At 38.2% G+C, this 123,873-nt stretch overlaps 6 protein-coding genes, 3 long non-coding RNA genes, 1 other non-coding gene and 2 pseudogenes across 20 annotated transcripts; 3 read left to right on the top strand and 9 right to left on the bottom strand.

The window, feature by feature from the left end:
• Positions 1-2,253: 2,253 nt before the first annotated feature.
• LOC103326899 (calmodulin-7) lies at positions 2,254-4,479 on the bottom strand. Its single transcript, XM_016793080.2, has 2 exons — positions 4,311-4,479; positions 2,254-2,964 (listed from the first exon to the last, which is right to left on the bottom strand). The coding sequence occupies exons 1-2, from the start codon at positions 4,384-4,386 to the stop codon at positions 2,591-2,593; spliced, it is 450 nt and encodes a 149-aa protein (XP_016648566.1). The 5' UTR covers positions 4,387-4,479; the 3' UTR covers positions 2,254-2,590.
• Positions 4,480-9,934: 5,455 nt separating this feature from the next.
• LOC148919325 (protein DGS1, mitochondrial-like) lies at positions 9,935-23,618 on the bottom strand. Of its 5 annotated transcripts, none has more exons than XM_089048877.1 (15): positions 23,318-23,617; positions 21,638-21,752; positions 21,039-21,242; positions 20,759-20,896; positions 20,452-20,613; positions 20,029-20,223; positions 19,443-19,543; positions 18,322-18,411; positions 16,100-16,172; positions 15,992-16,020; positions 15,770-15,893; positions 15,220-15,330; positions 11,990-12,090; positions 11,700-11,816; positions 9,935-10,175 (listed from the first exon to the last, which is right to left on the bottom strand). In XM_089048877.1, exons 1-15 carry the CDS (start codon positions 23,539-23,541, stop codon positions 10,172-10,174), a joined length of 1,788 nt encoding a protein of 595 aa, XP_088905003.1. In that variant the 5' UTR covers positions 23,542-23,617; the 3' UTR covers positions 9,935-10,171. The 5 variants fall into 5 exon arrangements, 2 of the variants coding, with proteins under 2 accessions (XP_088905003.1, XP_088905002.1); XR_016125363.1 differs by lacking the exon at positions 9,935-10,175 and adding an exon at positions 13,092-13,305 and having other exon boundaries at positions 11,762-11,816; positions 23,318-23,618; XR_016125364.1 differs by lacking the exon at positions 9,935-10,175 and adding an exon at positions 13,137-13,305 and having other exon boundaries at positions 11,762-11,816; positions 23,318-23,618.
• Positions 23,619-27,949: 4,331 nt separating this feature from the next.
• On the bottom strand, positions 27,950-28,659 carry LOC148919324 (uncharacterized; annotated as a pseudogene).
• Positions 28,660-36,446: 7,787 nt separating this feature from the next.
• LOC148919323 (uncharacterized) lies at positions 36,447-37,183 on the bottom strand. The gene is made up of 2 exons (XR_016125478.1): positions 36,922-37,183; positions 36,447-36,794 (listed from the first exon to the last, which is right to left on the bottom strand). It is a non-coding gene; the product is annotated as an uncharacterized LOC148919323 (long non-coding RNA).
• Positions 37,184-39,650: 2,467 nt separating this feature from the next.
• Positions 39,651-40,564, bottom strand: LOC103326921 (uncharacterized). Its single transcript, XM_089048848.1, has 3 exons — positions 40,209-40,564; positions 39,954-40,161; positions 39,651-39,800 (listed from the first exon to the last, which is right to left on the bottom strand). The coding sequence occupies exons 1-3, from the start codon at positions 40,562-40,564 to the stop codon at positions 39,651-39,653; spliced, it is 714 nt and encodes a 237-aa protein (XP_088904974.1).
• A 485-nt stretch (positions 40,565-41,049) lies between these two features.
• Positions 41,050-41,157, top strand: LOC148919322 (small nucleolar RNA R71). The gene has a single exon (XR_016125741.1). It is a non-coding gene; the product is annotated as a small nucleolar RNA R71 (small nucleolar RNA).
• Positions 41,158-42,755: 1,598 nt separating this feature from the next.
• LOC148919321 (uncharacterized) lies at positions 42,756-44,513 on the bottom strand. Its single transcript, XR_016125395.1, has 2 exons — positions 43,865-44,513; positions 42,756-43,605 (listed from the first exon to the last, which is right to left on the bottom strand). It is a non-coding gene; the product is annotated as an uncharacterized LOC148919321 (long non-coding RNA).
• A 61-nt stretch (positions 44,514-44,574) lies between these two features.
• Positions 44,575-45,653, top strand: LOC148919320 (uncharacterized; annotated as a pseudogene).
• Positions 45,654-46,087: 434 nt separating this feature from the next.
• Positions 46,088-55,752, bottom strand: LOC103326901 (uncharacterized). Its single transcript, XM_008229148.3, has 14 exons — positions 55,164-55,752; positions 55,041-55,081; positions 54,776-54,868; positions 54,527-54,601; positions 54,183-54,232; positions 52,420-52,509; positions 52,209-52,265; positions 50,883-50,952; positions 50,111-50,212; positions 49,986-50,038; positions 47,672-47,822; positions 47,477-47,561; positions 46,561-46,689; positions 46,088-46,438 (listed from the first exon to the last, which is right to left on the bottom strand). The coding sequence occupies exons 1-14, from the start codon at positions 55,483-55,485 to the stop codon at positions 46,251-46,253; spliced, it is 1,506 nt and encodes a 501-aa protein (XP_008227370.2). The 5' UTR covers positions 55,486-55,752; the 3' UTR covers positions 46,088-46,250.
• A 300-nt stretch (positions 55,753-56,052) lies between these two features.
• Positions 56,053-59,810, bottom strand: LOC103326902 (4-diphosphocytidyl-2-C-methyl-D-erythritol kinase, chloroplastic). Of its 2 annotated transcripts, none has more exons than XM_089048416.1 (11): positions 59,367-59,810; positions 59,116-59,214; positions 58,961-59,029; positions 58,687-58,791; positions 58,549-58,605; positions 58,229-58,424; positions 57,878-57,990; positions 57,677-57,776; positions 57,237-57,336; positions 56,860-56,945; positions 56,053-56,437 (listed from the first exon to the last, which is right to left on the bottom strand). In XM_089048416.1, the coding sequence occupies exons 1-11, from the start codon at positions 59,541-59,543 to the stop codon at positions 56,337-56,339; spliced, it is 1,203 nt and encodes a 400-aa protein (XP_088904542.1). In that variant the 5' UTR covers positions 59,544-59,810; the 3' UTR covers positions 56,053-56,336. The 2 variants fall into 2 exon arrangements, with proteins under 2 accessions (XP_088904542.1, XP_008227371.2); XM_008229149.3 differs by having other exon boundaries at positions 57,878-57,970; positions 58,224-58,424; positions 59,367-59,795.
• Positions 59,811-94,157: 34,347 nt separating this feature from the next.
• On the top strand, positions 94,158-96,093 carry LOC148919319 (uncharacterized). 4 transcript variants are annotated; one of them, XR_016125430.1, is made up of 5 exons: positions 94,158-94,495; positions 95,022-95,162; positions 95,255-95,308; positions 95,516-95,656; positions 95,882-96,087. It is a non-coding gene; the product is annotated as an uncharacterized LOC148919319 (long non-coding RNA). The 4 variants fall into 4 exon arrangements; XR_016125429.1 differs by having other exon boundaries at positions 94,161-94,495; positions 95,519-95,656; positions 95,882-96,079; XR_016125432.1 differs by having other exon boundaries at positions 94,163-94,495; positions 95,018-95,162; positions 95,519-95,656; positions 95,882-96,081.
• Positions 96,094-107,469: 11,376 nt separating this feature from the next.
• Positions 107,470-114,066, bottom strand: LOC148919318 (uncharacterized). 3 transcript variants are annotated; one of them, XM_089048911.1, is made up of 13 exons: positions 113,886-114,066; positions 113,594-113,689; positions 113,341-113,418; positions 111,938-112,018; positions 111,633-111,852; positions 111,487-111,545; positions 109,464-109,513; positions 109,279-109,366; positions 108,930-109,190; positions 108,725-108,817; positions 108,461-108,565; positions 108,006-108,122; positions 107,470-107,907 (listed from the first exon to the last, which is right to left on the bottom strand). In XM_089048911.1, the coding sequence occupies exons 1-13, from the start codon at positions 113,949-113,951 to the stop codon at positions 107,836-107,838; spliced, it is 1,386 nt and encodes a 461-aa protein (XP_088905037.1). In that variant the 5' UTR covers positions 113,952-114,066; the 3' UTR covers positions 107,470-107,835. The 3 variants fall into 3 exon arrangements, with proteins under 3 accessions (XP_088905037.1, XP_008227372.1, XP_088905036.1); XM_008229150.2 differs by having other exon boundaries at positions 109,270-109,366; positions 113,886-114,064; XM_089048910.1 differs by having other exon boundaries at positions 109,270-109,366; positions 111,487-111,539; positions 113,886-114,042.
• Between the last annotated feature and the right edge of the window lie 9,807 nt (positions 114,067-123,873).

Below are 123,873 nucleotides of genomic sequence, written 5' to 3'. Positions count from 1 at the left end.
CTGTAATAATAGTAGACACATAAAAAGACTATAAGCTTCACTTCACTAATGTCTCTGAATAGAATTAAATACCTTTACCTTCACGAACGCTTAATACATAATTAATTAAGGGTCCGTTTCGAATTATTTTAATTTTAGTTTTTAGTTTTAGTTTTAGTTTTTAGTTTTCATTTTTTTGTCTAGAGTCTGGGAAAAAAATGAAGTGAATAGGAGTGAGTAAGTGAGAAAATATGTGAGGGAAGGATGGGAGGAAGAAGTAACAAAAGTGAAACAATTTTAAATAGATTTCTGCTTTTAGTTTTAGCTAATTTTGTTACTCCTCCCTCATATTCTCGCTATCATCTTCTCACTTCCATTCTCCCTCTTGTTCCTCCATACTTTAGCACACAAATTGAAATCGTTATCAAACGGACCTAAAGATGTTATTCATTACCAACAAGAAGACCATCCTTTATGCATGAAGCATGCATGCATGCATCTTCTAATACCAAAAACATTTCTTTTACGCTCTTGGTTGGTAGCTTTAACATGTAATTGAAACGAAACAAGGTCGTGGTATAAAAATGGTAGGTCATGTCAAATATTTCAGAATTTCTTTTTAGGGCAACTAATTTTCTTGGTCTGTATTCTCTTAGGAATATTTAAAAGCTATTTTCCTAATCACAACTTGTCTGTCGCTTAACTGATACCGTCTACAAAATTAAAAAAATTAAAAATGTTTTTTCAATATACAACACTTATCTTTTTTTCTTTTTGGAAGCAAGCGATATTGTTTTCATTTCAATATACCTCTTTTGGTATGATGGCTTGCTTGGCTGGCTCACTTGTAGTTTAGTAGGTAGCTAAATAAACAAAATCCAGCAAGCACAAGAGAAAAATACTCCTCAAAAAGAATCAGCAGCAAAAACATCAAACGCATCAGCAAGTGATTCTTTGATTCTTCCCCAAGCGCAATCGGATATGCCTCACGCCCAAATTCATGCAAGTTATTTACAATCACAGTATACAAGCGCCACACAAAAGAAAACTTTATAGCGAGAAAAGAAACCTCCAAAAAAATAATTTTTTATAATTTTTTTTTAAAAACGAAAACAAAACCTTTTTCCCTTTAAAAAAACTATTCCTAGATTCCAAATTGCCTTTAAAGAAATTACCGGACTTTCGAATATTTTTCGTACGTAGGGTCTCCATCTTCAATGGGTGAAAGCATCCCCACCACTATAAAGATATTCCTATTTTTAGCTTTTAATTTTCAGTCAAAGATAACGAAGAAAAAAGAGAGGAACCGAAAGATGATAAGAGGTCAGCAACAGACGAGATAAAATATATGAAATTCACTTCCGTTTTGCCATCTTTACCCCTCACTTCTTCCACATCTCTCCCTTTTTTCCTTAATTAAAAGATAAAAGAATTATCAATAAATAAATAAAACAAGGTTGTAAAACAGACCTTAAACTATGTGTTTCCGCATTTTTTTTTTTCCAGAAAAATAAAACATTTACCTTAAGACTGCAGATAGACTTTAAAAATGTCCCTAAAAAATACAATCAACGAAACATAAAACACAATTTCATGCCATAAATGGAGTAACTGGTTAAGTTTCATCAGAAGTAGGTTCACATTTCATTTCCGTTTATACTTTCTTCCATCCAAGTCTAGCATTTAGTATACTGAATCACATACGGTGAACTCAAACTCATCCACCTGTGCATTTCAGACTCCAAGACTGGCGTGCGAAATAGTATTCCCATAAAACATGATAAACAGAAAAGCAAACAGCAAGGGCGCACAAACAACTAGTCTATCGCATCTTCACAACCCAAAAAACACATAAACCACACTGAAAATGTAGCCTTATAATATGGTTCAAATCATCAAGATTTGTCTATAAGCCGCGCGCAAAGGCAAGACTATGGCTTTAAAAGGCATCGTGTTACGAATACAAACGTCATCCTCCAGCAACTTCTGTATCAACAGGAGAGAGAGAGAGAGAGAGAGAGAGAGAGAGAGAGAGAGAGAGAGAGAGAGAGAGAGAGAGTAATACGGGGAACTTCGCATACAAACACATTAGGTCCCTTTAGCAGGTCATCTTGAGGGAAAAATATAACGGGCAATGAAACTGATGGCCAATTCAAATGTGTACCATGGTTTTTAAACAGGAATATTTGAAATGAAAGCTATCAATTCAAATTTTATATTTTCAAACAGAAACAAATGAGCACAAACGCATGACAAGATCATACTAACCAGAGATACTAAAACTCGCAATATTAACAATGATACTCACCCATAAGCAGAAACATCAGATTCACCCAATTGTTCTAGGTCATTGATACCAAAAAGAAGAATGAACAGACCAATGAAAAGTAAGGGACACTACCAAAGAGGAACTATTAAGAGACAGCAAACAAGTAGATACTAGAGGAACAGTACCACAAATAATGCATACAAGAAAAGAGACAATGAACCAACCAAAAGCTAGCAATACCAAATGAAGATGTCCTAAGGGGATACGGAAATCTCTTTAAACTTATCTGCCCAGTCCCTTTTACGTTTTTATATCAAATTTTTGATTTTGGTCAATTGATCCTCACTTGGCCATCATGACTTTGACGAACTCCTCGTAGTTGATCTGCCCATCACCATCCACATCAGCCTCACGAATCATCTCATCCACTTCCTCATCTGTCAGCTTCTCACCAAGATTTGTCATAACATGACGAAGCTCAGCAGCAGAAATGAAGCCATTCTGGTCCTTATCAAACACCCGGAAGGCTTCCTTGAGCTCCTCCTCAGAATCAGTGTCCTTCATCTTCCTGGCCATCAGGTTAAGAAACTCAGGGAAATCAATGGTTCCATTCCCATCAGCATCAACCTCATTGATCATATCCTGAAGCTCAGCTTCAGTTGGGTTCTGACCAAGTGAGCGCATGACAGTCCCAAGCTCCTTGGTAGTGATGCAACCTACATCAAAATTTAAAGAAACGTTTAAGCAGATTACAGCTAAGAAATTGGTGGGTGGGGAATAATAACCAGGCTACTAACAAATGAACAAACCACTTGTTTCCCTAAAATTCATTCTAATATATTATTAAAGTTATTATTGTTGAGAGAAACACCACTAAACTGGAAGGAAAAAAATACACACACATACACAAACTATCCCATTTCAACAACCCTTCCACACACCACAATTTCAATAATACTGAAAACAACATATAAGTAGAAGGCAAAAAATTAAAGGCAAAAAATTAAAGGCAAAACAATGATCCAGATCCTGGTATTTCTAAAACAAATATCACAATAACAGTCAGGAAAGAATAGAGCAAACGACAAAATAAATTCACAATTGCCCATTCCAAAAGAAGAGAAACGAATGGATTAGCCAAAAAAATCAATAATATGACCAAGATGCTTTCCAACAACTGACTCTTAACTAGAAAAAATACTCCAGGACTGTTAAAGATCTGTAAAATCTAGAAAAGGATGCCACATGACCCTTAAATATTGTAAAAACTAGAAAAGGATGTCATATGATGTTATGAGAATGCAACCACTAATATAGTACTTCCAGATTTCACAAAAACCCTAAGTATGAACCGATAGTCAAACAATGTAGACTTGTAGAGCAATCTACACTGATTTCTAAATCAGAAAAGTTACTGAAAACAAAGAAAAGGTTATTTTCTGTAAATTGTGAACTGATACCAAAATTTGTTCAAAAATATATTCACAGATTGCTTCCAACCACACATGAAGCAGTGCCATAACACCAAAAAACTATCAAACAATGCATCCTTTGGTGATATCTATTCTTAAACGACAGCAACATACAGCATATCTCTTATGAAATTATCTCTTTATTTTCTCACGTATAGCATATAACATTGTGGTGTCGATTCCAATACCATAAAATTATTTCTGCAACTCCAAAACCATAACAGATGTCTTAAATCAAAACCCCAGTTTTTCCCAAATAGAATAAATTATCCAAACAAGGGAGGAAACATGGTTCGAAGAAAGAATGAGACTGCATAAGCCATCTACCTATCAAATTCAACCCAGAATAGTCCCGACCATGCTGGAAGATTAAATCTAACAAAATGACCTTGTCCTAGCGATCAAAACATGCTCCTAGCATAAAACAATTCAATCGCTGACAAACCCTTGATCAACCGCAAATTTTTACAAGCGAAAAACATTAGATCCAAACATGACAGATTAATTAAGCATCATAAGTACAGAGAACAAAAACGAAAACAAAAATTCTTATGGAAGAGAGACAAAAAGAGGGATCTGAGAAAAGAGACCATCGCCGTCCTTGTCGAAGAGGCTGAAAGCCTCCTTGAACTCTGAGATCTGGTCGTCGGTGAGCTGATCGGCCATTGTTGAGCGTTTGGCTTGCGAGAAAATCACAAAGAAAGTGTCCAAAGGAAAAACAGAGGAAAATAAAATGTGTCCCCAATGTGGAAAAATGTGAGAGACGGGTACGCTTTATATATCAAAAGGAAGAGTGGTGGTCCAGCGGCATCTGATTCTCTCTCATCCGCACGTATTCCTTTTCTTTGAACCTATAATTTGCTTTGCTCTATTAATTAAATCTAAAAACTAAAAACTAAACAAAACAAAAATATCAGGCACGTGTGCAACGTAAGAGTGCATACAGAACACTGTGAAGTAAAAAAAAAGGTAATGAAGGTGAATATTGGCTAAACAGTTTTTTACTATATAGATACTGAGTTATCGGTACACAGTGAACATCATTTTTCTGGCTCAATTTAAAACATAAAATTGAACTTTAGACTTTCCACATGGGATCCAGATCCTCTGCTATGATTTTCTTTGTCATGATCTACTGACTTTCGTCCTATAAATGTCACCTCGTTAAAATTTAATATAAATGATTTAAACTGGACATATCATCCTTTAAAACAAAACCCCAATTTACTCCTAATTAAGAATTGAAAAAAAAAACCCTAACTTAGGGCCAGTTTGATATTGATGTGCTATGAAAATAATCGCTGTCAAATTTACTGTGAAAGAAAATAGTTTTGCGTTTGGTAAACTTTTTCTCAAAAGGTTGTTTGTGCAATAATCAATTTTAGAGTGTTTGATAATACATATCCTTCTGCATGACTATGTGTAGGGGTGTTTTTGTTCTAGCAACCTGACGAATGGGCTTAAATGTATAAGAAGACAACAAACAAAATTTCCCCAAAAGCCTGAGTTCGAAACCAAACTCCCAAAAGGGTTTCTATAAAATCTGATGAGACTTTAGAAAAACACTCTTAGGTTCATCTCACTAACACCAAATAAGCATGATAAATCGATTAATGACTTAGCATGAGGAGCTTGTGGCATGGGAGCAAAACCATCATGAGTTTAGCATGAACAGAGAGAGATAAGCGTGAGTTTCTTACAATGAACAAAGGGTTAAAGTGGAACAGAGGAAGATTAGATAGATTTCTTTCCTAAGGGAAGAGGAAAACAAACGAAGGAGAGAATTGGGTGGCTTGAGTAAAATTCCCAATTTGTTTGACAAAGCGTGGTCAAGCCTTTGATGGTTATTTTGCTAGGTAGAAGAAGCATGGAGGAATAGGGCTCGAAATTGCTGGGTTTTGGAAGCAAGAGAGGAAGCTTGCTCTCTGGATATGGATTGAGTGAATTTTCAGTTGCTTGACAAAGCTTGGTCAAGCTCTAGATGGGTTAGGCTGTGGATGGTTTTCTGGGTAGATGAGGCTCTCTTTTATAGGCTTGAAGAACCCTAATTTCATCTAACTTTTCCTTTCCCTTTTCATCGTTTCTTCCTACTTGATCTAATTTGGTGAAATTCTCCTATCCAAGGAGCATGGGTAAGGAACCCTTTGTGGTTCCAATAGTTTGACGCAGCTGGACCTTCCCATGAAGGGGGAGGCGCCACCTGCTTTCTCTCATGGTTTTCAAGATGGAGCTTGCAAAGGAAAAAGAGATGGGAGGAGTTCTTTGTCCAATGGGTATTCGTCTCTCACACATGGATTTCCACTGGTTCCTGCCATGGTTCCTTGTTTGACCGTCTTGGAATCCTAGCAAGGATGGAGCACAATGCCAGATTTTTTATAAGGTTTTGGGTTGGGCTTGTATGTACAGTGTTGGGTTATCAGCGTGTTATCTCCAAAGATCTAATGAGTTTTCGTCAAGCTGCTAGAAGTGTTTTTGACAAAGTGTTTGGGTGCTCTAATTAACATAAGGTTTTCTAAACAAGCTATTGTATTCTTTCAAAGGCATTGGGTTATGTTCTCTCTCTCTCTCTCTCTCTCTCATGCTAGCCCATGTGTTTGGGCTCAAGAAATGGGCTTGAGTTTTGGGGCTCCCAAGTAGCCCAAAACTTCCATTTCTTGGCTCATCAATGGGCCTCATGAAAGCTTGTTACTATCCATACCACAACCCACTCAAGTAAGTCCCGGGCATTTGAGTGGCTTGGGCCCACTTAAGCTTGTAGCGTGGTTGGGTGTGAAATAATAATTTCACGCTTGGCATGACATGTCAATCGCGTGTTTTAATTTTATCGTCCTTGAATAGAGGCATGATGCTTGATGGGGTAATTAGCATTGGCTCGTAGAGTCAGTGCTTATTTCAACTCTTAGCGTGAGAGATTGCATATTTATTTACATGGCATGTGGTCGTGGCTTGTGCAAGCATGAATGAGGAATTTTGCATGCTCCGAACCGAGTCTTTTTCTTAATAAGGCATTATGTTGGGCCGAGAATTTATTTGGGCCCAACCTTGGATTTTTGGGCCTCAACACTATGCTTATAATACGAGTACGTATTATTGAAAAAAAATACTTTTCCCATTCAATTGTGAAAACCATATTTTACGAGAATAATACATATAGCTGTATTATATCAATTAAAAAAAAGGGATTTGTAGCAAATGCTTTTGCATTGGAATATGGAACATTAAGAGCACTTTCACCCATTTTCCAATGCAAAGAGCAAGGGCTGTTACTATTTATGTGAATAGTAACATCCCTTGCAAAGGCTTGTAGTGTTTTCACCCATTGCCATGGCAACTATTATTCATATGAGATACGACGAGAGGAATTTGTATGAAGTTTTGGTGTGAATCTAAATATTTATTTAAAAAATTCTGAAATTTTTAGTTTTTTTTTTAATTTTTTTCATTGTCGACGCCAAGAACTCAGCAACAAATGGCTGTTTTGCCTTTAGGCTAGCCTTTGCTAGGACCCAACTGCTGCCCGGCAACTTAGGCCCGTTGGAATGCCAACCTGCAATTTGGGCTCACTCCTGCCTAGGCAAAGGCAACCGCTGGAGTTGCTCTAACCTATAGTCCCACCAAACTAAGACCTCAAAACAATATAAAATGTAAAAATAATGGCCTTTGATTTCCCAAGACTTTTTGAACCGTTTCTCCATTTATAATATATATATTTTTTTTTATGTATTTGAGAAAACAAAAATGCTAATCATACATTTATATACCGCTTTGTATACCACTTCTCTAATGGAGTTTGGCCATCATATTGGTGGGCTCCACCTGTATTAGAGATATTGTAAATAAGGTGGTATGCAAATGTGGTATATCTAACATTGGCTTTTTAAAACAAGCATGGTGAAATATGATGGTGAGTATAAAGAAACTCTAACATTGACTCTAGCTTATATAATAAAATGAAGAAATCAGGGAAAGAAAACATACCACGAGGAGCGTTGTGCTGAACAACGTGTTATAAAACTAAGGTAGAAAATGTAGAGAGAAGTGATGTGTTAAAGATAAAGTTTCACCATGTATATTTTTCTTTCATATTTGGTAGAGCCATCTATATATAGGCTTACAGGTTAGGAGATTGAATACCATTATTTACAATATACATATAGGTTATGGTTAATTTCAGTTTGGTACCCTGTAGTTGTACCCTTAAGACATGTTAGTACCTATCTTTTCAATTTTAACAATAACGTACCCTAAGTTTGAAAATTCGCTGCAATGTGGTTCCGCCGTTAGGTGATGACGTGGCACACGTGGGACCTATTATTTTTGCTTATGTGGACAAAATAAGAATTAAATACAAAAATAAAAATAAAAGAAGAGAAAAAACCTCTTCATCTTCGTTTCTCTCTTGTCGCCTCCTCCCCCAACTTTAACCTAAACCATAACCACCACTCCAACCTCAACCCCACCCAACCTAAACCACACATCCTCTCTCTCTCTCTCTCTCTCTCTCTCTCTCTCTCAATCCAAAGCAACCCTCGTTGTCGTTCGCACTAGGAGGTGGTCTTGTTGTGTTGGATTTCAAGGAAGATGATTTCTGTTAGCTTATCTGATTTGTGCCTGGAATCTGGATTGTGTGGTGGCCTTGAGCGATTTAGAAGAAACTGCTCAAATAAGTGATTTGTGTCAACTTGATTTGCAATGGAGTGGGTTGCATCCTATGATTTTCTCACAAACCTACGATTTGTGCATACCCATAATTGCTCAAAAGCATAAAAACTTTGCTGATAAAGATTTAAAACTTGTGGGGTGAGATTCTGCGGCAACAAATCATGGGGGGGAAATTGATTTTGTTGGGTAGGCTGAGGGAATTTGTGTGGAGGGTGGCCGTGGTGGAGAGGAATTGGCGGTGACGACATTCCAAGGTAGAGGGGGAGAGGTGATGACTGCAAATGGCATGAAGGAGAAAAGTGGAGGCATCAAGAGGAAGGGGATGGGGAAGGGGGAACATATTCTGGGTGGGCGGGGGTCTTTGGAGCCGTAAGGCCTAAGGTGCGGGCAACGAGAAACGGAGATGAAGAGGTTTTTTTTCTTCTTTTATTTTTATTTTTGTTTTTACTTTATTTTTGTCCACATAAGTAAAAACAATAGGTCCCACGTGTGCCACGTCATCACTTAACTGATTTTTTGATGCTCAACCTAACATCGGAATTGTGGGGACCAAATCTCACGTGTCATGGCTTAACCCATATGCCACAACTAAAAGACGTGGGATGATCGAACTTCCCTCCCACTAGAGAAGTGCAGAGCAAGGGAGACACAAATCGGTCATCTGATCCCATTACCATGAAGTGGATGACGGGATGCGCAAAGCTAGGGAAGTGGGGCTAAACCCAAGAACTCGAAGTGCTATAAAAACCCGGCTAGACCTCCAGCAAAGGTATGAGAAATTCAATCGAACACTAAGAGTACGCTGCACAAACACTGACTTGAGCGTTGGAGTGACTTTTGCATGTACTCACCCCATTTCCACCATTCGACCTCGGTAACGTAATCCGAAGTTCTCTTTCAACCAAGGAAGCGTGGAAACCTCACTCAATAATTGTGGTGGTGTTTCTTCTTGAAAGAAATCTTGCTCCAACATGAACCACATTGAAACGATTTTTTAAATTTGGGGTACATTACTGTTAACATTAAAAAGATAGGTACTAATATGCCTTAAGGGTACAACTACAGGGTACCAAACTGAAATTAACCCTATACGTTATAAGCACTAATTACAAATATTTAGTGCATAGGTTACGTAGAATCCAAAAACTAAGAGGTATGGTGGTCATCCACCAACTCATGTATTTACAACATTTCTCCTTGGATGTCCACCATACAATGACTTAGTTGTCTCATTAAAACCTTTGCTAGGAAAACCCAGTGGGACAAAACCTTAGTGAAGGAAAAAAGAGTACAACCTTGGTCTAGATCAGTGACATCACGTTGGACAAAACCTTTCACAAACCATGAGTGACGTTGAACAATATATCATGGTTGTGAAAAGCTAAGTAGAATGTGTTAGAGAACCCATTTAGTTGGAGTTACAATACAAATATGATACTTTTTTCTTTTTTCCAATACTCTTTAATCGAATGTGAATATAAATTATTTTTAATATCAACTTTGTACCAAAACTTTGGTTTCCTACCACATTCATATCCACTATTAGTCTTATCATCAAGAGGTCTGTTAAATTGTGACATGGAATGAATGAGCAATGTGGACTCACTCATATTATGCCGCATGTAACGATAAAAATTAATTTAAAATTAAAGTTTAAAAGTTTATTATTATTATTATTATTATTTAAAAACATCTCTCCCTCTTTCCTTCTCTTCGCTCTCTTCGTCTTTGAGTCCAGTTGAGCCCCACCACGGTTCTCCCCGCCGAACACCCAAGCTCAACTCGAGCCTCAGCTGGGAAAAAAAAAAGTATTCAAAGAGAGAGTAAGGACAACAGAGAGGAAGATGGAGAGATTTTTCCTACTTTTAAATTTTTGTTTAAAGGTTCATAGTTTTTTAATGACATGTTTTATTATTTTTTGTGGTCTCATGACTCTCATCTACAACAATATCATAAGTTTACAAACTTCTTGATGGGAAAACTCACGGATGCATAAAAGTGAAAGGAAACCGAAGTTCGAGTATGAAGTTGACACCAAAAAAAAATAAAAAATTCGGTAGTAAAGGTTGAAACTTTGTGAAGTTCAGAGTACTAAAATCAAATTTACCCATTCTTTTTTTTTTTTTTTTTTTTTTTTTTTGTACTCAACTCATTTTACCATTGAATAAAATATAATAAGAAAAAGATCAAAACACAAACACCCACCCGACCCCACACCAATGCCACATACACGCGCTCTAGTAGACCCAACCCAGGTGCGGATGACACCTTGACGAGAAACACTTCTGTGCAATGGGAACAACATTATTTTGTTATCCTCGACCAATCACGTCATGCCATGCGTAATAACTTTTTCACTTGACATAACATAACTAGCTGATGATAGCACGTGTTCACACAAGTTTTTCTGCACCCCAACATGGCTAACAACCATCCCTTCCCCTCCCTCTGCAAACTCGCCAATTGGGTAAAAAGTTGGGTGTCAACAGTAAATTGTTGGATCCTAAGAACACTTCCACCCATTTGCCATGGCAAAGAGAAAAGGCAAGTAAGGATGGTTACTGTTCACATTAATAATATATGCCCTAGCAATATTTTTGTTCCTTTTCCACCCATTGTCATAACAACCCAAGTGCAATTACTATTCACATGGGATTAACTTTACGAACAAACTACAAAAAACCTCCCAACCTATAGGGTCATTTATGAGTTCATACCCGATTTTGAGGACATTTACCAATACATACTCAACGTCACGAAACCTTACAATTTGCCCCTTCCGTTAGTGAGACTTGGGCCTTGCCCGAGCTGGGCTTCTGCAGTGGACTGCTCTAACAGAATGTGCGAGGTAAAATTGACACACCATCATAATAGTTCGGTGGGGCAAAATGGCAGTTATCACTAGTTATATTCTCTACGTTCTGGTGCCAAAATAAGTAAACCCTCTACTACAGTGTTGTTGTCAATCAACCACTAATGAATTGATTGTCAACTGTGCTTTGATGTGACGCAAAATAAAATTGATTTACCATTTCAATTGGCATTAACCACAAATGAAAAACAAGGTTACCATGCCAAATTCAAAGCTTTGTCCGGAAAAAATAAATAAAATAAAATAAAATAAAAAAATTCAAAGCCACAAAAAAGAGAGCAAAACAAATATTGTTACTCAAGTATCTTCTAGTCATTGAAAATTAATGTATGTTGCTACTTTAGTCATTGAAGAAAGAAAAAGGAAAAAAGAACTATAATCATTTTGTTCACAAAATTTTCTAATGTGCAATTTACAGAGGAAAAGGACAGGGAAAGATTCCTACTGGCGTTTCAATGAAGGAAGCAGACAGTCATACACTCGTTCCAAGCGTGAGGTCACTCTGAGTTTATATTCAGTTTGAAGGCTGGGCTTCCCCAAATCAATTATATCTTGACTCAACCTGTTTCATGATATAACAAGTAAGCTATTTTTCCAAATAAAATTACTTTAAAATAATCCCCCAACCCCTCAAGCAAGCTATTAATAAGCAACAAAGATTTTCATCAAAAAGCACAAGAAATTACAGCATTAAAATACAGTAATAGTATGTAAATATGGCGATCTGAAACTAACCACTGCCATTCACCGGTTGCTTTTGCATGTCTCTCGACAGCATGGTATAGGCGATCCAGACTATACAACAGCAATCCGTACACACACTGCGCATCTTTCTCCTGTAAAGTGAAAAACGTATCAAGACTAAGTTGGGGTCGATGACATATTCTTTATTTTCCTCTTTTTCTCCAACAAATAAAAAAATTTAACACAGTTTTGTTTCTTCAGAATCTCAAGAAAAGTAACAGAAGAGCATAAAATAATACAAAGTTAAGATCATTGGGGAACAATAATGATTCTGGAATAAGTTGATATCAGAAAGAATATATACGAAACATGCGAATGAATAAATAATCATGCGGCCAAATATAGCAACAGCTCATTTATCCTTCTCCAACACCCGACCAATCTTGGGGCCTACCCTCCCTGTTGGAACATTTCATACTCTAACCCCAAAATGTGTCTAAAATTTTAAAGCTCAATTCGCTCCACCTCACTGCGATTAATAATATTAGGAAAAAGATAAAGTTAACATTCAAGTTATTTGCAAAATTAAATAATTATTACCAATGAAAAATACAGATCAAACAACAACCCTGATTTAGAAACAAACCACAGGCAAAAAATGTCTAACAAGGAAAAATAAAAACAAAAGTCAATCTTAGGATCAGAATTAATCACAAAACAAGAATCATTGTGCTCACTAAGATTAAATAAAAATGATCAAAACAAAAATATTTTCACTTGAAAAAGAAAATATAGAAAATAATATGTAAAAGAAAATAAGCTGGTGGAGGTTGAATGGAAGAGGAAATTATTTAATTGGGTCTTCCAATCCTGCAATTTTGGAGCAATGGATGATTTTTGCGTTTTTAATTTGTTTTCTAAGTTTTCTATAGATTTCTTGTTTGACTAGGATTTGGTTTACTTATCTTATTAGACTTAGATTTGATTTCCTTTTCTATTTGGTTTTGGATTTCTTTCCTAGAATTAGTTTGATTCACCCATGTCCTACATCAATCACAGGCCATGGAGAGTGGGAGGCCATCCTAAACAACTTGGTAGGGATAAGATTTCCAAAAAGACAACAGGTAAGGAGCTATGGTGTCACACTCCATACAGAATACATGTTTCCCAAGAGTGAGGTTGCATTATGTAACCACACCCCCTAGTTCCACATCTGCATCACCACAAAGTTGCCTCCACATCCATAGAAACTCATAACATTGTCATGTCATGGTAGTAAGGTTGTGCCATCAGCATCAACACCATCTCCTGCTGAGGACATTCATCCACCTCACCACCATCCCCACCTCCTGCATTAGACATGGACACTGCCAAATATAGTCAAGATACACCTATTGACTTCTAGACACTCATGTCGTATGTTGATGTAGACATGAACTGAAGACACGTCAACTTCTAAAAATGCAGGCATGATGTGCCAGTATAATTATATCTGCTGATTTACATAGATATTAATCTATATATGAGTGTATGTTTGCTGGAAAAGTAACCATATATATAAATGAATTTAATGAAATCATAATCATGTGTGGCTTTCTTGATTAAAAATACACAACAACTTGATACGTTTTTTTAGGCAGACTTTCAAAGTAAATCAAGTCAATTCTTTTTAAGCATCCAAAAGAAGTATCATATCAGACAAATATATATATATATATATATATATATTTTAATTTTAGACATCATATGCAGTCAAAAGAGGTACAAGTAAACATGAAATCCAGCAGTAAGTATTGACCAAGGTTGAGGGAGGCAGCTATTAGGAATAATAGTCCTCCACAGTTAGCCGTGACAAGATGGTTTGCATTTCTGAGTGGTCCAAAACATGACACTAGTTTATTGCACCACCGAGTGTGTGTCACTTATACCACTAAAAATATGACAAAGGTGACTCAGGCTGTAGCTAAGTGTGTCACACGTCAATGTGAAACTTTTCCAGAAAATAAGTATGTGTATGAGGTACCAGATTGATTTTCATTTAAAATTATTACATTATTTTACCATCAATCCAAGAACAAACAAATATATATATATATATATATATATATATTACAAAAAGAAAGAGAAAAACAGAAGAAGAAAAGAGCTTATAAACACTGATAAGGTAAATACATCAGATTCCAAATAAATAAGGAGAGTCACCACCTTTTTTTAAGCAACGTTATCTTGCCAAATGGCTAACTGGGAAGTTTTTAACTCGCTAGTCATATAACGGCTTTCAATAAAATCAAGGTAGAAAATTTCAACTTTGGCTGACCGCATGTAATCTTTCCATTCACTAAAGATTTTCTGGCGGCAATCACTATCAGGATAGGTTTGGTGATAACTATCTCTTCTATGCTGGTTTAGGGTTTAGGGGACTTTATCTCATATATATATATATACAGAGAGCTTCCATTGAGGGATCCCTCAAATAAGCTTATTTGAGGGACACCCCTTGTAGGCCCCACTCCGGATTGTATTTCACTAATCCAAACCGTCTATTTTGTAGATACTCATTCAAAGATCATCTCTACAAAAAATCACTTGAATCCGATATCATTTGACCACTCAATTGAGTTATTGAAATTTTAGTACTTTCTTGAAGCATCGTGTTCATTGATTTTGTAAAACACAATTGGATGTCGAAACGGTTTCTGATTTGTCTAATTTTTTGTAAGGATGATCTATGAATGAATACCTAAAAAATGGATGGTTTGGATCATTGGGAAAAAAATTGTAGAGTACTCTAATGGGCGTCCCTCAAATAAAATTATTTGAGGGATCCCTCAATAGAAGGGGATATATATATATATATATATATATATATATTTGTAACTTTGTTATTCCTTATTTGATTTGTTCACAGTTAGATCTACACCTTATGACTCTCTATGAGTTCATGAATCTTTTGGAAACTACTTATTTATTTTCTTCAATATGCAATATCATGCATAAGTTCAAACAAAAAAAATTTAAGACAGCCAATACTGTATACCCTTGCAATTCTTCTTAATGCATATAATCCCAAATTGCATGAGTAAAAACAACAGTTGAAACTAATTCCTCTGTTACAAATGAATTCCATTTGAGAACTGTATGCTACAAAAATGTTGCCCCTTTCTATATTTTATTTGTGTAAAGTTCTATATTTGGTTAAAGTTCTATATTGGGTGCTCTTCTATTAAAATTTTCTTCATCAAGGAAAAATAGAAAAGAGATGCTTAGAATTGAACTCTCACCATCCCTTGATCAACAAACGTACGATACTGCATAATCTTTTTCTCAACCTCCACAACAAGCAACCTCCTCTGAAGCCGAGCAATTCTTCCCCTTCCTTCTGCTCTAGTATCCTGATTTACAAAAGTAGAAATGAGACTAAGCAACTAATACAAATGGGAGAAGAAGAATACGTTTGTTATAATTATAATTTGAAATGCATTACGCAGGATTACAAAATTAAATATTTTCAGATGATTTTAGCTTTCATATTATTTCATAAAGTCCATCTGGCACATGCTATGAAGAATGCACCTGTAATTAAATAGTTAAAACTTCTAAATTACAATTTAACATCCGAATTAGGAATGTCAGAGACAAAAATGAAGTTTTGTGAAGAAAAGTGAATTATAGGTGTTTTAGAAAGCTTTTCAGTTAGGCTATGTTCTGATGCTGCCTTCAATAGTTTTTATTTTTTATTTTTTATTTTTTTATTTTTTATAATTTTATAAAATTTAAAATTTATAAATAAATAAATAAATAAATAAATAAGGCTTTAGAGAGCTCTCCTACCTGTTTGAACCATGCACGCACTAACATTATCAGAACGAGGGAGAGGAAGAATGCCGGTAACGCAGCTAGAATAGCAAAATTGATCTCATTTGCCCTCAAAATCTGGTTGAGTTCAAGCATCGCCCTGTTCATAAGATCATCTTTAGTATCTGAAATATGAAATACGATAGAGTATCTTAAAAACTCGCTTATTGACCAGAGACAGCATGATCAGAAACTCACGTTTCAATATCCAGCTTTAGCTTCTGAACCTGTGTGGCACCAGGCATTTGTAACATGAGAAATAATATAAACAGTGGTAACTTTACTTATAGGTAATAGAGAAACTACCTGAATCAGCATAGCACGAGCCAGCTCTCCGTTAAGAAGGTTTGTAATAGGATGTGTAAGTTCCTTTTCGTACCTATACATTCAGAAACTGAACAAACTCAATTATTTTCTTCTGAAGATATGGAATTTGCTAAAGAAATATAAACATAGGAAATCAGAACAAGACTTCAGTACTTGTCATGTGTGTTTAACAGTTTTCTTTTCTTCAAAAAATAAGTCGAGTAAACAACAGTATTCCTTAACAGAAACTTTAATCAATTCTATTTTAAATAAAATCACATGTTGACATGAAAATTTAATGCTTTTTAGTGACAAATTAAACTGACAACAAATGACAGCAATCAGCCTTTTAGAGATGATGTCCATGGGCATCCACTTGAGCCTCTAGCCACAATCTTGGGATCACATCCAATTTCATGCATTCAATACTTATTCCTAATTATAGTTTACCAAAGGAAATTTGTCTCTGTCTGGCATCTCAAAACCACTTCTCAAGCAAAGCTTCATTCTCTTTACCAAAATTCCCACCACTAATTATTATTTTTCCTTAAATTGTGTCACCAGATCCAATCTTACCAAGTTTCTTATTTCCTTCCACCGCCCCTTCCCACTAAAAATTGCTCATTAAACCCTCCAATCTCTTTGCCAGACTACAAGGAATCTTAACAACGGATAGATAATAGATTGCAAAACTGATCAACACTGATTGGATTAATGTCAACCTCCCCCATTGAAACCCTCCAATCTCTAGTCTTCTCTCCACTTTTTCCACTACAGTGCTCCAAAAATTTACTTCTCTTGAATTCCCTCCAATGGGCAACCCCAAATGCTTTACAGGCCACCTTCCCACCTCACATCCCAATGCCAATGCCAGCTCTTCAACCTCTCCTTCTTCAATGTGTATCCCTGCAATTGAGCACTTGGCTCTATTAATCTTCAAACCAGATATAGCAATAAACACTTCCATCACCCTCGACACCAGAGAAAAGAGATTGTGTTATCTGCAAATTTGCAAAGGAGAAATTTATACTCTTAGCATTCCTATTGTCAGCCCTCCTTTGCTCTTTCAACCAACCAACACAAAACATCAACTACCGAAGTGCATAGAAATGTATCTCCCCTTGTCACGATCTCCTTGTGGCTCCAAATTCTTCATTATTACCTAGGTTAGCAGTTCCTATTGTCTCGTATGAAGTTCTTTGTTATTATATCAATTCCGTTGTTTTTGAAAATTTTACCATCATTTCCGTTGACATATTCTATAAAGGGAAAATCCTTAGCAATGCCCCTGTGGACCTTCGCCTGCATCCCACTTTGGTCCCTTAATATCAATTTGACCCACTTTGCCCTCTAAACTTCATTTCATGTGTTTAAATGGTTCCTGCTGTCAAATATGCTCAATTTACAGTAAAAATGGAGCACGTGGGGCACATGCTCACTTTTTTGATGTCATTAGACTATGGCCTTCTACTTCTGTCTCTTCTTTCTCTTTCTTATCTCCCCCTTCTTTCTCACTCCCCCTGCACATTTCCCTCCTCCAAGCCACTAAGCACATTCAGCTCCCACCTCTAGCACTTCCAAGTTCTCTTCAGGCAAGAAAAATCGAAAATCCATTGCAAGAAGCATACACCCACAAGAATCAAAGGTTCAATTTCATGAATGTATTTTTTATTTTTTTTATTTTTTTTCCTTTTTTCCTTTTTTATTTATTTATTTTATTTTTATTTTTATTTTTATTTTTTTAAGGAAACTTGAATGTTGTGCAATTAAATAAGGATAAGATGTCCAAAGAAAAAACTTACCAGTGACTGAAAAGCTCTACTATACATTATACAAATGGTGAAACATATGGATTGTAATCAAAATAATAAATGAGTTTCTACACTATTCTTTTCCACACCAGGCAGAGTAGTGGTTTAGGCTTAGCTGGAATTTCGCAAACTCAAATACAATTGAAAATAAGACAACCAAATTCGTAGATTAGATTATATTACTATGTATAATTAAAGTGGACTTTTTAGTTGAATACAGCATCCAATCCACATAATTGATCTATTCATATGAACTTCAACAAACAAACAATAAAGGTGGCCATAGCATCCTACGGTTCAATCATAAGTAATCAAATTATTCCAAATTTTATAGCAGAAAAAACAAATGAGAGGCTCAGACGCCAAATATTGCTAGAAGCAACTACATTCAAACAGAATAGAAATACCCACCTGGCCATAACTATTTCAAGCATTTCCTGATCCGGTGCATTCTCTGGGAACTTTTGACCTTTCGTCTGCTCACTGAAAGCTAACAACATTCTGCAAATCAAGCAGATAGAAATGTAAGATTTAAAATATAAGGAAATGACACCTTTGAGCAAAACATCAATGGAAAACCAAAATCCGTTTTTCTGTCAGAGGATAAACAAACCAACTTTAAATGTTCTACATGATAAATGATAAATCAATGAGACACAAAACTAGTGATTTCCAAAGGCAAAAGTTTTGTTTGTATATTGTAGGATATAGTATTATTCCCTTCTACCTTTTATGAAAACAATTGATATAAAAATAAAATAAAAAGGATAACAGCAAACCCAGTACATATCTTCAGAAAAGAAAACACTTCCTTGCTGGTGCATTCCAGTGGCTTCTTGTGTGAGAAGACAGGTTTAAGCTGGTCCATTCCGGGATCGTGTAATGCACTATTGTGCTTGAAGTTTTTTTGGTGGAAAGAAAAGGAGGTGTAGTTCTAGGGAGATGTGCTTATGGGATCCGAAGTGTTTTTTGGCGTCTTTTTGGGCATCTGTAGCTTCAGAGTTAGGGAGTTATCTTTTTCTGTCATTTTTTCAGATTGGAAGGCATAATTTAGCATATGTTTTGTAGTTCTTTGGAATTCTGTCTTTGTTTTGGGGTTTTCCCCTAGGATTGAAGTGTCAGTATGCTTAGTTTTCTTTTAGAAGTGGACTCCTTGTTCACTTTTGTTGTAGTGTTTTATTGTCAATAAAGATTAATGTTTCTTATCATAAAACACAAAAAGAAAAGTGATCCAACTCCAAGGGAAAAAAAAGAAATTTGGGATATTGAATATGCACATTATTCAATATACACAACCCCAACAGTGATTACATTTTTATCTGGGCTAAAGATTTCAGGTTATGAATTGAACGTCCACTTCTTCCACTAAAAAATGAGAAAACTGCCAACCACTGATATAAAACTTGATAAGTCACAAGCTTCATGCTGACAACTTTTGTGATTTTAGAAAGATGAATTGCATGAATAACATTTACCATCCAAGGTTCACGTAAACATAAGTTTGAATTGAAGTGGGAGATAAGAACATTAACCTGTGTAGAGAGTTAGAAGTTAGTTGCACTTCTTCAAGATCCATCATTCCTCTGTGCCTTTTCCTAAATGTCTCAAAAAGTTCATCTCTAATTGACAGAAGCTGGGGAAATTGAGTCAAAATATAACTCGGTCATTAACATATTCAGCTGTTCTATAAATATGCACAAAGTTTGCGGTGAAAATTGAGTGTCAGCTTTTAATCATGAGATGTCAGCTATTTTTTTAAAACAAAAAGACGAAATTTTATTTCAAAAGAGACACTGTACAGTAAAACGGACAAGCAATCCACCATGAATAGATTAGAGAACATTTAATTCAGGCAACATCTAGTTTATCAAACTAAAAATATTCATGACACTACAGCTTTCCACTCTAGAATAACATCAGAAACAGTAGTGTTCCTACAATAAGGAGAAACAGATGCCCAAAGCAAATTTAAACATCTAAGAGATTTTTAACAAGGTTAATTTCTAAAGCAAAGCAAGTTGCAAGGCACCATAGCTTCCTTCGTTTCCAATCAAAGAAAATAACACATTTTTTAGAGCAATAGCAACAAAAAGCAAGATACAAGTCGGATAAATATACCGGTTGCTCTACATGATCGCTAAAGAAGCTGATGGTTGAATCCCTCGCTTCACGAAGCCAATTATCAATGTCAGGGCTTCCCATCAGACGACTATGTCCTATAAGCCACATAGAACAAACTGAGAGGCCAACCACGCCACAAGTATAACGGATCCAATATTGAGTCACTTTCCTTGGTTTCCGATGTTTTGCAACCTAACTCAAAAATAAAAAATAAAGAAAAAGAGTATAAAGAACCAGAAGGAAAAGAAAAATTGAAACAAAATGGAAAGGTTTGTTTGCTGCAGTAAGCTGGATAGTCATGTCACCTATCTTCTCTTGTACACTTCTTCAGGATGTTAAAGGTACAAGTTTTAATTTATTATCCAATAAAATCTAATGTTACTTAATTGGATAAAACAAAATTATGGAAGAAGATCTTACAATATAAGACAAGTACGAATCCAGCTTCTCCAGATTTTGGTAAACCAGATTAATAGCATCCCTAATTTCACAGTCTGTCCACTGGGATCCTTCTTGATTTATCTCCGGTAGTTTCTCAAATAGTAGCGGGACTGAGTAGCTGCCCTCGACAGACGAATCACACTGCACGGTAATTGAATTCACATATTACAATAGTCTTTTCATCCTTCTTGTTTTTCTTTCTTTTGGAATTCCAGATGGTAAAATAATTTTAGAAGTCAGACTACCACTGCAACAAAATCTTTAGCTAGGATGTTCAAAAAGCTACCTGCCGCATTGCATGCAGATGCCCAACAGATGCCTCTAGTTTGAAGAATAAGCCATTAATCCTAATTAATAAGGAGGGCAATGAATTCTCTGGATCTCTCAGTAACTCCTCGCCGAACCTGTCAATTTCCATGTAAACCTATACAAACGGCCATTGACATAAATCATATTCCGACATATACATGTTTAAAAGAAAACAATAAGTAAGAATCTGCAGTTTTCCTGACAGGGTTTAGAGACCATATTCAAATTAAATGATACATTAACAAGGTAAAGCAAACCTCGGCCAAAAATGTGGCAAGGGAACATCTTAAGTTAGTTAATACAGCTATCCTTTCAGATATGTGAGCAGATGCAGAGAGGCATATATTCTTTATAGAAGAACCTTCAGCAACGCATCCATGTATCAGCTGAATTGTTCCTTCAATAAAAGCTTGTGGCCCTCTTTCAAGCACCATAAATTTAACTTTTTGAGCATTTGATCCCTGAAATCAGAAATGTCTGTTTGTATTATTTGTATATAACATCTATAGCTGTGTGTATGGATACTTCAAAAACACAGCCAGCATAAACACACACATAAATAAATATAATAGATAAATGAAAAAAATACCATACACCATGAAATATAAAAAATAATGACAGGTATCATAACCTACATCGAAACACATCCAAAAGATCAAACCATTTGGTTTGACTTTTTATCTTTTTCCTTTTGCTTTCCAGATAGTACTTATTCAACATTGTTTCTAGCTCTTTTTTTCAATGAAAAGATTAAATTTTATTTCATAAGAAGCGCTGTACAGTGAAGTGGACAAGTAATCTACCAAGAGTAGAATCTAAAGTTGTGTTGCTCATTAAAATATAACAAATTTCTCACCTCAGCCCTAGATTGCCAAAACTGCATGTTCTTCTGGATATTATGCAGATTGGAGAAGATGTGCTCCAAAATATCATGTAGAACATCACAAACTCTAGATGCCTCTGTTGTTACCCTGCATATTAAAGAACCAAACTTTTTACAGTTTTCATCTAACAAGATCTAATAGCACATAAAAAATGGAATTCTCGTGTGGCAACTAAGTATGATATGGATGATCAAAAGAATTTTGAATCATAAATAAGGCGATGATTATTGCCAGACATTGACTGAAGCTTCATGTTTCAGTACGAGGGCCAACTGCGAGGCGGCTGCAAACTTTTTTTTATAATTTTTATTAATGCTAAACAAGACTTTATTAACAAAAAGCCATTGTGCGGCACTAAGGAAAACATTTCCCTCAAAATGAAAAACAAAACAAAACCCATAACCATCATCTACCTACACCAAAGGAACTACAAACTGTAACCAAAGCAACACCAGCAGGCATGGACATACAACAGCAATCCAATTTGAAAAAAAAAATTATTAATAATAACAGTAAATGAGTTCTCCGTAAACTTGGATGACACCAATGTGAATTGATGGCTATTACATGTGGTTTAGGTGCAAATGCACAGGACCACGCATCTAAAGGCCCCACAATTTGTAATATGACATGTTGCAAAACTATATTTGTTAAAAACCTAACTTAGAATTGGCAAAAAAATAATAATAATAACAAAAAACTCTACCATAAACCTCAGACTCTCATCCTTCAGAAAAAACAAAAATGGCCAAAAAGGTTGTGAGGTTTGAAGTAAACCAAAACCATGTTATTGCCTTAGAGGATTAGCGAATTCAACCCAAAGGGTTTGGGGTTGACATAAGCAATGGACTGGACCACCTAAATGCTATGTTCTGCAGTGCATGTCTAAATTTGTGGTGTTGAAATGTTGTGCCGTTTACTGTTAGCTACGGTTGAGTGACCTAGTGTAATTCAATTTTTTATGCAATTTACAATCCATAGGCCTAAATAGCTGAACTCAGACTGACTTAGCAATTTAATTAGGCTGAGCACCGAGAAATTATTTAGGGTTTTAATTTTTCAACCATGTTAAATGAAGCAGTCATAAGAGGTAGTTCTAGCACATAAAATCAACCAAGCATAACCGGAAAGATTCTTCAAATAGTCCTAGTGTGTCCTATTCACCCGTCTAGCACAATTCACACACAGTTAACATGTAGCATAAGAGCTACCACAGAAATTGTTAAACATTGAAAAATGATTATGTCTTTATGTGTATAAATATAATAATACAAACACTCAAAAACCTACATTTTCCACGCGCATCAAAACACCAACCAATATAACAAGTAAACTTCATATGTAACATCAAAAAGTGCATTTCACAAAACTGAGCTAATTTTCATTGTTCTTAAATGAATCCACGTTTCGCAACCAATAAAACATCATAAAAAGCAAGGGACAGGCCATAAAGAAGGTATTAACCATGCCGTCGATTCTCAATTGTATATATGCATGCATACACTATCTCTGCAGCAAACAGAAGCAGAAAATTCATAACTTCAACAAAAGGAAAAAAATATAAACATTCCCCCTCCGTCAGTTTCGTTGGCAGCCAAAGACGGCTTAAAAATTGACAACAAAACAAAGAGTAATGACAGAGAGAAGCGTACGGAGAGTATTGCAGTGAATTAGAAGGCAGCGGTAGGGGAAGACATGCTCGGCGTTTCCGTGATCTGCCACGAAAATAAATTGGAATTTTCCCGAGAAAATTGGAATCAGAAGAGGGGACGAAGCCCACTACTCGGTTCCAGAGACAGCTGGAGTACAGCGAAATTAGGGTTTTTAGGCCCTTGTTTTCGTTCCCATTAGTTGCTGGAGCTGCAGGTACCTCCATTGCCTTGAAAGCTTTTTTTGTCCTTCTTCTCACTGTATATTGCAAGCGGTAGCAGAGAGAGTGAACAATGCATGAAACCGAATGCTGAACTTTGACCCATACATCATACACGGGCATTGAGGAACCGGGCCGGACCGCGATTTCAATGAAGCCGGGTTAACACCCAACCCGACATGACCTGGCAGTGGCAATATTGTACACAAATTCGTTTAAAAAGACACGAATTCGCACACAAAAAATAAGTATTCCAGTCATTCCAGTAGGGGCTTAAAAGTAGGGGGTCATTTATATCGAAAACCGGACCGGTTTTGGTGGGTTGGTCTAGTTTTTTAAATAAAATTATTAAAATCGGCAGATAGAATTGGCCGACCCGATAGTGAACCGATTTGAACCGGTTTGAATTTTTTTAAACCGTCGAAACCCAAACCAAACCGCTTCCTTGTAAATTGTCTAAAAATTCGAAGAAAGTGCACTGATGGGGAGCTGAACTCTGTTGAGAGTGCAGACACAAGGCCCAAATTCCACTAGATTGATGCGTCTTTCTTGTGAAATGTCTGTATGATTGTAATATTTATTACAATCTTAAAGAATTAAAAAAATATTTTAAAAAAAGTTAGGTTTCCCTGCCCCCATGAACTCTCCTTTTCCTATTCTTCTTTCAACCACCGTTTTCTTCTGTTCTCTCTCCATTTTTTCTTCTTTCTTCTTCCTCCCACCACTGGTTGCATCTTCTTCTTTTTCCCCACAAAGTGGTCTTTAAGCCCTCAATCTCAGTTCAATCCTCTACCATCGATGCTAGCCGAACCAAACCGCACCGCACCAACTTCTCGGCATGCCAATTGTAGTCGGTCTTACATCTCCTCGCGCGGTGGCAGTCTCCAAAATAGCTATGCCGATGTACTCCGGTTCGGTGATCGGCAACTCTTCCAAGCCACCGTTATCGAACCGTGAACACCCCTACTTAAAAGGGTGTGTCGTGTGAACCCGTTAAGAATATGGGCAATTTTGTAATTTTATATCCCTTTTTCTCCTTTCTTCTTTTCCTTTTCACCTCCCGGACTTTTTGAGCTTTTATTTTAATATTTTAATATTTATTTAATTTAATTTCTAATTTTAAATAAAATAAATGACTCGTCCTTAGCATAGGACATTTTAACAAAAAATTCTATGAAATCTGGAAAATTCGACCATAATCCATAATAGTTGTTCAATATTTCAACACAATGGTTCAATAAATTGAATTATTTTGGCATCTAATGAATTGTTTCCAGTTTTACTTGCAATGGTACTGTAACAACTAGGATGGGTTTAATAAATTGCCGAACCAACCCGTTCTGACCCGTTTAATAAACGGGTGGGTTTCGATCAACCCGCTAACCCGCTATAATACCTGTCTAACCCGTTTATTAAACGAGTCGTGTCATGGGTCGTGTCAACCCGTTTAATACATGCCAACCTTCGAAAAAATGAAGAGAAATGTAGAGTTCAACATGCACACAAAGGGGTTTCGAACCTCCCACCCTCATTCCTCTCCAACACTTTATCCACCATGCTACATATAACTTTCTGATTATATACTATGCCTTTTAATATTTATAATGTTTCTTTTTCTTCTTTTGTTTTCTATCTATCTTCTCTTGTCTTTTTTTCTTTCTTTTCCTTCTCTCTTCTCTCCTTTTTTTTCTTTCTTTTCCTTCTCTTTAGTTTTCTCTCCTCTCTTTTTTATTTCTTTCCTTCTCTCTTCTCTCCTCTCTCTCTATCTCTATTTTTTTCTTTTCCTTCTCTCTTCTCTCCTCTCTCTATCTTTTTTTTTCTTTCTTTTCCTTATATTTTCTCTCCTCTCTCCATTTTTTTATTTAAATTTTTTCAGTTGTGAGTTTTGTAACATGCATGTTATTATTTATGAACCCGTTACACAACTCGAAACCCACACGATAAAAGACGATCCAACCCGACACGACATGTTTATTAAATGGGTTGGGTTCGGGTTGAGCATTCTTGACACGCTTATTATCCCGACACGACATGACCCATTGCTAGCCCTAATAACAACCCAATCCTTTATTAATTATTAATTAATTTTTAAAAAGACAATTTTGCCCCTAGAATAAATTATTGGGGAAAATATTGACTTTTTGACCAGGAATGAATTTGGGAAATTCGCTTATGCCATTGCGTAGATCATGTCGAAACGAGTCTATAGATACGTAGTGGACTGGAATCGGAGGTATAATGAAGAAAATACGATTAAATTACACTGAGGGGCAAAATGGTAATTTGCCATATCAAAACCCCCCCTCCTCTGATTTTATCGATCGTCTCCCTCCTTCTAGCCACCGCCACACCTCACCCCGACCACCGGACCTGCCCAGGAAGGATTGCCGTCACCCCAACTACCCAACCAAACCATCCCCATCGTCACCGTTTAAAACCGCCAAAACACTGGTTTCGTGTCGTCGTTTTGACAGATTTTCACTCTTTCTCTCTTCTCCGGCTGCCAAATTGGACGAATAAGGTATGGATTTCCACCTATTTTTCATGATCTAGTTGATGGTTGGGTAGGATTTGAGAAATTTCTAGCTTATGTGGGTTAAATTTCAACCTAAAGTTTCGCCGATTTTGCAAGCTCGATTCCGGCCATTTTTCGGGGTATGCTAAATAACAAAAGTGTCTCCAAACGAGGTTTTACACCTTGGGTAGGAAGCTTGGTTGGTTGTTTGGAGTTTTTCCAGCCGCCAGAAATTTATCAAGCCACCCACGTGCTTCCAACGCATGTGGCGGCGCGTGGGCAGCATGGTAGAGCTACTTTCTATTCTAAAATTATTCTCTAGTTGCCACGAGCGTTTAGGTACTTTCGATTCCAATTTGGTTAACGTTTGAACCCTGAACGGATCTCGCCTATTGTGTGATTTCCAGGTTCGATACGTTTGAACCATTGGATCGTAGTTAATTTCATATATGTTGATCTAGACAATTCCAGGATCATATAGGATTCGATGGATCGTGGATCGGAGTCACAGATATTCTGAAATCGTGAACCCTAGGGAAAGATAAATTGTAGTCATTCGATCGTGCGATCGTGATCCATCTGACCGTTCAATTTGGACCGAACTTGCAGGGTAGGTTCAGAAGAGTGCGTTGAACCTATAGGGACTCCGGAACGTGATCGAAGGTCGTGGGCCTTGCGACCCGGTTGACCAAGTTTGGGCGTTTGACCCCTGGTTAACCGTGAGTCTTCCGAGGCAGTTATATCTTTGAGAAGTGTTTAAATGATGTTGTAAACGAGTCCTGATCGAGAATGAGTTATCTGGGTCCTGTTATGGATTGAGTATAGATAGTTATTTATAGATTGCTAATGTACCCAGTAGCTAAAAATGATGAATTATGGCCCTTGGTTTTTATCAGATTGTGGCATATATATTTTAAGTATAGTTGAGAATCAATTTATCAGAAAGTTGATAAAAAGGTCGGGAAATGAATTGTGAAATAAAGGGAAAGTATTGATATAAGTGTTTGGGCCTAATTTGACACACCCAGTCCAAGAGATCAAAAGCCCGTATCAATTTTGGACAGCCACCATCATTCCCTTATAATTGGGCAAAAAATGCACACTCAGCCCAAATACTGGAGGCTTAGAAGGATGAGGCAAAATCACAGACCCAAGCATCTGGGTTTTGTGATTAAAAGAAGTCAAGGGCCCAAAATCCAAAAAGCCCGGCCCAGGATCTGTCAAAACCATGACAATGCACTTGGGCTTCGGAAAAAAGAAAAGATAAAAAAAATCAGCCTATAGCTCTGAAAAACTGGACCTAGGCTTGGCATGATTAAAAAGAAAAGCCCAAAAAATTAGAGGCAAACCCACGTGACTGCTTGGAAAAAACTTTGAAAAGTCAATATTTTCAACTAGGTTGATAAGGAAAACAAGCTGTGTCAAGGGCCTACAACAAAAGAGTTAAAAACAAGAGTTCTGAAGAAGGAGAAATAGTTTAGAAAGCAGTTCTGCCCCTTGGAACACACATAGCTGGTTATGGTAAGTGATCACCTACATAGGAAGGTCCTTTCATAATTGAGCAAATCCTTGGACTAGGGGCATACAGATTACAAGATCGAGATGGAAATGTTCATGCTGCACCAATCAATGGCAAGTGGTTGAAGAAATTTTATCCAACTATGTGGGATTCATAGGCTGCGCAAACAGATCCTGGAATAGAGAGGCAGCAAAATGAAAGTGTTGATTAAAGTTCTGTTCAAAATTTATTTTTGTTGTAAATTTGTTAAGTACGTTTTAAAATTACTTCTGCTTCCTTTTTGTCAAGAGAAATAAAAAATTTCACAAAAATAAATAACTTTTTATTTAAATATAGCCACTTTCGTGGCTAAATTGTTTATTACAAGTCTAAATTTGAAATTAAAACCCTAATTTCTTAAGAGTCTCCTGTAAAATAGCTTTCTTAATAGAGAGTTCCTTCTGAAGCAAAGACTGATGGATTGAAGCCTTTGCAACTTTCAAAGTGTCCTGGTGAGACCATGCTTTGCACAAGGAAGGTAGCCTTGGTCTTAGAACTCACCCACCCCAAGCCTACTCTGCACCTCCCTGCATTCTGCCAACCGCTTTTGAAGTTCCTCAATCTGCTTCATTAGCTTGTCTGTAGTGGCCTTGGCCTCCTTGTATCCTGCAACCATCTGATCTAGTTTTGCCTTTTGTTTTGCGTAATCAGCCAAGTTGGCTTCATGAGTAGCCTTGCAGAACTCAGAGGTTTTGAAGGTGGGCTTGAGATTCTCACAGCGGTCGTGAAGGTTGAGCACATCTCTGGCCAAACCGAGGCTCATCTCAAGAATAGGCTTGGGAGCCATATTCTGTCTGTGTAGCAAGTCCAGATCTTGCATCAATTGATCAACATCCTCCCTATTCTCATCTAGTTCCAGCTCAGTGGATTGCTAGATCTTCACTCTCTCCATTGCCTCATCCACCGCCTTTGACTTGGCCTTGCTAGGAGTAGAACTCAGTTTCTCCAGTTTGTCCAAATGGGCATCTAGGTCCATGGCTTTAAATTCTGCCAATTCTGGATTAGCAACGGAGGCCATGGTAGATGAACCTAAAAAAGAATGGATGGGCATCTACAGAGAAAGATTATAAGTAAGTTCCAAGCAGAACCAAAAAGAGGGGGCCAAAATTGGTAACACTTAGAGCAAGTGCCGGGGGAAAGGTGTTCGGTGGACAGCCCAGGCCGTGGGAGGTGTAGGACCCACCAACTCGGGCTGGCCGAAGGTAGCTTCACTGAGGTCCAAAACGAGGGTCTGACGTCACCTGATCTTGCTCTGATGCCCCTCCCCGCTGATCGCCTTATTTATTTATTTATTTTTGTTGCCACGTGGCGTCGTCTGGGCTCTCCAATCGATTTTCCTCCAATCTAACGGCATCAAATTTTTTTGCAATAAAATACTGGAAAATATTCGAAATTATTTTTTTAAAATACCCAAAAATTAATGAATTTTTTTCTATAGATACCAGCCATTTTTTTTTAATTTATCTGAAATTTGAAATTGAAAATTTTATCCAATTATGAGATATAAATAGTATTGACACGTAGGAACCCAAAAATTTTATCCGAAAATATTATCCAAATTAATTATTAAGGTAAAAAAAGTTGTGAAAAAAATAAAAAAATGAATAGTAATTGCCCTTTGCCATGGCAACGGTGGAAACGAAAATACTATTTGCAAGGGCAACTACTATTCACGTGAATAGTGGCTGCCCTAGCTCCCCCCTTGTCATGGCTAAGAGCAAATGGGTGGAGTTGCTCTTACAGCAACAATGAGAGGTTTCAAAAGACTGGTCATCACTACCAAAACCCCAGTAGTTTTGGGCACTTCTACCTAGAAAGACTGATGATTAGAGAAACAAGGATAGAATTACAAAATAGATAGGCAGAAATGAAATAAAAACAAAAAATTACCACAAGTCCAGGAACATGAGTAACTACTTCCACTTCACTTCTAGACTGCAGTAGTTCTGCTTACTCCACGTGCTCGATGCGGATTGCTCTACCTGCTCCTCGGTTGCGAGCAGTGAGAGTGTAATAACCCAAACTTTAATTAATATTTAACTATTACTTTATTAAGGAAAAATGACACTTTTGCCCTTAGACTATTTTAGTATTTGAGAAGTTGACTTTTTGACCGGAGAGGAGTTTGGAAATTTTGTTTGCACCGTTGCGTAGAGCGCGACGAAACGAGTTCGTAGACATGCGGCACGCTCGATTCCGAGTTGTAACAAAGGAGGAAAGGTCTATAAACCAAAAGGACGTAAGGGAAATTTTAAAATTGTCGTGCTACAGTACCACTACAGAATCGAGTCTATTTCTCCTTCTTCCTCAGAGAGACCAGATTTTCTGGTTCTCTCTCTCCACACACACTCACCTTCAAGCGACGATTTCGTCGCCATCCGATATCCGTTTTGAGTGAAATTTGTTGCAAAAGTTTCGTATCGTTGTCCTCTACCTAACCCAGCCCAGCTCCGATGCCAACTGCAGCGAAACCACCGGAAAACTCGAAGGAAGTTGCCGGTTTTGACAGATTTTCTCACTGCTCGTTCTCCCTCGATTCTCCACCAAATCGGACGAGTGAGGTATGGTTTTTCAGCTATTTTTCGTAACTTAGCTGCTGGTTGGGTTAGATTTCAGAAATTTTAAGCGTCGAGCGTTCGATTTTCAACTAAAGTTTCAGCCGGTTTTGAGGGTAGGATTCCGGCCACTTTCGGCCACTTTTTGGGGTAGGTCCAAGAACAAAAGTGGTTCCAAATTGGGTGTTTTATCTAAGTTAGGAGTTTGGGCCGGCGGTTTGGAGTGTTTCCGGCCGCGAAAATTTCTCAAGCCACCCAAAGTGCCGGCGCGTGTGGCGGCGCGTGGGCAGTCTAGTGGGGACAATTCTCAGTTCCAGAATTATCCTAGTATTCTCACGAGTGTATAGAAATTCGCGGATCTCAATTCGGACGTCGTTTGAGTGTTAAGCGAACTTTTATATGGTATGCGTTATCCGGTTCAATAGTTTTGAACCGTTGGATCGTGATCACTTTAAGATATGTTAATTTTGACCTTACCAAGATTGTGTAGGATTCGACGGATCATGAATCGGAGTCCCGGATACTCCGAAATCGCGAACCCTAGGGTTAAGGATTTAGAATCGTCGATCGTGTGATCGTGACGAATCTAACCGTCCGATCGAAACCAAATTCACGGGACGAATGTCCTAGGATTAAAGGAACGTAATGTGGGCATAAAATAACTTTAATTTGATGCACGCACTTCTAGAAGCCGGGGGTCGGGTTTTATTTAAATATTTATACTGAGCAGTTTTATTAATATATTTTATTCGGTATTTGAATCACGCTTTCGGGCACCATTGACCCGCAGGAGGGACCTTCCAAAGGTCCAGCGAGCTCGGACCAACCTTTGAGTGGACTTTTTGTTTTCATAAATGAATTTATGCAATTTACTTATAGAATTTGATCTTGAATAAGTTTTATTCAAAGAATAGTGTTTTATCAGTGAGACATGCTTTTAAATATTTTGATTTGCATGCTGCCGAGTGGAATATCCTTTAGAGATATAGGAAAAGAGAATTTTAGTTAAACATCGATAAATGGCAGCAGAGTCCAGCCTTAACAGAAATTCAGTTATTTATTAGATCTTTCAACAAACTTTGCTTATTACTATTATTATTATTTTCTAAGCCACCTTAGGTACCCAGATATACAGATGTTGCCTTCGGATATGATGATGTCCACGGCATCCAAGTTGCCTTTGGATTTTATCGATTGCCTTCATTTAGTCGATGCTTGATATTGCCCCACGATGTGGACTCGTGCGAAGCCGGAATGCGGATCGGGTTGACTACGGTCCCTAAATCCCGCCATTTGCGGCTCGAATTGACTATGTGTCACGAGACTTGCCAGGGGAATTGACGGATATCGGAATTGATGGCAAACCAGGAATTGACGGAAATAGAGGGGTACACCTAAGTGGTAGTTTTAAACGGATTTTAATGCTTTACAAGATTAATGTTAACCATGAATGTGTTTGGTATATAATGCATGAATACATTGATTTCAGCATGTATACGATAAAGAAAATGAGTTAGTTTTGTATAATTGTGTTTTTACTGTGGGGTTAGTATGTTCTTACTTATTTTCTAAACTTTGTTTTTGGGGTCCACTCACCTTTTTATTGTTTTACGCCCCCAGGCTGTAGACGTGCATCCGAGAGCCACCACAGGACATTCCCCGCTTCCCGCTCTTCCCCATTTTGATGTAGGGTTCCTTGCTTCACAACGGTTACCTCCTTTGTAAATAAACCTGTATAGATGCTCTGATATTGCCTTGAAACGTATTTAATTGTTGGAACTTACTTATTTTTGTATACTGGCAGTTGGTGTATATATTTAAGTACTTGTTGACAGGTGTAAATATTGGGAACGTTCAATTTACAGGGGAGACTCTGCGAATTTTCGGTAGAAGTCGGATTTAAGGGAATTAAGTTTTTAATCAAAAAGGGCAACCAAGTCAATTGTGTTCGGTAACCACCAGTGTCGATCACAAACAGGGTTCGGCTCGGAGTTCCAAAGTGGAATTTTGGTCGGGTCTGTCAAGTAGAGTGTTCCGCCTCTGCATGCTTAAAAAGAGCCAACTCCGAGCTGGTCACTCCTAGATTAACAAGTAAAGTGTGGTCTTTTTTTGAAAAAGTTAACAAATTTGAAAATGGTACACCAGTAATTAAGGCTAAGTGTGTTATTTGTAATACTTTGTTGGTTGGTAATTCTAGTAGTGGCACTAGTCATTTATCTCGTCATTTAAAAAGGCATGAAGATGCACAAGCTAGGGTAACTCTAGGTCAAATGTTATTAAATGCTGATGCTGCTGGAAATTTGACTAATTTTGTTTATGATCATGATATTGCTCGAAAAGAACTTGTGGATTTTATTATTAGAGCTGAACTGCCATCTAAATTTGTTGATAGCCATGATTTTAAAGGCTTGATTTAGCGTGCATTTTGTCCTCAATATAAAGAAATTTCAGCCTCTACATATAAAAGGGATGTGCTAAAAAAATTTGATAAAGAAAGGATTAATTTGCTTGCTGTTTTTAAAAAACTTGATTCAAAAATCTGTTTAACTTCTAATGTTTGGTCATCACGACAGAAAATGGGTTATATGTCACTTGCTGCACATTTTATCGATAAAGAGTGGTGTTTGAATAAAAGGATAATTTGCTGTAAAATGATTGAGTACCCACACACCGGAGAGTCACTTGCAACTCATATATTTGATGAATTGTTATCTTGGAACATTCATAACAAAGTATTTACTTTATCATTAGATATTGCATCAAATAATGATTCAACTGCAGGTATACTTCCATAAACTATTTTGCTAGATTTTGTGTATAAAAAGTTGTTTCATGTACGATGTTGTTGTCATATATTGAATTTGATTGTGCAAGATGGACTTAAAGTTTTATCTTCGTCTATTGATAAAATTACTGATATTGTTTGTAGCATGAATTCATCTAACAAGAGACACGAAATTTGGGTTAAATGTTGTAGTGATTTCCATATGGGAAAGAAAAATATAGATATTGATGTGCCTCATAGGTGGAATTCAACATAGAGCTTTTACATGTTGCTATAAAATATAAAGCCCCTTTGCATAGGTATGTTCAAAAGGTAAATGAATCACGTTTTTGTAATTTACAAGTCCCTAGTGAAGAAGATTGGACAATAGCACAACTTGTTAGTGGGTTTTTACAAATTTTATATTCTTTAACTAAGATATTTTCTGGTGTGTATTATCTTACTTCAAGTCGTGTTATTAATTGTTTAATAGATATTCATGGATTATTTGCTGCATATTCTGAATTTTCTGTTTTTAAGGATGCTTTGACTGAAATGAAAACAAAATCTGATAAATATTGGAAAGAGTTTCCTATGGTTTTTTGCTTAGCTACTATTATGGACTCTAGGTTTAAATTATTTGCAATTGTTGAATGGTTGGACATGATAGGTATTGATCAATTAGCCATTGACTCAAAAAATTTAGTTTTAAAGACTTTATTATTTTAGTTATTTGATATCTACAAGAAGAATGCAATTCCTGATGTGGTTCAAAATGTGAAAAATGTTGTAACTTCTACTATCTTGAGCCAAACTTCTGGTTCTATATCTGTCCCTATAATGAGAAATTTCTCTATTGAAGGCTTGAAAAGGAAAAGGCTATCTTCTTCTTCTTCTTCTTCTTCTTCTTCTTCTTCTTCCACCAACTCTTCTGAATTACAATTTTATCTTGATTTACCAACAATAGAAGTAATTGATGATAATCAATTTAGTCTTTTGGGTTGGTGGAAAAACAATCAATCATTATACCCTATTGTTTCCCTCATGGCTAGAGATTTGCTAATTGTTCCAGCTTCTACTGTAACATTAGAATCATGTTTTAGTGCAGGTGGTAGAATTGTATCAGAGAAAATGGCCAGTTTGAGTCCGAGTACAATAGAAGCTTTAATTTGCTTGAAAGATTGGGCCCTGATATATTCAAGAAAGCAAGATGCAGCAGTAGATGAGCAACAAGCTGAAGAATTAATGAACATTAGAGCATCAAGACCAGATTGGATGGCAGACAGTGAAGTTGAGATTGTTAGTGAATCTGAAAATGAGACCATTGAAAGTTGAAATTTTATGTAATAGGATTGTATTTTATTTTGCAAGCATTGGATTTTTATTGTAGTAATGGACTTTGGAACACTATCATGCTTTTGAGTGTTTGCCTTGCAGTTTTTGGTTAGATTGTGAGTGAATCTAATTTGATTTTCATAGCTTGGTTGTATTAGATTGTGATTTTTTAAGACCTTTTTGTTTGGAAGGGTATAAGATTTGTAAGACATTTTGTAAGCTTCATACTTTAGCAAGAATGAAATGAATTTTATATATTTGATTTTTTAAATAGGAAGCCCATTTCGGTCCGCCCCGATAAGGCCCATTAAAGCCTGGCCTATGAATCGGGCCTGGGCTTTGAATTATTGAAAAAAACCCGGCCTGACCCGGCTCGTTAATATTCTTTTCCTTGTTAGAAAGAACTACGCGTGGCTTGATCCCTTTTTAAGGATACGTAGGCAACCTAGAGTTACTAGGTGCAGCCGCAAGATCAAGTGATTGAAAAGCTGTTCAGTTAAGTTGTTTTGAAATCTATTAACGTACTTATGTTATTTTAAAGGTTGGGATCAATTTTAGTTGGCAGAACGATTTATCTTATTTAAAGAGGCCTGATGTCATGAAGGTTATCAAGTTAGTATCTTTGGACTCTCTGGTATGTCACATATGTTTGGTTGCATGAATTCCATTTTTGTACATGCTGAACGAATGAGGATATTTAAATTGCTTGTTGAAGAGGGGAGACTCTGCTGAATTTTCGACATAAGTCAACTTTGAAGAAAAAGAATTTCGGAAACTTAGAAGGGTATTTTGGTCAAGAATGCCCGGCACCTACCAAGGTGTAGAACATGCACAGGTTTTGACTCAGATTCCAAAGTGGAATTTGGGTCGGGTCCTGTCATTATGTGTAAAACCTTTCCCTCTCAACATTTTGATGGAATTTGGGGCTTTTGTGTAAAACTTGTCCCTCTCAACATTTTGATGGAACTTGGGGCTTCATGCGAACTAGAGTATTGAAGATATTTGGGTCTGCATATTTTTTATTTTAGTCCCTTCCTTTCTTTGTCATTTTCTGATTGTTGTGATTGTTATTTTATATTATGTTGCATTTAAAGGGCCCTGGATCTAGACTTTATGAAACTTTATAGCCTTACACTTTTGACCAAAAATACTTTATAGCCCAACATTTTTGACAATAAAAGTGTGGTGATATTCTTATATTTAAACAAAATTATTGTGATATATATAGATATATATTTTTCTCTTGTTTTTTGGGTGAAATATATTTTTCTCTTTGCAGACACTTAACATTGAGGTTTCTCTATTGTCATGATGAGGGAGAGGTAGGCACAACACATGGCAGCAGGAATATCCGTTATAGCCTTACACTTTCCAATACATAATCATACAAACAAATATTACATATTAATTTAATATCAATTAGGACATTATTTCTTTAAGTATTGCAGTAGCTTTGATGATTGATATATCATAACTTGGATTTGTTGTTTGACATTTTTTTTAAAATCTTTTGTTTGATTTATCTAAGACTCATTTATTTGGATTTAATAAGGATCGGGAAGAATGTGGGAAGTTCATCATGAGTTATAGCTACTTGGAATAACCTTAATATAGTCATATTTTGTGATTTATGTATCAAGGAGGTTGAGGCAGGACATCGTCTTGGCACTCACTTTAACAAAGATGCACTACAAAAAAATACACAACAGTCACTTTTTTTTCGTGACTTTTGGCAGTATTAGTCACTAATATTGGTGACTATGGCCAATAGTAATGGTGCAGTTACAATTTTTGATGTGGCCATGACTGTTGGGTTTTGTCACGATTAAAGCATCATTTCGTGACAAATTGTGTTGACTATCCTATTACTCCAAAGTTGGCCCCACATCATGTCTAATCAAACTATATTTATGTTTTATTATTTTATTTTATTTGACTGCACTGACGTCCAACATCGTTCCATTATCTTTATAAAAAAAAATAGAAATCCTTTTCATTATTATTTGTGTTATATTTGTGTATTATATTTTTCACAATTATAATAATTTCCAATTACTTTTAATTTTTATTTTTAGCTGAAATCAGATCCCTTACCGAAAACCAGATCCCTCATTGAAAACCAAATTACAACACTCAAACCAAAATACCCATCACCTAATTCTTAGCTGAAATCACAATCAAAGATGAAAAAAATCTGAGTCAAGACCCATATTATATATATCATCCTTCCATAAGAGTTGAAACTTTAACCAAATAATTCAAACCAAGAAACTTAAGAACAATAAACCAAAAAAAAAAATTCCAGACACAATCCAGCTACATATGTAGGAAACAAATGTTCTTCAAACACTAAACCAAAGACAAAGACAACAGGATCTAGGCCAACATCATTTGAACACATGAAGGTTCAGACTGACGGTGTTGACGTCGTCATTGGTTGGGCTTCAATGTGGCTATCAAAGAGACAATTGGATATGTGTGAACATCGTTGGTGTCGGCGTTGGTTGGGCTTCACATATAGAAAACTCTTATCTGGAAAAGGATTTCAGTAGAAGGTTGAGAGATGGAAGCTTTCCAATTGAGTCTCATAAATCAAACCCACCCAAAACCATTCCTTAAATGAAACCCACATGAAAACTTCAAAAAATGAAACCTTTACCTTTCCAAGGGGAGATGCAGTTCAGATCTGAATATTTGAGTTAGGAATATAAGATTGCGGAGAAACAGAGAAGGGCAAGATGAACTAACAACATACTAGGGATTGATAATTATGAGATTGAAAGGAGAAGAAGGAGAAGATAGAACGGTGAAAGAAGTTGGATTAGAAAGTGAGGAAGGAGAAAGATAAGGGATTGAGGTTCATACAAAAATATAAAAGCCTTAGGATTGAGGATGAGGAAATGAGAACAAAAGAGGGAAGGGAAAAGAGCCTTGGTTAGTGAGAAAGATTCCATCCATATATTTTTATTAAATTACCATTGTAAATATTTTATTATGGGAATGATTGTCCTTTTATATTTTATTACATATTACTATTCATGTGTCACCTACAACAAAATTTATTATATTTAAATCATTAGACACATATAATAGTGACTAATTTGGTAAACTAGTTGACCACCCATAATTGTCACCAAAATAAATTAGTCACTTTAAAAAAATGTGACTATTCTTCCTTTTTTTTGTAGTGATGGATGAGAAAAATTGAAATTAAATTTTAAGAAAGAGACGGGACATGAGTATGGTAAAGTTCAATTGAAGAATAAGTGGGATGCACTTAAGATTGAATGGAAGTTGTGGAAAGAACTATCATGAAAACACCTGACGTCAAACTTGCGTGGCTTACTTATAATACCCCAAAACTAGATTTTGCTAGTCCTCGACCAAAACAAAGTAAAAATACCATTTAGAAAACAAGAAATAAGTGGCAAGCCTTCCAAACAATATCCTCAAAGAATCACCGAAGTATATGGTTCCAAAGAAACACAACAATCACAATCTAAGTTCCACACATGATTCAAGGGTAACCAAAGCTCACAATAGCATCCTTAAGTGTAGTGTGTGAATGCAGTATCAGTACAACACCTGCAACTCAAATAAGTACATGCGCACACACTTAGAGCAAAATCAAGAATTCCGAACCCCATAAGCTCATTATCAAAACAGCTCTCTACAGTAATACCATATAATACCAAGGATCAAAAGGACTTTACAAGGGTTGTAATGAGGCTTAGGGTAGTGGTTGAATGAAAGAGGGGATATGGATATATAACAACATCTTGAGCACAACTAAAGCATAAGTAAGAGCATGAGAGATTACTGATCTTTGTAACAAGCAAGGAACACATACATGAGCATATTTTCAACAGAATTTCAGCACCTTCATATTTGTTTATTTGGCCTAATTTTGTGGCTCTTTACCCTAGATCACCATGATCTTCTCTTTTATAACACCCTAGGGCCGTGACTACATTGGTCACACTTCATTACCTCTTTTGATTAGTTACCAATACCCCAAAACTTATTTCTTTTCAACACTTGGGTTATAGCACTAATGATTCACTTTTGCTCCAAAAACTTTGCATTCTTTATAACTCTCTTTTGAAGATAGCTTTAATTGCTCATAGAATAAGTAAGAATAAGAAAACAGAGGTTCATTAAGGTAGGAATGGTTTACACAAAGAAAGGCTTAACGTAAGCTCAAATGGGTTAACTAGGGATGAATACATGTAGAGGGATGGTTAGAAAAGCTCAAACGGTTCAAACATGGCCTAAATCACTTCCTAAGCATTGTCTGGAAATAAATTGTCTCAAGAGATATTCAAATAAGTTCTAGAGTATGAAACCAAGATAATGAGATAAGTAGAATTGCATAACGTCTCCAAGTAGCAAGAAATTGGACTAACTCGACAAAGTGCTCAATAAGTGCAAGGATGGCATGCAAGACGGAGTTAAATCAGAACCACACAAAGTCCTTAAACAATAACTATCAATTTTTGAGAAACCATATTAGTATTAGTCCAAGTCGTATCATAGGTGTTTGGAAGGATAACGAAACAACACACAAAATCCTGCTTTTTTGGCCATTAGACACACTCAAAATTTTAAAATTTGACAATTTGAAACAACATAACTAAATCCTTCCCCCCAAACTTAAATGAAACATTGGCCTCAATGTTTAGAGTGTAAGAAAAAGCAATGCCTCATAAATGAAAGGAAAGAAGACAAGGGAAAGACATAACCAAAGGTTAGAGTTTAGAAAAACTCCCTTTTGAAGCGATTAGGACACAAGCAAGCTTCCTCGCATATTCTATCTTCTCCTCGTCACCTTGGGTTGCCTCCCAAGAAGCGCTAAGTTTCACGTCTTCAGCCGAACGTCCAAACTTTCTATAGTGAATAGGGGGTTTTGGGCTCAATCGACACCTCATGCAATGCAAGAGAGTTCACCAAGCTTGTTTTCCTTTTTCATTGCTTCCTTACTGCTTTTCTTTTCCTTTTCTGTTTATGAATAGAATCACAATGAATTGTAGGAATGATTGGAATATTAACATCTCCAAATTTGGGCAGCCTCTTCTTGTGTGTGGGAATTGTAGCATTGAACATATGGGCTGCCCCCTGCTCCTCCTTGTCTCATCTTTTCAGCAAGCATGGTTCTACTGAATATGGAAGGTCATCAAATCTCTCTTTCCCTGGATTACCAAATACTTCAATTTGAAAACAATCTTGTACAACATTTGGCTTCAGGGCATCAAACACTTTGAAGGCAACAGTTTCTCCATTAACGGTCATGGTGAGAGTGCCTTGCTCTACATCAATCTTGGTCTTAGCAGTAGCCATGAAGGGTCAGCCAAAGATAAGGGGTAATTCATTGTCAGGAATTGGTGCTTTTTACATCTCCAGGACTAAGAAATCGACTGGCAAGATTAAACCTTCTTCGTTCACCAAAACGTCTTCTAGAATGCCCTTGGGGTACCAAATAGTCCTATCTGCTAATTGAATGCTCACAGTTGTGGCTTGCAACTCACCAAGGTTAAGTTTCTGATCATAAACATGATATGGCATAAGATTTATAAAAGCACCAAGATCAAGCAAAGCTTTTTGAAACTTAAAATCACCAACTATGCAAGGTATAGAAAATGAACATGGATCCTTTAGTTTTGGAGGTAGCTTTCTTTGTAACACTGCACTTACCTCTTTACTCAATGCAACTTGTTCATGCTCTTTGAATCTCCTTTTGTTAGTGCATAGATTCTTCAAAAAATTTGCATACTTTGGAATCTGAGCAATGGCATTGAGCAATGGGATGTTAATTTGCACCTTCTTGAATGTTTTCATTATCTCATCCAAGCCTTGATTTTTCTTTGACTTTGATAACCTGCTGGGAAAGGGTGTAATAGGCCTAAAAGCATTAGTTGAAATTGGAACTTGATTAGCATTAGATGATACCTTAGGGCCTGTGCTCTTTCAAGAGCATTGAGGGGCTGTTTGGTGGAACCTGTGGGCTGCCCATGTGGTGGTTGAATGATCTCCACATTTTCTCCATCTTCTTGCTCTTCATTGGCATCTCCAACCTTATTATCAACTTGTTTACCACTTCTCAAGATGTGTATTGCTTTAGCATGCTCTTGATGCCTTGGATTCACCTCCGTTTGGCTTGGAAATGTTCCGGATGCTCTATTTCTCAAGGAGGATGCAATCTGCCCAACTTGCACTTCTAGCTTGTTCACTGCATTTTGAAAATTCTGATTGGTTTGCATCTGTTGCCCCATGAAATTCTTGAACATGTCTTGCAATTTTCCCATTTGGTCAACCCTTTGTTCTTGCACTCATTGGGGAGCTTGCTGGAATTGCCTTTGTTGTATTTGAAATCCTGGGAGAGGTCCTTGAGATTGTTGCACATTTGAGTTATTGCTCCACTTGAAACTAGGATGATTTCTCCACCCCGGATTGTACGTGTTTGAGTAAGGATCATTATTAGGATTCCTTGCTTGAAGGGCATTTGCTTCCTAGAGGGCCAGTCATTGCCCGTTGAAGCAAAGAACACATAACATCAAGCTTTGCAGCAATCTCATTATTAGTACTTACCTCAGAGACCACACCTTTCATAGGAGCTCCTCTTCCTTTATTGTGGCTCCATTGTTGAGAGTTAGCACTCAAGGATTTAAAGTGAGTAAAAGCCTCATCTGCTGTTTTATTCATCAGTCATTCTCCACTTATTGCATCTATCATCATCCTTTCAGAATTAAGCAAACCTTCATAGAAAGATTGCATTTGCATCCAACTCTCTATGTTGTGGTGTGGAAAAGAAACTTATCATCTCCTTGTACCTCTCCCAACATTCATGAAAAGCTTCTCCTTCCTTTTGTATGAAACTAAAGATTTCCTTTCTAGTCTTGTTAGTCTTTTGAGCCAGAAATAATTTCTGCAAAAACTTATTAGAAAGCTCATCGCAAGTACGAATTGACGCATTAGGCAAAGAGTATAACCAAGATGTAGCTTTATCTTTTAAACTGAATGGGAATAGCCTCATCTTAATCTGCTCATCATCGAGGCCTTGAATTTTGATCGTAGCACATATTTCAAAGAATTGCTTAATATGCATGTAAGAATCCTTAGTGGTATTACCATAATAAGTTGGAAGAAGATGAATCATACCACTTTTAAGCTCAAACTTGTCAACTATGAGTTAAGGATAGACGATGCACGAAGGTTGATCGGTGACTTTGGGAATGGAAAACTCACACAGGGGTTTTCGAGGTTGGACAACAAGCGCACCACCTCCTTCAACATTATTGTTGTTGTTCGAAATCTCTGCCATCTTGCTTGAATCTTCAGATTCTTAACTCTTAGATTCAGTGCTTGAAGAACTATAATTCATCCTCAAACCAGCACGTACAGCAGCAGTTCTTAGTGAAAGTGGCTCAGGTGAACTTTGCTCCTGGTCAGATTCGGACGTGCACACACCAAGGAACTCAATTCCCTGCTTTCAATGGAGATAACAATTAAATACAAGAACTGAATACTAAAAGAAAAACCAACGAAAAGAAACAAATGAAACAAACAAAAAAAAAACAATCAAAGTAATCTAACTATAGCACCATCATTACCGGTTCCCCAGCAACGGCGCCAAAAACTTTTTGAGCCTATCCTTAACAACTAAAATGAGTTATTAAAAACAGCAACTTTAATTCTCGCAAGTGCACGAACCATTTATAGTATAGCTTATGTAAATACGAGGTCGATCCCACGGAGAATGGTAACTTGGTTCCAAGTTAAATTACTTAGAATGCTAGAAAAACATAGAATAAAGAAACTGACTAACTAGCTAAAGGCAACGTCGAATTCAACAATGCCTGTTGCTAATTACTTAAGATCTAGGACAGAATCCAAGCACCACACACACACTCGAAATGGGGGGTTTTGTTGTTGAAATGAAAAGAAGAAAGTGAAATGAAAGTGCTTGAAAGTAAACACTGGTAGCAATCAACAAGTTGTGAAACAATGATTGAGATGTGTTAGAGCCTTGGAATCCACCACTAGTTTTCCTATCCAAGTTATGAATGCATAGAAATTGACTCAAGCTTCATCAACAATAGATTATCGCATACAAGCCTATGGTATCTAGGTGCAGGATGCATGATTCTCCTAAGGCATGTAATCGCGTATGGTATCTACACAACACGTGATCTCTAATATGCAACCTAAGCATGGTATCTACTTAGAATAAAACATATAAGAGTCATTAAGCTCCTTGAGAATACGATAATCACACAAGTCCTAGAACATGGTATCTGTCCTATTCAACTTATAGTTATTAACCCCTTGACCCCTTGAATGATTCTTAGGCCATTCATGTGTTGCTTGTGAAAGGAGAGTAGAATTGGTGAATCTAAAACACTTCCCAACCTCTGCTAGATGCATAAAATCCTAGTTAGCTACTCTAAGAAAACATACATCAAGCACATAATAAACTGGAGATTAACAACTTGATAATGAAAGCGAGGAAATCAATTAACTATAAAATCATCCATAACATTGAATATTCATAACTAGGGCTTCATCCTAAGCCCTAACTAAATGGATTAGTTAAACATAACTATGAATACAGAAAATAAGAAATACATAGGTAGGATAGAAGAGAAGAGAAGAACTAGTTGGTAGCAATGTAGTTCCCAGGATAGCTCAAAGCTCTCTTCTCTCTTTGCGGTGAATTTGAATGTGTGTATGAGAGTAATGGATGAAGTGAAAATGTGTATCTGACTCCCTATTGAATGAGTGTGCAGCTCTCTATTTATAGAGTGCAATTTCGTCCTCCCCTTTGGTTGGTGAAGCACATCTCCCTTAGCTGCTCCCAACTACTCCAGCTGACATACTTGCCAACTGCTCCAGCTGCCAAATACATGCTTTGGTATGGTTTCTTTATGGAAAGCTTGACTTTTGTTCATCTTTCTGAGTTCCTGAGCTGATTTGACTCCCATGTGTGGCTGCCCATGTGTAGTATATGGCTCTAGGGATGTAGCCACATTAAATGTGATGGCAGCCAACATGACATTTCTGTGAACTTGGTTCAGTATTTGACGTGCTGAGCACTTCAGATTTATCCAATTGGGCTGCAATTTTGATATGTTATAATAGACACCCATTGGAACAACTTCTATCAAGGATGTCTCTTAATCCGACCTGTGTAAGTTGCTGAAATGAGGCCTGCAAGATGACCTACTAAACTGGACTGACAAGGAGTGTAGCTCAAATTGGTTTTGTCTTTAAGCTCATATTCCTCTTGTGCCACTCAGTCCTTAACATGCATGAATTGTATCAAATGTCATCCCCTTGCTGTCTTAACCTACAAAACACACAAACATAGGTAAGAGACTCAAAATAAAGAGAAACTAAGTAAAATTACTAAGCAAAGAAGGCATGCAAATGTGTGAAATTATGACCTTATCACTTATGAATTTAACAACCCATAGGGAGTTGTATGTGAAGTGCTGGTTTTTATGGTTTAAACTTGTTATTTCATATGAGTATAATGTATGACTATTATTTGGATAATGTATTTGTTATTTGGATTATGTTATATGTGTGTGAGCAAATTTCCTCACAAGAATATTCGGTTGCAAAGATTCCTCTTCCTTCTCCGCCTCGTCTTTCTCCCTGCAAAATAGAACAAATGAGAGGGCCACACCCGGGGGTGTTGGCCAAAGGCCCTCCGATGCCTAAATTAGTTCAATTGAATCGTATAAAAAACAATAGCTAACTAGGGTATGGAGATGTGTTTAGGGTGTAAACCGGGAGGCCAAAGCCTTATGTAAAAGAGAGAGAGAAAGGAGGTGGCTAGGGTTTGAGAGGAATTTTCTGCAGAGTTTCAGTAGGGATTTCAGACGTACCTTGACCCTTGTGTGTGGCCATCCTTTTATAGTGGTCTTGGAGGCTAGGGTTTCAGAGGAATAATTTCGTAGATAGAAGGGAATTATTCCTCCCCTATTTGGAATTGATTTGATTAATTAGGGTAAATCAAATCCCTAATTGTGGTAGGTATCAAATCAAATCCTAATTTAATTAGGTAACTCCTCATTTAATTGAGAATTGTGGTAGGAATCAAATCACTTCTCAACCTAATTAGGTAACGTTCCATTTAATTGGGTAATCCCCAATTAAATTGAGTAACTCCCAATTAGGTTGACTAATTCCCAATTAGGTCAAATAATCCCCAAATGGAAAGAATTATTTGACCTAGGGTCTGATTTAATTTGGTTCCCACAATATGGAAGTGATGATGAGCATAAATATAAATTATAGGTTATTTGAAACTATGAACATTCTAAATGATGGAGAGGAGGAGGACGAGATTAATCTAGCTATATGTGCTTGTGCTCGTGCTATTGAATTATATTATGTGAAATATGTTCATAAATCCCCTTGTATGAATTCCTCCCAAATAGGTAATATCTGGTTGATGGAAGTTTTACAAGGGAATGATAGTTAGTGTCATAGAATGTTTACGATGGATAAAGATGTATTTTCCATATTATGTTATGACTTGCAATCTAATTATGGCTTGAAGGGATCAAGGAGAATGAGTGATTTTGATATATTGGGAATGTTCTTGCACATGCTAGGACATGGTATAGGAAATAGGTTATCACAAGAAAGATTCCAACATTCTGGTGAGACAATGAGTAGATATTTTGGTCTTATGTTGGATATTGTATGTCGTATGACAACAGATGTCATCAAACCAATTGATCCCGAGTTTAGTGACACCCCACAAGAAATACTATCAGACTCTAAATATATGCCTCACTTTAAGGTAATGATCAAATCTGAAAGTTTTTTTTTTTGGTGTTAAGTATTATTATACATATTCAAACTTCTTGTTATTTAATTTTAGTGTCTTCATTCATGTTTTAATCACTCACTTTACGCAATTATATCATAATAAAATAAATCTTTGAATTGACAGGGAAGTATTATGTAGTAGATGCGGGGTACCCACAAATGTGAGAGTTTTTGGGACCATATAAAGGCGAAAGATATCATCTTCCTGATTTTCGTAGAGGTGGCCAACCAATGGGCCCTAAAGAGGTATTCAACCATGCACACTCTTCTCTTAGAACTATCATCGAACGAACTTAAGGGATATATATATTCGTAATTATCCATTCAACAAGCAAGTAAAGAGTCATTGCAACAATGGCGCTTCATAATTATACAAGAAGGCAAGCTCAACGTGATAACCATTTTGATAACCCAAGTAACATTTTAAGTGAAGAAATTGATAGGGATGTTGATGTACAACAACATAGCCATACAACTTATGATCAAGGAGGACAAAAGATGGAAGCTTTGAGAAATAGTATCACTGCAAGTTTAATGCACACATCTAGTTAGACATTTGTTTATATCTAGTGCATTTGGAATTTATATTTTGTTGATGGTGTTCTAGGTATCTATAAAAAAATGTTGTACTTAAGTACCTTATGACAGTTTGAACTAACTTCGTCATCTAGACAAAAAAAAAAACAAAAAAAAAAAAAGATATACAAATCTGTAAAAAGAGAGATCTTGGATGTATTGGAAAGAGAGGAAGCACGGTCTTGGTCTTGGTCTTGGAAGAGAGAGCCTTTATTTATTTATTTATTTTTATTATTATTATTTTTTTCTATTCCCTCTGTGGCCAGCTTATTCTAATTTTTTATTTTAGATTTGGGCCAATACAGTATACATATATATAATTTGGAGCCCCTTTAATTGGAGGCCCATGGCCATCGCACTCTGTGCGCATCCTCAGGGCCGGCCCTGCTCTTAAGAATTCAAGTGCTAAATGGGCCGAAAAAATAATCGGGGAAGTTCAATTAGCTTATTTCCCACCAGGAGACGGCTGAAAATCCTTGAAAAAAGTGTTTGATAAGTGTACAAAAAGCATAATAGTGCGATTGATGATGTGCTATCTAGTAGAAAGTCTAATAATTCTACCCAACAAATGTTTTATGGGTGGCCCAACTTCTCAAGAAGTTCTGAGAAAATGACATATGCAGCTCCTCCCGCTACAAGTGAAAGAGTGAGCCTTCCTCCTGGAACTAACTGTGGCAATGGCAATTTCATAGCTGGAGATGAACTTGAGTACCTATCCGACCAAGACATTGCAGGAGGAAGAATTCCAAACAACACCAACACTAACAAAAACACGAAATCAAACTTCATTCAAAATGAGTAGAAGTAATGGTTATATGCATCCAAAAGTACAAATACAAAAATTTAAAAAAACACTAAACGGGAAAGCTACACCACAGCATACCTCCATAAGTTCCAGCAAAGTCCAAGGCTTTGAAGAATATTTCTGGGTCTAGCAAAGACAGCACAATCGGTGGAACCAACGTCATTGCGTATGGCAGAGATCGGCTCTGACCAGCCGGAAGTTTCAGCACTGAGTATTTGGAAATTGACATTGGATGTTAGATAAGCATACCTCTCTGTACAATTAGATAAGCACAGTTGCTTAAGTATATAAGCATGCATAAACATATTTACAGTGGCTTAAGGAGAAAAAGCCCATTCTCAAAAGGATTTATGATAGAAGCAGGTAAAAATGCACAATAGGGAAAGGAAGAAAAAAAAAGGCTGAATTACGTTTTTGTTCCACTTTGGTCCCAGCCATTTCAATTTTGTCAATTTTAGTTGTTTAATTTTCTTTAACTTACAATCAAGTCCAAATAAAAAATGTGATTTAGCTAAAACGAAAAAAAAGAAAGAGAAAGAAGCTACATAAGGCCTGGACGGCCAGGGGTTTTGAACTCTTAATAAGAAGCTATGAAGAGAGGAAAAAGAAAAGCGCTCTTGTTTATTTTCATTTCAATCAATTTTTTTTTTCATAGAAATGAAATTTATTGAAAGAAAAAGAAGAGGAACACACAAGTGGATAAGAAATCCACAAGCCAAATGAGCAACAACAGAAAAACAGACTTAAAAAACAAAGACACCAGCCAAACTACACAAAGGACTGCTACACCAGAAAGACCCAAAGAAATCAAGTCGCAAAACAAACACTTCACATCACAGCAGCAGCCATATCCCTCAATATAGTGGAGTAAGAATAGTCTTTGAAATCTGAAGTGACAGAAGCCCAGTCTTTGATCGTACATGTTCTACTAATTAAATACACATTCGTATTGAAAAAAGATGATTCATTAGGTGGAAGAGAAAAATGCACTCACAGTCAGAAAGGAAGTCAGAGAGACCCAAAACAAATCCGATGTACGACGTTGCAATAGCAAAAAGTGAGAACACCTCAACAATAGGCTGAAAAAAAATCAAAACAAAGTAAAAGAAAGGGAAAATAGAACTTTATTGCTTCACATATTATCTGTTACTTCAAAGAAAGTCAAGAACGACTCTTGTGATAAACCTACTCCAACAACTTCGTTCGTAGATCGCAATTGTTGTAATGGATCCATGATCTTATCTGAGCTCATTTCAACAGTTGTGATGGTTCCTAGAATCACGGCGTTCCAGACTAGAAATAAAACAAGTGGTATACTGGTGCCTAAAACAATTGCAGTCCTGAAAATAACAAGTTGATTACATACACAACATACAATATCAATAATGCATGACAAAATACTAAAACAAACCTATCAGACAAAATGATTATACGAGTAACGAAACCAAATGTCTAAATCAAGGCACATATTTATACAATCTCTAATTATAAATTACTTTTAGGGTGCCATAGGCATGACAGTTCTTAAGGACCATTTATAAAATCAACCAGGTACAAAGTCAGCTTTGACCTTGGACTAATATAGACAAAGACTTATAAGCTACAACAATGATGTAGCAGGTCCTCTTTTTGAAAATATATCACGCAAGTTAATTGGAATCTAAAGTTTGAAGCACAAATGTGACATCCATATAGGCATAAAACATTTCTGTGTGGAATCTGTTGGACAACTACAAGGGATTGAAGAAGTCCATGCTCATGCGAGCAGCTGAACATTTCCAGAAAGCATTGGCTTGCAACTGAAATTCTTTTCCTTTTGACATATGGCACAATCCAAGGCACTCTGCTTGCGCTAAGGGGAGCAGTCTTATCTTAAGATTAGGTCTAATGAATGTGAACGAGATTTGAATATTCTATGAGCTCGGTCCACTTAATCATCATTTCGTGTTTTATCACATTCATTTATTTACAAAGTTATCGTGGATTCAATGTTTCATAATCCTTCACATCAAAACCATGTCACTATTTGAACACAACCTAATTAACCTTTCACTAAAGCTGAATTTCAAACTAAAAGGAAGAGATGGCTAGAAACCAAGTTCATTCTTCCGTATAAGTCACGAACAACTATATTAATGAGATAAATGAATGCAATATATGACTGTATGCATAATACATATTAGTATGTAGTATACGTATCAATTTATGTTTGAACAAAATTTATGAGCACTACCTATGTCACAAACTTCTATATAATAGAATACTACTTATTGAAAAATTCAATTCACAGAATGAAAACTTCAAGTTCACCAGGTATTATTTGATTGCTGTTGTACTTCAAAAATATCAAATACATTGACATGGCATAAATATTATATAGGTGGTTTGTTGGTCATTTTAAATGTTAACGTTTTGATAGCCTTGTAATCAGACTTGATCATGTCTATACAGTCTTCAACCTCAGCATCAAGAAAAAGTGTTATAGTTTACCATCTTACTCTTTGAGCAGGCTAGAGGCTTAAGCCCATTTCATTGGAAAGAAGTTTCTCAGGGCCTTCCGGTGTTCATCTCTAATCTTTGTTTTATTATGGATTAGGGGGATAAAATTTGTTTATGGAAGGATGTGTGTTGGGAATTCTCCACTAAGCATCTCTTTCCCCACCTATATAGGATATCAATGTCTCTTCACGTGTCTTGGTAGTTTGTGTGATTTCCAGTCATCGTATGCAGGTGGGATTTTAATTTCAGGAGAAATCTGAAAGACCAAGATGTGGGGGAGTTTTCCAATCTCTCTCATTGATTTACCCTCTCTTTTTCACCTATACTTGACAGAAGAATTTCTATTCTTGTAACCCTTTAACTGAGGATCACTGTCTCTATTTTCAGTCCATCTGTCCTACAGGACCAAGGTGCATCCCAAGGTCCAATTTTTGGCTTGGGTTGTTTCCCATGGAAGGGTTGACACCTTTGAGGTTCTTCAATGTTAAGGGTATACTTTATCTCTCCCCACATTGGTGTATATTGTGCAAAAGCGGCAGAAAGCAATCACCATATTTTCTTATTGCTCAATAGCTTTAAGTTTGCGGTACAATCTTCTTCAGGTTGCTAGGTTAAATTGAATGTTAAGTCTTTGTTTGCTGAGAGATTTTGTGCTTTTGGTGGTGGAGAGAAGGCTAAGGTTTTGTGGAGATGCAGTGTACTGTAAATGTTTTTGTGTTTTGGATGGAAAGGAACAGAGTTTAAGACAAGCTAGGGAAGACAATGAACAAGCTTAGGGATCATTCAGATTATGGGCCTGTCTTTGACTTCAGTTTCCTCTGTGTTCTGAGACTGACCTTATATATATATATATATATATGGATTAGGAAGCAGCTGTTTCACCTTACTTGTATGCATGCATTTTTGGTACCTGGATTTTTTTTTTAGGCTGAGGGTAGTGTTGTTTATGGACTTTGATTGTAACTCTACATTAGTATTAATTCATACAAAAATCAAATTATCACCTTACTTTTGACAGGTCTCCTTCAAGATTCGTACAAAGAACAGGCACAACATTCTGGAGAAGGTATATTCAAAATGTTAAAGAGTTGCTTTAATATTGAATGACTATATAAGTTGGTGATGTTACCTGGTAAACAAACGACAGAACAATTATGGGTATACTCATGGGAACAGCTTGAAAGTTGGCTTTCAAAAGAACATCCCATTGTAGGTATCCACTCGCAATGGCCTAAGAAAGAAAGCAATGTTTATTTATTGTTGCATGCCCAATATTGATGCATAGAACATCATTTAAGCAACTCCCACCACTTAAAACATCATTTTGTCAGTTCTATTTGATGCATAAAAAATACTGCACGCTTGTGTACGCAACACAGTATGCAGAAAAATAGAATTGTGCATGACAATGCATATGAGACAAAGAAAATTTTCCAATAACAAGATGTTAGGATCACAATGAAATGGTTTTGACTTTCCTGCTTCTTTTGATGCCAGACCGGTTCTAAATCATAATTCAAAATGTATATAAAGCCTATCAGAAAATAAATTGACAGAGTAATACATATTTACAATATGGCTCACCAAAATGAAACAAGTCTGGTTTATTACTCTCCATAATAAGTTACAAATAAAAGCAGTCTTGTTTCACCAAAAATAGAAAAATAAAAGCAGTTTTTTGTTTAACTTTTCGAAATTCTTTTGCATCTCTTCCATAATATCTATGTATCACAGTTCACAAAAATTAATAGGATCTTTCAAGGGAAATATTCTAATGACAACTGTGCAGACATAATTTTGGTCAAAATTGGACTGGAGCAGAGAATCTGTACTCTGGAGCAATAACACTTAAAATCATGCAAGTCCTGAAAAGAGAGAGAGAGAGAGAGAGAGAGACTTACTACTAGAGCAGCAAAAGATATGATAATTCCAAATACCAGAACCCCATTAACCGCACCAACAAAGCGTTGACTACATGTGAAGATAAGTTTACAGTCAAACTCAAATCTCAACTGGGGAGAGAGAAAGAGAGAGAGAGAGAGAGAGAGCCACAAAAATTCATCATATTTCAGTTCTCTTTGGAACCTTAGCATGCCACTGTTGTTAGCTTGTTATACATATGGCCTCTAATTTCCATTCCATACGTATCTGAAAGGTTACAAAATGCAAGGTGTGGCTGATATTTTTCCCTTGAATTGTCTGTCTGTCTCTCCATGTGTAGGATAAGGCTCCACATAAGGGAGGGGATTAGCTATCAATACAAAAGTATTGGCTCATTCCCTAACAGCTTAAGCTTTTGGAAACCAACGGTTGTCTAATAAATGTAGGTAATACATTCTCAAATTTCCTCTGGTAACAAATTTCCAGTTTGAAATTGGCTTTCATTCTGTTAGATGGTAAAGTCTTATACCATGTGAGAAAAAGTTCAAGGTACTGCAAGGATGGCACAGACACGCAATATATTTCATAGGCACACACTGTTGCTCATTCATGCACATGATCAGTCTCCCATACACACACAAACACACATTTAAAATTATCCAGTACAATGACATCATAACCTTGATCAGGCATGTAGCATAACTTCCTATTTAGCTAATGATCAGCATTCTCGACTAGCAGTCATCTTAATAGAAAGACCGAGTGATGCAGGACGCATAGGACCTAAATTTATTAGCTTCCTAATGTATTTGTTAGTTTCCTAGATTCTCCAGTTTTCCCAATTCTAGTAGGATTTCTACTTTTCCAGATTTCCAGATTTCTAGTTTTAAGTTTCCTATTTTATTTGGGTTAGGATTTCTGTTTAAGCAAGGGATTTTTATCCTATTATGTCTAGGTTTTAGATTTCTATAAATAACCCCATGTAATTCTTTAAAATTCAGATTTGAATGTTGAGTAAACCTTTTCCTAGAACTCTCTGATTTCGTCCCTTCGATCTATATTTCTTCTCCTCGATCTCCGATATTCTTCTTTGTTCTACTGTTTCTGTCCTTTATCTCATCTTTTCGATCTCTATTTCTTCTCCTCGGTCTCTTATATTCTTCTCTGTTCTATTGTTTAAGTGCTTAATCTAACACCTACGGGCTGTACTACATCACCGAGACCCACGGTTAACTCGGCATATAGTCTACTAACAGTACATGATTGCCGTATTATTACTAGAACAAGATTGGTTTACTTTAATATACTTAGTTTACAAAAACGATAAGCTAAGTGTAAAGATGAACCTTCCAAAGTAGCATATGCCTCCCAACAGCAATGAAAATATTGTTGCACTTTCCCATCTGCAACCATAATGCTGCCATCAATACCTAACAAATGTAGAAGTATAATTCGAATATAAAATGGACAATTGTTACCCATAAAATTGAGATGTGAAACAGCAAAAAGTTGGTGCAACAAATGGGCCCATTGGAAATGCTACAGATTGGTCCTTACAAGGGAATTCCGAGAAAATTTGTCATAATTTCTGAAGAACGAGCTACATAGGCAACAAGAAGTGCATAGTGTATAAAAATGTATGACCAACTGCAGGATAATGAAAGTTGCTATCAGAAACTGATTAAGAAAATCACACATAAAATTGTACTATAATAGGCCATAATGACAGACCATGTTTATATAATTAGTGGTACACAAAATAATAAAAGAGAATATTGAATAAACTATCTAAAACATTTAAAAGAAGCACAGTGGATAATTTATTTTCTAGTTAAAATAAGGCAGAATGATTTTCCCCTTTGATTGAATGGTATCTAAACTGACTACAAGGTTACAAATAAGGAAGGTACAAAAGTCAACTATACTAAATGCAATTAATATACAGCTAATTAATTAATTAGCCTATTCTAGTCTTCATGCCAACATTGGGTTTTGTGTAACTTTCGAATCTCATAATTCCACATTTCTTATCAAGTACCTAAATTTGGCTGACGAAAAGATGAACCTTAAATGGATCCAAAATACAATTCACAATCTGTCCAGCTTTAGTTGTAATGTTTGCATTAGAGTTTTCTTTGTGAAATTTAGCATTCATGTTAGCATCTGATAAAAATAAATGTAGGTAAAAAAAGAGACCCACCATGGTTTCTAAATAGAGTTAGATATCTCTTGTTGTTAAAGGACATTTCTGAGTGACTCTCACTCACCATTGCTATTTTATCCCATCTAGTTTCTTGAATTCCATATTTCAATTGTTTTTCTTTCTCCTAATCACAGCACATGCCATATTGATTCCCTTTCCACCAGAAATCTCCACAACCAATTACTCATCCTTCGTCCACTTTCGACCAAATTACCTTTCCTCCCCTATTACCAGCCCATAGAAAACCCCTCATAAGGTGCTCCACTTTCCTAGAAATTCCTTTCAGAACTTGAATGCTTTCCAGTATTGGTTCTAATAAATCAAGTTGGTCTCCTCCGGAAAGGGATACCTTCATTCCAACTTTAAAATCTTTCTTTATCCTTTTCCACCACCACATTCCTAACAATTTCAGCTCTAGGATTGCCACCCAAATAGAAAGCACCTCCCTTTCTCTCAACTTGTGCAATTAGTTTTGCAATGGGCGTGGGCTTATCAATCAACCCAAGTACACAAGATGAGGAACAAAAAAAACTGAAGATGAAATCCATTTCTATGTTGAAACGATCAAGTGACTCCAAAAATATCCTTGATCTTCTCCCTCACAATCGAATCCACGGCTTACTGTGGTCTTCTTCTGACAGCAATCCCATAAAGCCCACATTCATGCTGCTTCCCCTGGCTTCTTCTACAACACCAGTGTGCATAAAGCAGATTCCAGTTGTTGGTTCCAATATCTGGATTTCATATTTTAAATGACTCACCAAAAGAGGACAGAAACTTCAAAGGATATCGACCAAAACGACCTCTCTCAATAATATGTTGGTGAAACAAGTTGCCTCACCAACACCTAAATTATGTCAGCAACATAGAAGAAGGCTATACCGTCTGAACCAAATTTAGATAGATTGCATTTGAAAGCAAAGAAGGTAACACTGATTTAAAATAAAATTTTAAAAAGGCTAATGCACTATCTTCATTGTTTAAAAAATAATAATAATAAAAATAATAATTCCAAAGTATTCAGGCCAAAATGAAAAAATCCAAAGTAATGCATTTTGCAGTCAACAATAAGCTGTATAAATACTTTATAATCTACAAGATTAAAAAGTAACCTTACCACACAATTTGAACTCCCACACTCCCTACAGTCCTCATGGCCATTGATACCTGAAATGGGTCACCAGACAAACGGACAATGTTACAATTTATATGTTATGGATGCATTCGACAGCCTAAAACTTTTTCTTGGAAAAACACAATTGATATAAATATAAATATTTTATGTTGTTACATGTGGTTTGCTTCAGAAAAGGAGACCTAACTGTTTTTTCTTCCTCCTAGTTGGTGTCTGAAGTGTTTAGTGCATGTAGGAAAAGAAAGACAGAAAATATAATCCAACTTTTAAATCTGCAATGCAACTACGGACAATACTTGTGTAAAGAAGACTAAGAAATTAAGTACCAGTGATACACCACCAGAACCAAGTTGGCACATAGTGTTTATATTTACTTCGGCTATTAGCAGCCCCGTTACAACCTGCCATTGACGAATCACACGTACATAAGAAAAGGGAAATATAAAACTGGAAAAATTGTGTTGAATGTGAAACGAAACGAGTTAGCAACAGCCTAAGTGATAATGTAGAGAGGAAAAACACAGAGTTACAAAATGAATGCATCAGCTGAGGTGGGTTAGCAACACAACACTTACCATGTAAATCCAACAGAGTACGCAGGTGATTGCAGAAGCCAGAAATCCGGATTCTTGCGTCACTGCAGGGATTGCAAGGATCCCAGCACCGATCTACAATACAAATATCATATGGAATTCAATACCAACTGTCAACTGTCAACAATTCCTTCATCTAAAGTCAGCATTTTAGGATTGACAATCGGCATTCTAATAGCACTAACTAAGTATAGTAATACTAAAAGAAACGAAAGAAAAGAAAAACGAGGAAACAAGAGTTGCATACCGTAGTCCCTGCGACGAGGAAAATGGCGCTGGGTAGACTTCCTGTATGTATAAATCAATTAAAAATAATAATAATAATAAGCAAATGAATAGAAAAATAATGATAAAAAGTGAGTGACCAGACCAGCTTCTCTCTTCAAGGTGGCTTGGTTGAGATTGGAAAACAGCCTCTCAAACTCGAATTCCGTCTCGGTCTCAGACTCAGAGGGTTGAAGTTGAGATTGTTTCTGCGACTGCGGGAGGCATTTGGTAAGTAGTTTTCTTGGACTTGGAGGAGGAGGTGTTGGAGTATTTGAGAAATGGCTCTTGCTCTTGCTCCTCCTCGTCCCCCTCTTTCCATTTCTGCAATTAAGTGGGAATGGATGAGCAGAAGAATGCAGCAATCTTCTTGACGACCACGAACACGGAATTACAACGCAACAAGAAGAACAGAATGCTGCCGCCATTTTTTTTTCTTTTTCTTTTTCTATTTTTTTTCTTTCTGTTTTTGGGTTTTAGATAGATAGACGTAGTCATAGTCTCATAGAGAGGGAGGAGGGTCCAGGCAGCAACACAGCCAAGCAAAAATAAAGCAACGCTCGACTGAGTCTCCCTCACTACCCTCCGTCTCCATCCATTCATTCATCATCAGACGTGATTTTCTTTTTCTTTTTCTTTTTCGTTTATTTGACATCTGAGGTTATTAGTAAATCACTTTACTTTATCAAAAATTAAAAATTAAAAATCACCCCCTTTCTTTCTTTTTTTTGGTTGGCAAAAATGACCTTACTTGGTAAACCGCCGTTTTGCTTTGCCTCCTTATTTTGTTTTTTGTTTTTTTATAAATTAACAATATGATTTTTTTAAAGGCTTATTTTCATAAATGATCTTGAGGTTCGAGAACTTTAATTTGGAGAAAAGACCCTAATAAGAAGATAAATTATAAAGGACAAAGACGAGGACACCACTGGATAATTTTTAAAGATGTGGATCCTTCCCCGGAGGAGATATTTCTACTTGCAAATCACAACACATACGCAAATTCATAAACAAAAACAAAAAAAAAAAAAAAATTTATACGCACGTCAAATTATGATTGGCATGTTAGTAGTTCCTACTCACCAAGGAGACAAGTATTTTCCTTCTCAATACCAATGTGTAACGCTTGAAAATGCTCAAAGTCTAATATATTTAGTCATGACTTGTAAGTTGTAACCCCCAATGTGAAATTCTATACTCTCAACCTATAATAGTTGGAATGAACTGCATTAAATAATATGAACATTATTGCAACTTTCCCTGTGAGTGAGGGAGTAAATCACTCAATTGACTGGGAAAAATGGGAGGATGAGCCACAAGCACTTCTCGAAGCCGGTTCTGTATACCAGTTATTTTCTTCACGAGTGAGAAAGTTGGCCTCTGCAATAAAAATTCCAAGGAAAAATACCATGATTTAGACAAGCCTTGATTTATCTCAAAAAATCTTTATATAATTTTCCAATTCTTTCAATCAAGCCTAAAATTATTCCAACAAAATAGGTGATCTGAAACTTTAGGCAACGTTCCATCAAGTGACGATTGACTTTCCCATTTCATGGTTGTCCATGATTAGCTGGGAGGAGGTTTTATAGCTATTGGATAAATAAATTATTCAAACGACAGCATGGGAACTAGCAATTATAGCATTCGTCAACAATTACTTCTTTGTTACCTTTTATTTTCTGCCTCAGCAATTCGTAATAAACATGCTTCTGATGAATTTCTTTTACATCATGATAGCTAGTTAATACTCTTGACACAACCATGTTGTAAAAACATCAGATACAGTGCAAAAGACTGACCTGATAAAAACACATCTTTATATTCATCGTCATCATAAACGAATTGGGGAGGATCTGGAGAACCAATCCCAACAATAGTGCTTCCACTGCATCAACAATATTGAGAAAAATGGAAATGATGCAAATGTCAAACGAGTTTGTATCAGTAGCAATATTACATGGCAATATATGTTCTCCATGCAAAAGTTGACAATGTGACGTTTTTGCACAATGGTTTTCATTGTGGGCCATTTCACCATAAAACCCTGTTACGGATGAGGGGGGCCTAGGGATACTTTTTCATCACCCATCAGCCTGTCAGCTTCGGCGTTTCAATGAAATAACGATAAAAGCAAGAGTTTAACTGAATATTCCAATAAGTGCTACAATGGATGTACCTTCCAGACATAAAAACAGCACCATATTGTCCACGGCTTGCTACATGTACACGCTGTTTTAATCTTTTAAGAGATGGAAGAACTTCAAACGCTGGAGGTTCTGCAAATAAACACATATAAAAAGTTTGTAAATGGAGTGCTTTTTAGATAAAAGGATGGAACTGTAGCAGTCCAATACTTTATGACCCTGTTGAGACCCAAGACCTACTCTTGAAAACAAGCAAGGTTTCTCTAGTTCTGTAACAACGTCAATCCGGTACAAAGTTCTATGCAATATATTTTAACAACCATCACATATGGAAGACTGTTTAACACATAATGACTATAATTTGAATGTGTAAAACACTTCTAGATATAAAACAGTTGAAAGGCAATCAAACACGATGCCTTAGATGAACCTTTCTGGTCATAGAGAAACCTCTCTGGTCATGTATACATACCTAAATCATTGATGCAAACATCCTGTGATATTCCATTCCTTGAAATTTTCTCCAGCAAAGTAACAGGATCAGCCTTACTAGTTCTATCCAATTGAAGGCGCTGAAATTGTTTTTTCAAAAAAAAGATTCTTAAAAGAGATGGTTTCAATATATTGACGCAGATTATTATTAATCCATTCACTACATTTAAATATGCAGTACCTTGTAAACTTCAGCCGTTGAACATGCCTGTTGGGGCTTTATAAGAACCATTGGAAGGTCCAATGGTAGTGGTGGAGGGATATTTTGAACAACCTGGACATCCAAAACCAGAGCTGAAATTTAAACTCTCATAGAAGTATCAGACATTTTGAGGACAGGCATATATATGGTACAAAAATGCACCTACATGTGTCAAATTGTTCTGTACATGTTGGATTCCATACACTTTCTAGGGGTGGAAAACAATTATGAATATTTTTGCAGAGCCATCATCTGAAATGATGTAGACTGACCGACACAAAATAAGAAACAGATGAAGTTCTATCTTTGTAATAAATAGACATACCTCACCTCGACCAGTACAATAGGCTGCTCCTTGAGAGAAAAAGAAGGGAACATCTGAACCAATCTCACTCGACCATTCTTGGAGTTCCTTCTCAGTGGCAAGAAAATCATTAAACTGATTTGCTGCCCATAGTGCAGTCGCAGCATTGCTGCTTCCACCACCCAGCCCTGCTCCTGTGGGCACCTTCTTGTCAAGATGAATCTGCCAAAAACAATTTACATACAAAATATGTATATTTAGTTACAGCACCTAACATTGATTAAATTCGAAGAGATGTCATGTTAACATTCAAAATCTTCTCAATCACCTAGGCATCTATTCTTACCCAAAAGAAATTGTTGCTACCAGTCTTCTTCCTGTAAAGGTTAAGGGCCTTAATAATCTGCAGAAAGAAGGTTTCCAATCACAATGTCCCAAGGTTAAGAACAACAGGCAAAAAAGAAGGAAAAAAACAGTGCCATACCAAATTTCTATCATCAAGGGGGACCCCAGGCACATTGGTTGACAAACGATCTTGAGCTTTTGAGGGTGACAAAGAAAACTTAATTACATCTCCAAGGCTTATTACCTAGTCAAGATACCAGGAGACATTTGGGGAGTAAGAGATGTATGTATATATAGAATACAAATTATGTGAACTTAATAACAGAAGAAGCAGTGCATAAAATTTCGACTTCCAGATTTTCTTACAAAAGATCATGTAAGCAGCAAGTAGTTATAAATTTGGATGGACTCACGTGAAAGAGAGATGCCAAATCATGAAACCCATCTTCCCTTTTGTTAGTTATTCTCAAGAAAACATTTATCTGCACAAGAAAGGTTTGCCAAATTCAACACAAATTGGAAAACCCAGTTGCCAGAAAATGCGAGAAGAAGCCCCATAATGACTTACCTTGCAAGGTGAGAATAGAGTGAGCCTCGAAACCGGAGCGGCTTCCTTGTCCACCTCATCTGCCAGCTTGTTTATCCTTTCATCAGGATTGTACACTATCTAGTCACCAAGCAACCCAAAATTTAACAATCAAACAAGCATTTATATACAGCGAATTGAAAGCCCAATTAAAAAAACATAGAAACAACAAGAACTCAAGAGAGTCCAATTTGAATTTGAAGCATAACAAAGAATTGAGATTGCAGTACAACCTCTACTTGTTTTCTGGCAGAAACCATGAGTCTGACAAATGGGGTCCTTTGATTTCTAGACTTTGAGTCAAAAAAAGAGGACCCATGTGACCTGAACGAAGAGAGACTGCGATTTTCAATAATATTGGGAACAGGGTGGAAGATGGGGCTATGGCAGAGAAAATGAGAGGAAGCCATAGCTCCAGAGTGCACAGAAACGCTGTGCGAGACTTGAAGAGCTTGCCTGAAGCTTCGAGTGTTCAGTCTTTTGAATATATGTGGTATTTACTTATATCTTCAGGAACAAAAGGTACCAATTTCTACACACATTTTGCTACTCCTCCTTGTCCTGTTCAGAAATGGGTTTGGTGGGATTACGAAAAGAAAAACACTCGATTAGAACGACCGCAAAAAAAAATGGAGCCAAGTGTATTTGTGGGACAAATGCGGAAAGCGTCAAAAATCCCAATTGGCAATGCCTGCTCATGCCCAATTTTGCAATCGCCTGAGGCGAATAATTAACTTTTTTCAAAACTAGGAAAGGCAATGGTCATCTTTTCCTTTTCAACTTGGTCAATTATGGTTCTAGTTTCATCAGTTTCAACCATTAATAGTATAGCTACCTACCTCTTTTGCCTTTCCATTCTTATCTTTTCCATTCATTTTGTGTCACGTGTATTCTGTTTACAACTTATATTTGTGTATTTATGGTATATTGAACATCTCTAAGGAAAGAGGCAAAAGAGTAGGTAAACCTCATTTACCTTACCTTTCGACCACAAAAACAAAAAAAACAAAAAACCTCATTTACCTTGTCAGATCAGCATTTTCATGCTCTAAGGGAAGAGGCAAATGGGTAGGTAAAATATATACACTCTCCCTAACAAGGTAATCTTGTGTACTTCAAAATAAAAAGGTATATTGGGCCTCACTTGCTTTTTATAATAAAATATCATCTCCACTCTCTCACCTACTTTATATAAGATACTTAGCCTCTCTACACGTGCTTCCGCAGATCCGAGAGGCTTTTTTTTTAAAAAAAATTAAATTTATTTTAGAATTAAAAAAAGATCATGGGTAGTTGTGTTCCATAAAAATAGGATCCATTATCTGAATTTTCTTTTAATTTTAATTTTTTAAATGCAAAAAAATGTGAATTTACCATATTATCCTCATTTAATTAATAATTTCAATTCTTAATGTTTGCATTAACCAATTGCATTTTCTGGTATTTTGAATATTTCACAATTCTCTGCTTTTTACTTTATATATATAGATAATAGTATGTGTAAAAGATAAAAATAAATAATATTATAATGGTTTGTAGACTTGCATTGCCAAGTCATTTTGAGTGACCAACTTATTTCATGAGGCAAATGGGTAGGCAACATGCCACCTAGGTTGTTGTTTTTTTTTTAAATAGAAAAGATGGTATTTCATTCAACAGAAAGGAACATTACATGGTAAAAACTAGCATGTTAACGACGGCCTCATTAAAACCTTCCCAGAGAAAACAAAACCCCGGGGGGTAGGAAAGAGTACCATCTATGCTATTGACTAAACAGAATAGTTAAACATCTTATACGAAACAAACGAACCTAAAACCCAGCCACAAAATCCTTAAAACAACATCCCATCACTACGTAGATACTATCAAAGAAGTCCTCCTATGATCTAGAAAAAGCACTATAGTTCTTCGTACATAGTCAAAAACGTACTATGGGTATTAGAATAGATCCAGTCAATCACTGAACAGCAAAACCATTAAAACACATCCCATCACTATGCAGATAGTGTCAAAAAAAAGCCTCCTATGATCTAAAGAAAGCATCATAGTTCTTCGTACAGAGTCAAAAACGTATTGCGAGCATTACAACAGGTTCAGCCAAACACCAACCTCCACCTCCAATTTTCTTGATCCAAAACCCTAGCTCACAAGCAAGGGAGACCAAGATTGGTCTCTTAACCTGAAGAAATTTCCGAAGAAAGATCTTCATAGTAGGAACGTTCATCGGTTGCCAAGCTGTTTGGGCCTGATTGAAATTTGACCGGGTTAAGCCTGAGATCTGACAATTAAACTAATAGTGAGCCCAAGCTATATTTGTGGGCCTAATCAATAAAGTCAGATAGAAGCCCAAAATCATAAATATAGCAGAATATCTACATGTGGTGGAATATACCAATCTGGCCGAACACATTAATATGGCCGAGAGCATAAAAGTGGTCAAAAGCCTATATGCGGCTAAAAGTGTAGATAGGGTTGAAAGAGTAAAAGCGGCCGAAAATGTAGATACTGTAGAAAGAGTAAAAGCGGCCGAATACATAAAATTAGCCAATGCTTAGATAAGGAGAGAGATAATATGTATGAGGATTTTCTCATATATTACAATTCAAATATAGAAGGAATTACGCCAGCTTGATGGTCAATTGAAGTTATTGTGGGAGAACTCAAGATGGAAGGAAAATCAAATCAAATATTATTATTCACATTAAATCACATGCATGAGACAAGGGATTGAAGATATTTTATAGCAATTATGATTGATTTGAAGGCCAATTAACGACCGACCAAATTGAGACGCACCGAAGCCCTTATAAATACCAAGCTTATGGAAGAGAGAAAGGACCCCCGACACAACACACAACTTGTCATTTTACATTCTCTTCAATTTCTATCCTAGGAGTAGCATAATGTAGCCATAGCCTAGTTCATATTTTTTCTCCTATAGATTCCGTAGATTTCAATTATGCCTTTACATTCTTGTTCTTGTTTTTCAATTCTATTTTAATTACAATAACTTCAGTTCATGTTATCTTTATTGTTCTTCGTAATCTAGTTTACTTTTCGCCCTTTACTTTACGCACTCACATTTTTATTATTTAATTTACGCAATTTACATTATGCACTCATCTTTACATTCTTTATTTTACGCACTTTAAATTACACACTCGTCTTTAAATTATTTATTTTACGTACTTTACTTTCCGCACTTATCTTTCAATTATATTTAAATTCAAGCACCTTTTACTTTACGCACGTGTTCTTCGTTTCATTACATTTCACTTTCAATCTTCATCTCCACCCACTCCACATCATTTGGTTGCTCACATAAAGCCTTGACTCTAAGGTAGTGAAAGAACCTAGGTCGTGAGGAAGTTCCTTGCTTGGCTGAACAATTGTTTGATTAAAGTCAGATTTCGGATGCATCATCTACTCACATTCCATTCAAGCCTAATTCGCGGCTTGGTGGTGGCATGCCTCACACTCAATTAAAGAAGGACCAAAAACTCATTCAATAGGCCTACCCGGCCGAAAAGAGGGAAACATAATTTGGCACGCTCGGTGGACCCACTATATGAGTGATCAAAATCAATGGAATTATTCCTACTAGCCGATGAGCTATAACAGCTATAATTCTTAAGGCTCAAGTAGCCAATCCACAGGCTAGTATGGTAACCACAACCAAAATAGCCAATATAATTGTACACATTATGGTGGCTATAGTGGTCAATATGATTCTACATATCAATATGGCTATGGTAGCCAATTCAATGGCCAATATGGTAACCACAACCAAAGTGGCCAATATAATATGATGTATCAAAATTATTCGAATTATCGACATGGCTTTGGTGGCCAAACCAATCAAGTGGCATGGGAGCAATACTACCCATATTGCCAAGATGGTTCCACCTATATGTACAATGAGCCTAATTATTATTCCCACCAAGCAAATCATCCCATTGCCTATGATGGCCAATATAATCTCAAGGTGGGTGAGAGGCCATACCCATATGGGGGAAGAACATATAAATAAGATGAGATCTAAGATAGAAGTTATAGTAAAAGAGCTCGTAGATAGATTGCAAACTTCCCACGACCTTTTCATCCAAAGTTTACATGGGATTTCATCTCCACTTAGCCAACAAGTCGAGAGGCAAACTCTCAATCCTAACTTTGATTCTCAATCACAAGAGGAAAATCCTCATATGGTTGCAATTCGGCCACCCATTCCACCTACTCCTCTAGAGAAAAATGAGGTTGGTAAAGAATATGAGAGTGAGAAAGAGGTGGGCGAGACGACCTTAAAATCAAATACTCAACTCGACCTTCCTATTGAGAACCTAACATTGGTTGAGGAAAATGAGCCCACCCAAAAGGATAAAACTCAAAAAGTGATTAATGTTGAGGATAAAAATATCATCCAACCCAAGGCAACTATCCTAGGATGTAATAGCTTACCACCTAGAGAAGGAAGAGGTCGAAGCACGACCCAAGGTGCAATCATGATATACATGATTGTAGGAGAAAAACTCGACATTACGAGACCACAATTGCAAGTGGTCAAGTTTATTGAGCCCTAGCTAGAGGCCAAGATTGGCCTACCAAGTGGACTTGGGGGGCATGAAGGGTCGGCCAAAAGTAATACAAGTTGTACTAGTCATCCTAGTACTTCAACCCATCGCCAACAAAATGGCAAGATCCGAGTTGAGTATAAAAAGGGCTCTAAGCTTGGAATCAAGCATAGGCGGCCACCCCCTTGGTCTCCATAAAAATATTATTTTCAATGGCCACTACCCAAATTAGTAGGCCAACAACTTTCCCAATAAAGGTCATGTTAGTATTATGGCCATAAAAAAAAAAAAAAGGAAATACAGAACTTATTAGTGATTTGGGCACTACAAAAGTTCACAGACAAAAGCGGTCGAATAGTGTTGGCCGTCAAAGGTTTCTTTTCAATACAAGAATGGCCGAACCAAAGTCTATTATTTTAGCTGCAAATTATTTCTATAAAGAAAATACATGTGAAGGTGTTAAGCCGCAATTACAGCCTAAACTTAGAAGCAAAATATTGGATAAAGGCTGATACTATTTTCTTCAAGAAATTTAGTCGTATCCAAAGATAAAGGCTGAAATTTATTGATGGAAATCAAAAGTTCATCAACTAAATAAAAAATAAATAGTTTGAGGTTCAAATGCAGCCTAGTTATAAAAGTACAAAATGGTCATAAAAGGACCATGACATTTTGTAAAGATGCTTTTGTATGATGGTTTTGAAGTTAACCCATAATTCGGCCCTTGATCTCATCAAGGTCTTGTAGTCGTCTTCCTTCTCTTCGAAATCGGCATGTTGATGCATAAACTTTTCTAGTTCGACCTGATGTGGCCGAGAGTCTTAGACTGCATTGTCAATCTTAGCAAGGTTGGTTGATTTTCTGGCCTCAATCTTTTTTTGCTCTTCCTCAAGTTTCTCCAGTTCTTCTTTTATCTCATGGTAGATATGAAGGTGGGCTTGCAAAATATGGTTAGTTGATTGAATCTTTTCAGTCAAGGTTTGGCCAGCATGGTACTCCATCACAGCTTGGTTGTAGCCCTGGATGCCCTCACCAATTGCTTCATGAACCTTTTTGTCTGTACCATATCTGACCCCTCACTCACGTCATGACACGTAGAATGTAAACAAGGATGAGACCAGCTCAGTGAGTCATGCCGAAAGTCGGTAAGTGCCATAGACTGACACACCCACACCAACCTTCGGCACACCATGCCAATCGACCAGCCCGCACATCCGACCGACTATGACTGATAACCTCGGAACTCCCGCCAGAACCTACCAGGGCACGTGTTGACCGTCGAAAACACTCCCACGAGTCCCACATAGAAACTAAGTACAAAGATCATCACAAATGCTCTCTATAAATAGAGCCCCTTGGCACAGCTAAGAGGTAAGACTGTTTGCTTGACTTGTGCCTTCAAACTGTAAATAGAATTGCTCTTAGTCACTAACTTTGGCATTAGAGGGACTTCGGCTGGTGCCACACCGGTGTCTTAGACCTCACCTGCGGTTTCTTTCTCCAAGTCGAATCCAGCATCACGCCTCGAGGAAGGATGCCACAGATCGAAGGCACCTCGGGTCCAAGCCATCCACATCACCTGTAAGTTAGCCTTATCTCTATCTGTTTAGTTTTAGCACGAACAACTTTGATTATGGATTCATCCTCAGTTGGGAAAAAATGAGCATCAAGAAGACTTTGAATGGACTAGCAAAGACGAGCATGTTGAGCTTCATTAGCTAAATCCGCATAGTCTTTGTCGAGGATGGTTTGGATGGTGGCTTTGGCTGCAATATTTAAGAAGGAATTGTATGAAGAAGTGGTGGCAACCTTTGCTGCAACCAAGTAATCTCTCATGCCTTGAAGTGACTCCAATATAGCCTCTGAGGGGAGTGCTTCATGCCAAAGGCATAACATGAGCAACATAGTGACAGTTGAGCATTTGCTTAATATATATATATATATATATATATTTTAAAACAAGTACCTTTTTAGGCTGCAGAACACTCGTTTCATGTGTTGTAATTGTAGTAGTGTCTTAAATAGGTAGAGCAAATTCAACTTCAACTGGAGTCTTTGATGAAGCCACAGTTTTTGAAGTCCCAATATTAATATCTTACGGAAAAATCAAGGGGTGAGCAACCATAAGGGATAAGGAAAGAGGTTTGATTAAGAAAAATGTCTACCTGCGTTGTATCCTTAACTATTTCAACCACATTGAAAGGGGAGACATGTTTGCCTTGGTTGTCATCAACTAAGGCCGGAACAACGGCCTCATTAACCTCAGCTATGACAGTACTGTTGACCCTCGAATCAAATTGGTCTTCGGTCTCAAAGCTTATAAATTCTTGAGAATGGTCAGGTGAGGAAAGGTCAGGTAGATCCTACAAAAATAATGGTTAGCCCCTGCAAGAATATTATAAAAATGGTAACATAATTCTTTAGGTGAGAGTACCTTAATGGTTTTGCTTGGTGAGCAGTATTTTCTTTGGTATTGTTGGCGAAGCAAAACTAATCTATTTGGCCACGTTACCTGAAATAAAAATTGTTGTGAATCATTATAATGTGGGCAGTTGAAAATCAAACTTGTAGCCATGAATAGCGCATACCTATTTTGCTCATTGAGTTGTAGGAAGTAGCATCCTTAATTGCTCATGGGTGACATATTTCCACCAAGTATCAAAGTGGGTCGTAGAATTAAAGTTGGCATCCCGAATATGTAGATTAAAGGTTTTCCTCATTTGCTTGTTGTCTGCGGAAAACTTAGCTCTATGGGATGTGCCCATATTGCAAGTTTTTGTGATCGAAAAAGGGAGAGTTTGAGTGAAACCCAATTGATGATTGGTCGCATAAGGAAAATAAACCTCAACCCACTGATAGGCCGAGGTGTAAGTCTCTACTCAATAAAATGCTAGCCCAAAGGCTTTTACGAAAGGCATCTCGGCTGGGGAAGGAAAACTTAGTTTCAACCCAGGATAAGAAGGAAATTCTCTGTCTAGACAAACAGAAAATTCGTTTGGGGAGCGGCCATCACAGTTGTATAAAATTCCAAAGTAATCTTCAACTTTGAGGCCGGAAAAGGGAAGAGACAAAATATTTACTCCAACAAGAGAATTAGGAGCAAATAGATCATGAGCTGACCGTACTTTTGGAAAGTATACTTGAAGCCACAATTGAAACAACCAAATCAGCACTATAATATTGCAATTCATTGGGTTGAGTGACACCATATTGTAGAGACCTCAATATAAATACGCCAACACCATTGGCCTAAGGGCCAACCGATGGCCTTTTGCTAGTGCTTCGGCCAGAGGCTGAACTTCTAAGGTAACTTGTGCCAACGCCATGCAGAAGACATATTTGCATAGCCAAATCATGAGAAAAGCTATATGTTCTTTATGCGTGAGTGGCCCTATTTCTTGAGCATTAGCTTCCATGAAAACCTTGTAGCTTTTGTTCTTCTTGGTGAAACCGAAACCAGCCTCACATTTTGATGGAGATAAAGCACTTACTTCACCACCACATGGTTGAAAATCCGCCATGGTGGCTAAGTCAAGAAGAGTTAGGGTCATCATCCCAAATCTTAACTTCATAGTATTGGTAGAAGTTGACCAAAAACAGAGACCAACTGCAACAAGATTACGGTCGCACGTGAAATTAGACTTATAAAGCATGATTGCATCATAGATGCCCTCTTCCCTCCATTGCATATTGCACAAGCTTGACAATCGATCAAGTCACTTGTTCCATTTTTCTGGCCTTGAAGTAGGCCAACCTCTCATATGCTTGGGTCAATCCCAACCTTGCTAATTAAGGTATTTTTCAAGCAAACAAATGTCTTTCTGTTGCGGTCGCATAACTTTAACAACAAAGCTGGGCATACGGCCGTAAAAATAAGGACCAAGGACCATGTTGCGTGGAGTGGCAGGCATCGGCGCAAAATCATAAAAGTCGTTAGAGAAAGCATCTCATCCTCATTGAGGGCGTCAACCAAGATGTTGTTGTACTCTCTTACTTCTTCAGGAGACATTGTAGAACGACAATAAGGCGGGAGATTCATAATATGCAAAATATTATTTGTTAGTAATATTAAATTTTTTATTATATATATATAATTTGGCCTTACAACCATGCTGGGTTAATGAATGGCCTTTTGGGCCAAAATGGCCATCTGCATGTTAAAAAAATAATTTTTTTAAAAAAAAAGGAAAAAAAAAGAGAGACCAGTTGGGTGGCCATGCGGCCAAAACAATATTCTTGGCTTTGCAGTCACAAAATAATTCAAATGGCCATGTGCATGCGAAGAAGGAAAAAAAGGGCAGCTGGGTGGACTTGCGGCCAAAACAATCTTAATGGCCTTGCAGTGACAAAAAACTTTCAAAAGGCCAATATTCGTATGGCTAGGAAATATATATTTATATGCATATATAAAGCAATGGTAAATATCTTAAGAAAGTATTGTGCCAAAATTAAAAACTCACAAATTTGAGAGACAATTTTGAACGGCCCATGGTCTTCCAAATCCCGATTTTGCACCAGAAAAGGAAAGGAAAAATAGTGAGTAAGAAGAGGTGATAGAAGTGGCTTACGTTGGTGCTTACAATAGTGATGTACTTCATGGATTAGTACATTGGGGGAAACAAAATTTGGCACACCTAGTGGGACTTCATTAATTATGTTTCCCTCTTTTCGGTCGGTTAGGCTGATTGAAGGAGTTTTTGGTCCTTCTTTAATTGAGTGCGAGGCATGCCACCATCAAGCCATGAATTAGGCTTGAATGGAATGTGAGTAGATGATGTGTCCGAAATCTGACTTTAATCAAACAATTGTTTAGTCGAGCGAGGAACCTCCTCACAACCTAAGTTCTTTCACTACCTCAGAGTCAAGGCTTTATGTGAGCAACCAAATGATGTGGAGTGGGTGGAGATGAAGATTGAAAGTGAAATGTAATGAAATGAAGAACACGTGAGTAAAGTAAAAGGTGCTTGAATTTAAATTTAAATATAATTGAAAGATAAGTGCAGAAAGTAAAGTGAGTAAAATAAAAAATTTAAAGACGAGTGCGTAATTTAAAGTGCTTAAAATAAAGAATGTAAAGACGAGTGCGTAATGTAAATTGCGTAAATTAAATAATTAAAATGCGAGTGCATAAAGTAAAGAGTGTAAAGGCATAATTGAAGTTATTGTAATTAAAATAGAATTGAAAAACAAGAACAAGAATGTAAAGGCATAATTGAAATCCATGGAAACTATAGCGGAAAAAATATGAACTAGGCTATGGCTACATAATGCTACTCCTAAGATAGAAATTGAAGAGAATGTAAAATGACAAGTTGTGTGTTGTGTCGGGGGTCCTTTCTCTCTTCCATAAGCTTGGTATTTATAGGGGCTTTGGTGCGTCTCAATTTGGTCGGTCGTTAATTGGCCTCCAAATCAATCATAATTGCTCTAGAATATCTTCAATCCCTTGTCTCATGCATGTGATTTAATGTGAATAATAATATTTGATTTGATTTTCCCTCCATCTTGAGCTCTCCCACAATAACTTCAGTTGACCATCAAGCTGACATAATTCCTTCTATATTTGAATTGTAATCTATAAGAAAATCCTCCCATGATTATCTCTCTCCGTATTTAAGCATTGGCTGATTTTATGTATTCGGCCGCTTTAGTCTTCCGACCGTATCTACATTTTTGGCCGGCTTTAGTCTTTTGATCGTATCTACACTTTCGGCTGATTTTAGTCTTTTGACTGTATCTACACTTTTGGCCGCATATAGGCTTTCGACCACTTTTATGCTCTTGGCCATATTGATGTGTTTGACCAAATTAGTGTATTCCACCACATGTAGATATTCTGCTATATTTATGATTTTGGGCTTCTATTCGACCTTATTAATTAAGCCACCGAAATATAGATTGGGCTCACTATTAGTTTAATTGTCGGATCTCGGGTCTGACCTGTTCAAATTTCAATCGGGCCCAAACACAAGCCCATGAATGTTCCATAGGAGAATTATTAGGAAAACCTTGGAGACCCCTTAAGGCTGGTCTCCTCCGCCTTGTCAACGAAATCGTCGACCCAAAAACTACACTTACCAGAAAAAGCCATGCCACTAACAATCAGATGCCCAACACTTGTTTCCGTACACTTGAAAATTGACTATAACAGTGCTTCCGTCTCTCAACCCCAATATCCATAATCCTCATCATGACTATGACTCCATTAAGGGCTACTCATCCATATTCTAAGTTCCAACACTTACCAGATTTCCTCCTTTCGAGCTATCTAATTCCTATTTTTGTTCATCCTCCTCATGATTGCTTGTCATAAGTTTCCATTGCCACCGCCCAATATTTCCATCCTCCTCCATATCCCCAATTTCATTTAATTATAAAAACAAATTTATTTATTTATAATTTCACTCATATCTTCTTCTTTTTGTATGATGGTAGATCCCATCACCCTATTCCATAATAGATCTTCCAATTTGAGATCAACAAGATTATTATAAAATTGGGATTGTGGAACTAGCCTTCTGTTTGTGTAAATTACGAAGTCCATTGAGAAGCAAGCTTGGTAATTTGAAGAAGAAGGGAATGGGAGAGTGACGATGCAATGGAAGGACAAGGCCTGAAATCCGATACCAGCAACGCCAATACATCCAAGGGGTAAGATCTTATCACCACCCTACCTTTTATTTTGTAAAAAGAGATCCACACTTTCCTTTATTATTATTATTATTATTACTTTATTTGGATGCATGTGTGTCTTCTTGCTGTTTGGTGGTGGAGGCCATATATGAATTGACAATGTCTGAAACTTCATGCCTGCTCCAGGGACATTTTGTAGGAAATCGATGTGTTAAGCTTGATAGAAAATGTAGCTTGGACCTTTCGTCCATCAAAGCTTGATAAAAATATAGCTTAGACCTTTCGTCCATCCGAGCTTGGCCAAAATTGAGCTTAGACCTTTCGTCCATATGAGCTCGATAAAGAATATAGCTAGGCACTAGAACCTTTCGTCCATATGACCTTTCTCCACCAGACCTTCCATTCTAGGTAGGAAGTTGGAGCAGATCATGAGAGTTTGAGCTGAGAAGAGTAGCATCGAGAGGTCGGGCAAGAGGTTGACCACTCCTTCCATACTTGTAGAGTTCGAGCTCGCATCCCCCAAGAACCAAGGTAAGGTTTTTTGTATGCACTTTCCTTACTGTAATTTAATTTGATAGTCTAAACCTGGTGTGTGTTGTAGGAAGTATGTCACTAGAGAAGAGGGCACAGAATCCAGGCTCCAGGCTCCCTAAGTCCTTGAGGAGAGCTCTTGAGGAATAGAGAAAGGAAGAGCAAAGAAAAGGCGGTGGCAGAGGCAAGGTTAGCCAACCTACCATTCCCATGGATGGTGATCCCAGTCCCCTTCGAGTCATCCCTCCTAGCACACCTTCTTCGCAGCCAACTATTGTGCTCGATGAGGATAGTTCCACAGAGAAAGATAGAGAGGTGGACACGACATCCGTGGAACCTGATCCCAAGAAGCGAAGCGTGGATGGTGGTGGCATACAACCACACCAAGCTAACCCTTCAGGCCTGAGGATCCACTCAGCCTTCACCTCTTTCTTCAGGACATGTCAGCTTGGCATTTGCGATTCCAAGCTTGAAGGATTTGAGGACAAGTCCCCTAATGGAAAGATAGATATAGCTTTGAAAGCCACGCTAGAGGTAACACTTGTTCTCATATGGCCCTTCTTGAATTAATGCTCACCTCCCTCACTCTTTCTCATTTTTCTTATATATTTTTATTTTTAGGCTACTTGGCTCCAATATCATGCTCAGCTCGAGACCCCTGGCCTTCTCCAAAAACAAAGCGATGAGATCAAGGAACTAGGGAAGAAAAATGAAGATAGTGGCCTTCTAACCGCCAAGCTAAGGTCAGTGGTTGACCTTGAGAAGAAGAAAGTCAGTGATGCTAAGTCCGAGTTGAAGAGCATGGCTGAGAAGCATGCTAAAGATCTTGGTGTCATCCAAGAGCAAGTGGCCAAGCTTATTAGTGTGGTGGTAGAGTTGAGATCAACCAAGGATAAAGTGATCATAGAATTCAAGTCTTCTGATGAGTTTGAAGGGCTCAAATCAACTTGCTTAGATGAGGGATTTCAATCTTGCATGAAAGCCATGAGGAGGTGCTATCCTACCTTGGATTGGACCATCTTGGAGGGTGCCCTTGCTCGAGGTGAGCTCGACCTCAGTGACGATGTGGATGATGGTGCCCCTTTCCCGGACCTGGGGGGTCCAATAGTGGGTGAGGTGGAGACAGGCACCTCTGAGGTTGGTGTGCACGATGAGACCGTGATGGGTGGTGCTCATGGGGATGACACTTCTCTGACATGATCGGGCTAGATTGTTCTTCTTGTATACCCCAAGTGGAATGCTAGTATGACGATCAACCATGGAGTTATGGAGTTAGTACTCCTTTTATTAGACCGTAATTATACCCATTTTGAGACATTTGTGTTGTTCATCTTCCTGTCTCTCTGTGATCACGGTGGTTGTTTGATGTGTTCTGTTGGACCTTGATCTTCATTGTATTATCTATGTAGGCCAAAAACTCGAAGGTGATTTTTGTTGAAACTTAGTAGATTTTCAAATAATATATATATATATATATACATATTCACGGGTATACTAGAGCTCAACAAATTGAGGTTGAACCCTTACCAACCTGAGCACAAGCTCGGCACATCTAGGTTGGTTCTTTACCAACCCGACCATGAGTTTGGCATGGCGAGGTGGGTTCTTTGCCAACCGGTCCATGAGCTTAGCGAGTTGAGGTCGGTTCCTTGCCAGTCCGACCATGAGCTTGGCGAGTTAAGGTCGGTGCTTCCCCAACCTGACCATGAGCTTGGCATGTCGAGGTGGGTTCTTCGCCAACCTATCCATGAGCTTAGCATATTGAGGTAGAGGTCGGCCCTTTGCTGACCTGGCCATGAGTTGGCGTGGCGAGGTAGGATCTTCGTCAACCTGAACATGAGCTTAATATGGCAAGGTGGGCTTTTCTCCAACCTGACCATGAGCTTGGCATGTTGAGGTAGAGGTTGGCTCTTTGCTGAACTGGCCATGAGCTTGGCATGGCTAGGTGTGTTCTTCGCCAAGCCGACCATGAGTTTAGCTTGTTGAGGTAGAGAGAGGCTCTTTATCGACCTGGCCATGAGCTTGGCATGGCGAGGTGGGTTCTTCTCCAACTTGACCATGAGTTTGGAGTGCCTAGATTCTTGCCAACCTGACCATGAGCTTGGTGAGCTAAGGTTGGCTCTTTGCCAACCTGAGCATGAGCTCGAAAAAGGTTGAGCTCAGAGATTTCGTCCATCAAAGCTTGATAGAATTATAGCTCAGACCTTTCGTCCATCTAAGCTTGGCAAAAATTGAGCTTAGACCCTTCGTCAGTATGAGCTCAATAAAGAATATAGCTCAGACTTTTTGTCCATATGAGCTTGGCCGATATTGAGCTTAGATCTTTCGTCTACTTGAGCTCGATAAAATATATATATATATATAGCTCAGACTCTTCGTCTAGAGCTTGATAGAACATGTAGCTAGGACCTTTTGTTCATCAAAGCTTGATAAAAATATACCTCGGACCTTTTGTCCATCTGAGTTTGGCCAAAATTGAGCTTAGACCTTTCGTCCATATGAGATCGATAAAGAATATAGCTAGGACCTTTCATCTATATGAGCTCGATAACAAATATAGCTCGGACTCTTCGTCCAGAGCTTGATAGGAAATGTAGCTTGGACCTTTCATCCATCAGAGCTTGATAAAAACATAGCTCGGACCTTTCGTCTATCTGAGCTTGGCCAAAATTGAGCTTAGACCTTTCGTCTATATGAGCTCGATAGAAAATATAGCTTAGAGCTTTCGTTCGCATGAGCTTGATAAAAATTGCGGCTCAGACCTTTCATCCATCTAAGCTTGGCAAATCTATGGAGCTTCATTCCTTCCTGACTTGAATGTGGCCCTTTGAGTTACCTTGTTAAGGCTTGGAGAGACGATACGTTGGAAAACAAATCCAAATTTTATTAACTAACATAAAATTGAAAACAAAACAAGAGCGAGCTCAAACACTAGCTAACTAAGTTGAAACTACCTCATGAACTATCATAACAGGATAGTTCCACACTGAATGAAAAGAAACAAAACAAAAAATCTAAATCTCAAACTGATGATCTAACTCTGACAGCATGTAGACGATGAGGAAGTCACTAGTAATACTTCTTTAAATGCTCGGCGTTCCAAGGATGAGGCAGATTTGCTCCCTCGAGATCCCTTAGTCGATAGGCACCCGGGAGCACAATGTCAATGACACGATAAGGCCTTTCCCAAGTTGGTCCCAAGCTTCCATACTAGCTAACTAAGTTGAAACTACCTCATGAACTATCATAACAGGATAGTTCCACATTGAATGAAAAGAAACAAAACAAAAAATCTAAATCTCAAACTGATGATCTAACTCTGACAGCATGTAGACGATGAGGAAGTCACTAGTAATACTTCTTTAAATGCTCGGCGTTCCAAGGATGAGGCAGATTTGCTCCCTCGAGATCCCTTAGTCGATAGGCACCCGGGAGCACAATGTCAATGACACGATAAGGCCTTTCCCAACTTGGTCCCAAGCTTCCATACTAGCTAACTAAGTTGAAACTACCTCATGAACTATCATAACAGGATAGTTCCACACTGAATGAAAAGAAACAAAACAAAAAATCTAAATCTCAAACTGATGATCTAACTCTGACAGCATGTAGACGATGAGGAAGTCACTAGTAATACTTCTTTAAATGCTCGGCGTTCCAAGGATGAGGCAGATTTGCTCCCTCGAGATCCCTTAGTCGATAGGCACCCGGGAGCACAATGTCAATGACACGATAAGGCCTTTCCCAAGTTGGTCCCAAGCTTCCATCTAAAGGTTTGTGAGTAGCAAGCATGACCTTGTGGAGTACCAAGTCATCAACCTAGAAAGCTCAGTGTTTGACACGAAAGTTGTAGTAGCGAGCTACACATTGCTAGTATGAGGCGTTGCGCAGCTGAGGCTGGTCCCGTTGTTCATCTACCAAGTCCAAGTTAAGATTCATCTGGTCATCATTTGCTTCAACCTAAAACACTTCCAATCTCGATAAGCACTACAGCTTTGGCTCCAAAAACAGGGGAATACAGGGTGTCCCCCGTGATGTTTGGTGTGAAGTTCTGTACGCCCAAAGGACTTGGGGTAATAGTTCAGCCCATGCTCCTTTAGCCTTGTCTAGCCTTGTTTTCAAGTTCTTTTTATCAACTTATTAATTGCTTCGACTTAGCCATTAGCTTGAGGATGAGCTGGAGATGCAAAGAAATGCTTGATGTTGAGCTCGACACCTAACTCACAAAGCTTGGCATTATCAAATTGCTTACCATTATCTGTAACTATGGAATATGGGATACCAAATCGTCATATGATGTTCTTCCAAAGGAACGCGGTGCAATTCTTCTCGGTTATTGTAGCAAAGGGTTCAGCCTCAGCCCACTTGGTGAAATAGTCTACTACAACAATTGTGAACTTGGTCTGACCTTTTCCATTTGGTATAGGGCCAATTAGGTCAATTCCCCACTGAGCGAAAGGCCAAGGACTACTAATTGGAGTCAAATTATCTGGAGGTTGATGGGGAACCATCACGTATTCTTGGCACCTGGGATAAGTTTGAGCAATCTTCTTCGCATTAGCTTGGAATGTTGGCCAATAATATTCTTGTCTCAGACCTTTGTGGGCAAGAGATCGAGTGCCTAAATGATTTCCACAAACGCCTTCGTGGATTTCTCGAAGCACATAGTTAGCCTTATCAAGTGTCATGCATCATAGGTATGGCAAAGAGAAGCCTTTTTTATACAACCTGTTGTTGATGATCAGATATCAGAACGACCTATACCGTACACGTCAAGCTTCCGCTTTGTCCTTAGGTAGGACTCCATGTCTCTAAATCACGTATTGGATCCATCCAAGTTGACTTAGAACTAATAGGGAACACTTCCACGCAATCTTCCTTTGTGCTAGGTTTCTCTAAGAATTCCACCAGGATAGATCTTCCCAGGTCCATATCTAAGGAGGATGCTAATCAAGCAAGGGCATCAGCTTTCGTATTCTCGAGCCAAGGAATTTGAATGATTTCATAACCAATAAAATCATCCAACAACTTCTTGACCTTGGCTAGGTAGGTACTCATGCTTCTATCTCGAGCTTGGTATTCTTCAGTAACATGATTTACTACTAACTATGAGCCACTGAAAATGCGAAGCTGTTTAACCCCGACCTCGGAGGCTAGCAAAGTCTTGCAAGGAGTGCTTTATACCTAGCTTCATTATTCGAGGCCTTGAACCCAAACCATAAGGGATACTAGGTCTCATCATTTTTAGGTAAGGTTAATACTAACCCTGCCCCACTTCCTTGTTGATTTGAGGCACCATCAACATGTAGAATCCAAAGTGGAAGTTTAGGTCGTATCTTCTTCTCCATGCTCATCTCAGGCTGACCGGTCGGCAATAGTGGTGGTTGTACATTGGTGAACTCAGAAAGAAAATCCGCCACAGCTTGAGCTTTGATTGCTTCTCGTGAGCAGTACATGATATCAAATTCACCTAGTTCAATTAACCATTTGATGAGCCAACCTGAGGTCTCAGGCTTTTGCAAGACCTGCCTTAATGAGTGGTTGCTCAGCACAACGATGGTATGAGACTGGAAGTAAGGGCCAACTTCTCGATCTCATGGTACCTCGTTTCGTCATCTTGGAGAGCTCATCTTACATAGTACACGGGGTGTTGAACCTTGCCTACCTCTCTGATGAGCACCAAGCTTATCGTTGTGGAGGACACGAATAGGTACAATAAAAGATCTTCACCACGTTTTGGCTTGGACAGAAGAGGGGGTTTGCCCATGTACTCCTTTAACTCTTAAAAAGCATGATCACACTCAAGGGTCCAATCAATGATTTCGTCCTCCCCTTTATAGCTTTGGAAGAATGGTTGACAACTATCTGTAGCTATATGAATCGATTTAGTGCAGCCACATGGCCTGTTACGCTTTGTACTTCTTTTAAGGTCCTAGGCTACGTCATGGTAAGCAGAGCCTTGATATTTTCTGGATTCGCCTCGATGCCACGCTAGTTGACCACGAACCATAGGAATTTTCCCGAGCTAACCCCAAAAGCGCATTTAGCAGGATTAAGCCTCATCTTATACCTCTTTAATACCTCTATGATGAGCACCATGCTCATCTCCATATGTTCCAAAGCTATGGTAACGATGATATTAATCGAACTGTATGTGTCAATGAAGACCCGGTTCACACAACAATTTACGATCTCAGCTTGGATTATGAATGGGTCATCATGCGAGTGAACTACACCTCTTTCCTTTTCCCTGTTAAAAGTGATTGCTCGGTACCCGAGCTTGGGTGACTCTCGGAGTCCGGTAGCCTAGACCAATAGAGAGTGTCTGGACCAATAGAGCTTGGGTGACTTTGGAGTTCGTGCTTTGTTGGAGTCTGCAGCTAGAGTTTCTCCACTTGAGATAACTGTTCACTGCGTTTGGCGTTACTCCTGTGGTGGAAGGGCAAAGTTCCCCACTTGCCTTGTGAACCATTGACTGGTCAACAAGTCGCCTTTCTTTGGTGTGCGAGCGTGCCCGCTAGCAAGGCGATTCTAGCAGACTTAGTTTAGAATGGATAACTTGTGCCCTGTTACTGATTTCAAAACAAACGATTGTGAATTTGGGTGAGGAATATCTCCCAAGTAAGTTCTTTTCTTGCTTCAAACTGGTGAGGACTTTAATAATTTATCTCAAGTATAAAGAGGTTGTTCTGGCGAGAATGGTTGATGGAATTTAAAGCTTGGGCGAACGCCTTTTACAGAACTATAAAAATAAATATCCATGCTAAAAGATGAAAGGACAATTGGAAATTCATTTCATCGGATAGGAGGCTCGATCCAGTGGAAATGCAGGGCTAGACTGGATTTGACAACTTCAACTGCAAAGCTTCAGTTGTAAATCGATACCAAAGGTTAATTATGGCAGAGCTTTAGTGTACTTCAAGCTTTTGTGAGGCTTTTGAGTAAGGCAGAACTTCGATTTCTTGGTCTACAAAGGGCGTAAGTGGTCGTTCTCGAGGACTTCAGTGGGCTAGAGACTGCACACTGAAATTTGTTGAGGTTTTCATGTTTGGGAAAAGCTCAAGCTCTACTTGTCTTGATTCTTTGCTGAACCAAATTTGTAACGAGAGAAATTTCGTTTTGATTGACTTTTTTTCTAAGTCTGAACCTTGGGACTTCTGATATGAAGCTGATTTCACTTGGGATTCAAGTGGGCTTTTTGGTTGATTTTTGAGGTTGTTTGTTTGATTGATTTGAGTGTTGGATTGATTGTTGTTGTTGTTGTTGTTGAGTGTCTTTGAACCTGTTCACCCTCTCTTCTATTTATAGAAAAAATATTTTCTGGAGCAGGGTAATTAATTTTTAATAATGGGCGGCAATTATCCGAGAAAGATCTTTTTAATTTTTAAAAACACAAGAAAAAGGAATTTTATCTAATTTTTGGCAATCGAGCTCTCAATAGTCACTTCTCTGTTTTTGAAAGAGAACCTAACTCCTTTTTTTAATCCCAACTGCCCTTGTGAGATGTCAAACCGTGATGTTTAGCTTGATTTCCTGTTTGAACAACTCTCTGCCCTTCTGCTTATCTTCTTCTTTAAATAACAAGGGCTGCTTGTCTCTTGGGACAATCACCCTATTTGGAATAGAGAAAATATCTCTGAATATATATATATACATGTAAGAGAGGACTTTGATCTTCCGATTTATCCAGAGATTTCCCTTCCTAGTTTGCCAGCTTTCTGCCCTGTTTTAATTAACTCTCAATCAACTCAGTTGAGTTTGTTGACTTTTCTATTTCTGGTAGTCACATGGGCTCCTAAAAAATAAGCTTTAATTAATCCGGTGATATTTTTAATCTAATACGCGTTAGTGGTGAAAAAGCTTTTTTTTAAGCCCAATCTTGTCTTGCTAATTTGATCAGTCTTGGTTTGCCCTTTTGGATTTCCTAGGTTCCTTGATTTTGGGCTGGGTTTGCAAGATTTTGGCCCAATTTTCAAAGAATGTTGGTAGCTGCCCATGATTAACATGGGCTTTGGTTTTTTGGATTGGGTGTGCCAAATTTTCGCCCAAACAATAACATTGATGTCTTTTGTAACACGTGGTTGCTTATCTGGTGTGTTGTCATGCTGCTCTGCTTGCTTCTTCTCACCCATGAATTGACTTAGATGACCTCACCTAATTATTGCTTCAATCTCATCCTGGAGTTCGTAACATTGGTCCGTCATATGACCGTTCTCGCGGTAATATCTTGATAACTCATATATTTATACATTTATACCATCCATTTCTAGTCTATTTGTGATATTTTTGAGTTAAATTTGCTGCGTTTTACCCTATTTTGTGTTAGTATGCAGTTGCATCTACTTTAGGATCAAGTTGAAGGCAAAAGAAATGAAAACATGCCATTTTTGGAGCTGGCCCTTGTTCAAACGTGGAAACAAGTTTCGTGACCTGTTTTGAAGTCCAAATAAAGAATTCAAGGCGAACCTGGCTTGTTTGAAACTAAGAGCAGAATGGGAAAGCAATGGGGATTTCTATCCTGATTTGGAGGTGCCAAATAAGGCAAAAACGTGCCAAATAAAGGCTGATTTGTTAGGATCTCTTCGAATATCCTACAAATTTCCTCTTTTACCCCGTAAAAAATTGCCTTTTAGCCACTTTTACAGACCCTATTTATTTTGGACGAATTTCACAACCCTATACCTCACTTCTTGGTTATTCTCTCCTTTCATGCACACTAAAACCCTAACCGTTCCATATATTTCCACCATCAGGACTCATCGCAGAAGGCTGTTCTTGGAAAAGTTCAACATCAAAATTGGTTCAAGGGTTTCCTCTCATGAATTTATTTTCACTCATGTTGTTTATTTTCGTTTAAACCTCTATGAACATGATGTGTAACTAAATTCATAGCTAGGGATTTCGATGTAGCCTTGCAACATTAATCCATGTTTCTAAGTTAAAGTATTCAGTTCATCAATCTACTTCATGTTTCGTTCACTGAATCTATTGTTAAATTTGTTTGTCAAGTTTCATGTTTGATCACCAATAGAGTTGCCTACAGATTATCTAGACAAGGTTATAGTAAACATCATGCTTAATCTTGGTAGACATGTGAATGAATGAAGAGAATGCTATGCAAACATCCTGTCGTGTGTTTTCTTTGGTTCTTTAACGTTTTATTGCATGCTAATGACTCTTAACTTGGAACCAAAGTTGAACATCCCAATTAGGTTGCAGATTAGGAGAATCTGATCAAAACCACACATCATATGGCTGATTATATATATGTAAAACGAACTCTGGAAACAGGTTGGTAGTTGAATACGGTTTAACTTTATAAACATGAAATTGGTTTTGCAATGGATCCCTGGTCTCATCCCTATTCTTCCTACATCAATATCTCATTCACTGCTACATTCTTCTTGCATTTTAAGTTATTTTTCATTTACAACACAAAAACTGCTCTCAATTTGTCACTTTCATTTTTAGTTAGGGTTCTCTCAAAACTAGTAATTTATAGAGGTCCAATCGGTCCCTGTGGTTTGACACCCTTACTTGTACCACTATACTAACCATATATTGGCACTTGGAAGGAACACAACATATCTACAATATCGATTTGGATCCTTTCGCCCTTTGGAAAACCTCGAAGGTCAAGGTTTTGGCAACTCAGTTCGGATGTGGAAGAAGACCTCCTGTCGATTAGTATTCAACGGAGTGTAGTTGTCGAACCGCGGTCAAAATAGATTTTGTGGCCGATCTCGGTCTCTCTCACCTCGTCTAGAATTCTCAAATCTTCTTTTCTTATAGTCCGTTTATCTCCTACACTAGGCTACGATGGATCCTTCCCTTCTGGTGTATCATATGTCATCTCCTCAGCTATGGCATGACGATACGCCTCAGACACCAAGTCCTCATATCTCTTAGGTGGAAGCTTGTTGACATGGAACATAAAAGGTCCTCTTTGGAACCCAGCTAGAAGGGCAGTATAGGCCGTATCTTTGGAGCAACTAGGGATGCTAATTACTCTCAATCAAACAATTGATGTAGTCTCGCAACTTCTTCTTAGGGCCCCGCTGATGCGATGAGGTAGTTGGGTGGGTATCGCTTTTTTGAGGCAGATAGAAATTGGTTCACGAAGCTCTGTTTGAGCAGGTCAAATGAGCTTAATGAAGTTTGGCTTCAAGGACTTGAACCAATCCTTAGTTGATCTTTCTGAGAGCAGAGGAAAAGCTCCACATTTCATGGCATCTTCGGCATCCTTCACGTTCATCCAGTAACCAAAGTCGTTCAGGAAGTCTACTAGATCGATGGTCCCATCATAGAGTCGCATCCTGGGCTGTTTGAAATCCTTTGGGAGCTTGAATCGCTATGCCAAATTTCACTTTCAGCAACACTAGATAGGCATCGATAAAATGGAAAATCGATGCTATTAGTACATTAGGCCTCGCTTTTATAAATAACGATACTAAAAAGGTACAAAGACATCAGCACGATTTTTGGTTTTTTATAACGATGCCTTTGATTACCCTTTAGCATCATCACTCATAACAACAAATGCCAAAGTGTTTTTTTCCTCTCTTTTTTTGGGACATTTAAAAAAAAAAGCCACAGATGCCTAAAGTGTGGTCAACGCTCTAGTCCAAAATATTTCACACTCTTCCCTCTTAATTTTTCCAATCCCTCGCAAACTTCAACCATCTCCCTCTCAATTTTTCAATCAGTCCCTCTCAAACTCTTGCCCTAATTTCCATATCCCAAAAAATCTATCCTCTCTCTCTTTTTTTCAGTCTTTCTCAAACTATCTTTCTTCTCTCTCCTCCATCGCTACCGCATTCTTGCAAAAACCAGATTCTCAAGCCGACGCTCACACTATTTCTCAAGCCCAGATGCTTAGACAATTCTTAAGTCGACGATTGTGAGTGATTTCATCTATCAGTGAAGCATTTCCCTTTGCCCCAAAATTTAGGGTTTTCATCACACCCCACACCTCCTCTTCTGGTAAGCTTTTCTTCTCTCTTCACAACTAAAATTTTAATTAGGGTTTCAATTTATTGGATAATTTCTCTAATCTTACTCTGCTTTTTCTCTCTTCTCACTGGTCGTTGTCTCTTGTCGCTCATTGTCACTGTTGGCTTGTTGTCGCTCTGGCTTGCCCTTTGTCCCTCCTTCGTAAGCCCTTTTATCTTTTTTTTTTTTTTTAATTATCTTTTTTTTTTTTGTAATTATATATTTTCAATTTATATAGAAATAGGGAAGTTTCTAAAGTAAAGATTTTTGGGATTTTTTTCTGGGCAAATCTTATGTGAATTGAAAAATATGGTTTTTTTTGTTTTAGGGGATATTTTTCTAGATTTTAGGTTGGATTATGATAATGGTGATAATTGTTTTGATAGTTGTCGATAATAGCCAATATGCTTTTGTTTCTATTACCAATGCAATAATGATCCTTAACTAGTGGAATTAATGTGATAGACGCATTCCTTTGTAATTCTTATATGTTTTTTGTTTTTTCTCTTTAAAACAATGTTTGGATCCTAAATAAGTTGGGAAAATGTTTTTCATAATTGTGTATGTTTGTCTGGTTTATATTTAGGCTTATACTCTTTGCAAGTGAAGTTGAAGGGTGCTTGGTAGTTGTCATGTACGAGGTTTGGTCATGTTGTGTGTGTGTGTTTGTTTTCATTCTTTACTCTGAAAGCTCCTATTAAAAAAGTATTAACTATGAAAGCTAATTGTTTGTCCTCCTATACTCTTCTTGACTATGCTGAACATTATGAGTTGCTGAACATTTATGACTATGCTGAACACTTATTAATTATAGAAGCTTTTAGTATTTAATTTAAAGTTGTTGTTCTCAGTGGTTGAAGTGAAAAATTCAACATTTTAACAGTGCTTTTTTCTTTTTAAGGTTCATTGGTTTTGGTCGGTGGTGATCCTGGTGTTGGCAAGAGTACTCGTGGGAGCAGATATTTTTGTCTCCAATCACAGCGCGCCACGTGGAAAAGAAGATTATCTCTTTTAATTAATTAATTGAACCAGTTTATCTGGCCAATTAATTAATTGGGATAAATATCTTAATTAACATGATATTATCTTTATTTAATAAGATAATATCATTAATTAAGATATTATCATAATAAAGAGAAGATAATGTCATTATCTCATATATTATTCTGATAAAAGGAGATAATATCATTTAATTAGATATTATCTCAATCCGACTGATCCCTACGAATTTGGGTAGAGAATAAACTCAAAGATATTCTTTACAAACCCTAGCCCCGAGGCTCTTTATAAATAGATGACTTCATTCATCATTCAAGGTACATCTAAACCTACTCCTTATACTAGAAAATACCCAACCTCTTTCTCCCTCTCCACTCCATATTTTCTCCACACGGCCCGGCCACCACACACGGCCCGCCGCCTTTCCACACCCTACATAAACACTACCTGCACTTTGCTTAGCTATTGTTTTTCTACAAACACTGAACTAACTTAGGCATCAGAGGGTTTTGGCCAACACCCCCCGGGTGTGGTCTATTTACTCCAACTGCTTTTAAGGTGAATCGAGGAAGAGAGAGAAGGAAGATCAAGGTTGAAGGATCTAGAAGCGAATATTCTCTGTGAGATTATTTGCACAAACATTTGGTGCTTTCATTGAGAGCACGAGTTATACTCAACGCGTGCTCAAGGAATCCGTCCTCCTATTTTCCAATCCACCGAAGCCTTCCAAACAACCATGGTTGGAAGCAAACGACTAGGAGCAAAACCGCCGCGGCTCGATCCGAGATGGCCCAAACCCATTCCACCCACGATCCCGCTGATCGACATGGTGGCACCACCACCTCTCGCCACCGTGCCACCTACCGGACCCGCGGGCCGATCTAGCAACCTCCGCGGCATCGCCACCAACATGGTGGACCCTCCCATCAAGGTGGGCTCACACCACCGATTTAGGCCCGGTCTTAGAGCAACTTCGCTGCTCCTCCATTGCCTCCGTGCTCGACGCGACGCCCTCAGCACACGCCATGAAACCCTTGGCCGTGGTGCAATGGGCTCCACACGCTTCTCTCCTCCCGATCCACAAAGTCATGTATCTCAACCGAGAGTTGACCAGCTAGCTCAGAGAATGGACGACCAAAATGCTCTTATGAGGCAGCTCATTAATCAAATAAGCGTGGCTCAAAATCTTGGCCTTGGACAACCAGCGAAGAGAGAAGAATAGACGAACGCACCGGTGGGCAGCTCAACGGCACCAAGCGGGTCGAGCAGGAGCGAGCAGACAAGGGATGCACAACCACATGATCAGCTTGCCGACATGTCGCAAGCATTTGCAAGCCACACACAAAGCAACGTGCGAGAAAGGCTAGAGCTCGCCTGGCCCGAGGGAAATGTACAAAGGCTAGGCTCTTGGAGATCAAACCGATAATCGCCGCAATGAGGATCGTGAAGAGAGGCGCCCGCTGCCCACTCGCAGAGAAATATTCACGAAAGGCTAGGCCCCTGTGGAGGTCAACCCAGAATCTCCCAATGAGGATCGTGAAGAGAGGCACTCCAACGCCGCCAAGCTGCAGAAAATCCGCAGCGCATCCTGCCACCAACACGCTTTCCTAGGCAGTGACGAGGACCGACCGCGCGGACCAACGAGGAGGTCAATGGCACGCCAATCGATCTCAAAAGTCGCCAACGTGATCGACCAGCAATGCGCGGAAGACGTTGAGAAGCTTGTGAATGACCGACTTCGAGACTTGAAGACTAGCGGGAACCTCGAGGATGCACTACGTAAGGAGATGGATCAGCGATCTCTACTCCTTTCACCCACGAAATCGAAAGCAGTGCTGCTCCCGGCGATTCTCAACGCCTTCGTTTACGCATTTCAAGGGAGATTCCGATCCCGAGAGCCACCTAAAACACTTCAAAAGTGTCATGATCCTCCACAAGGCCGACGACGCACTGATGTGCAAGGCGTTCGCAATGACCTTGCGAGAACACCAGATCTGTTCCACACCGCCGCCCGGGTCGATCAATCAGCTTCAAGGAACTTGCCTATGTCTTCACTAAAGAATACACTTCTATTGGACGATCAAGAAGAACCTAGATCATCTGCTCAACCTACGCAAGAAGCCCGACGAATCCATTCGAGATTACATCAAGAGGTTCAAAGCGAAAAGGCCAACATCGAGGGTGCGGCCAAATCGCATCATCCGCTTTTAAGAAAGGTCTTCCAGCAGAACACGAAAGTTATACCGCGAGTCGACTATCACCCCACCGACTTTAGCAGAGGTTCGCGACCGCAGAACGCCACGCGCTCGGGATGATGATCGAATTGCCGCAAGAAGTCCACCGAGTGGAGATCGCGTACTGCAAGCGGCGGGTCAAAGAAGCGATGGATTTAACAACAAGAATAAGGACAAGCGCAGGTCACACCCACAAGAGGACGCTAAGGCAGGAGAGAACTACACCAAGTTCACTATCCCTATACATCAAATCCTAGCCCAAGTGAAAAACAAACCTTGGGTAAGAAGACCGCCACCTTTGAAAGGAGATCCAGACAGGAGGGATACTAGCAAATACTGTGCCTTCCATGGGATGCATGGACACACATTTAACAATCGCCGCTTGAAAGCACACTCTCAAAGAACTCGTGAGGGAAGGTCACCGACGAATTATCGCTAAGGTGCCATCCGATGAGATAGAGGATCATGACACCGCCAAGGAGCCGCCTCAAAAGGTCATAAGGATTAACACAATCCTAGCCGACTCCGAGGAATCTGCTTGACCAGCAAGAAAAAAAAAGGAAGATCAAACAAGCCACTATGATCTTCCAAGTCTCAACCGACCTTCCGCTAGCAGAAGACGATCTTGTAATCGGCTTCCAAAAGAAAGATCTAATTGGCCTTGATCTACCACACAATGACGCTCTTGTCATCAGCATTCAAATCGCCGTGCCATGGTCGATCAATCCATGTAGACGAGGGCAGTGCAGCCAACATCCTACAATTGACAGTTATCCAACAGATGGGCTTAGAGGCAAAGATCAATAAATCAGCCAAGTCGCTGACTGGCTTCAATGGAGCAACAACGGTTACCGTAGGCAACAATAGAGCTCGACGCCTACGCCCCACCCGTAGTCACCACAAACGCTCATGGTCATTGATGAAGTCTCACCCACAATGGCATTTTAGGCGTACCATGGATCGCCAAGATCAACGCCATCACCTTCGCCACGCATCGAAGATTCGCTACCCCATTCCTTAGGTGGATCGCCAAATCAACAGCCGATCGTGCAATGGCGAGGAAATGCTCACCAAGGGTGAAGAAAGGCAAGCAAACACGGTCCTCCTCGTGAATCAAGCGAGATCTAAAGGGAGTTGAAAAGGCATGAGAAAGCAGATCCCGCTTCGACGGCCGAGCAGCCAAAAAGGAAAGGGAATGACTACTCCCCAATAGCAATCAAAGAATCAGGACTAAGTCGAGGAACCGTCCGAGGTCTATCCCAAGAAGGATGGAAGCCCGAGGAGGACGCCGAGCTAGTACTTTGATCCCGGCAAGCCGTGAGAGAATAGCGGATCGGCTAGCGCTTGCCGTGAGAAAAGGCAGAGCTTGTAGCCTTCCTCCGTAACAACAAAGACGATTTGCGGTATGGTCATCATCCGACATGCCGCATCGATCCCCGTATCATCTACCATCGCCACACGCCAACCCAGCCATCAAGCTCAGAGCGCAGAAGAGACGCAACTTCGCCCCGAGCGGGTCGCCATCATTGAAGCCGAGATCGACAAGCTTCTAGCTGCCGGTTTCATTGAAGAAGTCTCATACGCAGAATGGCTGGCGAACGTTGTTCTAGTAGCAAAGAAAGATAAAGGCCTGTGGAGAGTGTGCGTCGACTATACTGACCTCAACAAGGCATGTCCTAAAGATAACTTTCCACTGCCGAGAATTGACCACCGCTGATTCAACTTCCGCAATCAATCCGCTAAGCTTCATGGACGCTTACTCCGGCATAACTTATCATGATGCATGAAGACGACAAGGCAAAGACTCTTTCATCATCGAAGAGGTACCATCGCCATAAGGTCATGCCTTTTGGGTCAAGAATGGGCAACCTACCACAGCCGGGTGAACAAAATTTTCAAGGAGCAAATCGGCAAGACTATGGAGGTCTACGTAGACGACATGCTAGTCAAAGCTCCTGAGCGAGCAGACCCCATCAAGAATCTTGCCGAGGCATTCAGCCTAATTTACCCGAAAATACAATATGAAGTTGAACCCGAGCAAATGCACATTTGGAGTCTCGTCCGCCGATTCCTTGGATACTTAGTCACCCAAAGAGGAATTGAGGCACATCCAAATCAAATCAAGGCTATACTCAACATGAAGTCACCTGCCACAACAAAGGAGATACAAAGTCTAACGGGTAGGGCGGCAGCTCTCAACCGATTCCTCTCTAGATCTACCGAGCAAATGCAGGCCATTTTTCAAAGCCTTGAAGAAGGGACACAAAGACAAGTGGGATGACGAGTGTGAAGTAGCTTTTCAAAACTTGAAAACTTACCTCACTTCACCTCCATGCTCTCAAAACCGATACCAAAGGCGAGGACTTGTACATCTACCTAGCGGTGTCCTACTCAATTGTCACCACTCTCATCCGAGAAGAGTCAGCACAACATCCGTTATTCTACACTTCAAAAGCTCTCCTCGATGCAGAGACTCGCTATCCGAAAATGGAGAAGCTCATTCTTTCGCTTGTGGTTTCTGCGAGAAAGTTAAGGCCCTACTATCAAGCACACCGGATAATTGTCATAACAGAATTTCCTTTGAGATCGATCCTTCATAGCCCCGACGCTTCTCAGCGACTCATGAAATGGGCTATCGAACTCAGTCAATACGACCTCCTCTACCGGCCGAAGATCGCTATAAAAGCCCAAGCTTTAGCAGATTTTGTTGTAGAGTTTATTCCGACAAAGCCAAGAAGAGAAGATGGTCACAAAAGCAAGGAAAAAGCGGACGACACCTTCCCCACCGATTTGAACCTACCTAAGAACATGGCAGCTGCATGTAGACGAGCATCAAATCACAAAGGAGCGGGAGCAGAGTCGCCATAATCACCTGCACGGAACCTTGTTGGAACAAGCTATCACACTAGGCTTTTTGCTTCAAACAACGAGGCGTAATATGAGGCATCGCTATGTGACTACGCTAGCGAAAGAACTGCCGATCAAGAGATCGCCATCTACTCGCACTCTAACCGATCACGAATCAAGCCTCAAAGTAGTACATGGCAAAGCATCCAAGAATGGTCCAGATTTCGATAAAGTCCAAGGACTTTGAAAGAATTCCCTACTTTCACCATCCAACAAGTTCCACGGCAGAGAACACTCATGCAGATGCATTGATGAGCCTAGGATCAAGATCGACACCTGGCCTGACGCCCATCCCAGCTTGAACACCTTGACCGCCAAGCATCAAGAAATAGAGCCGATCGACTCAATGCAAGTTGATGAGGACCTCACCGGCAAGACCCCATCATCGACTACTTAGTGAATGGAAACTCGCCAACGGATAAGTCTGAAGCTAGGAAGGTCCAATGAAGGCGCGAGATACTATATGCACGGCAGCAAGCTCATCCGTAGATCATACTCCGGCCCTCATCTTACCTGCATAAAGTACCCTCAAACACTTGAAGTCCTCTGCAAAATTCACGACGGCGAGTGTGGCAACCACTGTAAGGCAGGTCACTCGCCTAAAATCCTAAACGAGGCTATTTCGCCTACCATGCGCCCATGACTCTAATATGTCAAAAATGATCGCTGCAACGATACAAGCCGATCCCTAATCTGCCTGCCGAAGTTTATCATCCGCAAAACAGTCCATGGCCATTCATGCAATGGGCCATCGACTTAGTGGGTCCCTTGCCACCGGCGCCCGCCAAGAAAGAAATGATGATCGTCGCCACCGACTACTTTACTAAATAGGATCGAGGCCGAAGCTCTATCCTCTACTAAAGAAGCCGATGCGTGGAGTGATTCGCCCGAGAAATATCATCACGGCTCGCTGCCCACAATCGTTAGTCATCGACAATGGCTCACGCTCATTGGCAAGCGATCACCGCCTTCTTTGCGGCACAAGATCAAGCAACACCGCCCACTCCAAGGTATCCACAAGGAAATGGGCAGGCCGAGGCATCCAACAAAGTCATATTAGACTGCTTGAAGAAAAGGCTAGAAGGCGCCGAAAGAAAATGGGTGGACGAACTCCCCGGAGTACTATGGGCTTATCGCACCACCAAACGAAGGTCGACTGGCGAAACCCCATTTTCCCTTGCCTATGGAACTGAAGCGATCATTCCTCCTCACGCCACTCGCCTCTATAGGCATTGAAGTCGGCAGTATAGAGCAGAACTCCGAGCAGATGAGACTCAACCTTGACTTACTTGAAGGCGAGCGCGAGAAGGCCATTATCCGAGTCGCCTCCTATCAACAGCAGTTGAAGTCCTACTACGACAAAAGAGCTAAGATCAGACAGTTTCAACTCGCGACCTTTTGTGCTAAGAAAGGCCTTCATCACTGCACAAAGACAAGGGTCTAAGAAAATGAAACCCAATTGGGAAGGCCCTTATGTGATCAGCCGGTCCGGGGGCAGAGGAAGTTACACGCTGGACACCATGGATGGGAAGGAAATACCACGGCAATGGAATGCCTACCATCTCCGAAAGTATTATCCGTAATGCTACCTACTGACTGCTAGAAGCTCCAAGTTTTTGTACTCAGTGATTTTCATTTTCGAATAAAGGACCGTAATCTTATGAATATCAATATAAGCTCGGTTTCTTATTCCAAAATGTCTCATCTACCCACAAAACACAATCATGTCCATAAGCAGCTCTTCGAGACGCAGGCAACGCACTGTAAGCTGCCCTTCGAGACGCAACCATAAAAAGCGCCCTAAGGGAGACGCAGGTGCGCCAGAATTTCCTAAGGGAGGTATCTGTGTTCCTATCCGCTCCTAAAGGGTGATAGTCATATAATTGCCCATAAGGAGCGCCCTAAGGGAGACACAGTATGCACTTACTAAAGCGCCCGCTTGAGACGCCACCAAAAAGCTGCCCTAAGGGAGACGCAGGTGCGCCAGAATTTCTTAAAAGGAGGTCTCCATGCCTCCCATGGAAGTATCCGTGTTCCTATCCGCTTCCTAAGGGAGGCAGGATAGTCACACACTGCCTATAAGCAGCCGTCTTCGAGACGCAGGCGACGACTAAAAGCGCCCGCTTGGAGACGCAGCCCACTAAAAAGCTGCCCTAAGGGAGACGCAGGTGCTCCAGAATTTCTTAAAAGGAGGTCTCTATGCCTCCTGCGGGAAGTATCCAGGTTCCTATCCGTTTCCTAAGGGAGGCAGGATAATCACACGCTGCCCATAAGCAGATCCTTCGAGACGCAGGCGCATTTACTAAGCCATCCTAAGGGATATGAAGAACACGACCGGAGCCACTTAAGGGAGGCCCTGGCATTCGCCAACTTCCTAATGGGAGCCATCCTAAGAGATATGCAGAACACGTCCGAAGTCCTTGAAGAGGAACCCTGGCACTCATGAATCTCCAAAAGGAGATGTGCAATCAAGACACTAGCCGGTTACTCAAGCAGTTCACAAGACAATATGCAAATTGAAGTTGAAAAATAAAGGCTGAGATTTTCATAGCAAAGCGACCAACCGGCCAAGTTCAAACAAAAGAAGATGGTCAAACAAGACCAATTATTCTAAACGAAAACAAACTACAAAAGCTGAAAAGAAATAAAGGAGTCTTCGTCTACTCTGAAACACCAGCAGGAGATCCCGATCTACACTTCGCCTGTCACCACGCTCAAAGCTCACATGGCTGATCTATGACGCCTCGCCACCACCTCATCGCCACATCCTCCTCTCGCTCCATCTTCCCGCCATCGCTCTTTAGCCACCCGCCGCCACCTTCTGTATTCACAGATTAGCTTCCTCACTTTTCGCAGGGGGCAAGTCTGGATAGAGCATCTCGATGTCTTCATCTCCAATGGCGTAGAAGGGGTCATATCCTTTTGTGCAGTCCAAGTAGCCCAACTTGTACGCGTCCATGGCAACTTCGGACTTGGATTCCTCAGCAGACTCATGATAGGCGTGAAATCTAGCCAAAAGCTTGTCATAGCTATGAGAGATGTCGGCATTCTTGCGCTCGAGGTGGAAGTAAGCATCTTTTCGACTTTCCAAGTCAGCAGCAGAAGAGTTAAGCTCGAATCCTTCTCAAGAAGGGAACTCTTCAACTCGATATCATCCCGCAAATCGACGTCTTCTTCTCATAACGGGTCTGCTCGGCGGAAAGTTTGCTAACTAACTCGGCATTCTTCTTCTCAACTCACCGAAATGAGGTAAGAGGGGCAACAAAGCAGACGAGTTCGAATGGTCTCAAGAGCAAAAACTACTCCCTTTTGAAGCAGATGAAGTGTCGCTTCCCTTTGTTTTTCAAGGAAAGACTTGAGAAAGCACCAAGATCGCCAGACGGATTTGGTCAACCAACTCAAGACAAGAGGATGGACTCGATAAAAATTGCGCTTTAGCAGATTAGACACGCTGCATCCCTGCAGGCTAGATTTGTCCACCTTTGGATCAGCCGCTGGTTGTAGAAGGACCTTTTGTTCGGGCAGATGACTCTCTTGCTTTCCTAGCCTCCGCCAACCTCACTTCCAAAGGATCATGACGGTTGGATGAATGAGCAGACCTCCCACATCGACCTCCACTCTTCGACTGGTGCAAACGACCCGAACTTCGAGGAGGAACATCCGCATCTCTTTGTCTTTCAACAGGTGAGCTAGATCACGCACGGACCACTTCACGGAGTAGGTCATGATCTCCAAGCTCGTCAGCAAGAGGCTTAAGGGGAGCATCCCTTATGTTGCGCATACCGCCAATCTTCTTGCTGTCGCACTAACAAGATGCTTGACCGCAGATGAGGCGGAACAACTCCTACTTGGATCTTCTCAGAGAAGGGAGCCTTGGCTTCTTCCTCAATGGAGACACGCTCCTCGCCGTGAAGAGGTAGCTTGGGTTCTGGAGACTTGACTTCAGCCTTCCTTTTATGGGGTTCAGAGAGCATGCCTCTTGTTCAGCAGACAAATCATTAGGGTCCGCACCATTCTCGCTCCATCTTTCGACATCCCTGGTGGGGGCGACCACCGCCCTCCTCCCGATACTCGCCAATAACCAACGCCACTCGCGGAACTTTTGGGGATGTTCAGCGCGCGGACCTTAGCCATGTTAGGCTCAAGCTCCAATTTCTTGCGATATCGTCCGCCACAAGCAAAAGATGAAGATAGTCACTACGCCCAAGAAATTCAAACAAAAATGAGTATAAAAAGCTAGCAGAAAAAGAAAAAGTTGGCGAAAAAGAAAAAAAAAAGAAAAAGAAAAGGAAGTGGCCCAAATGAGTAGCCCAATACAAGATGGCCCAGCTCCGTCCCACTGTCAGAACTCCACCTAGCAGCACGAGCCCATCTCGCCACCAACCGCCCAAGTCCAAGCCCGACACGCCTCCGACCTGCGCGCAAGGCTCGTCGCTTAGCGCAGCCCACATCGAGCAGCCTAACGCCTCTCCGCTCCCGCCCAAAGCCCAAGACCTCTTTTTCTCTCTTTTAAGCCCAATGTGCGCAAGCCCGGCTCAGACGCTCCAGTTCTCGGCGCGATGCCGGGCCGCCCCCTCTGCCTTCAATCAAGCCTCCAGCCCTTGTCCATAGGCTTGCGAAAATTCATCAACCATGGGCTGTGACCATAGCTAGGAGTGCACGGCTGGACCACCTCCTTGCTGCCAATAATCAGAAAAAAAATATATATGTGCATATATATTTTCACTAGCTCGACTTACTTTGGATGCACGGCAATTCCTCTCTTCAACAAAGCAGTACAAATTCTCTAAGATCTTTCTCAAGCTAGAAGGTAGAGAAGTTAAGTTTGTGATGTGAGAAAGAGTGAAGAAAAGCCCTATATTTATACAGGTTGGACAACCCAGGTGAAGGAGGGATCGCAAGCTCATTCCTACTGGGAATCCAACTCCAACAACAGTCAAAAACCTACACCAATTGGAAATCTAATATGCAAAGGAGTCCAACTCACATAATAAAGCCCAGACACAGTTGGAGAGCCCGAAAAAAAAATATAAAAATAATTTCATCTCCTACATGCCACACAAGCGCCATGTGGGGGGCATTTGTGGGAGCAGATATTTTCGCCTCCAATCACAAAGGCCACGTGGAAAAGAAGATTATCTTTTTTAATTAATTAATTGAACCAGTTTATCTGGCCAATTAATTAATTGGGATAAATATCTTAATTAACATGATATTATCTTTATTTAATAAGATAATATCATTAATTAAGATATTATCATAATAAAGAGAAGATAATGTCATTATCTCATATATTATCTCCATAAAAGGAGATAATATCATTTAATTAGATATTATCTCAGTCCGACTCGATCCCTACGAATTTGGGTAGAGAATAAACTCAGCATATTCTCTACGAAACCCTAGCCCCGAGGCTCCTATAAATAGATGACTTCATTCATCATTCAAGGTACATCTAAACCTACTCCTTATACCCGAGAAAAATACCCGAACCTCTTTCTCCCTCTCCACTCTCCATATTTTCTCCACACGGCTGCCACCACACACGGCCCGGCCGCCCGGTTCACACCCTACATAAACACTACTCCGTACCCTTTGCTTAGCTATTGTTTTTCTACAAACACTCGAACTAACTTAGGCATCGGAGGGCCTTTGGCCAACACTCCCTGGGTGTGGTCTATTTACTCCAATCTGTTTTACAGGAATCAAGGAAGAGAGAGAAGGAAGATCGAAGGTTGAAGGATCTAGAAGCGAATATTCTCCCATGAGATTATTTGCACAAACAAGTACAATCGTGTTGCAGGTAGTAAGTTGTTGTGAAGAATGAGATTTACTTTTGCATTGTATATATAAATTCATTCATTGGTGTTGCTGAGGATATTTTTCATGTTCTCTATGTTTGTTCATCATGTTGACTATTGTTATCTTCTTCTTTATTTGTGGTTTTGTTTTCATGTCAAGCCATACTTTTAAACTGGAAGTTGGGTTCACTAATAGCTGAAGGGCATGAGCTTGGTAAAGCAGCCCATGTTGTGTTTGTCTCTAGTGAAGAGGCCAGCATTTTCTTAAACCTTGTATTGGCGAATCAGCACGCGTTCTTTAAAGCTTCATTTATGCAATGTATTGACTTTCCTACTATCTAATTCTTGTCAAGCATATCATTTTATTGGTTGGTTAGCAGGCCCATAAATGGTGCATAAAAATGAAACTTTTTGTGTTTTCTAGTTTTTAGGTATTTTCTTTAACTTGATTAATTTAACATTCTTCCGTTGATTCCTATGAATATGGAAAACTTGTAAAGTTTTGTTGAATTCTTAGATGAAATAAAGGTAACTGCATTAAGTGTTGAATAGTTCTTTTTCAATTAGAAAAAAGTCAGTATGAAGATTGAAACAGAGGATCTTTTCTTGTACTCAAGCACTAATATTGAGATGCAGAGTGTTCATGCAATGGGCACGGTGAAGAGGTTTTCGAAGAGTGTTGAAGATGCTGATGAAGGTAAGGTCAATACATATATGTTTTGTTTCTATTCTTTTATATGTTTTTTCTTTTGGTTGATTTATACCTTTTTTTTCCATCTTTTTTAATTCAATGTATAGTTGCTTGCTTTATGTTTTTATTTATTTATCAGTAAGCACAAATATAAGAATGGCCTTGAGTTATTTGTGTTAATTTGTTCGTTTAATCCAAAAGTTCTTTAGTTTGGTCATGAATTCCTTGTTTTCCTACAGCTTATTAGGTACCTGGTGAGTTCTCTTTTACTTTAGGCTAAAGATCATTTTTGGCATAGTGTTACTTAATAGTTGCTACTCACCACCAAATCTTCTACTGGTTCTTGTGGTTCCTTTTAAAAAATAAATAAAAAATAAATCTCAGCTTACTAAAGTAGTTATTTTTTATTCATTTGGCTGAAATGAAGTTGTTTGTTTGAATGATGCGGCTATCATTTGACTTGAGATAAAAGTCATGCTTGCATTTTGTTACTAAGAAAAGCTAAATGTGGTTTTTGGTTAATGCAAGACAGACCTTCAATTACAGTTTGCATACTATTTCAAATCTTACAAAGACCATAGGGATGCCAAAAAAAGACGTCCTGGATATGCAAATTATGATCCAAGAACTCCGTACTTACCTCCTGATTTCTTAAAGAGTATCGGGTGGCCAGGTAATTTCTTTTAGATAGATAAGTGGCCTATAGGGTTTGGAGGCACTTTACCATCATGAACTCTATTAATCTAGTCATGTGTTAATATTTAGAGACAATGGTGGGAGTTTAAGTCAAAGCACATGGACAAAGTTCTCTCCTTCAAGGTATGTTCATTCTTTACTATAGCCAAGTAAGCTAAATATATATAATTTGGATTTTTTTAAATTGTTATATAATGCCACACAAACTTTTAGGGTCATTACTGCAGTGAAGTGGTGAATATCTTATTTTTTGTTTGAGCAAATGGGTAAATTTTATGAACTTTTTGAAATGGATTGGTGAATATCTGATTTTTTTTTTTTTTTTTTCAGCAGATGGGTAAATTTTATGAACTTTTTGAAATGGATGCATACATAGGAGCAAAAGAACTTGACTAATATTAGGGTGAACAACCCCATTGTGGATTCCCGAATAAGAATTTCTCAATGCATGTGGAGAAAGTGGCTAGGAAGGTTGGCTTTATTCTTGTCATTTTCTGTGGAGATATCTTTTTTTTGCTCTATTTCATTGAAGTTAAACATCTAATATCTATTAGAAGTATATACTTGAATGTTTGTCATCTGATTTATATGATATCCTATATTTTATTTCTTAGCACTGCACTTTGTAATTTCATATCCATATTGAAGCTACTCATAAAAGGTACTATGAACTTCTGACTTCACCTTTGTCTATAGGTTGTGAAACGTGAAATATGTGCAGTGGTTACAAAAGGAACTCTAACTAAGGGAAAGATGCTGTCAGCAAACCCTGATGCTTCTTATCTAATGGCAGTGACTGAAAACTCTTATATGTATTTTTGTTGCTGGTATTTTGCTTATAAACAAGTATGGATCATATGTGGGGTTGGAAAGTCTGTGATTTATGGAAGTGTTGAATATATATATATATATATATATTTGATTTATGAATATATTTTAATTTATATAGGTTTTTCAGTATGTAATGGACAACACTATATGATATTGTTCCTAACAATCTCAATTTTGCACAAACAACAAAAGTTAAAAATTTAAAATAACAACAGCACTCATAAGATAATTGATGCCTATAACTAAAAGTAGCATCATCATTATTGTATTATGTGACATTGTAAGTCGGAAAAAGCATCAGTGTGGTATAAAATTTTGTTGTTGTAAACCATATTTAGCATCGGAACTATTAAACCTACCGATGTCATTGCATGTTTAGGCATCAGGGGTCAACGATTTTATGGCACATGGAAGGCACTTTAGCATTGGTGTTTACGATAGAACTGGTGCGGTAGATATATAAAGGCAACGGATAATATCCGATGCGTATGACTATATCATACGCATCAATTCCCAATACATTGGTTTTTAGGGGCCTTTAGTAACATATATTATCCAAAGCTAAAAGTCAATTTTCACATAGTGAATTCAAGGATGTCCTTAGTGAATGGTATGGTGTCAGTTGTCATGGCCAGGTCAAGAGGTCCTGGACATCACTCAAGCTCGAGGGCTGTTAAGAGGACCTCCAGCTTCCGATCCATCTCATCATGCATCCGCTTCATGGCTTCCAAATTTCTACTTTCTCCGGCATGCTCTTCTCCGTGAACTTGGGGGACTTTAGACTGATCAACTTCCCTATCACGATCATGATTGATTTCACGATCACGATATTCCTCCAGCAAATCTCTTAGGTCAAGATATTCCTTCTGGTTTCGGCTAGCATGCGAGAGAAACCAGAGAATGAGCCGTGAAGGCTAGGCTTGAAAGTTTGCAGCTTCCCATGGTTCGTTCCATTAGGAGATCGAGGATGGCTCTCACCCTCTTCGACGCCATGTCCCTCACATTGAAGTTTGCCTCGGCTTTGGGGTCCGCTGAGTTGACAATCTCCATGTTCTTGACGCCACTCTTCTAGCCTTCGTTGTCTTCCTGTATGGGTCTTCTTGGCCTCATCCATGACCCCCTTGTTTTGATCACGATGTTCGTTAATGTTTCCTTATCTCCTTCAGGTAGGTCACAATGTTAGTTAGGCGATTGGATTTCTTCCTTCCCTTCTTCGGCACAGCGGGGGTGACGAGTTCGTTGTGGCTGGGCTCTTGACTCATGGTTTAAGCAAGTGGTTGTTGTCTAAAAACTTAAATGGAAATCAACAAGATGTCGATTCTCACAGACGGCGCCAAACTATTGATGCCTAAAATTGGTTCAATAGAAGATGACCTCTTCGAGATCGAGGTTGGGCAATTCTTCTGGACTAGGTCAGCGTGACCAAACAAGTTGTCCTCCAGAACCTGTAAAACAAGATAGCTTTAGTGGGTGACACTGTGGGATGCTAGCCAAGGACCCTCCGATGCTTAAGTCAGTCGAGTGTTTGAGAGTAAAATCACAATATGTTCTAGTGCTTGGAATTGCACAATAGGTTCTAGTGCTTAGAATTGCATACCTTTCACGAAAGGTGGCCTTAGCCTTTTATATCGTCCCAGATGACCTAATCCTTTTTGGAGTGGAACTCCAAAGCAAACCAGCTCTCCTCAAACTAAGACTCCAGAACAACCTAACCCTCCTCAAACTACGATTCCATTTAGATAGGAGTCTTGATGATCCTGAAAATCCTAATTTCATTAGGACTAGAAGTCCTTTGAGTGAACACCACGTAAATCAACCTCATGTGCACTAAGGTTGAGCTCATGGACCAATGGGCCCACAAGCCCACACGAGTCAAGGTGGAAAAATATATGGCGACCAGGCTCAAGCCCAGCCCGACCACTAACACCGTGGTCTGGCCCAGCTTGACCACTAATACCGTGGTCTGGCATAGCTCGACCACTAATACCATGGTCTAGCATAGCTCAACCACTAACACTGTGGTCTGGCACAGCTCAACCACTAACACCATGGTGTAGCCTAGTTCGCCTAGAAGTATTTTACCTCACAAACACAACTCATTCGTGTAGAGAAACTGAGACAGATGGGTAGGTGCTCTATAGAAGATGGAATCCACTGAACGCGATCAACTCTAGAATCTTGTATGGAAGTCTTACTCACAAGTGTCAAACAAAGAATTCTAAGTTGTGATAATGCAAATTAAACCTTAGACTTGAGACATCACAGTTGTCTTGTGTATATGTTGTTTCTCATTTAGAGCATTATGCGGTCGTATCAAAATGATGTGACTTAAAGGTGTTCCTCGGGATTCTCAGTGTGTACACAGAGACATGTGAATGTACAACAATGAATCTCTACTCTTAGTAAGAAGAGAGAATACTCTAAAGATATGATTCGTGAATCTTTGGCCAAAGTATTGGATGGAAATTGAAACAAGAACGTTTGCAATTTCATCAAATTGAATCATATAATCAAGAGATGTCGTATTAGGGATTTTGACACAAGTTTACCATATCCCGAGAATATGACATAGAATATTGAATTAGAGAAGGGTCAAATTGCATTGTAATCACAAACTGACTATGCTCTCTAAATAAATTCTTTTTAGCTTGGGTAGCCATGACATACTGCTAGGTGTCACTTATGGTTTGTGGAAGCCCAGTAAGGATTAATTATAATTAGCCTTCGCCAATAGGGAGAATTGTATGGAGGGATACAATTCACACTTGATTCAAAATGAATCATTCATACTCATTGCCTCACTAATTAGAACCTATAAGATCGCACAACGAAAAGGAATCAATTGGGAAATTATAAAGATAATGAATGATTTTGTGACTTGGTCAAAGTCAATGTGAAAGTCAAAGATCAAAGTCAAAAATCAATGGTCAATGGTCAAACAGTTGACCCAACACTTGACATGGTCAACTAAGGATGACCGAGACCAGCACTTGTTAGACAAGTGAGTGATTGAATTAGTCAAGTCACTAGAGTAATTAAATTGATTAGATTACTTTAATTATTCAATTAAAGTTATGAAACTTTAATTAAAGGTCACATATGACTTGGAAATTCAAAAGGGATTTGACCATATGGACTTAGGCACATATGTGACACATTATAGGATTAATGTGTTGGACCAAGATAGCAATAGATGACACACAAAAAGGGGGGGTGTGGCTACACTAGGGCTTGGGGGTATTTTTGTCACTCTTGTGACTTTTTTGATCTTGTAAGTGTGCAACTATGGAATCCTATCATCCTGGGGTTTTTCAAGTTGGTGAAATTGGAAGAGAGAAAACATCAAGCTCTCTCTCCCTAACCCCTAGAATCTGTCACATCAAGTGAAGGTGCTAGCACCACTCTTCACTTGTTGTCTACTTATTCTTTCATCCCATTCAATCATTGGTGAAGACTTTTGGGGAGGTGCATATCTTTGTACCTATTTGGAGAGTTACAAGGTGGAGAATCAACATCAAAGGGAGAGACAACAACAAGAGTCTTTGGTGCACACTTTCATAGACTTCCATGAATCCCTGGTTTATTTAATGCTTCCGCTCTTATTTTGATTTCATATTAGATATTGCATGCTAGGTGATTTATACTCTCAAATTTTGGTTGTAGAGTTTTTAGAAATCTCTACACAACACCATTCCCACAATATTCCCTTCACCCCTAGCTGGTGGATTCGGTTGAGGCAGATTCACACCCAAGATGTTTGGTTGAACCTCCACTTGAGGCCTTGCCGCTGGCACTCCATTCGAAGCCACCTGATTCCCATTTTGGCCAATTTGTTGGCCTAGCAATCAATCAAACCTCTCATTTATGTGAGCATTTTGGGTAGCTATGGTTTGAGCCATGTCTTGCATTCGTTCATGGTTGAGTTGGTTTGGTGTCTACATTGCTCGAATGAGTTTTTGGATCTCCAACTAAGTGGTGGGATTCGGCTTTAAGACTGGTCCTCCAACGACTTCCGTAACATCTTCGACCACCACATGGTTGGGGTCGACAACTAGGCTCGGCCAAGCATATTTTGGCTTTCTTGTCCGTTTAGAACATTTTGTGGTTGTGTGTTCATTGGAAATGAACCAGCCATGCTTGTCTCTAATTCTGAACAAAGTCTAGACTCTTCAAACTCTTGATCACCTCTAGGATTCCTCCTAGTGTTTACCACCATACAAAACCTAGTTGTCCCACCAGGGGTGCCAAATTATGTTTCCCTCTTTTCGACCGAGGTGACCGATGGAAGAAACTTTTGGTCCTTTTTCTATTGGATTGCGTAAGCATGCCACTACCAAGCCACTGATTGGCTTGAATGGAAAAGGTGGGAGTGTTGTGTTTGGACTTCTGACTTCTAATCAGCAGATTGATCGGCCAAGCAAAGAAGGCTCTTGGCCTAGGTTCTTTCACTTCCTCAGGGTTGAGGATGGTTAGGTTATTGGTATTTTAGTATTTTTTTAGATTTAATGATAATGATGCAAATTAAATTAAAAGATGTGATTAAACTTAAAGAGAAGAATTAAAGTGCAATAAAGTAAATCAAAGAGATAGATAAACGTAAATTAAACGAAGAACAAAATAAGAACGATATAAAAGATAAAGGCAATAAAATAAAGCAATATGAAATTAAATTAAACTTAAAGCAAATTCGATAACAATTTAAAAGTAAAGCAATAAATTTGAATCTTAAAACAACGTAATGGAAAATGCAAGAGATTAAACTTACACTAACGAAAGTGAAGAACTGATCTAATCTACTTGTTTGGAAAATAAAAACCTAGTCTAGGAATAGAAAAGTGAAAGACAAAAAGTAGGTTTTTTGCTCTTTGTCTGATAGGGTTTATATAGGGGCATTCGTCAGCCTATCGAATGGTCATTAAACAGCCAAAGGTCAACTTCGTTCAAAATCTTTCCTTGTATGGCTTCCTAAATCCATGCAATTGATTCGAATGAGATCATCGGATTACAAATCTGATCACTTGATTCTCTCCTCTTTAGGAATGTTCTAGATTAACATCACTCTCTTTGATTGCTTTCCTTGGATGGATCTTGTCACGTGCATGAAAATATCCAGAGGTTTTGGGTCTACTTCCATAGGTCGAGCTTGGACCTCCGAGGACTTGGGCTTAGCATCTGGTGAGACGTTGTGGCTTCTGGAATCTCTAATTGTGACTAAAAGAAATTCGCCTATATTGGGGTGACTGGAAATTTCTCGGTTCAAACTTAAGATCATATATATATATATATATATATAATAAAATATGAATGCAAACCAACTCATGGCTATTGAAAACTACCCGGCCGTAAGGCCTCCGTTTTTTTATACAACATGTAACATATTTGCATATGAATCATGGATCAATAAACTTTCTAGCCTAGACTATGGGTACTTAAGTTTGGTTGGCCAAATAGCCATCTAATTGCCAATTTGGCCTTTAACACTTTAGTATCATAAATTCTTTCTTTTAGAATATTACTTAATATGTTTTATCTTAGGTCATGGAATCCAAACCAACTTTCTGACCAATCTAGCTCACTTTGGATTGTCAAGCATGCATACATTATATATATATATATATAAATTCATATCCAAAACTGATGGTTCTTTATTCAAATAGCGTGGGTCCATTCAGAGTACTTGGTGTAGACATTTAGAAGCCAAAGTACCTTTCGATAATTACATATGTATTCAAAAGAATCAAAAGCTACGATAGCCCTCCTTCTTTGCTCCAAACCATGGTCAATCTCAAGGGACTTTAACCCATATCAACCAAGACTTTATGTTGATAATTTCAACAACCTTCTCCATTTGGATTTCGATCCATCAGCTATATTTGCGACCAATTGCAAGGCCTTTCAACGGAAAACCACATCAGCCATTGTCAGCCATCTCCGACTTCGCTGGTGAGATTTTTGACCAAAACCAACTGAGGTCAAAAGAGAAGAGGTCCCAATCTGACTATTAGACTTGAAAAATATAGTTAGAGGAGTTGCTTTGAAATCTAAATATTGTTGCAGCAAGATTTCAACCCACGTGGAGGCTCCAATCCATCTAAACCTATCTCCCGACCCGGATATTTTTGGGTCTCATAAGTGGCTAGTAAGACAACCCAAAACCTTGGATTTACGTAGCTGGTTATCGATTCCAAACCAAAACTACTTAGTTTTTCATTTATTTATTGTCATTATAAATAAAAATTTCTTTGTTTGGCTAGGCCTTGTGGAGTTGAGTCTTCACTTGACTTGGTTTGGAATTGAAACCACTTGACTTGGCTGGAATTTGGTTCCTTGACTTAGCTTGGCTTGGCCTGGCTGGAATTTGGTTTCCTTGACTTGGCTTAGAATTGGAGACCACATCCAAACATTGCCCTTTGATTCCTTGGCATTTGATTGGTGAAAGGGTAAGTGAATCAAAATTCTTACGACTTTTTAGTTTTCTCTAGATGTTTCAACTTCATTCTTTACTATAGCAATTTATGGTGTTTGAATTAAATTGATGTTTAGAGAGATACCCTAGTCAGTATTTTAGAGACCTTTGAACTTCATAACCGTTAGAAAACCTAGGCATTATAAATACCATTTTGCTTCCAAATGTTTCTTCATAATCAAAAAACTTCATTGCCATTTCTCTTAGAAAACTTTCTCCCACCAAACCTAAACTTTGCTTCCTAGATTCGTCATTTGATCGGCCAAAAACCATTCAAATCACCACCAAATCCGTTATTGTGCTAGTTTTCAAGATGTTGTACTTTTTTCCTTTTGATATTGTTGTGATTTTGATGAATGGTGGCCATTGGAAGCTTATTTTTTAAACTTTTGAAAGTTTGGATGTTCTTCATGTTCTTAGCAAATTTTATTATTTTACCACCATATTTTCCTTGATTCAAATAATACTTGTGTTTGTAGGATGGATCCAAAGCTAAAGTCCATCATCTCTCAAGTTGAGGAAGGCCATGGTTGAAAGGGAACAAAAACTCGAGGAAGCCTACACCATCAATTCCAAGGTGATGTCCCAAGATACATTCTTGGTCCCTTGTACCCATTTCAACCTCAGATGAAATGGTGAAGATTTGGGCCAAGCAGAGTGATAATCCTCCACCTTTCACCATGGTGTTTGATTGGAAATCTACTTGGGAAGCTCTCTGACCTATCAAAGGTTGGTCATGTAAACCTTCTGAGGTTGACCTTGTGGCTAGGAAAAAGTTCAAAGCCAAGAACCCCAACCCAATGGCTGACATTGAGCCTAAGAGAAGTCGGTATGATTGGTACAAAGCTTTGGAACCAAGATTGAAGACTTCTTGGCAAAAAAGTGGGATCTACGATGTCATGACTCTTTGCACTTCCAGGAGTTTTCCTTGTGATCGTTACTCATCATCGCAGGCCTATGCTTTTGGTCATACTCCACCAACTGCATAAGGTTATGGTTTGGGATGATGACCCCCACTGTACTTGATCTGGCCGCTATCACTGGCTTTCGTCCACATGGTGTGACCTACTCAGTAGCCAACCTTTTGGAACCCATTTTGGAGCCAGACTTCTTCCAAATGTTGTGAAAACAGTAAAAGCTGAAGTGGTGTCATTACTTGCTAATATTAGGTGATTGGAGTTGGCTTTTGATCACATTAAAACATACTTATAAAAAACACCTAAATCAATGAACTTTACACACTCAAACAACAAATAAGAAAATAGAAAGCACAAGCACTATAGTAGCAATCCTATCCCAAAATTTCATTCCTTGGTCTAACCTTTTTAAAACACTTTAAATGTCACAATAGTTCAGAAAACCCCTTTCTCCAAAACCCTTTTTCCTCCCAAGACATAACTTCACTCAATTACATATAAGTTATAGCTCAAAAACCCTTCAAAGAAATAAGTCTTTGAAGTACTTTCTTTAATCAAAACCATATTGCACTTGTGCTCATAAAACACAAACCAACACCACAATTTTCAGAAACTTCATACAAAGTACAATCATCATAAAAACTAGGTACAATACATATATATAAGGTAAAAAATGTATCACTAAATTAGAATAAAAAATTATAAAAATTTATTACATGCCCACCTTATCATAAGTTTAAAAACTGCTCAGCAAGTAACACCAAATAGCAAATCAAACCCAACCAGCTCTCTTCTTGTTTCCTTTCAACCCAATCACATATGCTCAAATTATGAAGGGATGACTTAATGAGTGCTTAAGTGTTTGAGTGACATAAACTATTGAAGTTCTTACCTACTCTTAAGATGAGAGAAGGATAGGATTTTCTGAAATTGTCAAATAAAAGAGAGAGAGAGAGAGAGTAGAGCAATTTATGTGCAAAGAGGAAGAGAATGGTGAAAATGAAGAGAGAGAAAGAATTCAAGCAAAATAATAAGCAAATAGCTTAAGAGTTCCAAAAATTCTTCTCACCTCCTCAAATGCAAATTGTTCTACCACGAGATGGTTGAGATATTAGCTTGACACACAACCAAGTAGGTGACAAGGATGAGGTTTTAATGTGATGGTCGGTTGCTGGTGGTGGTAACTGGTGGACGACGATGGCCGGCCAACCGACCAGAGATGGTTGTCGACCGATGGTGGGTTGCCAGACATGTGGCATAATGTGATTGCCTTTAAATGAATTTGTTAAAATATAGGAGTAACAATGTGTGTAATTTTAAGGGTTTTTAATTACATTATTGTAAAACTAGGTGCTATATTTAAGTCACTAACCTTATCTAAATTAGGTAAAATTGAATTATTATCTACCACAATAATAAACTTTCTAGTGAATTTAAACCAAAAGCTCCCATTTTTTTATTTGGGTTAATTACAATTTTGGTCATTGGGGTTTGGGGTTCGGCTCAAAATTAATTTTAGTCACCATAATTTTAATTTTTCTGATTTCGTCACAGTACTTGCAATCGTTAACGAATCAAGTCCAATCCTTCAATTCTGTCACTTCGACAGGGGTTTTATTGTCCTGAAAATTAAACAAAATTTTAAAATTAAATATATAAAATTAAAAAAGAAAAAAAGAAAAAGGCAAAATCACCCCATCCTAACCTCTCTACCATAACCACCATACCCGTCAAACCACGCCTCCACCCATGAAATTTGTCCCCGATCCTTCCCTTCCCACCTCCCCCAAATATACCCAGCACACCCAATCTCTCCACCGTTTTGTTGTCTATCAAATGAAGAATTTACCATCAATTTTTTATACTGATATTTAATGCACGGATAGTGTCAATCCATAGCAAATTAGCAACTAATATCTCAAATCTTGTTCTTCTTTTTCTAGCTATTGGCCCTTCGTTGCATTGACCGAAATTTTTTAAAAGCTACTTGGCTCGTCTGTTTGTTGTTGTCTTTCTTTTTTTCTTTTTCCAGTTTTTTTAGTGGGGATTCCATTTGCTAGAGGGGATGGGGTTGGAGGGTAGGGGGTGGCGACTGGGGCTGAAGGTGGGGATTCTATTGCCTCGGCAGGGACGAATCCAGAAATCTTCTCTCCGGAGGTCAACACATATGAGCTCACAATTTTTTACATACACAAGACCCGTAGAAATGAATGAAAATGCAATAAAAGCACATACATGTAGTTTTAGTGTGTATATTACATATATGCATGTTTATTAGAATTTTTTTTTAGAGAACATGTTAATTTATTTTTTTTATGAGGAACATGTTTATTAGACTGTTATATGCATATTTCGGAAATTAGAAAACTTAAAAAGAAAATTATTTTTATTTGTGTGCAGTTAAATACTACTCTGGTTTGGTTTCAATGATAGGGAGATATACTCGAACATTAAAAAAAAAAAGGAAGATAAACTCCAACCAAAAAATAATACGGAGATATACCCCAAATAACCAAAATTAAGAAGTTAATGTGATTACTGAAAATTTAGATGTAATTTAAATTAAATAAAGAAAAGTTTAATTAGGTGGGGTTGTTAATATCGGGTTGGGGAAGAGCTCTCCTTTGGGTTTTTGTTTTCTCAAACCTGTCCAAAAGGCCATGATAATAAATTAAAATTAAAATTTAAAAAAATAAATAAAAAAAGTTAAGTGACCTAGTCCTAGACGGTGTCGTTTTGGCCAGGTCCAAAAACAAATAAGAAGACGCAAGGCAGCATGCGAGAGCAAGGCAGGTGCTGCCATACCTTCTTCATTTAGACATTTCATCAAGCAGTTGCTAGGCACTCTTACCCAGCCATCAAACACGACGAGGGGTCAATCCTTTTGCTTTTCATGGCGTTTTACGGGTTTCAGGGTCAATTGACCACTTTTGCCCTAACGTGGGTCCATCCTGTGCCTCTCGGCATCCACTTGGGTTCTCTTAGAGCATTGGCGAAGGGCCAAAGGGGAGCAAGTGGGGCCCACAACCTGGCGAACGCCACCGCGGTATCTTGGCGTCGATCTTCTTGTTTAAATTTTTAAAGTCGGCGCGTGCAATACACGCTTCTAGTTTAAAAAATTTGACGCGTGCTATAATGGCATGATTCTACGTGTTCGCTCTTAGGCCATCCGATCTACTTTTTAAACATATCCAACGGCAACCATTTTTTCGCGAATAAAAAATATAAAAAGCAATTTTAGATGGTGAAAATCTTATCTGAAATTTGAAATTCACATGCAATTTGAAATTTGAAATTTATCTGGAATTTGAATTTTGAAATGTATCTGAAATTTGACATTTTGAATTTATCTGAAATTTGAATTTTGAAATGTATTTGAAATTTGAAATTTATATGAAATTTATATGAAATTTGAAACCGAAAATCTAATCCGATATGAATAGTATTGACACGTAGGAACCCAAAAATCTTATCCGAAAATATTATCTAAATTAATTTTTAAGTAAACAAAGTTGTGAAAAAAACAAAAAAATGAATAGTATTTGCCATGGCAAGCCTTGCTGAAAACACAATTTTTATTTTTATGTTAAGCGTACTATTCACGTGAATAATCTGCCATGACAACTAACTGGAAGTGCTCTTACCAACCACCAGTCACCTTTTTTCTCCGTACCCAACCCAAGCTCTATTTTTTTCGCCCTACGGCACAAGATAACCCCATTGTGGGGTTACGGTGGGGATGGGGTGGTTTTGTCTTCTTTTTGGCCCTTTCTTAATTTTATATATTTGATTTTAAAATTTTGTTTAATTTTTAGGACAATAAAACCCCTACCAAACTGACAAAATTGAAAGCTTGAACTTAATTTGATCAACTGCAAATACAAAATTGAAAGCTTATTAATTTGTTATCAACTGCAAATACAGTGACGAAATCGGAAAAATTGAAATTACGATGACTCAAATTAATTTCAAGCCAAACCCCAATGACCAAAATTGTGATTAGCCCTTTTTATTTTTACACCAGGCAGCAAAACGAAATAAACATATCAACCAGCGAAACCCCCACTGTGTAGACCAGAAGAGTCCATAGTATATTTTCGTATTACAAATACAAAAAACAATCATTGCGAATACAAGAGGGCTTTCTACCCGACAACTCATTGAGATAATAACTTAGATACGAGAAACTATTTGACAAAACTGATGCTAATCGTCTACCTATTCTCTCAATTGAAAATATAAATTGGAAATGCTTTGATTAGATACGAGAGAACCAATAAAATCAAAAGGCAGATGGGGACTAAAAGCTACACTCGGAGATTATCTTTCCCATTGCACTCTGTGCTCATTGCCACCAGTCAACAAAATCTATTGGAGCACAAGACAGAAACTAAAACTTTCCCACTATCATTTCATGGCCACGGACTCCCTTTTCCTCATTTCTCTTTCTTAGCCAATGCCTCCCCTTTGCACTCACTTCCAGCAGTAACCACAAAACCTGCACCAACCTGGAAGGCAAACAAACATAATAATGAGATACCAGCCGCTGCATGAGACATGAGGGGAAGAGAGGCAAGGAGAGAGATCCCAAAAAAGGTATGCTTACTTGGCAATCTTTTAGTACAACGCGATCTTGGAGCTGTACATTGCTGCAAATAATTGAATTTTGGATCGAACAGCCATCGCCAATGGTAACATGATTCATAACAACTGAATTCACAACCTGCAGATGTTAAACATTAAAATTTGATAAATTTATCTGAGCTCCAGATACCTCTGTCATTGTAGTTAATCAGAAAGACAACAGAGAAAATATAAAAAAGCTAGATACAATTTTTTATGGGTGGTGATTTTCCCACTCCCTTTTTATCCACCTACACTCCCTTTTATTTTTTAATACTTTTTACTATAAGATAAAAGGGAGTGTAAGTGAACAAAAGAGGTGTGAGAACAAACAATTTTAAAAAAATGGTGTAAGTAGATAAAAAGGGAGTGGGAAAATCAGTACCCTTTTTTATTATTTTTTAATTCCAACCTTAAAAGATAAACAAATCATCTTACTTTCACATTAGAACCTATCCGGCAGTGACGGCCAATAACAGATCGCTTAACACTACATTTGTCACCCATTTGTGAACCTTCCCCAAGCATGCAATGTGGTCCAACCTAAAACAAAGTCCCACCAGCTGATGAGTACCATAATAACCTTAAAATGAAGTCACCCAGGGCAGTGACCTAAACTTTCCCAAAATTGTCAGAAAGGTCAACAATATCTAATGCTAATTTGGCAATCCACTTTTTGGAAATGTAAATACTTTGACTTACAGTTGTTTTTGATCCAAGTTCTGCTGATGGATGAATGATGTTATTTTGTGGAGAGAAGGAATACCCTGACAAATGGCTAGCGTCTCCTATGACCTGGCAGGAATTCAGAATTCAGCATGTGGACATGCCAAAAGGTTGCACAGAATGAAAATGTAGAACAGATGATTATCATAGGAAATGCCCAACTTAAAGCTCTTAAACTCACATCTCGATTAATGTCACTGAATGCTTGAATGGAATTTAAACGCACACAGTATTTGCTCTTTCCAGCGATATAAACACAGCATTTATGGGTTCTTCGAACAGGAGTAGAGCCATTAGGACCTAGGGCATAGAGCTCATGGAAACTTGGAGTGGATGAATTAGCCAGGATTTGAGATAGCATTAATTGGTTGTTCTGAGAACTGGCCTTCTCATTTCCGTTTTCTTCTGTTTGTGGTGCACCATTTAACAACACTTCTGAACTCTTTAATACAAAGAAATATGAACTAGTCAGATGATTTAGAAGGGCCAGTATCCTAAAGGACTCTAATAAGGAAACTCACTGGACTAACCAGCTGGCAGCGAACAAGATAAGGCAATACATCCTGCTTTAAACTCTGAAATGTATCCTTTTGATCCAAAACTTCATGCAGAACAGACCTAGGAGGGAATGTCAGTATATATTGTAAGCATGTAAAAAGAACAATTTGTGCATGAAACAATCATTATTTATAAGCAAAAAGAAAGGAGTTATAACCTCTTGAATGCATATAAATGAGCATCCATGAGATCAGATCGAATTTCCATCTACACAGAAAAGAAAAAGTGTAAGACTATGCAGAAACCTATTTAACCTTATATCAAGGTTAAATGACATTTGAATTGACAATTCTTAACTTCATAAAAATTTCCATTGCTTCAAAGAAATATACATAGCAACAAAAAATAAAGTACGGAAATTACAGCAATGCCCCCTGAACTGAGGTGTTATCATTTACCCCCTTAAAAAATGTTGGCCCTATAAATTATGCACTGTAGGGTCTCTGTCCAGTTCCATTCACTTTTCTGTTAAATGCGCCATGTGACCCCTTTTCCAAGGGTATTTTTCTCACTTCCCCTGCCTCTTCTCTCTTCTGTCCCCCTTCTTTCCATGTCCACTCTTCTTTCCCCACCCCATTCCCAAATAAGCAACCCTTTAGTGTAACTTGATCAACCAAAAAGCTCCAAGAGTCATAGAAAAAACTGAATTCAATTCAGTTGGACCCAGCTGAAACTAACACATAAAAGAAACACAACTGACATATCAACCACTCACTTTGAATACCCAACCATCGGAGTACCCAACTCAAGCTGGTCATTGAATTCGAATACCCAACTCAGAGTACATTTCACAAGCTTCATAACCAACTCCACAATACCTAAATATTTCATGATTTCCATGGCTATTGCTCTTGTTGGGACATTTTATTGAGCATGTGCTAGATAAGAGGCAGAATCTGGGCTTAAACAAAAAATTCATATTTTCCACACAACTTGCTAACCAAACCCAATACCACAGAGAATCCACTAAGCTAGCCAAACCATTACAAAATTTGTACAAATTTGTGCAAATTAAAAGAACCAAAGAAACCAAGCCATAACCAAACAAAATCAGGAAAATAAATTTTAAGTCCAGTAAACAAGCTCATCAAAATTGCTCAACATTGTAATCTCCTTGAAGAACCATCAAAATCAAACAAAACCCAGCCCCAAATCAACAGCCAAACCAAATCATTGGACACTTACCCAGCACCCACAGCCAAATAAAACACCCCAACCCCCCAACCACCCATAAAAGTCATCCCAGCAGTCCAATACCCAAAGTGTCCCAAACCCAGCGAAATGCTAATCCCTAAATCCCATTAACCCAAGCAAGAACAAGCAGAAAAAGGGAAGAGAGAGAGAGAGAGAGAGAGAGAGAGAGAGAGAGAACAAATGTAGGAGAGTAAATGGCACAGAAAGTGCGCAGTGAAGGAAAAAGAGAGAGAAGAGATATGAAAAGGGAAATAAATAAAATTGGAAAAGAATGACCAAACTTCCCTTAATAAAGGGTTCATATCCACGGAACATGATCTTATTTAACAGAATCTTGGATGGAACTGGACGGCAACCCATCATTTTTTTTTTTAAACAGAGATTTTCATTGGGTGGAGACCCCAGATTAATAGACAAGCATAATCAAAAGGGTAAACTGAAAGAAGAAAAGATTTGGGGGACAAATTGTAACACCCCTATAGTTAGAAAGCAGGAATGCCATCCTGAAAAGAAATTAATCAAATCTGTAACAGAAGTTTCAATGTAGTAATAATGATCAGCATGAAGTAAATCAGTAACTCATAATTTTTTAGGGAGTTTCACTAAAACACCCAAAATGGGGGCTGAAATTATAAAAAAACCCAACACCCAAAACACTTTATAAACACACCCAAAACCCATCATTACACACACTCAAAACCCATTTATAAACACACCCAAAAATATACAATAGTTGATTTTGGGGTTGGTTTTGGGTGTGTTTCTATATTTAAATAGTGTTTGGGTTTTTTTATAAATACATGTCTAGGATTGGGTTTATTTATAAATTTGTAAATTTTTTATATGATGATGTCTAAGATGAGAGAATAGTTTTACAAAGTTATGTGGGAGCATTAAGCATATGCCCATTGAAAGTTCACCAGCCAAGTAATTGTTTTCTAGTCTACCGAAATAAACAAGACAATCCACAAAGGGAAACCCATTACCTGGCCAACTGCACGGAGTATGCTCTTCTGAATTCGAATATCTTTTTCAAGTTCTGCTCCTAGTAAGAACCAAAAGAAGCTAGATGAGGAACATGTAAGGCTGCATGCTAAAGAAAAGGATAAGTAGGATAAGTAAATGATCTAACCCGTTGCTATGTACACTAAAAACTGCTTTGTGGGATCCAGCCCAATGATATTGTAGCGTCCAGGTTTTTTGGCTTTATCTTTTCCAACAGAAGATCCTGATTCTGAAGGTCCACTTACAGGAGCAGAGCAAAGCATTGCAGTTACTACTGCATCATGACGTCTATGAGCAGCAGCTACTGCACCAAGAGGAACATCAGAGACAATATCACCACTCACAACCTGCAGGCACACAAACAGTCGAATACTATGTAAGAAAAAACCTTTTAAGAAGTCAAAATACTAAAAAGGATATCTAGATGCTAACCAAAATGTCTTTTGCAGTCAGGTGGTGTGCAATGGCCCGCAGTGCACCAGCTGTTCCAACATCCTCAGGGACTGCTGCAACCTGCAGTATACAGAATTATGCAATGCTTCTCTAGGTGAGAACTTAGGTAAAGGACCTCTAAGTGGAGTTATTGAAAAGGACTGCTTAGTATCATCGTGACTAAAGACTTTATATACTGACGAACTCAGTTTACATGCACGGGCAAACAAAATGCAATAATGCAAGGGATGTGCATCCAACTTCACAGAAAATGAAGCCATAGAAATAATTTTGAAAACACAGGGAATTGCCAATTTACATGCAAAGGCTACCATGCCAAATAACAAATTCAATTACTTATACAATTGCCCTTTTTTCCAAACAGAAACACTCCAAACAGTAACAAAACTAACCAAAAATCAAATTTCAAATTCAATAACCAGAATAATCAGCACAGATACAGCCTCGCAAACTTAGACCTTCAATCAGAATTTTAGTCATTTGGAGCCCTAGATTACTCAGCGCAGAAAAGGACAGCATGATGGCATACAGATCAAGCATTGACAGGGATTAAAATTAAAGCCGAACAATCAAGAGACAGAGAGATTGAGATTGTGCAGAACCATTCTTCCACAAGTAAATCCCTGTTCCAGTAAGTAGAGATACGCAAAATCACATGGATAAATAATTACTCTGAGTCATAATCAATAGTATTTGATTAATCCTTTCCTTTTCATCAATCGGATCACTGTATGAGACCCAAGATTCCTTTTTTTGGTTTTTTGATGTGTTATTGATAAGAAGCATTTTTTCACTTTATAGAAAGAAAAAAAAAATGAAAGAGTAGATAGCAGAGGACAAGGTGTCCACTGACATAAAAAGTCTACTAATCAACAGCTAAGAATAATTACATCCGCCAAAGAACAGCCACATAAAAAAAATTGCATCCAATCAGAAGAAATATAAAAATAAAAAAAAGTCCTTGAGCTCTGTAGATATTGATGCTCATAAGGATGCCCAACACAGACCCTCTCCCACAAGTGATCCACTTCCTTAACCCAAGCATCATTAAATAAATACCACTCCATTTCTCTCCCCAAAAACTACCCAAAAAGAGCCATCACAACATAGGTGCCAAAAGATCATTCAGTTTTTGACACATTTCCAAAAACTTACACAAGGACTACCAAGACTATCTTTTCTAATTGTTAGACATCAAGTGTTCTCTTATGTACAAATTGTATTTGATCCATTAATCCTAAACAAAAAAAAAAAAAAAAAAAACTACAACAACTACTACTACTACAACATAGCATTTAAAAAGAAACAAACTAAAGTAACATAAATTTCAAAAATAATATTAGTTAAAATAAAAACAAAAGAAAGCAACGTTTGGTAAGTACCTCAACATGTAAACGATCAACATAAGCCCCTGAAATCCAACTGCCAACGCGTACAGCCGCATCCTGCCCTTCAACCACCTAGAATGAATATACACAACGCAAAATCAATAAGAAGCGCTGTTTGGTTGCTGCTGGAAAGACGAAAACTTGACATCACACAATCTTAACCCATGAAAACCGCCATGAGCAATTAAACAGAGAGCATAAGCAGAGCAATGAAACGGTTAGAGAGAGAAAGAAGAAGAAATCGTACAACAATGAGATCCTTAAGGTTGCTGAGTTCTAAGAGCTCCAGAACGTACGAGATAACCGGACGATTCCCCACAGGAAGCAGAGCTTTTGGAACCTCCTGTCATTATAAAAGAGTAGAAATCATCAAAAATAAACAGTAAAATAAAAAGAAAAAGAAGAAGAGGAAACAGTAATGATTGTAGAAATAGGAACCGAGTGTTTGGCTGGTGGGAAAATTGGCGAGAAAGGGACATAAATAAATCGAACTGAGATAGTATCTTTCCGGGAAATCAAGTGGAAAAAAATTTGAGGACCTTGGAGACGAGAGGGACAAGGTTCTTTGAGGTGCCACCAGCTAAGACGACCACTTGGAAATCCATCGGAGCAGAGAGAGAGAGAGAGAGAAGGGGGGGGTTTAAGGTTCTCTTGCGTATCTGTCTCTGAAGCTGATAAATTGGGGAGGAGAGCGTAGCTTTACTGCTCGTAATTATTCTGTTTTACGGTGTCACTTACAAGACTACTGCTGTTTTTAACCACTTACCACATCACAATTAAAAGTTTAACCCTCCGTTAAATAAGGAAAAATAATTCAGAATTTAGTTAAGAGTAGAAATTGACAATTGGCAATTTAAGAATGGAATTTATTAAATAACGCGTGGAAAAATTCATGAAAATTGGGACATCAAATTCCCGAGTTTAATTTCCACCAAAATATGTGTCATTTCAAAATTTCCATGGTGTTATTTACAAAACTCCGTCATTTACAAAATTCTACCTACTTATCCAAACACTATAAAATCTTCAATTGCTAGAAATTGAAATGATGGAATTCTAAATTCTGTCATTTTAGAATTCTATGTAATTTTCAATTGTTTCATCCAAACGAAAAATAATGGGTTTTAATGGATTCTATAAAATTAAATAAAACTTTGGGTGTTTTTAGTCCTAACTTTCAACAACTTTCCAAAAATCGATGTGTATTCAAGCAGTCATTATTTATGAGAGAAATACAAAAGTTGTGGATTTTGATAGTTATATAGTATATTTTAGGTTATAATAAATACATGTTTCTCCTTAGAGATTTTAGGTCATGACAAACCTTGGTCTTAACTTTCACGAAAAAAAAATTTGTTAGAAAAAAAAAATTTAATGGTCTAACAAAATTCCGTTACTATTTCAATCAAAAACAATTTTTTTTTTATTGTTATAAAAATAAGAAAAGAAAGGTAGCTGAGAAAATAATTGTACTTTATAGGTAATATAACTCTAAGTAGATACTCGGATAATGCATACCAATCTCTAAATGGATAGCCATATTAATAAATGTTGAGGCCCAAAAAGTCACAAGAAACTCAAAGACATTTAAAGCCCAATATACCATATAATGTTGGTCATGCATTAATCCAAGTTGTATTTTATAAATTAATTCATTAAATAAATATAAAAATAGTGTGCATGTCATGCCAAGCCAATAATGCATTTTTTTATATGTCAATCACCTACCAAGCTCACATGAACCCAATCATGTGGTTCACGGGGCTTCTACAAAGGATTATGGTGTGGAAAGTTACGGAGGTCCACAAGGCCCATGGAAGCTCTTTGATAATGGAGACTTTGGGCTATCTACTTGGGAGCACCAAAGTCCAAGTCCATTACTTAGAGTTATCCAATGTGTGTGAGCAAATAATATATTTTTCGAACACTTTCTTTTACCAATAGGAAATAGTCATTTTCCAATGCTTAGCTTTACCTGCTTGAAAAAAGAATGTCTTAATGCTATCTTTTACTTGTTGAAAATAGATTAGCTCCAACACTTCATTTTACCCATTGTAAACTAAAAAGAGCCTTTCACCTTCTATAAGTTGGGAGGCATTGCCCAAGCAAAACCAACTCCTTTTGGTTGCTGAAAGCCTTTCAGCAACCATGAGAACTCATATTCCTTCAGCTGCTGCAAGCATCCCAGCAACCATCACAGTCATTCCTTAGCCATCAACCTCCATCATTTGGCTGCTGCAAGCATCCCAACAACCATCGACCAACTCCTCTTGGTTGCTCAAGCACCCTAGAAACCATCAGACCACCTTCCTTCCTCCCTTCGGCTACTGTAAGCATTCCAATAGACATCTCAGCCATTCTTCAGCTATCACAACCATTTCTTCTACTTTCTTAGCCTTGAAATCCTCCATCTTCCCTATAAAGCTTCACCAAGCAAAACTCTAAACTTTTCCTTCCTCCTCATACCCTTCTAAGTTATAAACATCATAGCCTTCAAGCCTCAAGCTTTTCCTTCCATCATCCTTCTCTTGAAACTCTTAAATCTATATAGCCATGGCCACAAACAACAAGTTCTCAACACCCAAACTCAATCCTATCCACACCAAACCAAGCACATGCATTCTCATTTGCTAAACTTGCAGGCCTTTAGCTCCCACACTCCAAGCTCTCATGCCAAGCTCGTACAATCTCATTTCAACATCATCAAGTCATCTTCAACCATGTAAAAGCACAACCAAGCATTTGTCAAGTTGTTGGAAATCTACTTAAGACACTCATCCTTTATATATATATATATATATATCTCTCTCTCTCTCTCTCCTCCAAAAAGCTCCATAACAATTCTAAAACACCCATCCTCTCAAGCTAAGTTGAAACCATAGTCATTACCTTTTTGCTAAGAAAACGCATACATCACAAGCTCTTTGTCTAGCTGCTAAAAACACCAAAAATCTTAAGCCTTAATCCTTTCTTTATGCTCATTTTCTCTTAGCTCCCACGCCACAAGCCTCTCATGCCAAGCCTAGTGGAATCTTGATTCACCAAAAAGCAAACTCTCATGCCAAGCTTGTGCAACATCAATGCACCATCTCCAACTTTTCATCTAGCTTCCAGCAACATCAGCACAAAACACGTAGCCACTGGAAAAGAACAAAGTACTCCCCTGGGGCTTGCTTCTTCCTCAGGATGCTTTGGGCCTAATTCTCGCTAACTCAAAAAAAGGGGCAACGAAGGCTTGATTCACTACTCTACGGCGGTCCAAGAATCAACAAGCCTCGACGAGCCTTCCAACGGAAAGAGCCCCCAACTATACATAGAATTTTCCTCATTAAAACATAACTAGCAAAATTCATGTGGAGAAAAAAAATATATAATGAACGAGATAGGAAGACGAGTATATTATTGAGTTGTGACATATGTGCAACACTGCTCGTTAAAACCTAGCCAAGTAAAACTCAGTGGGACAAACCCTTGGACAAAGAGCAAATAGTACAATCTGAGATTTTTATTTTGGATAACATGCTCCCCTAATGCTGATGTTAGATATATGCCCTAGAAGCCAAAATAAAAATGGAATATTCAAAGGATATAATACAATATAATCAAATGGGCATGAATGTTGCTATAAGATACATAATGTACATAAAGTAACAAGTCCATAGATAAAGATATGAATGAAAAGCAATCTAAAGAAGTTAGATTCATGAGACCTTTCGATTGTAGTAATATCAAATCCTAAACTATTCCTGGTCATAGGATCTCTAATTGGACAAGGTAATCCGCAAAGACTGGTACGTCTACTTAATTGAGAGGATGACTAGTCTCAAGTCATTAGTGTAGAGACACTAAGACAGGTGTGTAGGTGCTCTATAGAGATGGAGTTCATTGAACACGATCAACTCAAGAATTCTTGTATAGAAATCTTACTCACAAGTGTCAAACAAAGAATTCCAAGTTATGATAATGCAAATTAGTCCTTAGACTTGAGACATCATAGTTGTCTTGTGTATGAGCTGTTTATTTTTAAGAATACTATACAGTCTCAAAAGGATGTGACTTAAAAGTGTTTAGTATGTGCACAGAGGCATGTGAATGTACAACAAGGAATCTCTACTCTTAATAAGAAGAGAAAATACTCTAAAGATATGATTCTTTGAATCTTGGCCAAAGTATAGGATGAGGATTGAAACAAGAACGTTTGCAATTACATCCAAGTGAATCATATAACCTAAAGATGTCATGTTAGGATTTGACACAAGTTAACCATATCCCAACAACATGACATAGAGTATTGTAATAGAGAATGACCCAAATGCATTGTAATCACAAAACTGACTAGGTTCTGAAAATGAATTCTATTTAGCTGGGTAGGCATGATATACTATTAGGTGTCGCTCATGGTTTGTGAAAGCCCTGTAAGGAATAATCACAATTAGCTTTCGCCAATAGGGAGAATTGTACAAAGGTATACAATTCACATTCGCTTTAGAAGTAATCATTCTTACCCACAGCCTCGCTAATTAGAACCTTGTAGTTTGTTTGTTATTTGCAAATGCTGATTTCTAATCATTCTGTTCCAACATAGTGCAATTTCAAGTATCCTTCACTTACGAATGTTTACAAAATCGTGGACCAATATTTCTTCATAGTCAAGCTCAGATCTTAATAACTAGTCAAGCTCAGATCTTAATAGCGAGTCAATAACTAAAACATAACATTCGGAAAAATCGGGTGCTGCTGGAAACAACAGCTGGCTGCTGGAAATGCTGCATTAGGCTGTGATATAATCAATGAATCTCTATTAAAACATAATTCAACATAAACTATCCATTTTACATGGTAAAAAGTCATTGCTTCTTCACATAACTCAAAATTTGATACTTTATCAAATGCCTATGAAAATTTCCAAATAGGAGAAGACAAGTAAAATTAATATGTGTCCAAATTTCATGCAAGAAGTAAACCAACCAAATTTCCATTTCAATTACCAGTGGACATAGTAAGAGCTTATCAATGGACATAAACAAGAAAAATAAAACAGGATCTAGAAAACGTCACCTGATCATTAGCCTTCATAACAGCCGGACTTTGTACAATAGAAACATAAATCATTCAATAGGTCCATGCATCCTATCAAATTCATCAAATAATGGGTCACTAAGATCTATTTGAGTTTATTCGTCATTGTTCGACGGTGATGTCCTGCATAAACACCAAACACAAGCACATAAAAAATTTAACTATTCAAATTTTAGGTGTTATTATAATTAGTTTTACCATCTTACGGTGTGTTCAAATTTCTTGGACATCATCTTATATCATGAACAGTGCGTCCACACTTCTTAACAGTGTCGAATCCCTCGCTTCATTGCCTTTTCCTTTGCTCCCGTTAGTTTCGAGCTTTCTTTGCACCTTACTCTTTTAGGGTCTTTCATATATTGTGTTTGAGAGCTAGACCCTCCAACTTCGTTATAACCTACTCCATCTTTTAATAACTTCAACTTCACCTGCAAACTATTTAGATTATATGACAGTAACTCACAACCTTCTTTAGACATTAAACAAGTCGGGGCATTGTACTCAGCTTTATTAAAAGACCAAGGTCCGCACAATCTTTAATTTCATTGTCATTTGCATCTGACACCAATCCAAATTTCCCAGTTTTCTTCCACCTGTTCAAAATATATTTATTGGGCATATATTCAATCTAGTCCATTCTGAACAATGTTAGGATGCGCTTGCAAATAATTCCAACAAATTCAAATCTTTTCCAACTACACGACGCTTGGTCAGAATATTTATCATATACGACTTTTGCCACTCTTGTTTCCCAATTTTTCCTTTCGCTCATATTAAAGACAACTTTAGAAGCATCCTTTGTTTTGAGCTGTAGGAAACATGTTGTATTTTGTATTAGTTCTTGCTCAAACTTTTGGAACATTGCCCTTGTGTACAAGGTAGCTATTTGTTTGTTCATTGGCATTGGTAGAGTACATTGAGGCATTTCAAATGCATTGATGTGGTCAGCAAGTAACTCTTTTTGACATTGATGGGAAAGTGCCCTCTCAAATCGTGTTATGAAACCCATAAATGAATTTCTTCTTGATATGTATTGCTTGAAGAAAGCATGAGAACCTTCCGCTCTTTGGCTACTTGACATTCCAACGGCAAAAACATGTTGTACGTAGGCTAGAACCCAAGATTCCCTTAAATCAAACACTGAACTTAGCCATGGATGGTCAATCAAACCAAATTTTGTAACCACAACATTCCACTTTACATCAAACTCATCCTTATTGTCAGTATCCCATATGTTTTTATGAAAATCACGCAAATACTCCTTATAAGTAGACTGTGGTAACTTAGCAGAGAACTTGTGATAGGACCCGACCCAAATTCCACTTTGGAATCTGAGCCGAACCATGTGCGTGTCCGACACCTGTTGAGTACCGGGCACAAATGACCAAATTGCCCATCTAACTAAACCAAAATTAACCTTAGGTTTGAATTCTGCCGAAAATTCAGTAGAGTCTCCTCTGTAAATTACTCATTTCTCAAAATATTTTCACCTGTACAAGAAACAATATATATACATATATCCCAACTGTTCAGCATGCATCAACATAAAATTTCTAGCAATCCAACATCATAACTAAATGGCCTCATGCCTTATTGATTCAAATAAATGTTCTGCCAACAGAAACTATTCCAAACTTCTGAAACAACATGAATACACTAATAAATTTCAAAATAATATAACTAAACAGCTTTTCCAATCCTTTGGTCTCGCGGCTGCACCTAGTAACTCTAGATTGCCTACGTACCCTTAACAAAGGATCAAGTCACACATAGTTCTTTCTTTTTTTATGCTGCACTTATGTATCTCGTCAATTGTTATTGTCCATTGTGATTTCAAGTCAATCCAAGTTCTCATGTTAGCGATATGCTCAATAACATTCACATGCTATACTCGTACAGAAATCGAACAGGCATATTTATATTTATATAATATTTCACACATTTACATAAATCATTAAATCAGTTAAAGCTTTGAAAAGTCAATATTCCACTTCCACCTAGGTGTATCCATTATATAACCGTGAATTCCTTAATTTCCGTCAATTCCCATAGTATACTATCAATTCCTTAATTTTCGTCAATTCCCACAGTATACCATCAATTCCTCGTGTTACAATTTGTGACACGTCCTCGTAGGTCTCGATAACACAAAGTCGACCCAAGCCGCAATCTTCACAGGATTCAAAGGACATTTAATCAACCTATCCGCATGGTCCGGATAACCCTATAACCGAAGGCAACCATTTATTCCGAAGGCAACATAGGTACCTATGGTGGTTTAAAAACGTTTCTTCGAAAATCATAAAAACTATTTCTCATCCCTCCTTAAATTCTGTTGCCACTATCCTTCCTACTTTCCAAGCCATGCTCAACTTAAATATAAACAAAATATAATAAAAATTTATTTGAAATCAAACAATCATGCTTGGAAAGTAAAATTCATAATAACTCATTCAAGATCAAATAATAAAACTTTAATTGCATAAAATCTTGTATAAAACGAAAGTCCACTCACTGGACTTCCTCTAATTCATAAATCAATTTATGTATTACTGTTTTAGATTTATATATAAATATATAAATATATAAATATATAAATATAATAATAAAAATGAAAATGAAAATAAAAATAAAACAAACAACCGCTGAAAATACTTTTAACCTTTCCTTCGAAACTGATGTCGATAACAACTGCTTAACTGAAACATATATTTTCCTCTTTTACTTATAAAACAAACTCATTGCTTAAGAAATTAATGGTGAACTGTATAAAATCTTTAAAATTTAGAAAACTCTCCATCTGGACGTACCCCCCTATCCATATTCCGTCAATTCCAATTACATTCCGTCAATTCCAATAATATTCCGGCAATTCCAATAACATTCCGTCAATTCCAATATTATTCCGGCAATTCCAATAACATTCCGTCAATTCCAAAATTATTTCACAATTCCATCCTCACATGCCTCGGAAACACAAAGTTAACCGAACCGTATTCCTCGCAAGCCTTAGGGGACCATTAGTCAGCTGAGCCGCATTCCTCATGAACTCGGGAACATGTAATTAGCCCCAGAACGCATATCCTCACACCACATGATTCAGGCATCCCCGAAACTTGTGAGGCATGTCATAAATGACAAATCTGTTTCAAGGACAACATGGGGGGTACTCTTGAGGAGGGTTTGAAAACTGTAGTATGAAAACTCATCATAAATTTTCTAAAGATCCGAAATAATTCAAATAGAATTCAATACTTGTTTTCACATGAATTCCATAACATATCGGATCCCACAATTAAAATATTATACTTCCATACATAACCCAATACTATCCAATCCATATACTATATTTATACTTATAATAATATCATTTAATGAAAAGTAATAACCTTTAAAGAAAATCTCATAACTTCAATTATCAATATGATATCCAAGAATTTCAATATAACACTATAAAAAGATTCCGTAATCTCAACATAATCAGAATAACTCGACTACCGAACAAGACTCATTCACAGGGTAGTTTTATATACTTCTCAAAAGGTAAAAACATCATTATTTTGGAAGACTCACAACAATTCAACGAGGGTCTAGGCTAAACTTGCAATTCATGTCAACTAGGCCGCATTAGGTCCAATGATACTCTGACAATTCCTCCTGATTCAGAAGTTCTTATAGGTTCAACAAGATTTAGGATTGTTGAGGCCCAAAAAATCCATGGATTGGGCCCGAGCAATTATCAGCCCAATACAATATTCCATAAGGGAAAAGAAAAAAAGGGTCTATCCATGCGAGTTATAATCTACATGCCACGCTAAATAAACAAATTATCTTGCATGCTATGATTCGCGACAAAATATGAACCATTGTGTGTAATATACTCATGCTAAAATTAAAACAATCCTTCCCCTAAGGGCGACCCCCATAAGGTAAAATATGCCGAGCAACATGCCATGCCGTTATCTCGCACAACCACGCAACGAGCCTAGGTGGGCCCAAGCCACTCAAAAAAACCCGGGGCTTGCTTGAGTGGGTTGTGGCATGGATGGTGATAAATCAACATGAGACCCATTGATGGACCGAGAAATGGAAGGTCTCGGGTTGCTTGGGAGCCTCGAGACTCAAGCCCATTTTCACAACTTAGGCCCAATACATGTGGTGTAAGCACAAGAGCTTAGAAATAGTAGCCCATAATTACAATATTTATATATACCAAAATAAAGCCCAAGCTAAGAAGCCCAATGTTTAGTAAAAACCCTTTTCAACCCCTGCTCAACTACTTAGCTAGTTGGTTAAATCACCTTAGCCCATATAAAATCCTAAAATTTAGCCCACAACACAAACCTCAGCTTTTGGAGAGAACAGAGGACACGTGAGGAAAGGATGGCGACTAGGCAAAGTACTGAAACCTCCCAAGCTCGAGACATCCAAAGATACCGATGATATACCATTTCTCAAATGTCAAAGCATCCTTACCAATGCATCTTTCACTAATCCTTTCTTTTGTCAAATTTGGTAAATAAAACGGAGGAAATAAAAGAAGAAATAACAAAATAAAACAAACCAATAAAGCTCCCCGGATGCACATGTAAAGGAGGATGTTGAGCCCCAAATCCCAATTCATGAAAATAGATGAAGCAATCTTTGCCAAGAAGGGGAAGTCAGAGAAGGGGAGGAGAAGGGAAGAAAAACTTAGCCAAAGTAAGTAAAAGCCATTAGGGTTTCTTGAAAATGGTGATTTCAGCTATAAATTGAGCCTTCCCCTACCCAACAAAACAACCCACAACTGCAGAGAGCAAGCTTTTCTCTCTATCTTGCAAAACTCACTCGTGCTCATCTTCTTCTCCAATTTGTTCTTCCAGCTGGAAGAACGCCTTTCTTTTTTTCTTTCTCTAGTCAAAATTCCTCACAAAACACCTCATTCCTTACTTAAACACTTTCATTTCTCATAAACCAAGCCTAATCTCTCTCTTAGTGCTAAACCCATGTTGATTTTGCTCCCCATGCCTCATGCCAGAAGCTCATGCTAGCTAGAAAGACCATCCTCACTCGTCTAAGCATGCCAAAACTACCTGCAAGTCACCATTATTCTCGTTGGTGAAGATTATCTGGGACAAAATATCTCCTAAGGTTTTGCTGCCCTTTTGAGGTATTTTGGGGCTTAATTTTCGAACCTAAACAAAAATATTTACGGTTATGCAATCTCCTCGTAACTCCTTTTGCAACAAGCCCACCCATTTGTTCTTTGGAAGGAAAAAGCCCTACAAGGATATCGATCAAGTCAACTTTGGTAAACGAATCGAAAATATTCTAGGATCGTCTTTTTCGCGATCAAACGATCATACGGGTTATCGTTAAATGCAAACTTTAAGTTATTGAATCGAAACATCCGAGCTCCGATTCACGATCCACGAAATCCTACACGATTCTAAGAATGCATAGATCAAC

The sequence above is a fragment of the Prunus mume genome, linkage group LG3 (genome assembly GCF_029339155.1).
Source record: "Prunus mume cultivar Tortuosa linkage group LG3, ASM2933915v1, whole genome shotgun sequence".
In the NCBI taxonomy this organism is placed as follows: Eukaryota; Viridiplantae; Streptophyta; class Magnoliopsida; order Rosales; family Rosaceae; genus Prunus; species Prunus mume.
This window is presented reverse-complemented; position numbering and strand designations above follow the sequence as displayed.

Excerpts from the sequence above, each read along its gene's own strand:
- LOC103326899 (XM_016793080.2), bottom strand. The coding sequence starts at position 4,386 with ATGGCCGATCAGCTCACCGACGACCAGATCTCAGAGTTCAAGGAGGCT. Across the intron at positions 2,965-4,310 it reads CTTCGACAAGGACGGCGATG|GTTGCATCACTACCAAGGAG; the intron begins GTCTCTTTTCTC and ends ATTTTGATGTAG.
- LOC103326921 (XM_089048848.1), bottom strand. The coding sequence starts at position 40,564 with ATGGGAAAATTGCAAGACATGTTCAAGAATTTCATGGGGCAACAGATG. Across the intron at positions 40,162-40,208 it reads GAAAGAGCACAGGCCCTAAG|GCCTATTACACCCTTTCCCA; the intron begins GTATCATCTAAT and ends TAATGCTTTTAG. Across the intron at positions 39,801-39,953 it reads AAGTTGCATTGAGTAAAGAG|AAACTTAACCTTGGTGAGTT; the intron begins GTAAGTGCAGTG and ends GTTTATGATCAG.
- LOC103326901 (XM_008229148.3), bottom strand. The coding sequence starts at position 55,485 with ATGGCGGCAGCATTCTGTTCTTCTTGTTGCGTTGTAATTCCGTGTTCG. Across the intron at positions 50,953-52,208 it reads GGCATATGCTACTTTGGAAG|TCAACGCTTTGTTGGTGCGG; the intron begins GTTCATCTTTAC and ends CTTCACATGTAG. Across the intron at positions 47,562-47,671 it reads CTACGAACGAAGTTGTTGGA|CCTATTGTTGAGGTGTTCTC; the intron begins GTAGGTTTATCA and ends ATTTTTTTTCAG.
- LOC103326902 (XM_089048416.1), bottom strand. The coding sequence starts at position 59,543 with ATGGCTTCCTCTCATTTTCTCTGCCATAGCCCCATCTTCCACCCTGTT. Across the intron at positions 58,792-58,960 it reads ATTTGGCATCTCTCTTTCAC|GTAATAAGCCTTGGAGATGT; the intron begins GTGAGTCCATCC and ends TATCTTGACTAG. Across the intron at positions 58,425-58,548 it reads GTAGCAACAATTTCTTTTGG|ATTCATCTTGACAAGAAGGT; the intron begins GTAAGAATAGAT and ends TGTTTTTGGCAG.
- LOC148919325 (XM_089048877.1), bottom strand. The coding sequence starts at position 23,541 with ATGGAGGTACCTGCAGCTCCAGCAACTAATGGGAACGAAAACAAGGGC. Across the intron at positions 21,243-21,637 it reads TTTGGCAATCTAGGGCTGAG|GGATCAAATGCTCAAAAAGT; the intron begins GTGAGAAATTTG and ends TTCTGATTTCAG. Across the intron at positions 18,412-19,442 it reads ACTTCTAACTCTCTACACAG|AATGTTGTTAGCTTTCAGTG; the intron begins GTTAATGTTCTT and ends CTTGATTTGCAG.
- LOC148919318 (XM_008229150.2), bottom strand. The coding sequence starts at position 113,951 with ATGGATTTCCAAGTGGTCGTCTTAGCTGGTGGCACCTCAAAGAACCTT. Across the intron at positions 113,690-113,885 it reads TTGTCCCTCTCGTCTCCAAG|GAGGTTCCAAAAGCTCTGCT; the intron begins GTCCTCAAATTT and ends TTATAATGACAG. Across the intron at positions 108,818-108,929 it reads TCAGTGACATTAATCGAGAT|GTCATAGGAGACGCTAGCCA; the intron begins GTGAGTTTAAGA and ends AATTCCTGCCAG.